Raw genomic sequence first — 144,179 nt, 5'->3', positions numbered from 1 at the left:
TCAGAAAATAATATGACCATTAAAGAAGCAGAACTCTTCAAAGGAAAGAACGAAAAGAATGTAAAGGTTAGATTAAAAAGTCAATTTGCATAAATCATTAAGATGCAATCCTATTTTGAAGACCATATTTTAGACACCAATGAGCAATATGAACAAATATGATTGATAGTTGCATTCAAAATACAGCAAGCAGTGAGCAGACAGGCTTATATTATATTAAGGGAAGCATTACTAGTGAATTAAAATGTAAACTGCTAATAGCATTCAGAAGCTGATTTTATTTTTATTGCAGTACAAATTAGATTATTAAACAGAGGCCTTGTTCAGCCATGAAATGTGGGTAGACTGTTTAATAGTATGCATGCGGATAACATTTCTAATTAAGCATGGGGTGGTCATTACACTGAATTTAAAAATATAAATGGTCAGAACTTTATGCTACTACCTCTTTAGTGGGACTTATCTCCTCAAGCGTTTGCTGTAATGTAAATATGACTACTTTTTTTGCTGTAGGAAATAAGATTAAGCAAAAGCAGAATAAGAAAAGGTGTCACTTCTCTGCCGTGTCACAGTAGGGTTATGATTTTAAATTCTACTAAAGGAAATGGTACAGCATAATATCGGACTTTTCAATACTTTTATAACAATCCTCAAGTCATCTGTTGAAATTAATCTGCAAATCTGAGACTTCAAGACATCATCAAGAAAGCCTAAAAATAGAAAAAGAGAGGATCAAATTCTTAGCTTTTAATGTCCATCTAGTGCAGCGGTTCTCAAAGAGGGTGGTTTTGCTCACCCAAGGGCACTTCTTCTGTCTCTTAGTGTGGATGTTGTTATTCACATATAGTGTGTATAGGTCAGGCAGGCTGATAGTCATGTAATCCCCAACAAAGAATTAAGTGAATCCAGATCACAGTGATTTGAAGGTTAAGAAACCTCAATCTAGAGATTTTTTTTTGAAAAATCTGCATACTCTTTAAAATGTTTATCTTAGTTCTACTGAGTATATATGCTGTGTCAGTTCCTGGGAAGATGTGAGCAAACATCCAGTCACCTGGCTTAGACCATCAGGGATCAACATAAGAAATGATTCCATCAAAATCTAGTTTCACCAAAATGAATGGAAGCTAAAACCCTAGAGCTCTCTGCATAACTTCTCATCAGTTCACCTGGTAGGACGGGCTCCTTTCCCTAGCAGCTGTTACTGCTTGTGTCTTCTTGGCAAGGACTTTGTGGATCTTGGAAACTTAAGGAGCTTCTGAACACTATATTTTTTTAAGCATCCTGAGCCTTGCAAGCTTCATTTACTTCCTGAGTCTTACTTGTGTAGTGATAAAGGTGAGCAGGCTTGTTTTTCGTCCTGCTCGGCTCCCACATAGCTAGCTTTACACCCGAAATAACAACACACAAATTGTATTCTTGGTCAACAGCTAGCTTTACCAAAAATAATTACACAGAAACTGTATTCTTTTAAATACTCCCTGGCCCATTATATCTAGCCTCTTCTTGGCTAACTCTCATATCTTGCTTAACCCATTTCTAATAATCTGTGTACCACCACGAAGTGGTGGCTTACCAGGAAAGATTCAGCATGTCTGACCCGGCAGCTGACTCCATGGTGACTTCCCTACTTCCCTTCTTCCCAGCATTCTGTTCTGTCTACTCCACCCACTTAATTTTCTGCCCTATCATACTTGTATCCTGAAAGGCAAGGATTTGCATATTTACAGAAAATAACTATACCTCAAGATAGGTGCCAGGTAAGAACTTAAGAGACTTGGGCACATAAGATAATCTTCAATTCTATGAATATGTGTAGTTTAATTTATATTTCATAATAAAAACATTTTATATCAACTTGTACTGATAAAAAATGAGAGTCCAGGCTTAGTTCTTAGAAGACAGTTTTATTCTAGAATTGACATCCTTAACTACCCTGGTGAACTTCTAGGACTTGCAATTAGAACAATTTTGCCAGGAGACCACTTTTTGGAAAAAATTTTTAAAGATTTATTATGCCTTCAGGAAACAAAGTTTATGCCATCAAGAAATGCACTCTACTAAAATAAATCCAATAATATAATTATATAAGTGATAAGTTTTGATCACCTTGGGAAACTAATAAAATGAACAGCTAGAAGGTGATAATTCCAAGTGAGACATGGCGATACAAACCTTTGATGGGTTTTAGGGTATATGAGACAATTTTAAACCTGGATTTCACCGACCATGGTATATCACTAGCTTAGGACATCAATACACAGAGTTTTAACTGACTGTTGCCAAGATAATGTCTGTTATCTGGACCCCTGTGCTCTTCATTGTGAGCCGTCTCTATCTCAAAGTGTCACATGAGAGTGGAAACATTTTTAATTATGCTATAAAGGCAAAGTGAACGTCCAAGAAGCTGCTGCAGATTGTTTTTGGCATTAAAGAGATGATATCTTTAAATGTGAGTGTATTGACTAGAGAAGCCCAACCCCATAAGGGGGTCAGGGCCTCAGCAAGGAAAAGTGCCATTGGCAACCATAGCATTTTGTAAGAATAGGAGGCCATATGGAGTCAGGGTTCTCCTTTCTTCCAGCCATGACCATTGACATATCTAGCTGCCTTAGAACATGACTCCAGATCTATGGAGATGGAGAGAGCAAGACAATGGATATTTGGAGAATTTCATGCCTGGAATAACAGAGTGAACAATAGCTGAGATAAAATATTTCTCCAACACTGCAATAGAGACTGGCAATGGAAACCACTTGGTGAAAAAAAAATTAAATTTCAGAGATTTATGGATCATCACCATGGGGAAGGTGGTAGTTTCAATTCATAAATTTTACCTAGATACAAATATTATGGCTACAGCATCCACGAATGATTTCATCGAAAACTGAATGTAGCCAAATCACAAAGGATGTTTTTAGGATTACCACTATCATCTTTCTACTCATATATTATGATTTTCACATAACATTTTCTGGAATAATGTAATAATTATTAAGATATAACAATTTTAAAATGGTTTGAGACTGAATGTTTAGTTTCTTGAGTTCTTAATATAGTTTAGCATTCAGCCCTCTGTCAGATGTGGGGTTAGTGAAAATCTTTTCCCATTCTATAGACTGCTATTTTGTCATTTTGATAGTGTTCTTTGCCTTACTGAAGCTTTTCAGTTTCATGAGGTCCCATTTATTAATTGTTGATCTTAGTGTCTGTGCTCTTGATGTTTTGTTCAGGAAGTTGTTTCCTGTGCCAATGCATTAAAGGCTATTCTCTACTTTCTCTTCTATCAGGTTCAGTGTATTTGGTTTTATGTTGAGGTCTTTTATCTACTTGGATTTCAGTTTTGTGCAGGTATAGGTCTATTTTTTCTACATGCTGACTTTCAATTAGACCAACACAATTTATTGAAGATTTCTTTTTTCCATTGTATATTTCTTACTCATCAAAAATCAGGTGTCCATATGTATGTGGATTTATATCTGGGTTTTGATTCAGTTTGATTGTTCAACCAGTCTGTTTTTATGTCAATACCATTTTGTTTGTTTGTTTTTCTTTTCAGTACAGCTCTGTAGTACAGCTTGCACTCAGGGAAGGTAATTCCTCCAGAAGTTATTTTATTGCACAGCACTGTTTTAGCTATCCTGGGGTTTTAGATTTCCCATATAAAGCTGTGTGGCCATCTCCTATAACCAGACAAGACTTTCACTGGAGGGGCTGGGATTTCAACCTAGTCACATATTCTTTGACCTACAATTTGCCCTGCCTACAGGATGTGCATGGAAAAAGGTGATACAGAAATTATGGGAGTAGCCAAAGAAGGACTGGTCTGGCTTAAGACTCATACCATGAGAGGGACCTAACCTCTGGCACTGCCTGGAGGGCCAGGATCCAGAGACTGGACAGCCCAGAGATCTAGGAGAAAACTAAACATGACTGGGAATTTAAAAACATCAATGAAATGATTCCTAATGATATTCTTCTATACTCATAGATTTGTGCCTAACCAAAATGTCATCAGAGAGTTGCTTCATCCAGCAACTGATGGAAACAGATGCAGATACCCACAGCAAATAATGGGTAGAGCTCAAGGAATCCTATGGAAGAGGGGGAGAAGAAATGCATGAGTAAGAGGGGTCAAGGACAGCACTAGAAAACTCACAGAATCTAGTCATCTGAGTTAATAGGTACTCACAGACTGAATGGCTAGCCATAGAGTTTGCACAAGACTAACCTAGGCCCTCTGCCCATGTTATGGCTATGTAGCATGGTCTTCATGTGGAACTTCTAATAGTGGAAGGGGCTGCCCCTGAGTGTATTACCTGCTTTTGGGACCAGACTCTTCTACTTGGTTGCTTAGTACAGCCTTAAGAGAAGAGCAGATGCCTAGTCCTATTGCAGCTTGATATGCCATGGGCGGCTGAAATACATGGGGGGCCTAATCTTTTCTGAAGAGAAAGGAGGAGTGAATTGTAGTGGAAGGTGAAAGTTTGCAGGAGGGACTTGGAGGAGAGGAAGGAGAAAAAAATGTGAACAGCCTGAAAAAAATAAATTAATTTAGTAAAAAATGTTTGAGACTGAATATCATAAACTCTTTGACAAATGGGAACCTTCAGGCTCTGTTAGAATAGGTTTGGACTTGTTGGAGGAAGTGTGCCACTGTGGGGTGGGATTTGAGATCCTATAATGCTCAATCCACATGCCATATCTCAGTTCACTTTCCATTGTCCACACATAAAAGATGTACGTTTCTCAGCTGCTCCTCCAGCAGTTTGCCTGCCTGCACACCACCATGTCACACCATATTGATAATAGACTACACCTCTTTAACTGGCAGGCAACTCAGTAAATGCTTTCCTTTATAAGTGTTGCTGTGTTCATGATGTCTCTTCACTGCTATAGAAGCCCTAAGAAAGGAATTGCAGTATTGTTGTGAGAAGCTTGACCGTACTTTTGTTTAAAGAAATATGGACTGTGAAACTACGGATTAAAAAAGTAGTTGAATGCTTTAAGAGTTGCTTAATAGGACATCCTAGTAGGAGCATGGAAGACAGTGGTGCTGAGAATAATTTGAACTTTGAGGGGAAGGCTCAGAGGGTTCAGAGGAGAAGAGAAACATGTGGGCTAGAGATCAGTTTTGGGATATTTTGGTGAAGAACATGGCTGCTTTTTTGCTCTTGTCTGAAGAGTCTATCTGAGGCTAAAGTGAAGAGTTTTGGATTAACTCCATTGATAGAAGAAATCTCAAAAAAGCCTACTAGACACTCTGTTGTGTGAGTATTAGTATTAACTCTAATGTTTATAATGAAAAGGACCAAGTTGAAAAAGGAAAAATATAAAATGTACAATTTGAGGAGAAAAGGAGCACTAGGAGGTGGAATGGAGCTAAGTCCTGTGTCAAGGAGATAAACAGATTAAAAATTGAATAAAGGAAATGGTGACCTCATGGCAAAATCCTAGTTAGCTAACTTTCCAACTTGTGAAAAGGAAAAAGAAAAGCTTAAAGCTGGGTGTCATGTAAATTCCTACAAACCTGGCACTCAGAAAGCAGAGACTGGTACATTTCTGAGTTTTGGGCCAGCTTGGTCTACAGAGAAACTTCCAGGAGAGTCAAACTTGGGCAGCAAAGGAATTTATGGGAAATAGAAAGCTGGTGAAGGTGTAATTGACCAAGGGGACCATGTTTCTGCCCCAGAAAGCAGCAAAATTTAGCAACCTTAGCCACATGCTTCTGACTTTAGACTCAAGGACAAAAGAAAGGCATTCTCTAACCTTTTGAGGGCAGACATGTGACATGGGTGTCCCTGCATGGAGGCCCCGAGAGGCATTGTGTGAAGCTGTGAAGGATAAGCCTGGATTTTAGTGGAGATCCCAAAATGTTGGAGATGCCAGTGTCATGAAATACCTGCTGAGGAAAACTATTACCAGGGAGTGGAACACACCCAAAAGAAAGAAGTCTGTTGAGTTCAAGAAGACCGAAAGCAGTTGGATATCTGAAGAGGATTTGGACATCAGACATGGAGATGCAGAGTTTGGAGCTTGCCCAGCAGAGTTTTGGTCCAGTATTTCCTCACAATGCCCACTTTCTTATATTTTGGGATGGTAATGCAGAACGTGTGCCATTATATGTTGAAAGTGTATGATCTGTTCTTTTGTTTTATAGCAGATTACATGAATCTCATAAGAGACTTTGAACTTTGCACTTTTAAACATTGTTGAGACTATACTAGACTCTGGGGACTTTGCAAGTTCAACCAAATTTTTTTGCATCATGATATAGCTACATGCTTATGGGGGCCAGGCAGTGGATTGCGGCAGTTTGAATGTTATTGGGCTCCATAAGCTCATGGAAAGTGGCACCATTAGGAGGCTTTGTTTGAATAGATGTGGCCTTGTTGGAAGAAGTGTGCCATTGTGAAGGTGGGTTTTCAGGTCTCATATATGCTCAAGGCATGCCCGCTGTCTTAGTTCACATCCGGTTACCTGCAAATAAAATATGCAGGACTCTCACCTACTTCTCCAGCATGTCTGCCTGCATGCCACTGTATCATCTCACCATGATGATAATGGACTAAACCTCTGAATATGTAAGCTGCCCAATTAAATGTTTTCCTTTAGAAGAGTTGCCATTGTTATGACTTCTTTTCACAGCAATAGAAAACCTAACTAAGACAGTGGGTCTTTCTTTGCTGTTTGTCACAGGTTACTGTTTAATTTCTTAGCTCTTGATCACAGAAGCAATTCCCTGATGAAGGGCACAATTGTGAGCTGTGATCACAGCAGCTGGGCCTGGAAATGAGATTAAGGTAGGCTAGTAAGAGCAGATCAAGGAAGGTAATAAGCACTCTGCAGCAAAAACTCTCTGGATAAGCTTTGCTTTCCTCGACTCCAACTCTGTCTTCTGTAGGGCAAACGCTGCATACTGAGTTCAACTTCTGATTTTTCTGAGGTTGGTTTTGATAAAGGTGTCTCTTTTGGGGTTCCTCAGATATGGAAGACCCTTTTCAGGGATAAAATCTAGGGCATTTGGAGTTGAAATCAGTATTTTAACATACTACAGCTATGACTTGGATTTCATTGGCAAAGTCAGCTCTTCAATAGTTTTGCAACTGACTCTTAGTCTCTTCTGTGTGCAAATGGCAATAGTTAGGATCTGCTACACACTCTTGTAGCATGCAGATTACCTGGTTTCATTTACTTTTCTTGTCAGTAAGAATTTCCCGCTCGAATGCTAATAGAAATTTTATTTTTTGCTTATGACATTCATTGAAGTCCTCACTATTCATTGCAAAACTGAGTCAAAAGCTTCACACATTTCCCCATAACTCACTAATTGAAAAATGCCTTAAGACTGAGGTGTTTCTTCAACCGAGGCTCTTTCCTGTGATGAGTCTAACTTGTGTCAAGTTGTCTTACAAAACAAGCCAGTACAAGGGGCTCCAAGAAAAAGGAGGGAATCAGGATGTTTGAAAAGAATCAATGTAGTTAGTCCTCTGGTAATGGGACAGGGAATGAGGACAGGTCACAGCTGTATTCTACAGTGCTGGGGATGAGACTGGGGACTGGATCTGGAGAAGCAGAGGGAGAGATGAAGATCTACAATCAGCCTACCCACTTCCCTGCAGGAGTGGCCTACTGGTTCCCAGAGCTCAAATTTAGCTTTTAAATGAACATTGGCTGCATTAATTACCTAAAATTCATAGGAAATGACATTTTCCTTGATAAGAAAAGATGTCTGGATACTTTATTATGTGGCATAACTGATATTTCAGATTTTGAGTCTCATATTTAGTGAAAAATATGTATATTTAATATTTTACTCATTAATTCACATTTGATTTTTATCTAAATGACAAAATATGTAGGTAGCTGAAAAGTTAGCTAATGAGATCGCTTAGCAGACAAAATGTCTGCACTCATATTCTAATGTTCTCCAGAAAAAAGTCAATGAGTTAATGCTTAATAAACAGGAAGGATATTAAGTATGATGTGTGTCTATACTAAACCAATCTCAGTGCACTTGAAATGAACTAAATGTTCTTATAGAGCCATTTCAATCCCAGAGTTCTATGGGGTTCACAATTGATTGTGATAGGTCTCTAAGGATTAATTAAATATCAAAAGCTACTAAAGCTGCTTTAATGTTTTCCTTTCACAAGACTCTTACCCTCAAAGGTTTTATTCAAATGTATTTACATGTAACTTTTGGAGTGCTTATAAAAAATTTGAGCAAACATAAAGTGTACCTACTCTTCCTTCTCAACATAGTCATATACTTGCTTGCCACTGTGGGAAACTGTTTAAATCTGAGATGATACACATATTGGCTCTAATAGCAATGACAAATTATTTGTCTCAATGAGAACTCTATAAATAGTGATAGCAATAAGAGTTTCTATCTACTGGCTCGTTCTGCTGAAGCCTCTCTCCAGAACTGTTCTATGTTCTTTGGTCCGCAACTGATGTCTGTATCACAGTAAGCTAAAAACATAGAAACTGCAATGATTTCACTAGTAGGTATAATTTATTGAACTATAAATTCATTTTATTTAATTTATTGTGATAATCTCTTCAAGTTGTTTATAGTTCTGAGATTATAAGATACCAGAAGGTACTAAGACAGCAGGACATCCACGAAACCTTTGATCTATAATCTGTCCTGTAGACAAGATATGCTAGGAAAAAAGTAGCTAAAACCTGTGGGAGTAACCAACCAATATCTGTATTGACCTAAGGCCTATTCCATGAGATTGAAACCATACATGATACTACTTGGATGACCAAGAACTTGAAACTAGATATCCCAGGTACCCAGGACAAAATCAAATATTACTATTTTATGAAAGGAACATAACAATAAAATGATTCGTACTAATGTTCTGCTCTATTCATAGACCAGCAGTTTGTTCAGTTATCATAGTAGTAGCTTTTTTCTGCAGTGGATGGGAGCAAATACAGAGACCCACAGAGAGTGAGAGACCTTGAGACACTCAGCCATAAATGGGGCGTCTCTGTCAAATCAATTTCCTCTGGGCTCAGAAAACCCTGTGGAAAAGAAGGCAGAGAGGGTGTAAAAGCTAGAGTGAATGGAAGACATCAAGGAAGAAACATCATATAAAAATGACAGACTGATGAGCATAAGAACTCACCGAGAATGACAGCATGCACAGGGCCTGCACAGGTCTGCATCAGATGGCATCCTAGAGCTGGAAGGAAGAGTGGACCATGCTCCTCATGCCTACCCCACATGCTGTCTCCAATTGATAACCACTTGTAAATGGAAATTTGCGTTTCTTTGAGGGAATCTCATGTGGGAAACAAGGTCTGCATGCCCAGAAGTACAAGGCTGACAGGAAATGAACTCAAAGGCATCTTTGAAGGGTTTCCTTGTCTCATAATTTTGTGTCAGGTTTCCTTTTTTTTTTTAAAAAAAAAACAGTATATTTTTCTTTTTTTTAAATTTTTTTACTCATAGGTCTTTTGTCTGTGTGTACACATTATGGTTTTTGGACTAATGTTTCTTTGGGTCCCATCATCTGTATCTGTTTCTTGTGCCTTTTCTGGGGGAATTTTTTTCCTTCTTTTTGTTTTGTCCTATTCTGATTTCTTTGTTTTTGTTTTATCTTATTATGCTATATTTTAGTATTAGCTCTTAGATACCTGTTTATTTTCTACTAAGGGATAGACTAGAGAAGAGGAATTGGGAAGAGCAGAGGGAAGGGAAACCATATGCTATATGAAAAAAATACCTTTTTCCAATTAAGGAAAAAATAGAAATATGGAAAGCAAGGTTGGGAGGATGAGGGTGGTAGCCGCTCCGAAGGGTAAGGCAAGGTTAGGAGGATGAGGGAAGTGGCCGCTCTGAAGGGGAAGTCAAGATGGACTAATGGACTAAGACGACAACTTAGTCTCCAGTTGCTGACTGTATGGCTCTGTGGTACGCTAATAGCAACCTGGAACTCGGTGGAAGATTAAAGAAAGGGGGCTTTACAGCTGCTACAAACCTGTGGACTTCAACGGTAGACCATCAAGTCTTCCGGAACACAGGATCTACTGGTTCTGAAAATAGAGCATAGTTTTTCTTCTAGTCTGTTACAAAAAGGATAATTTTTGACATTTTAACCCAATTAAGTAACAAGTTTTTCATTAAAATCTTTTGTAAGTAGATTTCTTCTATCCTGGTTAGACAGAAACTTTGTGAAGAGATTGAGGCTGAAGTTTCTTGTAGGAATCTGTAACACTGGTATTTTATGTGATGGTGAAGAGTAATTTCATTTGCTTAGTATAGTTCTCTAAAGTTTATATTTTAGTGAAAAATCCATGATCTTAATGGGTATGTTTCCAAATTAATGGTTATCCTAATTTTGGTCAAAATTAAATCAAGAAAAGAAAAATAGTAGAAAAGACAATAGAAGAAAAATGAAGGGAAATCAAGTTTACTACTTCTGTCTGTCACCCCCCCCCCAAAAAAACCCACCATAGGTAAATATGTCCTCTAGGGAATAAGATAAATGTCTAGAAATAGACATCACCCGCTGGCTGATAAACACCTCTGTCTCAGCAAACTGGACAGGAAAAAAAACGACTACTCACTACTTATGTCTTGCCATGGTGTCCTGCTCTTGGACACCAAGGCCAGGAGTTAGCAGCAGGTGGGGGAAGGCTAGTTGTAGCCACCCCCACATGACTGAGAGAGGAAGAGGAAATGTTCTACTAAGATAACTATGTATCACTTCCCTATCGTTGTTTTATCAATTTTCAAAAAGTTAAGGGATTAAAAATTGTGCAAATTATCGCTCTGTATTTCTCTGGGTAAGTCAAACAGGTGAAACTTGACAAAGTCAGGATGCTCACCAGACTGCATTGTCTCAACAAAATATTTATTTATTTAGTTTACTTCCTGGCCCCAGTTGCAGCTCCCCTTCCTTCTTCCCCTCTGCTCAGTCCCTCCCCAGATTCACCTCTGTTCCCATGCCCCAATCTCCTGCTTCTGGCAGGTTTCCCATGAACATCAACAAAACATGCAGTAAGACTAAGCACCTCCTCATGTATTAAGACTGGTCAAGGCAATTCAGAATGAGAAGTAGGGTCACAAAAGCCAGCAAAAGAATCAGAAACGGCCCCTGTTCCTACTGTTAGGAGTTCCATGTGAAGAGTAAGATATACAACTGTAACATTCATGCAGAGTACCTAGGCCAGTCCCTTGCAGACTCCCTGGTTAGCAGTTCAGTCTCTGTGAGCCCCTATGAGCCCAGGTTAGTTGGTTTTGTGAGTTTTCCTGTGGTGTCCTTGACCCCTCTGGTTCTTACAATCCTTTCTGCCCTTCTTCTGCAAGATCCCCAAGCTCTGCCTAATGTTTGGCTATGGCTCTGCATCTGTTTCCATCAGTTGTTCGATGAAGCTTCTCTAATAATGGTCAGAGAAGATGGTCACAGGAGATGGCCAATTTAGTCTACATATCTGCTATTGCTAGGAATCTCAGTTAGGATCATCCTTGTAGATTTCTGGGAGATTCCCTCAGGCCAGATTTTTACCTGACCCTGAAATGCACTCCACTTTTTAGTAATCTCTTTCAGTACTCTCTTCCTATATTCCCCCACAACCTGACTATCATGTTCGCATCCGCACCTGCCCTCACTCCATTCACGAAATCTCTTCTATTTCACCTTCCCAGAAAGTTCCAGTAATCCCTTCATTTGTTACCTAGTTGCTCTGGGTCATGGACTGTAGTATAGCTATCCTTTATTTTATAGCTAATATCCAATTATTGGTTGATTATATACCATGTTTCTCTTTCTTGATCTCAATTACATTACTTGGGATGATGTTTTTCTAGTTCCATCCATTTGCCTACAAATTTAACAGCTGAGTAATACTCCATGTATAAATGCACCACATTTTCTTTATCCATTCTTTAGTTTTGGGACACATAGGTTGTTATCAGTTTCTGGCTATTACAAATAAAGGTGCTATGAACACAGTTAGGCAAGTGTCTTTGTGGAATGATGGGAACCATTTGAGTATATGCCCAAGTGTGTTTTATCCAAGGGTCTTGTGGTAGATTGATGCCCAGTTTTCTGAGAAACCACCCAACTGACTTCCAAAGTGGCTATACAAGTCTGCACACCCATCATCAATGGAGGAGCGTTCCCCTTGCTTCACGTCCTCTTCAGCATGAGCTGTCACTTGTGCTTTTGTTCTTAACCATTCTGACAGGTGTAAGAAGGAATCTCAGAGTCCTTTTGATTTTCATTTCTCTGATGGTTAAGGATGTTTTACAGCTCCTTAAATAGTTTTCAGCCATTTGAGATTCTCTGTTTAGACCTGTACCCCGTCTTTATATTGGATTAGACTTGTTGACATCTAGTTTTTTAAGTTCTTTATATACTATAGAAATCTGCCTTCATTTGGGTGTGGCATTGGTGAAGATCTTTTCCCACTAGGCTGTTGTTTTCCTATTGACAGTGTTTTTTTGCCTTATGGAAACCTTTCATTCTTATGAGGTCCCATTTATCAATTGTTTATTTTAGTGCCTATGCTGTTGGTATTCTCTTCAGGAAGTTGTTTCCTGTGTGAATATGTTTGAGATTATTTCCTACTTTCTCTTTTATCAAGTTAGCTGTATCTGGATTTATGTTGAGGTCTTTGAGCCACTTGGACTTGAGTTTTGTTAATGGTGATATATTCTTCTACATGTCATGGTCCTGTTAGACCAGAACCATTTGTTGAAGATGCTTTCTTTTTTCTTTGTTTAATTGGCTTTTTGTTGAAAATTGGGTGTCTATAGGTGTGCAGACTTATGTTTGGGTCTTCAATTTGATTTCTTTGATCCACCTGTCTGTTTTCATGCAAATATTATTAATATTGCTCTGTAGTAAAGTTTGAAGTCAGCAGTGATGATACTTCCAAAAGTTCTTTTATTGTATAGGCTTGTTTTAGATATCCTGGGTTTTTGTTTCTCCATATGTAGTTGAGTATTGTTCTTTCAAAGTCTATAAAGAATTATGTTGGAATACTGATGGGGATTGCATTGAATCTGTAGGTTGTGTTTGGTAAGATGGCCATTTTTTACTACGTTATCCTACTGATCCATGAGCATAGGAAAGCTTTCCATCTTCTACTATCTTCTTCAATTTCTTTCTTCACAGACTTGAAGATTTTGTCACACAGATCTTTCACTTGCTTGGTGAGAGTTACAACAATATATTTTATATTATTTGAGACCTTTGAAAAGGTGTTGTTTCTCTGATTTCTTTCTCAGCCCATTGTTTGTTTGTACATAGGGAAGCTACTGTTCTTTTTTTGTTGTTGTTGTTGTTGTTAATCTTGTATCCAGTCACTTGACTAGAGGTGTTTATCAGTTGTAGGAATTCTTGTGAATAAACTTTGGGGTTGCTAATGCATATTATCATATCATCTGTAAATAATGATATTTTGACGTCTTCCTTTCTGATTTGTATCCTCCTGATTTCCTTTAGTCGTCCTATGGTTCTAGCTAGTACTTCAAGTTCTATATTAATTAGGTGTGGAGAGAGTGGAACTCCTTGTCTTGTTCCTGATTTTAGTGGAATGCCTATGAGTTTCTTTCCATTTAATTTAATGTTGGTAATCAACTTGCTGTATATTGCTTTTATTATGTTTAGATACGTTCCTTGTATCCTTGATTTCTCCAAAACTTTCATCATGAAGGGGTGTTGGATTTTGCCAAAGGCTTTTCCACCATTTAACAAGATGGTTGTGTGTGTGTGTGTGTGTGTGTGTGTGTGTGTGTGTTTCACTTTGTTTATATGGTGAATTGCATTGACAGATTTTCATATGTTGAGCCATCTTTATATCTCTGGGATGAAGCCTTCTTGATCATGGTAGATAATTTTTTCATGTATTCTTTCTTGGATTTTGTTTTGAATACTTTTGTATCAATGTTCATGAGAGAGATTGGTCTATGATTATTCTTTTTGTTGAGTCATTACTTGATTTGGTTATCAGGATGACTCTGGTCTCATAGAAAGAACCTGACAATGTTCTTTCTGTTTCTATTTTTTGGAATAATTTGTCTCAAGTCTTGGATAGAATAGTCTGTTAGGCTGGATCATCTCAGTTTATATTTCTCTCTAGGGCTTAGAGTAAAGACATGTGCCACTGGGATTAAAGGCATCCATCACCCAGTTCTGGTGACCAAAATTATTCATGTCCAGTACAAAGTACCTTCTGGGGTTTTAAGAGCTAGGGGTCCCTAGATACAGCCTGGCCTCTGGTAAAGTCAAAGTCTTCTTCCTAAATTGTAGGCCAAAGACATGGAGCCTAGGGGAAGGAGTGCATTCTGTGGTCCCTAGATCTCGTTGTAGGAATTCTTTCAGCCAATTACCTGTAAGATACCAGCCTACTTTGGACATAATCTCATCTACTATGAGTGCAGACAAAAAGCTTGCATGGCCTTTTTCCTTCTGGATTTAGTTTCCAGTTCCCAGCGCATGCAGAGGACTGCAGATCGCTACCATTACTGTGAGTTTAATCTCCAAATAAATAAAACGTTGTTATACTCCATTTTGGGGTATTGTGGAATTCTTTGGTACAATTACAATTTGGTGCCCAATGTGGAACAATATATACTTATTATTTGATTGAGTTGAAGACAGATAGCTATAGATTTTCTTAGTTTTGAGATAGAAGGTAAATTAGATATGAAACTTTAGCTCACAAAGAAATATTGTAACTGTAATTTTTTCTTGATACCTATTTTGTTAGATGTAATTTTACTATGTTAAAGTTAAAACCTTTCTTTTTGTTTAGACAAAAAAGGGAAAATGTTGTGGAGTTCCCCTCTGTTTGCTATGAATATGTTTTATTACCATTGGTTAATAAACAAGCCACTTTTGCCTATAGCAGAATAGAGCTAGTCAGGGAAAGCTAAACTGAATGCAGGGAGAAAGGAGAGTCAGGGAGACATCATGTAACTGCCGAAAGAGACCAACAATGGAACCTTACTGGTAGCACACAGCCTCGTAGTGATACATAGACTAATAGAAATGGGATAATTTAAGATGTAAGAGCTAGCTAGGGATACCCCTAAGCTATTAATTACAATAATTGGTGTTGTAATTAATTAAGATAGTTTTTGTGAGATTATTTGGATCTGGGTGGGCAGAAAATCAATGAGTCATCTCTGCTTACAAGATCTGGTCTGGCTTCTGGGGTCCCTAGGACCAGGGTGGCCTCTAGTACAGTTATCAGGGTTGAAGTCTAGGGAACTGGCCTGTGCCAGTAAAACTGAAGTCTGCTTCAGAAGTTGCAGGCCTGGATATGGAGCCCAAGGGCAGGTATAGTCTGGGGTTCCTAGATTCTTCTTGGCTTCTGATAAATTGGGAGACTTTTTCAAAGTACTAGACTAAGATATAGGGTCCAGGAGTAGAAATACACCTTGAACTAGTTGGACAGTCCTAAAGGGGTTTAGCAGGCAGTGGACAGTTTCTTCTCTGGGGTCCCTAGGACCACTCTGGCCTCTGGTAAAGTTGCTGGTCTCTCGGCACTAGTATGGAAGCCAGGGAGGGGCGGAGATGCAAAAACTGCACTCTTAATGGAAACTCAAAGGAGGCCCTGTCTCTAAAGCCAGTAATGCTGTATTTCTAATCCTTCTTCCTTTGTCATATCACACTTTAACTTCAACTTCAGCTATACCGGAAAGATTCATTGGAAAAGATCTTTAATTTAAATGTCATTAATCTTCATTTTCAGTCTTGTTCCCATATGAGGTAAATTTATGTTTTCAGTGTAAAGGATTAACACACATTTGGGGTCTTCCTACTGTTTACCACAACTCTAGCAATGAACAAACTTTTCTGTAGAATCTTTTCACTACATCTCCAGCATTGTCTGGTCCATGGGTTTCTGCGATACAAAGTGTATCTTCAGCACTGACCACAGCAGTAGCAAATTTCTTGAATGGTTAACTGAGTGACCAGTGACCATCAACACTGTTGTTGAAGAGCACATGAGGGGGTGGTCACTCATTTATTCCTGGCAGAAAAAGATGGCCATAAAAAAATCCTTAGGTGATGTTTTTCACAGAATAAATTCTTCTGTGAATCCTCTATTTGTAAAACTATTTGTGAAAGAGAAACTGGGGAAAAAAGGCTGACTTTCTTTTAGGCCATTTGTAGGGTCAAAAGTAAAGATTTGGGAAGGTAATATAAATTCTTTTCTCCGCAAAGGTCGTTAAAGCTTAAGCCATGTAAGTTGGAGTGGAATCCATAAATGTTCCTTGGGGTACCTGCTCAAAATATTGACATGCTATTTGCAAGTATAGATGTTGGAGATATAGAATTATAACAGACAAATGCAGAGAGGAATAATGAAAACCATTAAAGAGAACCTCTACAGGGTTACTCTGCAAATTTTATTTTTAAAAATCTTTTTATTAATCTATCTATTTATTTATTATTTTTATTTATTTTATTTATTTACTTATTTATTTTTAATTCATTATTTCCTGGTCACAGCCTCCCCATCCTTCCCTTCCAGTCCCTCTCTCACCCCTCCCCCAATCCCTGCCTCTTTTTGTCTCCATCCAGAAATGGGAATTTCTTTAATAAGTATCAATGAAACATGTTATATCAAGTTTCAGTAAGACTAAGCACCTCCACTCATAGGGGTTTACAGAGACTGAACTGACAGCCAGGGAGTCTGCATGGGACTGACCCAGGTACTGTGCATATATGTTACAGTTGTGTAGCTTGGTCTTCCTATGGAACTCCTAACAGGGGCTGTCTTTGACTCTTTCACTGGCCTTTGAAACCTTACTCCCTATTCTGGGTCTTTTTGCCTAGAAAATTTTACTTTTTGCTTTCATCCCACAGACAGTTTCTACAGCAGTCTATTAACAGCACAACATAATATGGACTCCTCTGTAGATGCACCCTAATGTTTATTTCTATACCCAAATTTGCTGTCGAGTATCCATTTTTCACATTCAGCAAGAAGATGTTGATAAGTAGCCAAGTCTCAATTCTTTGCGAGAATTCACTTTCTACAGCCTTTGGGAGGCCCTATTTGGGGCATGAACTGAATCACAACAATTGGAAAAGAGACTTGTTTCCTGATGTACAAAGAGAGAAATCATTATGTCAGCTTGGAATGATGTTTCTTTTGTTCTTATTTTAGTTGAATAGTTACATGTGCTGTATGACATCCCCTCTTCAGATAGGAATAAAAGTGCGTGTGAAAAGGGAGACAATTGACCAAATTCTTCGTCCAGTTCGGTAAATGTGCCCTGCATATGCACTTGCTTAAACTTCAAGAGAACCAAATTTAATACAGGTTTGGATTTCAAGTGTTTTTCTTGATTTTAAAATTTAAACAGACTGAAGTTTTGCGCTTGGATGTGACTCATGCTTACCCCAGTCTGCATCTATTTACCTAGAAGACATAGAAAATTGCTCTTCATCGTTTTTATGAGAGATTATTTGGCAACAGGCAGCTGGGTGCTTGTTTGTCACGGAGGCATTTCAACATTTTCATCTTAGCATAAAATAGAAGAGATAAACTAAGAGGTTTATGTTTAAATTCCAGTGGAACATACACAGATATTCTGATATCCAGGAACTCCTTCTTTCTCTTTGAGAGAAGCTTGGAAAGGCTCTCAGGAGAAGGTCAAAGTCCCAGTGCTTTTGGCTGGTCTCCTGTTCACAGAGATGGATCTCTGTGTACTCAAGGACTTGCTTACTAACCTTTTGCAAAACATGAGCTGTGAGTCACTGAGCCAGATGCTGGTTTCCATTTCATCCTTCCCAACGACAGCTGCTCACTGCTTCAGAAGACAGTTCACCCACCAGAAAAGAGATGAGAAGCTTGCATCTTTATTAGTAAAAGCAGTTTTAATTATTAGTTGTTGATCAGGTGACAAAAACTAAGTCCAACCTTGTGGTTTGTTCTACAAGAAACTGTTGAATTTTAGAGTTAACAGAGGAGAGGTTTGTTTATTAATTTGTGTGACCTTGATATTAGTGCCAGCTGCCGGACAGTTGTGAATTCTTTTTTAATTCTTGAGATCATGGCTTGAAGTATGTCTTACTGTCCTTATTTCACAGATGAAGGGAGTGAAATTTGCATGTTAGGCCATTCAAAGTCACAATATGACCAAATGGCAAGGAAAGAACTCAGTCTGAGGATGTTTAACTTTGGAGTTGGTTAACCCTATCTCATATATTGTTTTCCCTCAAATTATTGTTTATGTGGTTAAAAAGTGAAGTTAATTTGGATGCTCACCTTCCTGGACCTGGCGGGAGCAGGGAGGATCTTGGATTTCCCATAGGGTAGGGAATCCTGACTGCTCCTTGAACTGGAGAGGGAGGGGGAGTGGAGGGAGGGGAGAGAAGTGGGAGGAGGGGAGGAGGTGGAAACGTTCAATTAAAAAATAATAAAAAATAAATAAAAAGTAAAGTTAATGGTATCTAACCTCCAAAATTGAAAATTAAAATTAACATATATATATACATTTAATATACATATATAATTATTGTTAAATACATTCGACCATTCACTGAAGAAAAAAAAGAGACAATCTGTTATGTACCACTCATGGTCCTCAGTGCTAAGGAACATAGTGAGAGACAGTATAAGGGCTGTATTTAATGTGTTGAAATGTCCAGGTTCTCTGTCCTGTTATCCTGTGATGCTGTCTGTGATCTCACTGCTGTGGTCAGGGTGTAGCAAAGAATGTATTAGTTTGCTATGGCTGCTGTGACAAGCAGTTATCAGACGGAGCTGCTTAAATGGTAGGACTTTGTTGTCCCTGTTCTAGATGCTTGATGTCTGAGATGTAGTGGCTAACAAGTTCATTTGTTTTGTTTTTAATTTTTTCAAATTATAGTATAATTACATTATTTTCCTTTTTGCTTCCCTCTTTTCAAATCCAAACAAACCTGTTCTTGCTTTCTTTAAAGCTCATGACTTTTTCTTTAATTGTTGTTGCACCGCACACACACACACACACACACACGAGACATACAGAGAGAGAGAATGAGAAACCAAGAGCTGTGTGAACAAGACCAACCATAACAGCAAATATTAACATTGTCAAATGCCGTTTTCATTAGTCCTGTCTTCTGTTGTACATGAGAAATATGGAACTCGAGGTTTTGTTAACTGAAATAAAGTTTTGCTGTATGGTACTGAATTGCTAGCAGTCTAATTACCCAGTTCTTCTCTTTCTGCTAGAAAACCTTGGACTCTGTGAGAATGTCTTTTACATCCATGTGTTGCTTCACCATGCCTCTCCCTGTAGATGTCTGTGACTAAGACGTCTGAGCTCATACCCATTGTCTCCACTGATGGAGTTTCATGATCCTGTGTCTCCAGACAAGCTGTTCAGTGATGGATATGCAATGCATGTGGGATTACTTTTATTATGTTTTTTTTTTTTTGGTTTTAGCTTTACCAGAACATTGATTATAATGTCATAGGCTTTGAAGGACCATTTTTGGCACAGTATCTGGGAACTAAGACTCTGTGGCACAGTGGGAGAGAGTAAGGAAATACACCATTAGAGTAGATAAAAGAGGGTCTATCAGCATTTCACTGTGTCCTAGATGGAACCCCTTTAAAATGGGGCTCTGATTTCCATCTGACTGTTGCATTTATTTTGTGTTTCAGCACACTTATTTTATTTTAATTTTCTCTTTCTGCTTTATGGCATGCCTTTGGATCCTCTGTATATCTATATTCCTCTTATAATACACCCTCTTACTATTGGATGCTTAAAATAATTTCTTCTACAAAATATTTATTGGTTATATATTCATTAAAATCTTTAGAAAGAGAATTATACAATAAATATTTTGTGGAATTTTAATAGTTAAAATGGATGTATAAAATATTAATTCAATTTGACAGTCTCTTTAAACTAAAATGATCTTTGCCAATCATTTACATTTTCAAAAAATATTTATTGAGGTTATTTTAAAGCAAAAAATTCTCTAATTATGTGAAAAAAAGCCAAAATATTTGCCCCTATAGACTTAGGCTTGGTAGAAACAATATAATTTTTATTTGTTGGATAATTTTAAAAAGTAAAGTATTTGAGAAATAGATGAGCTCATTTGGTATTGATTAATTTAAATGTAATTGTTAAAATAAAGACATTAAGAGACCTCTCAATAAGAAGAATAGCATGTATTCAGTGATTGTGAGGTGAACTTTATATTACAGGATAACACAATTATTTTGTCCAACCACATTCTAAAGAGGTTCCCTAAGGAAGGAAATCATTTCCAGTGTCATCAGCACATAGGCAGGTCAATACTGTGGCAGCATGTACAGGGCCTTCTCAGTTTCGAGCCAGGTGTGTGTGTGTGTGTGTGTGTGTGTGTGTGTGTGTGTGTGTGTGTGTTGGGGAGTACATGAACTCCCACCCCAACTAAGGAGCTCTCTAACTGAAAACCGCTTGACAGAACATGATTTTCCTCCCATGGTTTCTCCCAGGGTGTGTAAATTGCACTAAAGGGCAGGCCCCATGCCAAGGAGGAGATGGTCTACACAAAACAAACTCTAAGGTAGTTTTATAGGCTTTTCTTTTTTGTCTTATAATACTTTGTTTGGGTATTTTTTTTAACCCTATAGGCCTTTTGCTTTTACATCATGACTTCTGATTTTGTAGTTTTATGTTTGTTTTATTTTTTGTATTTTTCCATTTTTAAAAATTTTTATATGTCTTATTTTCTAAATATATGAATTTTTTATATGTTTGTTTTCTAAAGAGAGAAAGAAAGAGACATGGAATTAGATGGGTATGGAGGGTGGGGAGAATCTAGAAGATGAGAGAGGGGAACCATCATCAGAATATAACAAGAAAAATATTTTCAATAAGAAATTTAAAGCTGAAACAAAAAGAAAGAAACTTTTGAGAACAGTTTATTTTCAGCGGTGGGAACACAAACAACACAGTAAACAGTTGTTGTAAGAAAAGGCAAATGGGAAGACCCTGGCCTCCCAGCGTTAACATCAAAATAAGTAAACAACACAGTAAACAGTTGTTGTAAGAAAAGGCAAATGGGAAGACCATGGCCTCTCAGTGTTAACATCAAAATAAGGGATCCTGCAGCACCAGTCATGCTCACGTGCATATGAGCAGGACCAGCTGGACTCTGTGATAATGATAAATAAGTACATAAATGTGTTGAAAGGAACTGTGGGGCTGCGTCCCCAGGATCCCGGCAGCCTGCTAGCTTATGCCCCGAAATAATTACACTGACACTGTATTCTTTAAAACACTGCTTGGCCCATTATATCTAGCCTCTTCTCGGCTAATTCTCGCTCCTGGACTAGCCCATTTCTAATATATGTGTAGCACCCCAAGGTGTGCTTACCGGGAAGATTCTAGCCTAGGTCCATCCTGGGTCGGAGCTGAATCGCGTCTGCCTGGGAGAGGGGAGCATGACCTCTGCTCCAGAGAACAGAGCTGTCGAGTCTGAGCTCACTTCCTCTTCCTCCCAGCATTCTGTTCTGTTTACTCCACCTACCTTTGTTCTAACCAATAAAATGGGCTCAAGCAGTTTCATTATTAGCCAATGACCTTCCTCCATCATTTCCCCTTTTTCTGTTTAAACAACAAAAATATGAAGGCTTTAACATAGTAAAATTACATATAACAAAACAGTTATCAAGTAAGAATTACAATATTTATATCTATTTTATCTTTATCATAACTAAGGAAAACTATGACTATCTATTTTTCAACTCCATCAAAGACTCCAGAACAATACAATATTACCTAAGCAAACAAGAAATAAGCAACTTCCAAACTCTAGAAATGACAGAGACATTTTGCTGCCTGGACAGTCACCCAATGTTCCTCTGTACTGTTGGGGCATCCATCTTCGGGCTACAGGCCCATAGTTTCCAGCAGACATTTCCATGAAGCAGGAAATTTCAAAGGCAGTCACTATCTGCTTGTCCTGAAGAATTTCTTGCAGACTCTTTCATAAATCAGGAACCGCGAAAGATCATCTCACCTTTAGGCAAGTTCAGTAGTCCTCTCTCTGTGGGTTCTCTGTGTCCAGTTTATTCAACGGTCCAGGCAAGAGCCCAAATGGCTATCAAACTCCATAAGGATCCTCTTCGATGCCCATCTTCTTCTTGAAGTAGATTGGTTCTGCCAGGAGCAGAGTGTCTCATTGTCATGAAAAAACCCTAAGTTATTAAAACATTTTAAAATGCCATATTCTGTAATCTTTGAAAAATATGAAGAATACCTATCTAAAATATATCTATGTACATCTAGAAAATCTTAACTAACATGACTACAAGCTTGACTATTATTGATTATCCATTAACAACCTATATACATTACATTTTTAAATGTACTACACAATCACAATACCTTAATATTAGAAATATATACATATAATAAAATTGACCTTCAATTAATATCAGTAAACCAAGATTCATATCAATGCAAATTATTCACATCTATATCATCTCCCCCTTTAAATGTAAAAGAACATTTATAAACAATATTTGGGAATATGGGCGCAGTTTTTTCTCTCCAAACTGCTTCTTGCTGAATGGGGGCATCGTTAATTAGGTCTTTCATGGTATAACCTGTGTGCTAGCTTCATCTTAGTTGGCAGTTGAGCGAAGCAATTTTCTGAAGGTGTTCACAGCAACCCTTCAGGAGGGCGTGGTCCATCATACTATATTGGGATAGAGGCAATCCACAGACTCTCACTCTCTGTGAAAACAAAATAAGAAACTTTTTTCAAAGCATCATGTCCTTAGATCCAAATTTCAAAGTCAAGGCATTTTCAAAATATCTATGTTGGATTTGTTCAGCAGCATTTATAAACAAATATCTTTTAGCAGCTGCTGCTCCTTCCTCAGCATTCAAACAATTCAAAGAGAGCATAATAGCATACAGTATCAAGATTCTCTGTGTATTTTCCATCTTTGTGCATTTTATTTTAACCTCTATTTTGTTTATTTTTATTTTTTGCTTTTTGAGACAGGTTCTCTGTATCTTTGACATGGAATAACTCTGTAGACCAGGCTGTCCTTGAACTCTCAGAGATCCGCCTGTCTCTGCCTCCCAGGCATTGGGATTAAAGGCCTGTGCTACCACTCCTAGAAGTCACAGAGGTCTATCTCCCTCTGCCTCCCAAGTGTTGGGATTAAAGGTGTGTACTACCACACCCAACAACTCTTTTCCTTTTTTTTTACTTTAAGAACTTCAACTTTTAGCCTGCATATATTTTTAACACACAGTAAACCATTTAGAAATTTTCTTTGTCTTTGAATCTCTCTTTACTGTATATCTCTCTTTTTCTGACCACACGAGCCTTACTGAGCAATATGGGTGAGATTAAAGCTCTGGCTTTGGCAGCTAGATCCAGCCCATTCCTTAGCTTTCCAGCCTCATTGCTGAGGTACTGGCTGTAGCCATGTTTACTGCCACAACTCTATGGCATTTCAAGGTCCCTGCCAGCAAGCGAGCTTCAGCAGCCTGTGCTTCCAAACCGCATGAACCGCTTGCGTAAAAGAGTCAGAGTTTGCCCTGGCAGGACAGCCCAGAAAGCCAGCATTTTTAAACAGCACAGCTTTTATCCTGCTACGGCTGAAACCCGAAAAACATGCGTTCAGATTTTCGTCAATACCGTTTAAGTGTTTCGTGGCAGGACCTCTTAATGAGCTGCAGGGTTTTGCAGCTAAAGCTGAGTCAGGAAGCCTCTCTTAGATGAGAGTGCTTGCTTACCTCTAACAAGCAGAGTAGACCTGAAAAATTGTTGCTACCAAGAAAACATGCTTTACTCTTTCCCAAGCTTTCTTAGGCTCAGTGGATTCAGTTGTCCACACGTCTGGGCGCCATTCTGTTGTAGGAGCTGCGGGCTGTGTTCCTGTGTCCCCAGTTCCTGGTCGCCTGGCTAGCTTATGCCCGGAAATAACAACACACAAATTATATTCTTTTAAACACTGCTTGGCCCATTAACTCTAGCCCTTACAGGCTAATTCTCATATCGCGATCAACCCATCTCTAATAATCTGTGTAGCATCAGTCTTACCAGGAAAGATTCAGCATGTCTGACCTGGCAGCTTGCTTCATGGTGTCTGCCTGGGATAGGGGAGCATGGCCTCTGTTCCAGAGAACAGAGCTGTCGAGTCTGAGCTCACTTCCTCTTCCTCCCAGCATTCTGTTCTGTTTACTCCACCCACCTATGTTCTAACCAATAAAATGGGCCAAGGCAGTTTCTTTATTAGCCAATGACCTTCCTCCATCATAAATGAATGAATAAATAATGCTGGAGGAGAAGGACATGAAGGTGGGCAGTAGACGTGATGTGGGCTCCTGGGATGAATGTGAACACGGGAGTAAGGGCTGGATATGACCAAAATGCATTGTGCACAAAGTATGAGTTGATCAAAGAATGAATTAAATAAAAAAATTGAAACTTGAAAAGTCAGGGAAATATTCAAACACTACCAAAGATTCAATTTATTATTTTTTTCTAATTTATGAAATCTATCAATATGTTCTTTGCTTTTGAAGTTTTTTTTAAAATGTATGTGTTTATTCCATTTGCATTCAAATGCCTGTGGAGAGCAGAAGAAAGTGTCAACTTCCCTGGAACTTGATTTACAGGTGGTTTTGAACTGCCTAGTGTGGACGCTGGGAGGTCAACTCAGGGCCCCCGGAAGAAAAGCAAGCCCTCTTAATACCTGAGCCCCACAGCAGCAGCACAGTAAATACTAGAATACTAAGAACTCCCTGACTTCTCCCTTTCCTACTTTCCTCCACCTCTCCCTTTTCCCTATTTTCTTCCATTTATATTTCCGGCACAGTTCTCTATTGTTTAGCCCTGGATGACCTGGAACTTGACTTTGAAGACAAGGATGGCCTTAAAGTTATGGTGATCTTCAGCTTTGTCATCCTGAGTGCTGGGCTTATAGGCATGCAGCACAAGCTTGCGTTCCCGTGAGTGCATGCACATGTGTGTGCATGTGTGTATGTTTCTGAAGACTAAACCCAGGGTCTCATGCCTCCTAGGCAAGTTCTTTACCAATGAGATAAAGTAGGTTTTTAGTTCATTTTTTCCTTTTACTTTATCTCTTTGATAATTGAAAATATATTGGAAGTCATTTTCAACTGTCATGGATATTAGTTTATGGTCAGAAATTTAATTTTGTTGTTTGTCTTTCTCAGGGAAGTATATGTATCCAGCTTCCAACAAATTCCTCAGTTCTGCTCTGTGATTGAAGGCTCCAAGGCAATAACACAAAACAGATCTAGTTGTTGATCCCAAGGGCACCCTCCTCATGACCCCTTGTTGGGCTTTGCATTTTTCATTTTGTGACTTCACAGAACTCTTCAATCTAAGGCTGTGATTGCTGACAGGTGCCATCTTTCTGAGCAGTTCATGTTGCCTTGTGTGCAGTAAGCTCCAGATTCAACTGGTCTCTGGCTTCAGTACAACTTTCAGCTTTTTTGCATTTTTGTTTATGACAAATAGACCAACATACTTGTCTTTTGTTTGAGTATGAGTCTTTTAAAATCGGCTCTATGTTTTATCTATCACTATATACTTCCAGGAGAGGCAACATTCAAGAATGAATCTACAATACTATCTTGATTGGAAGTTTCAGAATAGAATTTAATATTGTCTTCTCAGACTTAAGCCAGCAAAAATAAAAGGTATTAAGCCAGTAGGACCATTCCTCATAAAATTACATCATATGATTGGATTTCTAAAGTTAAGAACAAAACAAAACACACAAAAAAACATTCTCTGAAATGTCTTATCCAATCACTTTCACTGAAGTAGCACAAGCCATTTGTATCATTGGATAGATTCTAAGCAGTTGACCTGGTAGCACTCCAGAGATTAAGGCCCTTCAAGAGAGTTCCTAGTAAAAGCAAGAAAATGTTTACTTATTTATCCCACTGGAGTTGGCAGAATAAGGATGTTATGAACTAATTCATTTTGTAACCTTGTCAGAATAATGTGAAGGAATTTAGTGGAAAATGATTAGCTGGAGCAGAATGGAAATTAATTTGTAGGTTCTTTTGCTATTGGGTTGTTTTTCTGCTCAACATATTGTGGTTTAGTATACTTATTTTTCTTATAAAATATGATTGTTGAGTACTCTAAGGTGTTTACAAAAGCATGAATTATCTTTCTGAATTAGAATTATTTCAACTTGTAACAATTTGTTGCCATTGATTAAAATGGTATATTTTTGTTGAACATACTTTAGTACTCAGAAAATACAAATGACACTGACATTAGCCTAATTTTTTTTATTTAGTTGGCACTAAGTATTCACTGAATGAATTTTAGCTTCATGAGAATAAAATATTCTGAGCATTTGTTATGGCTGTTTTCGCTTGTTAACTTGACTAAATTGAGGAACACATAACAAATTGGGAAATAGTGTCTCTTCGTGTGCCTGTCGGGGTGTTTCTGTAAGCAACTGGAATGCGGATGTGCTAGTTCTTTTCTGCCGCTGTGAAAAATATTTGAGCAGAACAAAGATGCAGAAAGAGCTTTTTGGCTCACAAGCTTAAAGTCTATTCTGTGTAACTGTTTGGGGTTCTGCAGAACATCAGTGAGGGCAGAGAGCAGGGGACTGGGCAAAGCAGCCTACCTTGGGGCAGCTAGGAAGCAAGGGTGAGACAAGGGACATTCGGTAAACATCCTCCCACACTCCTCCCCTTCTCCAAGCAGGCCCCAGCTCACACATCACCATGAGCTTACCACACACTCAGCACTGTCATAACCCAGCTCCTCTCACTGTCCCAACTGACAGGCTCCCAACACAAACTGTCTATGAGGAACGCTTTCCATCCAAATCACACCAGGAGGTCAGAGAATAAAGTGAACTTACTCTGAACCTGGAGCTAATTCAAAAGATGGGGTTCTGATAAAACGAAAGATTAGAGAGGGTGTCACTTACCTTGCATCCACTTGAATCGCCATCTTAAGCAGACTTTTGTTTTGTATTGCTGTTGTTGCCCTTATGCGGGATAGTAAGATCATCAGACTCTAGCCTCTGTTGCTTTGGTCTTGTGTTATGGGAGTTTTCCAGAGGCTCCCAGGTCCTCTGTGTTCAGAGAAAGGCTACAATGGTCCCTCTTACTCAGGGACTTCTTGATTTATGGACTGAACAGCTCCTCCTTTCCCCAGCTTTCCTGGCCACAGATGCCACCACTGGACTCCCCAGCCTCTGATCCAATGAAACAATGTCTCCTCTTGTCCTCTTCTTTCCATGTGCGTGTTTCCTCCAGGCCTCTGGAAGACTGATTAAAACAGCATGCTGCCAAAAGGCACGGTTTTATAGCTGCAAAATTTTGTAACCATTTTACCCTTTGTTTTTCAGATTTGTAGAGTCGTACGCTTTTCTATAAGTCTTCACTCATTTTTTTTTCATTTCAAATACAGTTTAGGTGCCAATTGTATGGTAAAAATTGTGTTTTATATCTGGAATGCAAGCCATAATTTTCTTCATTGCTATAACTGCTACACTAGTGGAGGATTTATAAAAAAATCAAACAATTACAAGAATATTGAACATTAAAACTATTATAGGTATTATAAAGTAAAAGTATGAAGTGCTCTGAGAAAATTAAATATTAGAGGGAAAATGAGGGCAGAGTTCAGTGATAATGCATGTACATAGTCTGAATGAGACTCTAGGTTCAATTCCCAGTATCACTTTCTGTAAAGCAAAGTTAAAAAAAAAAAAGAAAATAAGAAAAGAAGGAAAAGGAGGAAAAGAAAATAATGAAGAAAGAATTTTCTGGGGAGGAATTATGGTTTGTGTACAACTGACTTGGCAATGGAAAGATCATTCCTGGCAGTAAACAGGATGTGCAAACATGTTCCTAGAAAAGGGTTTAAGAGTCTTTTGATGTAAAAACAGGCCAATGTTTCTATAGAGAGGTAAGCTCAGGCAAGGGTGGTCCAGATTGCAGCTGATAATGGCCTCAGGCAGATTAAGGCTTTTGAGCCCATCCTTATAGATAGAAATGTATTAAAACAAGCAAAAGTCATTCTATATGTAGGTTGATCTTGGATAACTGATGGACATGACTAGGTGCAAGCAGGTTATGCTTTGGGGACAAATGACCTTCAGGCAAGTAAGGATAACAGTCTGAATGAGACAGTGTCAATGGATGTGAAAGTAAATGAAACCAAGGGGAATTTGGGAATGAAAATTGACAGGAGATTCAGAAGAAGGCTTTCTGAATTCCTCTTAGTTCTCTGTCTTACATATCTGACCATGTAGGAGGTTTTGGGTGTTAATAGGAATCCAGAGAAGCCCTTGGTTCAAGAAGAAAAAAAACTTGTCCAAAACAGTCTTGTTAGTTTGGGGGATTTAAAGGTACTTAAAAACATGATCTATTAGGTGATTGGCAATATAGTGTTGGGCTAGATTTCAAAATTGTGGGTAGCCACAATGTAGAGTTGAGACTGGAAAAACATAGAGTGACATCAGGCAAGGTTCACACTCCAGATTAGAATCACCAACATCCGTGATACACAATGAGTGTATCCAAAAGATTTTGGAATCTACCAAAGGGAAGAACATAGGTAGTAGAATGAGGTGAGGAAAATGACTCTAGAACAGTGTGTTTCTCACAGATTGCTCTGAGAGTCTAAAAGTAAAGAAAAACTGAAAAGATTTCCTGGATATACCAACAGGGAGATCATTTCAATGAGACTGTTTTTGTTGCCATGGAAAAGATGACAAGAAATAAAAAAAGGTCAAAATCCTTAGTTTTGTTTGACAATAAAGGTTGGGATAAAATTATACCTAAAGAAAGACTTAGGTTACTGTATAGGAAAGTCTAGTGCATATTTGAAAGCTGATGCAAAAGACTAATGTTTAGTGGAACCTAGGGACTGTGCTGATTTAGTATGGTAGAGGTTGTAGGTTGTTCTTCAAGATTCAAGACTTTACCAGCCCTGGAGAGTTGTTTAGGTTTCTAGAATCCAGTATGATTTCCCTTTTGATAAGTGTGTGTCCAGTTAGAGAGTGAGAGAAAGAGATAGATAGATAGATAGATAGATAGATAGATAGATAGATAGATAGATAGATATAGATAGGGAGAGAGAAGTAAAGAGCAAGAGACAGAAGGAGGGAGGGAGAGAGAGAGAGAGGGGGAGGGAGAGGGGGAGAGAGAGAGAGAGAGAGAGAGAGAGAGAGAGAGAGAGAGAGAGAGAGAGAGAGAGAGAAATCTACTAGTACCACCAAGGCACTCATACCATTACTATACTCTCCGTGTATTGTGTCCAGCTGGTCACTGATGTATTTTTTTTAGGCATCATAGCTGGGTAGGATGTTGGTTGCTTCCCTCCTTTGGAAGCTTGCATGGCTTTTTCTGGTACCAGGATGAAGACATTCAGGTCTTTACCAGCCTAGGGGTTTCTGAGCCCTGTGTCTGTAGTGTCTGGTGTCTTTGGCATTAGGGCTCAACTTCCTACCTCTTTTGGGGCAACCAAGAGCAACAGCAACAGTTTATAAAGTCTTGGGAGTCTCATGAACAACCCTGACCAACAACTCAAAAGAGGGCTTCTCATGCTTGGTATTAGGCATTTTGCTAGATAGTCTATGGCTCTTGAAGGTAGCATTATTATCCCATATGCAAACATTTTATTTAAGTTATGTATGTATATTTATATACTGACTTGTATGCATTATTAATATTTAGGTAGTATGATTAGCGTGATTTCTTATGAGTTTTTCAGATATTCTTACTGTTATTTTACCCTCCTCCACCCTTTTGTATAATACTCCCTTTGCCTCCTTAATTAAAACTCTTCCATTTTCCTCTTTCCCCCACTAGATCACTTATACCCTGCTATATTTATCTATGTCTATATTTATCTACCCTCCCCACAAAGGGTCCCTTTAGTTTTCTGACTTCTGAAGTCACTCCAGGATATGCAGTCACATTAGAAGGCTGGGAACTAGAAACCTCAGATGAGAGAAAACATGATGTTTGTTGTCTGGGTCTAGGTTACACCATTTAAATATGATAAACTTTTCTCTGCAACAGACCATAACAGAAAGTCACAGCCAATCAAAACGCAAAGTTGTGGCACCCTGTCCCAAATGGAACATCTTGAACACAATTTCTGGATCTAAGGCTAATGGGTCATTGCTGAAAAGAGAGTGGAAAAAGTGTAAGAGCCCAAAGAACATGACATGACTGTGAGATTGTTATTTGAGAAACGACAGAAACTATACCCACAAAATCTTCCCAACATGGCTGCCTTAAGATGACCTGAACAAGGAAGACATCAATAGGCATGAGGGTAGAAGAGGGAAGGCTCACAAGACCTCGAGCCTAGACAAAGAGCAAAAGGCCATCAAGAAATGCGAGGAGTGGGAGGAATCATTTTCCTTACGGAACAAATGTGAATTGGTTATCCAGTACCAAATGGACAGCCCTGAAACCATGCATACACGTAACACTATATGTTACTAAGGACTAAGCAGGTTATATTTATGTTTTCAGGAGTGTGTTTGTGTGTGTGTGTGTGTGTGTGTGTGTGTGTGTGTTAACAGCAATTAAAGAAAAATAGGCTGTGATTTTGAGAGAAAGCAAGGCGAGGGTACATGGAAAGGTTGGGAGATAAAAGTGAAAAGTAAAACTCCCCCTTTTAAAAATGTAATGAAAATATTAGAGAGGGATTAATCTAGTGACTTTATAAATACTTATTCTCTGCATTAGATGTATTATAAATTTGTCAGGTAATCAGTAGGAATGAGTCTTTAGCTGTCTATGGTACAGCATAGTTTTAAAAATGCTCCATTTACAATCTGATTTTATTCTGAGTCATGTTGGTAGTTCATACTGTTTATGAACCTCTGCAGACTGGCCATTGCTGTCCTCTTCCAACACCAGGTGTCCTGTGTCCACAAAGTATCTAAAAACAAAAGCATTCATTAAAATGTTTTTTTTTTGTTTGTTTTTTCGAGGCAGGGTTTCTCTGTAGCTTTGGAGCCTGTCCTGGAACTCGCTCTGTAGACCAAGCTGGTCTCGAACTCACAGAGATCCGCCTGCCTCTGCCTCCTGAGTGCTGGGATTAAAGGCTTGCTCCACCACCGCCCGGCCATTAAAATCTTTTAAAAGAATAATTAAATGTTCATCAACTATCTGAGAACGTGAAATCCCTTAGTGATTTAGTTCCTGACTAAGTTTAAGCAGTTATTAGGGGTAACGTTGAGTCTGACTGAATTTCTACTTTACACTTTAGATAACCAGCAATAAAATTAATTTAAAGCTCAGATCAGTTGAGTATTTTGCAGTTATATTTTGTAGAGAATATTTTTATTCTTTTTGCAGCAATGGTTTTTAAACCAACCTAGTAAACACTTTGCACTGGAAAACATCTTACTTCATGGGTAATTAACTTGTTGTCACCACTACAGAGGCAAGCAGAGGGCTTATCATTCTATTGCAAATATGAAGATCAGTGAGTGCATACACTTCAGATTTTAGTGAAGTTCATTAAAACCGTTTAGCTCATGCAATATAAGCAAACTAAACAACCGTTGAAGGTAACGTCTTGTGTAACAAGATTTAGATATTTTCTAGAAGAGCCACTAGAGCCATTCATATAGCATGAGTTAGCTGAGTAAAATGTGTTTTGGTTTTTGACTATAGAGAGTGAGTATGGGAAAGAGAATGAAGAAAGTATTGGTGAACATTTAGTCATCCATACAGTGTTTGCATTCCCTATCTTAAGTACATATTCAAACTCAAATTAGCAAATCAGTCGCAATCTGTTAAAAAAGAGTTTATGATTTAAGTACATATTTAAATGAAATTAGCCAAAGTAATTCATATTATTTACATTATGTTTAACAGTAGAATGAATGCAAATAGAATATATGGCTAAACCATGAAATTTCCATTAGACATCTCAAACAAAGAGCTAAAAGACAATCGAGATAACATGAGAAATTTGTAAACAGGATAGTAAGACATGTTGTGCTGTTTTGAATGTTAAACATTAGAAGTGAAGCAGAAAACACAACGTATATTCAAAGGACCTGGCAGATACCCATGCAGGTTCCATGATTGCTGCTTCAGTTTCTGTGAGTGCCTCTGAAGCCTGCTTATTTGACTCTGTGAGCTGTGTTCTACTGGTGTCCTTGACCTCTCTGGCTCCTAAAAATTGCTTTCTTATTGTCTTCTAAACTGACCTTAGTTTATAATCTAGAACACTTAAATTGTGAAGCTTTGGCCGCACTTCTTTTAAACTCTTTCAGTCTTCACTCTCGTGAGTTCTAAGTGTCGTTCTCATTTTCACCCATTTGCTCTTCGTGGTTGGTTTTATTTGTTTCTGGAAGCTTGACTTTGTTCCTTTTTGTCTGTAGTCTCTGTAATTTTAAAATAATGGATTACTCTTCTTAGGTAGTCAATGTGCCTATGACTGATTGATTATTTAGGCTTATGTACTTTTGTTTCTCATAGACTTTCCTCTTTTTCTCCTATCTGTTGGGAAACTTTGGAAAATTTATTGCTTAATGCACATATACTAACAACGAAAATAGATTGATAAATTGACATAGACAGATTTTTCTAAAAGTTGTCTAAGACAGTAATCAATAGATATGATGAAAATTATAATGTAGGTCAAGAGGGTAATCCTACATTAAAATCATGCAGAAGTATATAAAATATCTACACCTCATTATTTTTTTAAAAGACAAGTTTTTGGGAGAGAGTTTACAACTGATAAACTGTAGCAGGTTTTCTTTGGACTACCAGCCAGTTCCCAAATTATGACATGGAGACTTATTACTAGCTATGAATTCTTGACCTTATTTTATGCTTGTCCAGCTAGCATTTTTAACTTATTTTAACCTGTTTCTCTTCATCTACATTTTGCTTTGGGGCTTTTGTACTTTCTTTCCTTCTGTATATCCCACTTTCACTGCTTCCTCCTTGGCTGGCTGGCTGGAGGCTGCCATGTTGGATGGTGGTTGGCGTTTCCCTCTCTTTCTCCCTCATTCACTTCTCTCTCCATTCTCTGTTCTCCTCCTGAGACTAGACTCCTCCTCTTCCGTATTCTTTCTGCCCATCAGCTCTGTCTATTCATCTAACGTCTACCTATTGGCCGTTAAACTTTCTATTAGACAAATCAGGTATCTTAGGCAGGCAAAGTGAAACAGCAACATATCTTTACATAATTAAATACATGCAGCATCAAAAATGCAACATACATTTACATAGTTAAAGTAATATTCCATAACATAAACAAATGTAACGCATTTTACATAGTCAAAGTAATATTCCACAGCAATAAACACTTTCAGCAAAATAGCTGGATACAAAGTTAACTCACAAAAATCAGTACCCTCTGATATACAAACAACAAATGTACTGAGAAAGAAATTATGGAAACAGTGCCTTCCATGATAGCTTCAAATAATATAAAATATCTTGGGGTAACTCTACCTATGTAAGTGAAAGACTTATATGATAAAAACTTCAAGTCTTTGAAGAAAGAAATTGCATATATAGAAAGATCTCTCATGCACATGGATAATTAAGATGAAAATAACAAAAATATCCATCTGCCAAAAGCAATCTACAGATTCCCACACAATTTTTCACAGGTATTGAATGTAGAGTTATCAGCTATATGTGAATAGACAAACAAAACCACAGCTTAGGTAAAACAATCCTGAACAATAAGAGAACCATTCCCTATTTTTTTAAAAAAAAGTTATAATAATAAAACAGCAGCATGGTACTGGCGTAAAAACAGACATGTTGATCAACAGATTTAATTCAAAGAGTCAGACATAAATACACACCTACCCTGAAACCTGATCTTTGACAAAGAAGCAGGAAACACTGGAAAAATGACAGCATCTTCAACAAACGATGCTGGTTAACTGGATGTCTTCATGTAGAAGAATCTAAAGAGTCCCATACTTATTATCCTGCACAAAAGCCAAGTCTAGCGAATCAAAGATCTCAACATGAAACTGGAGACACTGAAACAGACTGGTGAGAAAGTGGAGAATAGTCTTGAACTCATTGGCACAGGAGAAGACTTTCTGAGGAGAACACTGTTAGCACAGGAACAAAGATCAATAATTAATAGTTAGGACTCATAAAACTGAAAAACTTCTATAAGACAAAGGACACCATCAATTGGACAATTGGAAGCTTACAGAATTGGAGATTTTTACCACCTTCATATCCAATAGAGGACCTACTCACAAAATAAATAAAAATTATTCTAGAAACTAGATATCAAAGAAACCTAAAAATCCAATTAAAAATGGAGTACAGATCTATAAAAAATTCTCAGTAGAGGAAATAATAGCTGAGAAACAGTGATATGTTCAACATCTTTAGTTATAGGGGAATGCAAATCAAACTCCTTTGAGATTCCATCTTATACCTGTCAGAGTGACTAAGATCAGCACAAGTGACAGTTCATTCTAGTGGTCATGTAGAAAAAGGACAAAAGCTATCCAAGTTTGGGGGAAGTTCAAACTTGTACAGTCACTGTGGAAATTAGTATGGTGGTTCCTCAGAAAGCTCAATATGTATCTACCTCAAGATCCAGCTATATACCACTCTTGAGAATATACCCAAAAGATATTTCAACCTACTACAAGGATAGTTATACATGTTCATTGCTGCTCTGTAGAAGAAGAAACTGCAAACAACCTAGAAGTTCCTCAACAGAAGAATGGATAAAGAAAATGTGATACATTTACACAATAGAGTACTACTCAGCTATTTAAAAGATGACATCATGAAATTTTGCATGATCATAAAATAAAGAAGAAACATGAATGGCAACAAATGCTGGTGAGGATATTAGAGGAAATTTTATCTTTTCTTGTGGAAGCTTGGAAATCAATCAGTCTAGAAGTTCTCAGAAAATGTGGCAACATGGAGACCATGGGAAAGGCTTGGAGAGGAGGGGAGAGAAAAGGAGGGAGCAGAGAGAAATGTACAGCTCAATACAATCAATTTAAAAATGTGGCAGCAGTAGTAGTACATTACTCAGCTACAACACTGCTTGACCCATTCGTATCCTTTGTCTGATATACGCAGATATGTGCACATCCATGCTTCTGCTGTTCTGTTTGCGAAACTACAGGAATGAACTAAATCTACATGTCCCTTAACTGATGAATAATGAGAACATGGTAATTACTCAGTAGGATTTTAGGCAGTTTTAGAGAGAAATGAAATTTTGAAAATTCCACATAATGGAAGGAACTGGAAAAATTATACTGCATGAGGTAACTCAGTCTCAGAAAAAAATGGCACAATTTATTTTCCATGCTTTAGATCTGTAGCTTTGTGTATGTAACATGAGACAGTTTGAGAAGCCAGAGAACTGTGAAGCAGCCATTGTAGGTGATGCCTTAAAGGAGGGGAAGAATGGAACACAAGTAGAATAAAAGGAAGAAGAGGATATTAGGGTTGAAAAAGTTTAGGGAGGGAGTAGAGTCAAGGTATGGAGGAGACAGGTGAGTTGGGGAAAAGTTGACCAAGATAAGAGAGTACAGAAAAACCTTATATAAACCTATTATTTTGTTTTTTTTCTTGTTTACTGATTATTTTTTAATTAAGACAAAATGATATAACATCCTCCCCTTCAGTCCTTCCTGATTCCCCACCCTTGAAATTCTCTCATGTGTACCCCACTCTCAAGTGATAGTCTATTTTCCTTTGAGTATTGCTACACAGACACACACACATGCACTTTACTTCATCTCTTTTTGTTGTACATGTGTAAAAGGTTTCAGAGATGACCACTCTGCGTTATACCAGCAATAAGGAAACTCACCCCTGAAGGAGTATAATTATTCTTCCAGCAGAAATTAGTGGCCTATAGTTCTTTGTCTAGAGTGGGACCCCATGAAGAATTTACCCTTTGATGTTAGCATGTCCATTGATATTGCCATTGTTCCCACCATGTTTTGTCTGTCCTGTCTAGAAGCAACTGCTTCACAGAGGACTTACTGGTATTTTGTTGCTTTCAAACTTTTGGCCCCCTCTTCCGTGATGCTCCTTGAGCCATAGATGTAGGAGCTTTGATATAGATGCATATGTTAGAGCTGGGCTTCACATGATCTATTGGTCCAAGCATTGTGTCCAGTTGTGGTTTTCTGTGGTGGTCTCTATTTAGTATAAAGAGATGCTATTTTGATGACACATGGTGGCTAGACTTATCTGTGAGTAAGATATGGACTATGATAAGGGATTCTGCTGGTTTGGCAAAGTGGCTGTGTAGATTTTTTAAAGGTTAATGACCTTACTAGTTTTGGGAAGCTGCTTATGAAATTTACTATGCTGTAATCCAATTTAAGAATATAATTTAAAAATAAATTAGAAGGAAGATGCTCTGATTGGCTGAAAAATACTGCTCCTAGAAGTCTCTATCTACTAAACAAAATTCCCAGGACCAAATGTGGTCTATGCCACATCATTGGTCAGGGTGTCCCCAGAGGCCCGTACAGGACAGCTTGGTTTCTTCCTCTTGGTTACCCATCAGAACAATCTAATAAGATGATACTTCTGAAAATACCAAGGATCTTGCTTTCAGGATGTTACAGGAATCATGGGAAGTGAGTTGAAATTTCTTCCCTGATGGCTATTTTTCTATGCAGGTCCTAAGCAGCTTACCCAGGAGAGAATACATCAATGGGCTTCTCGATCTGTGCACTATATGGACTTTAATACCAACCAGGAGCACGATGTGGTCCCTTGTGCAAAAGTGTCATGCCTGTTGTGAGGGTAGCCATACTCTGCTTAGATCTTAGCTCTTCCGCTAAGAAGAAAAGGATACTAAACTGATACTAGAAATTACGTAGAAACACATGGGTGAGAAAGTCATAGGCATTAGGGCCAATATGCTACTATTGTTCAGTTAAATTTACGTGATGTCAAGATGCCTTCTTTTATTTATTCTTTGCTCCTACTATTATGGTGCATTAAACTGCACTTAAACCACTCCACTGCTTTCCTAACCCAAACTGCCAAAGTTCATATTACCCCAATGAAAAATATAGTCAGTCCTACGAGAGCAATATCCAAGCCCCTGATATGAACTTCTGTCTTAGGGTTTTTATTGTTGTGAAGATACACCATGACCATGGAAACTCTTATAAAGAAAACATTCAACTGGGATGGCTCACTTACAGTTTCAGACATTCAGCTCATCATCATCATGAAGGGAAGAATGGCAGTATGTATGCAGATGTAGTACTGGGACTGAGAGTGCAGGTAACAGGAAGTCAACTGACATATTGGGTGGTATCCTGAGCATAGGAAACCACAAAGTCCATCCCCACAGTGACATACGTCCAACAAGGTCACATCCACTCCAGCAAAGCCATATGTCCTAATAGTGCTACTCCCTATGAGATTATGGAGACCTATTACATTCAAACTACCACAGCACTGTGCATATAAAAAAAAGTAAATGCAAATGGTATGGATAAATTGCATTTATTCATTTATACATATCTGTTACAATAATAGTTGAAATAAAAAAGGTCATGAGCTGGAATAAATGGGAGGAGGGCATGAAAAGGGTTGAAGAGAGGAAGGAAAGAGAAAAATGATGTAATTATATTTAATTTAAAAAGAATAAAATAATTTAAAAATTATTCAAAAGGAATGTATGTTTGTGTATATATTTGTTTGTTTACCCCAAAAGTGGAGCATAGACAAATCTTTATGTTTCATTATCCCAGAATGTCATAATCGAGTAAATAATTTGTACATAATAAAACGCCCACAGAGAAGTAGGAATTGCTTCTTTTGACAAGGTTACTTCCCTGAACAAGGGTAAAATCCTTTATTCAATGATAGTTTAGAGTTTCTAAATAGCTTTGAAACATTAGGTGTCTATAAAGTCATGGCAATGTTAAAGTGTATATTATATGATGTAACAAATGAGGCAATTCATTTGGATTTGTTTGCACAGAGTAAGCCATTTGATATCTCTGTTCTCTTTCTGGCAGATTAATTTTGATCATAGTAGATCATTATATTCTTTCTGAGTCATTAAGAGCTATTACTGACATGTACCAAACTGTGTTTTGAAGCACTGCCATTATGTCTGAAGCATATAATTTGTGGGAAAAAGTAAAAGCATGAAGTCTGTCAAATATCACTTTATTTCATACTGAAAAGAGGAAGCAAATGGTTCTAAGCTGAATTATTATAAGATAGAGAACTCAGTGAGAAAACTGATATTTGAAAAAGGAAATATTATTTCAATATTTGCAAAGAGAACTTCAGTAACGTTTCCCAAAGCTTTTCACATTGAAGTATTGTCTCCTGTCTGAGAATATATAATAATCCACTTCCCAAAACCTGTTTTGTTTTTCGGGACTACAGGACTAGTTCTAGCTAGCAATAGCCAAGTGAACATGCATCTTCTTTCTACGTAGGCCTTTCTGAAAACAACTGTACCAGCTACCTTAGGAAGAAAGCTTCCTTGTGTCAGTGACCATGAAGGGCATTTAGTGAAAAAATGGTACTTAGAAAGTAAGCCTCTCCTGTCGGGAGAATAGCTGCTCCAGAAAGACGTGTGACTGAAACCACACTATGTGCACAAGAATGATCTGTTAAGATGCATTTGCTACAGGTAGGTTTCACTTATCCAGGCTTACATAGGATGTAACAGCTAGTTTTTTTTCTCTCTCTCTCTCCATATACACATGCCTATACTTATGTATATACATATATACATGTAGATACATATATATATATATGTATTCTGTGTCTCCAAATATATAACAATATCTATTATACATATAATTATATATCAATTCATAAATATATCTGTTGTTAATCAGAACCATATTCACAAGCTGATTTAGTGGGAAAATCAGTTCCATGTTTACTAGTGAATGTTGTTTGATAGTATCCTAAGAGATGAAAGTTCCTAATATTTCTTTGCTGTCTACTCATATCCTTCATCCATCCTTCTCCTGAGTTCCTTGTTGCTGAAGAAATGTAATTACTACAAAGAAGAAAAAAATTGAACTTACGATGTGTTCTTTAACTCTAACTAAGCCATTCAGGAACATGGATTAATCTCAAGACATCAGCCTGGGCTAGGGTTACCAAGAATAGACCAGTAGATTTTAGTCATGTTTCTTCACCTGGGTAATCTTTAGTTTTCTTGCTCTATAGCCAAATCAAAAATGTCTTCTTCATACGTAGTCACAAAAAAATGATTAATTAAGACACTGTGTGTAAAACAGATCCATTATTTGTTGGTTTACTTTTCTGTTAATAAAATACTCTGGCAAAAGCAGTTTAAGGGGAGGAAGTGTTTAAGGTACGGTCTATTATGGGAGGGAAGTTAAGGAGTCAGTAGCTGGAAGCAGTTAGTCTAATTGTATCCACTGTCAAGAATCAGAGAACACTGGATTCCTGTGATCAGTCTGATGTCTCCTTTCTCCTTTCCAGTCTAGGATTCCTTGCCCAGAAAATGGTCCCATGCACAATTAAGATGAGTTGTAATAAATTAATTAAAATAGTCACCATACTAACATACTGCCCCACAGACTTGCCTACCATCCTTTCTCCCAGGTGACTTTAGATTCTGAAGTTGGCAACTGACAGTCACCATCACACATTACTATAGACAAAAATTATAATTCTTGCCTTCACAGTACCTAATGCCAAGTAATAATACAAAGAATACTGGAGATAAATAAATGTAGACTTAAATAGAGTTCATCTAGATTACAGTTTAGTATTTCAATCTTTGAGGATCAGTACAGAATATTTACACAATTCTGAAGCAGATTGAATAAAATAAGTTGAGTAAACTAAAGAGAAGCTTCTGTGTACAGTAAGCACTCTGTGGAAATAAAATTCAGCTGTTTGTTATTAATATTATTGTTGTTCTTATTTTATTCTTGTAAAAAAATAGCATCTGGATGGGGGACTCTGTGTGCAAAGACAAAAGCAGCAAAGGCAGGGAAACAGAGGAGCACTGGCACCCCAGGATCACGAGTTGGGGACTGCTTAGTTCAGTCTGCTTGGCATCATTGGTTTATCCCATATCTGATACATATTCCCAGTCATCCAGTTGCATTAAGGGAGTAAATACAAAAGGTACACATCTAGAAATTGCAAAATGCATAATACTAGGGACCACGCAGTAACACAAAATATGTTTCAAAACCAAAGTTGAGATCACTCACATAAACATATTTAAGAAAGAGGATTTGTAAGAAACAAAATATTGGCATCTTGGCAAAGACAAAAAAATTGAAAGTGAGTATGCCTGTTTTCACTTATTCTTACAACAGAAATCACTTATTTCTCCTGCTTTGAGCTGTTTTTCATGGGCATTAACAGATGGCTATGAATGCTGGATCCAGAGCCTGCCAGAGGCATCTATAAACAATCCATCTTCCTTTTGTAAGACAGTTGAGAATTTACAATTCCCATAAAATTTTACTAAAATAGAAATGCAGAAAAATGGACAGAAATGATGATAGTCACGGTTTCCAAGCTTAATTTTCAGCTTTCTTTCCATCCTGGACATTTTGTCTAAATCTGCAGATCCTTCTGTATCAGCCATTCACAAGGTTTATGCCAGATCAACCATGCTTAGCTTTCTTTTTATTTAGGTCCTTCTTCACGCTAAATTTAGAGAGATCATAATCATAGTCAACACTTGCTAAAATACTGAGATAACACCCATATATTAATATAACACAGGCATAATGAACATCATCTTAACAATCTCAGGCTACTGTAAAAATTCCAGAACTAAAGGTGCTTATAAATGACAGGAACTAACTTCTCAAAGTTTTGAGAGTTGCTAAATCCCAGGTAAAGACACTAGTAAATTTGGTGGGTGGAGGACCTGTTTCTGGTACACAGATATCTTCTAACTTTGATAGAAGACATGACAGAAAAGACAGGGAGAGCTCTGTCATTGTTTTATAAATCAATAATACTATTCAAGAGGACTCTACTCTCAGGAACTAACGACCTGGTACCACATCATAATACCATCACTTTGGTGATTAAGTTTCAGCAAATAAATTTCCAGGGTACATGAACTATCAGGTCCTCTCTCTCTCTCTCTCTCTCTCTCTCTCTCTCTCTCTCTCTCTCTCTCTCTCTCTCTCTCTCTCTATCTATCTTACACGCACACACTCCACACAATATAATATTTGATCATTAAAATAGTCTTAGCACATAAATGGAATCAGGTGTTATTATTCTCATTGTAGTAGAGATAACAAGCACGGAATATGTTAGCAAGTTTCTCAAATGTCATCATGATCTAAGTGGTGAACCTTGGAAACCAAGATCCAAGTACTAAATACTTTATACTAGATTCTGACAAAATAATGCACCAAAATAATAGAATTGTGATATCCATATATGCTCAGTGCAAAGTTCCTGTCTTGATTCATTAGGGAGCCAGCCATGGTGAGTCCAGAGTCATTTTAAACACTCTGGGGCCAAAGTGTGAACTATAGATAGCTGTCATCAGAGAGAGAGACAGAGAGACAGAGAGACAGAGACAGAGAGAGAGACAGAGAGAGAGAGAGAGAGAGAGAGAGAGAGAGAGAGAGAGAGAGAGAGAGAGAGAGCGCCCAGGTTCTTGCACAAAGATGCAGATGCCAGTAGGTGGGTACTGATAAGATAGCATGACCTCAAACCTCTAGGTCATATAAATAGTGCATTCTCTATTGTTGTCTTCTACCTAGATCCTAGTTTAAAGTTATTGCCTTTCATCATTCTAGGGAAGACTCAGCACTGTTATATTATCTAAGCTTCATATAGCAGACTGACAGGATCCTTAAATTTATAACAGGGCTCAAGCTGTTTGTTATTTTCTACTCATTGATTCTTAGTCATACCTAACATTTAAGTGGGAAATTAAGCCTATGGCAGGAGTCTCTTATTCTGTTTTGGAGAAGGTTTTTAAAATTTTTAACTTTATTGAAATGACTGACAAATCAGCATTGTGTTTGACACATTTTTCATTGTGAAATGATTATCAACATCAAGCTAAACGCATTTCCTGATCACAGATGAATGGATAAGTAAAACACATACATATGCCACAAAATATATCATTCAGCCTTAAAAAAGAAGGAAATGGGTCTTTAAAATTATTGAACAAGCATTCAAGCTTTAGCCATTTGCCTTAATTTCTAGTGCCTCCAATCTGGAGCTCATTTGTAAACTCCATTTTATTCCTATTACATTAAGGGTGGATCTGATGTGTACAAGTTATTGGAATGAAATCAAGTTAACTTGTCCACACTCCAACATCTCTTTGTTGTCACAAATATGTGGAATCCAAACACAAGCACAGGCTCCAATTCTGCTTCCAGATCTCCTTTGCTGTTATCAATAACTTTTATTATGGATCAAGTTATTCTTGGACTGAATGTTCTATAAAAACAACTACTTATTGAATGTCAATGGTTGGGTTTGGGTCATTTGACTTGAAATTGCTTGGTCTCCTCTTGGCTTGCTCACATGGCATCTGTTGGTTTCATACACATGTCTGGTACTTTAGAACCTCATGGCTGGGGCTGGCTTAGCATGTAATGGATACTTCACATAGTCTCCACTCTTCAGTAGGCTACTCCGCATGACCATTTTAGGGCAATAAGTGTGACAAAGAAGCATGTTGCAATGTAGTTATCAAAGCTCAAGAAGCATTCTTGCTAATGTCCCAATAGTAAAGCAAGTCACCCGAATAGTTGACACTCAAGGTGTGGGTGCATAGAGTCTGCTAATGGTATAATCTTCAAGCTGTATTTCAAAAATGTGGGTACAGAATAAAAAAAATGTAGGGTTCTTTTCATGTTCTTTTATAGCCGGTTGCCTAATCACAGCAGTCATAAATATTCATATCACTCTTTTATGAGACACACTCATTTCCAGCCAAGATACTTAAAAGACTCACTCAGTTATGACATTAAGTTTAAAGATCTATAATTTTGATTTTGGAATTTCCAACATACCTGTGGCGGTTTGAATAAGAATAGCTACCACGACACTCAAATATTTAAATGCTTAGTCATGAGGAATGGTACTATTTGAAAGGATTAGAAAGATTAGGAGGTGTGGCCTTGTTGGAGTAGGTGTGGTCTTGTTGGAGGAAATGTGTCATTAAGAATGGACTTTGAGGTTTTCAAAGCCAATGCCAGTCCCAGTCTCCCCCTCTCTGCTTATGGATTGGGCTGTAGAACTCAGCTTCTCCAACACCATGATCACATATGTGCCACCATATTCCCTGTCATGATGATAATGGACTAACCTCTGAAACTGTAATCAATGTGTGATTTATAAGAATTGCCTTGGTCATGGTATCTTTTCACAGCCATATAACAGTTACTAATACGATGCCCAAATATATTATATGCTGAACTAAAGACCTATTGATCTAAAGACACTACTTATTTGCATCTGCTCCCAATTCAGGGACAGTACATCTGCAATAAATATTTCCATCCAGAAACAGGAGGCATACACAGTTATGGCCCCCTAATATTTCTGGGGTGGCTGGTAAGAAAAGCTTTATTTTCCAATCCATTAAGTCTTGACTATCCTATATTCCTTGTCAATTCTGCTCACATACTAAACAATCCTTTAGTTTGCCTCTCCATTTGTACATGGGAACGGTATCATTGAGAGATGCTTGTGCCATTCTCCCAGAGAGCTCCTAGCTATGCCCAACATTGCACTAAATGTATTCCCTGGTTTTTGAGTTATTAGACACAACAGTTGTTTTTTTGATAGCTCCAGGACTCTAACATGACTCTCCATTTTTATAATGTACCATCAACTATTCCCTCACCACTTTATAGTCCCTGCTGCCTCATGACTTTTCCAGTCCTCCGTAATAGTTCTTGTTCATTCTAGTCTCAGAACAAATGGCATGTGATTTGATATAAATTATTTGTTGAGTAATGGCCCCACCTCTAGAAAACAAATTCTGCACCAATTGTCTTTTGCTATATAATAAATTATCTCAAAATGCAGTGACTTAAAAATTACACAGTAATTAGCTGAGCACCCTGGGTCAGCAGTTGGTTCTTGCTCAGCTGAGTGGTTAATAGGCTGACCACACAGGTTTGCTCACATCATGTAAACATGTGGCAGAGGGTGCCATAACTAGTATGCCAAGCTATATGTCTGGATTCTTCAGAAGGTGAGTCAAGGCAGCTGCTAGGTTTTCTATAGCATGGGAGACTATTGCCAACCAATGAACAGGAGATTTTCAAGTTTCCATTCTTGTCATATTTGTATGTTCTCTGTGAACTAGAGAATTTCATATGTCCGTGTATCATGAAAGGAAAGGACATTCGTAGTCACACTGAAAAGAAGTGCTCATCCAAACCTCGGCAGAATTTGTATTTGTGACACTAATGCAGTTTACCATATCTTTTGAAGCTTGTCCCATTCCAGTAGGTGGCTGTTTCTCTTTATTTAATTTTTGAGTTGTCATTGTTCCATTTAATGAGCATTCCAACTTCCTTTAGAGAATGAATTTCTTCCAGATCTGCATCTTCATTTGGACTGTTTTGTCTTATGACCTCTTTGGGAAGAGAATACCACCCTGTAATTTAGATACCACATGTGAACTTGCCACAGAAATATGAAGCTCAGTTCTTTCTGTCTTTTGTCGCTATAACAAATAGTGTCATGCACAGAGATTTCTGTCACCTTGGTGAAGGTATCTAGGCCAGGTAAAATATGCTATGGAGAAGCAGACAAGCTTCTAAAATGGTCCACTGTTTAAATCTCACCATCCTAGCATGTGTGTTAAATGTAAAACATAAATATAAAAAATCCAAAGTATGAAATTATAAATATGAAATGAAAATATAAATACAAAACAATTCTGATTTTGATCAGTAAATCTCATAAAATGATGTAAATATTTATTTGTGGGTAGAAATACTTTTTATACCGACAATATCAGACTCTTTTAGAAACTATACCCCAGCCAAAAAGCTAGTAGAGAATCAAGAGCTTGGGGAAAGACTTGAAGGTGAAGGCTAAATGCTTGATGACAGCCACTTGCTGTGCTGCAAGACTGCCTTAACCTCATATATCCAGATAAATGTAACCATAGTAGCTGCAGGTCTAGAGACAACCTTAACATCAATACATGTGCTTTCTGCAGCCCTTGTCCTCGAGAGATTAAGTGTACCTTTGGTTTCAGGCAATTATAGAGCTGGATATCCCCTGGAACATAAATCAGCCATCAGAGCAAATTAAAAAGGATATGTGCCTTCTATCTGTCTCTGTTTCCCTGTTTTCCTCTCATAAGACAGACTCTACCCTTGAGAATCTTCTTTACAAGTAGAAAACTTTCTAGTTCATATCCTATTTGCATTTCTATCCTCAGGGAAGTTTTATGAGAAGGATTAGAAAATAATATTTACAGTAATTCACATGACATTTGTCAATGTCTTTCATAGGTTTATACAATCATTTCCAGGACAGATATAAGGCCTCCACTTGGCCTTCTTACAGTGCCATGTGTGCGGCTTCCATAGAGGCTCAGCGAGGCATGTGGGAGATATTGTAGATTACATGCTAACAGACATTCTCTGCTGGGCTAAGAAGATGCACTGAGTCCACTTTATTATGCTGAAAGGCTGAGCTTTCTCTCCTATTGCAGAGTCATTCACAGTCATTTCAGTCAGACCCATTGCCTGCCAAGCAGAATGACCCAGACTGACTGATCTGAGCAGAAATTGTGGTCTGTAATGGTTTTGCTGTTTCATGTGCAGAAATTGCCTCCAGCTGGATCTAGTTGAGCTAGACTAAATTGGATTTGATTCATCAACTTCGCTGCAATGTTCTGTATCAAAACATGGCACAGACCCAGAACTGCAATCCTTTTGTTCACATGGGATCAGAATGGTTTGGCATAAGTTAGAGACACTACATCTTTGGCTCTCACATTTACTTGTTATGGTCATTTCAAATCATAGGAATACTTTGCTGTAAACAGATACAAAAGAAATTTAGTGCTACATATGTAAAATCATGTTATCATCTTTAGAGGATGTTTTAAAGACTTTAACTTAGAGGTTATAAGAGTAGTACAGTAAACTGTGTTATAATTGTGTACCACATGTGATTATATCTGCCTCCCAATTATGGGACTTTTGTTTCTCATAAGGAATATCATTGACAGCCAATGGTACTAGAGTTGGAGACACAATGTAGTCTTCTTTAAGGCCACACCAAGTAGGAGCAGATAGAAGTTGAGCTCAAATGGAGGTTAAGCACAATTAATAAAAGTTCAGGGTCAGAAACTGGGATTCAACCAGAAGGTCTGAAAAGCAAAACAGCCAGCCACTGGCTCTTACCTTGATCTCAGTCTAAATGGTGATCCTACATCCTAAAATCTCAGAAGGAGACGGGATTTGGGAGCTGTCTCCTTCCATTTTATATTCCTCATTAGGGCTGGGTTTAAAGACATGCAACACTGGACTAAAGACATGCACCACCTGATTTCTATGACAACTAGGGTGGCTACTGGGATTAAAGGTGTGTGTTACCATAAACTGATTTACAATGTTGACCAGTGGGACTGTTTTACTCTCAGATCTTCAGGCAGTCTTTATTTATGGAAAATACAGTTGAAATGCCACTACATAGGGGGACTTCACAACTAATGTTATGATTTACCCATCTGTTTTACTGACTTTCCTTCCTCTCCTCTTTTCCCTCCCCCTCCCTTCTCACTTCCTCTGTCCTTCCCTTTCACTCCCATCCTTCTCCTTTCTTCTACAACAGGCACACCTTGAATACCCACTCATTTTATACACGTACACATAATAAAACATATATTTCAGCTTTTGAAAGAAAATGTTTGCCTGGAGTTTACATGGAAATAATGCAAATGTTCCAACACATTCAAATAAACTTATAATATAAAGCTGTAATAAATTGCATTAAGTAGCACAGTATCAGAACATTGCAGTCTCTACAAGGGCATATTTAATGTCACTTCTTTTAAATATTTTATTAATCTCAGGCTGAGAACATCTCAGGTTTTCCAAAAATACTTATATTGGTAGATGAATCATTTAAATAAAGCTCACAATGGATATGACATTTGCCTTATTCCAGCTTGAAATACATTCCTAAAATTGTCAAAAGATATTCATTTAACTTAATCATCAAACATTTATCTAGTATATGATACGTTTTAAGTTCTTTTAAATTATAAACATGGCCAACTTCTATCAGAGACCACCTTCAACAAAAATGCCACTTACCAGGGTAGGTACATGGGAATTAGAAAATAAGTAAAGAGGAAGAAGGTGGGAGTAAAAATAATAAAACAGAAAACAAGATAATACTGGGAAGGAGATCCTATAAATACTAAATCACCTGCATTTAATTTTCAATTGCTTAAAATACCCCCTATCCTAAAAGGTAGAAGTAAGATTTAAAAAAAAAAAAGTATTAACATGATACAAAGAAGAGAACAGACCAGCTGAAGATTGCAGGATACATTCTTAGATAAACATTCTGTTGCTAGAATAATACAAGTCATGCTCACACCCTAGACCAAAACATTCTGTAGGCAAACCACTCACTGGTGGAATCCATTATTATCTCCTTAAGGGAGTAGGAACTTAGTTGGATCCTTACACTTTTGTCTGGGGTAGAAACATGTCTACTTCTCTATTACTGAAATACAAGGTCTAGATATTAGCCAGACTGTTGACAATAACCTTGAGCAGAACTCTCTGATCTAAATCTATGTGAGACCTTTGCTTGAGGTAGAAACATAATAACCTTGAAGGAATAGAAGTTCCCACTCTCTAACCTTTGGTGAGGTGGAATGGTAACTTTGAGGTAGCTGAAACTCTCTGACCTTCAGACAAGGTGGAAATAGGCTCACATTTTTGGGCCCCCACAAACTTTCTAACAATTATCAGCCCCACTAAGTGAATGAACACAGATATGCTTAGAGCTTGGGGAATTTTTCTGCTTTAAATGTGGAGAGTCAGTACTCAAACAAATACAGTGTGACTTCTACATCACCATTAAAATCCCCACGCTTCCTCAGCTAAGGCTCTGTATTTGCTCCAGAGACCTGCAAATCTAAATGCACCCTTCCCTTTAACAGTTCTATCTTATCATAATGTATAGAAATACTTATTTCACCCTTATCTTATTAGAAGTAGAAAGTTGGTTTTATGGCCGGGCGATGGTGGCGCACGCCTTTAATCCCAGCACTCGGGAGGCAGAGGCAGGCGGATCTCTGTGAGTTCGAGACCAGCCTGGTCTACAGAGCTAGTTCCAGGACAGGCTCCAAAGCCACAGAGAAACCCTGTCTCGAAAAACCAAAAAAGAAAAAAAGAAAGTTGGTTTTATGATTGTTATGTTTTAATCAGGAGTGTCTATGTTTGCGGAATATTTTGGGGACTGTTGGGTTCACTAGTGAGTACATACAAGGCAATAACTGTTTATTTCGTAGAGTCCATCAGTCATCAGTAATTCAGCAGGGGGTGCTAAGATTCCTTAATTCATAACTGGTTGTTAACAGACCCAGTTTTTCCCAGACCCAGTGTAAGCAACCATTGTTGTTGTGTAATTTACACTTATTTTTCAATGATCCTATAGGTTCTGCTTAGGACTTTGCACTAAACTGTCATTTACTCTGTACCCACTGCTGTTTACTGTGAAGAGAAGCTTCTCTGATTAAAATGAAAGCCACATTTGCCTATGAGTATAAACATAAATATTTATACTTCAGTATGGCGACATGTCAATTGGTTAAGTCATAGTAGTGAAGTCACCTTAGGGTCTATAATCTCCATGGCAATGGAGTTTTAATCAGTTTTAAGTAACAGCTATGTATTTCTTCCTGTGGATCAGGCCTCAAAAATCGGAGAATGGTTAGTTATCCTAATAGCACTGCTGCTCTATTGTGGGGGGACATCTTGTTGGCAGAATGGCATTGAAGATTATAGGGTTCACAACTAGAAAGGCATGGATGCCTTGTATTCCCAATAACTTGTATAGAGTCTCCTAAGGGCAGTGAAATTTATCCAAGAGGAAGCAAGATTCCAGTTGAGTTCTGACTTGCATTTTCTGTTATTTGCAGCAAAGATCTGTGACATCTGCCACAATCAGAAGGTCATAAAACAAAACAAAAGACACGAATGTGAAAATGTCTTGTAGGGAAGAAGGGGTGGTAAAAAGATGGGTGGAGCTAATAGAGAGTGAGAGTAACAATGTACTATATACATGTATGAAATTGTCAAAGAACAGATTTAATCAATTAAACACTTAAAGTTAGCATTTGACAACACAGAAAATTGGAATTCATGCTGTAGGGACATAATTCATATAAATGATGTGTGCATGCTTTTTTGAGAGTATCATTTTCTGTTTTTCTTTTTCCTCGATCCTGGCTTCTCAGGTCTCGGATAATCATCAATATGTATGCATTCACTACTAGTGTTTCCTGTTGTCTAGAAGTAAAAATTCAGTATGAGGAACTCGTGTGTCTAGGTAGAAGCACAAATTCTAATGTAGTAAAATCTTTGCTGTCTAGTTGAAGCTGTACTCCCTTGGAAATAGACTTTTAGAACACTAAGCCAATGCTTTAGGAATGGGAACAAGATTTTCCAGATGATGTGGAGAAATGATAAAAGAAGTCACTTTTTTTTCTGGTTGATGACTCTCTAGTTTGAAGGATATCTATTATCTGTGAGTGCAAGTCTCAAGTCCCTGAAGCATTTCTATTTGGTTGTCATATTGTCTGAAACTTCGGAAGACAATTCCACTAGGCCACTTGCTTCCAGATAGTGCGGCAAGTGGGTGATGTATGAATTCGAAGGACATCAGTGAACTGCCTTACTTCATTTACTGTGATGTGAATTTCTTGTTCAGAGCATTGTTGTAAAGAACATGAAAGCTTTAAAAGAAATCTGTTTGATTCATAGAGGAAGAATTTGCTGTATACATTACACACTGGGATGGCAAGTAAGTTTCCAGTGTTGATTAAACCAAAGCTCTTCTCCCACAGCTTTCTATCTGGTGGTAGGCTGGTGTCCTGAGGAATGATGTTTGGTTTAGGTCTCTGTTGTTGCAGTAAATGAAAAGTAGTGGCTGTAGCCACTGTAGCAGTGGCTTCAAAAGATGAAAAACTCCTATTTCTCAAGTCCTTTGGGTGTAGAAAAAGGCTGAATAATATTTAATGACAAGGAGACATATCTTCTAACTTATAATTAAGATTCTTCTTTGGTTCAATTCTGTCTTGGTGAGCATTATACACACACACACACACACACACGCGCGCACACACACACACACACACACACACACACACACACACACATTTTGCACTCTGCAATCAGAGGAACACAGCCCCCTGTCTTTTCACCAGCTTGTTCTAAAAATTATGACTCTTCTAAGTCCTTGACCACCTTCCAAACTGATCAGTAGTTTCTGTCCTTGATTCAGTGTCTGTCTGTCCTCTTCTTATTTCTCATTTCATGTAAAACAAACAGGTATATTGCTTATGGGTTTTACCATCAGTTGAGTTTTCTTTTACCACAGGTATTGAGTGACTTTCTCTGGGGAATATCTAGACACATGTCTTTTCACCCTAGGAAGGGCACTGATGAAAAAACTAAAGAAATGATTCTACTCTATTCTATTTTAGTGAGTCAGTGAATTTATATGAGGTTACTTACAAGCATAAAACGATTACTTACAGGAGTATGGTTGACATGGAGATAACTATATCACCCAAACATCCATTCTAACATGGGTATTGACCCACAAAGGCTGTGTCTGTGGAGTTCCACGTGCAACTTCCAGATAATTTGAACCTTGAATAGTCTGTTTGGTCCAGCAATTGTTACTGTTTCCATAACTATAAGAAAATTCTTATGAATCCTTTTGGTTTCAGGAGTTTCCCGAGTCCATTGAAGTTTATTGCTTCCTAAATTTTATGAAGCTCCATCCATCCTCCTACAGGAAATTTTAAATTCAAAGGGAATAGCTATGCACGAATTATCTTTCACATGTATACCAGAGAGTGACTGTACTGCTACATCTGTCCATATTTACATAGGGCTAATATGATACACAGAACCATTTGTACACCAGATTAATTTTACTTTTTCCCCAGTCAGCACCCTGGGAAGTTGTTGGGATAGGTTTAGATAGAGAAAACAGTGCACTTGTTGAGAACATTTTCTTGTCTATTAGGACTGAGAAAAGCTCATTCTTACATCTATTATCTTCATTTGATGATGGAGTGATCTACTTTCTTCATATTGTGAATTGATTAGTTAGATATATCCAGATGGATATTTCAATTGATAGAGTAATTTGGTGGTCCATAGTTTGACACTGGTTTCCTACTGAGACCCTTTTCAAATATAAATATTGTTTGCTTACCCCCCTTTCTTTTTTCTTTCTACCATTTCTTTTATTCTTTCTTTCATCCTTCCTTTGTGTTTTTGAACCAGGATCTCATATAGCACAGGGTGGATCCAAACTCTCTATGTAACATAGGCTAACCTTGAACTCCTGCTTCTTTTGCCTCTATCCCCTGGGATTAAAATGTGCACATTCACCCAGAAGTATATGAAGGGACAAAGGAAAAAACAACCTTTCTTTTTTTCAAAATCCCAAAGATCTTCCCTGAGTCACTTTTAAGTTCAGCTAGAGGTTCCATGCAATTTATCTGTCTCACACACTCCAAGTACAGGCCAAATGATAGAGGAGTTTGCTCAACAATCTGCATCTATTGTAGAGACTCTCTTGTTCTGGACCTTCACCAAAACTGAAAGATTTAAAAATTTCTGGGTAAATGATCAGAGTAGCATGTCCAAACAAGAACCATGTTGTATTTACTATTCAAAGAAGTCCAATTAGACCTTCTTCATAATGGCAGGGGTATCAGATGCAGCAGCTTGTTGTTTGTTTTAGAAAAAAGTATATTGACTTGTTCCAGGTTACTGAATCATCAACAATTTAATGAACTGTCTTGTTCTAAAATTTTTGTGGAGTTTTGATGAAGGAAGGTCATTGGTTAAAAAAAAATAAAGAAACTGCTTGGCTGGCCCTCATAGGTTAAAACATAGGTGGGAGGAGTAAACAGAACAGAATGCTGGGAGGAAGAGGAAATGAGCTCAGACTTGACAGCTCTGCTCTCTGGAGCAGAGACGCCATGCTCTCCGCTCCTGGGCAGACACACGAGATGAAGCTCCGACCTAGGATGGATGTAGGCTAGAATCTTTCCCGGTAAGACTGATGCTACACAGATTACAAGAGATGGGTTGATCTGGATATGAGAATTAGCCTGTAAGGGCTAGAGTTAATGGGCCAAGCAGTGTTTAAATGAATACAGTTTGTGTGTTGTTATTTCAGGCATAAACTAACCAGGTGGCCAGGGTGCTGGGGACGCAGCCCCGCCACTCATATTACAACAGAGTGGCACCCAGACGTGTGGACAGCTGAATCCACTGAAAGCCTGAGAAAGCTTGAGAAAGATTGAAGCATGTTTTCTTGGTAGTGATAATTTCTCGATTCTATTCTGCTTGCTAGAGGAAAGCAAGCGCTCTCATCTAAGAGAGGCTTCCTGACTCAGCTTCAGCTGCAAAACCCTGCAGCTCTTAAGAGGTCCTACCATGAAACACTTAAACAGTGTTGACGAAAAGCTGAACGCATGCTTTTCAGTTTTCAGCCATAAGAGGAAAAAAGCTGCGCCATTTAAAAATGCCGGCTTTCTGGGCCATCCTGCCAGGGCAAACTCTGACCGTTTGAGGCAGGAGGGCCGTCTACAGAGAGAGGACTTGTGTGTTGTCTGTGGACATAATGCTGCAACTTACTTGCTGGCAGGGACCTTGAAATGCCATAGAGTTGTGGCAGTAAACATGGCTACAGCCAGTACCTCAACCATGAGGCTGGAAAGCTAAGGAATGGGCTACATCTAGCTGGCAAAGCCACGACTTTAGTCCTACTGAGATTGCTTGGTAAATTAAAGACTCATGTGGTCAGAAAAACAGAGAGAGATACAGTAAAGAGAGCATCAAAGACAAAGAAAATGTTTAAATGATTTACAGTGTGTTAAAAATATGTGAAGGCAATAAGTTGAAGTTCTTAAAGTAAAAACAAAAAAAAAGGAAGAGAGTTGTTGTGGGTGGTAGTACACACCTTTAATCCCAACACTTGGAAGGCAGAGAGAGATTGACCTCTGTGATTTCAAGGTGTGGTAGCACACGCCTTTAATCCCAGTGCCTAGATGGCAGAGACAAACAGATCTCTGTGAGTTCAAGGTGTAGTAGCATACACCTTTAATCCCAATGCCTGGAAGGCAGAGACAGGCAGATCTCTGAGAGTTCAAGGACAGCCTGGTCTACAGAGTTATTCCAGGTCAAAGATACAGAGAACCTGTCTCAAAAAGCAAAAAATAAAAGTAAACATAAACAAAATAGAGGTTAAAATAAAGCACACAAAGATGGAAAATACACAGAGAATTTTGATACTGTATGCTATTATGCTCTGTTTGAATTATTTGAATGCTGAGGAAAGAGCAACAGCTGCTAAAAGATATTTATTTATAAATGCTGCTGAACTAATCCAAAATAGATATTTTGAAAATGCCTTGACTTTGAAATTTGGATCTAAGGAAACGATGCTTTGCAAAGGAGTTTCGTATTTTGTTTTCGCAGAGGATGAGACCCTGTTCATTTCTTCTCTTCCGATATGGTATGATAGACCACGTCCTCCTGAAAGGTTGCTGTGAACACCCTCAGAAAATTGCTTTGCTCAACTGCCAACTGAGATTAAACTAGCACACAGGTTATACCATGAAAGGCCTAATTAACGACGTCCCCATTCAGCAGGAAGCAGTTTGGAGAGAAAAAACTGCACCCATGTTCCCAAATATGGTTTATAAACGTTACTTTACATTTAAAGGGGGATATGATATAGATGTGAATAATTTGTATTAGTATAGATTTTGCTTTATTGATAGAGATTTAAGGTAAATTTTGTTATATGTATATGCATATTTCTGCTATTGATTAAGATATTATGTAGTTCACTAAAAATGTAATGTATAATTAAGAAATATAGGTTAATGGATAATCATCAGTAATAGTCAAGCTTGTAGTCATGTTAGTTGGATTTTCTAGATATATAGAGATACATTTCAGTTAGATAGACATTCTTCATATCTTTCAAAGACTGCAGAATATGGCATCTAATGTTTTACTAACTTAGGATTTTTCATGACAATGAGACACTCTGCTCCTGGGAGCACCAATCTACTTCAAGAGAAAGATGGGCATCGAAGAGGATCCTTATGGAGTTTGATAGCCATTTGGGCAAGAAACTGTTTTTGCTTGGACTATTGCATAAACTGGACACAGAGAACCCGCAGAGAGAGGACTGCTAAACTTGCCTAAAGGTGAGATGGTCTTTTGGGGTTCCTGATTCATGAAAGAGTCTGCAAGACATTCTTCAGGACAAGCAGATAGTGACTGCCTTTGAAATTTCCTGCTTCATGGAAATGTCTGCTGGAAACTATGGGCCTGTAAGCTGAAGATAGATGCCCCAACGGTACAGAGGAACGTTGGGTGACTATCCAGGCAGCAAAATGTCTCTGTCATTTCTAGAGTTTGGAAGTTGCTTATTTCTTGTTTGCTTAGGTAATATTGTATCTTTCTGGAGTTTTTAATGGAGTTGAAGAATAGTTAGTTATAGTTTTCCTTAGTTATGATAAAGATTATTGTAATTTTTACTTGATAACTGTTTTGTTATATGTAATTTTGCTATGTTAAAGTTAAAGCCTTCCTTTCTGTTTGTTTAAACAGAAAAAGGGGAAATGATGGAGGAAGGTCATTGGTTAAAAATAATAAAGAAACTGCTTGGCTGGCCCTCATAGGTTAAAACATAGGTGGGAGGAGTAAACAGAACAGAATGCTGGGAGGAAGAGGAAGTGAGCTCAGACTCGACAGCTCTGTTCTCTGGATCAGAGACGCCATGCTCTCCGCTCCTGGGCAGACACACGAGATGAAACTCCGACCCAGGATGGACGTAGGCTAGAATCTTTCCTGGTAAGACTGATGCTACACAGATTACAAGAGATGGGTTGATCGGGATATGAGAATTAGCCTGTAAGGACTAGAGTTAATGGGCCAAGCAGTGTTTAAATGAATACAGTTTGTGTGTAGTTATTTCAGGCATAAGCTAGCCAGGTGGCCGGGATGCTGGGGATGCAGCCCCACTGCTCATATTACAACAGAGTTTATTACTTATTTATTATTGTGCTATCTACAATCTCATCAAGATCCTCTACCACTTCTGCTCTAAGTCTATCCTGCCAATCAGCTAAACACTGTAAATAAAATGGATCATCAGAATATCATGATACTGACTATAGATTATGGCAAAAACATAATGCTGAGGTAGAGTACTGCTGACACTGGCTTAGAAAGTAGAAAGCTAACTGCTTGCAATAGACTAATAATAGGTACAGAACAAAGAGCAGCTGTCAGATCATGGCTCCCTCTGATATGCCAGAGTAAATATTGATTTCTCCTCATAACAAAATTACATCTGAAAGAGCAATTGGAATTAGAATCACTGGTTAAATGTATGAAATCTATGGTTGTTCCTCAAAATCCATCTCCCCTCCTTGTAGGCCAAAGATACAAATTAAGTAGGGTGGGTAATTTTTAAGCTCGTACTAATAGAAATGACCCCTCCAACACCTCCGAAATCCATTTTTAACTGTGCTTTACTATTTAGGCAGTAATAGTGTGTTCCTCATGGCCTTTCCTCACACAATGGCCTTAACTTCACAAGTCAGGAAAGGGCATTGAAATTCTGCCAGTCCTTGTGTGTATTTGTTGCAATCACATCTCAGACACAGACATTTCCTAGGAAATTACCTAGAGGGTAGACTTGGAGACTCAGAGACAGTCTGCGAGAAAAATGCCAGCTCAAACTGCAGTGACCTCAAACTTCCTTTAACTCTTACTACCATGGCTATACCATGGCCAGTTTTTCAAAAATTCTTTATAATATTAAGCATCTTTCAAAAACTGGATTATTTCCACTTTGGAAATGTACAGTTCCCATAAGAAGAATTAGATTTGGGTCTGTAGCCTAGGTCCTATCTGTAAATCCGTTCAAGAGCATGATTCCTCGATTATAATCATTTTAACTCAGGCTTCTGATGACTAGAACCAGAGCTCCCCTTTGTCACAGGCCTAGAAAGACTTTAGAGGCTGGCGTTCCAATTTAGTTTCCCAGATGCCATGATTCCTACTAGGAAAACTGTTACCTAGCTGTGTGACCATGAGCACCTTATTTTAGGCATTTTGCATTCATATCTGTCTCAGGGCATGAAGATGGTCAAAACAAAACCAAAACAATGTAAAACAAATCATAAAAGGCAGACATAAAAAAGGTGGTACAAGAAGAACAAATCAAACCAACATGACTGACTTTGAATACACACAGTCACTCAGTCACTCAGCAGCTCCAGTGAAGCAGCCAGCTTCGCTGGTGTTAGTAGCATGCTACAGAAGCTAACAGATAAGGTTGCTATAATCCTGGATGCTCTGTAGATGCTGCAAATATGAGACCAGGATTTGTTGCCAGAGAAAGTGCAAATGTCTTGAAAATCCAAATCAGGCCTTGTTACTGGTATTGACCCAAATGAAAGAAGAATGGAACTGTGCTTCATTTGTCAATAAAAATTTCTCTTATAATCTACACTATAAGGAAATACACAGATGCTAAAGCAAAGATTTATCAGACAATGTTAAACATGCAAAGAAGACTTTATTTAAGGTTATTGCAATAGACAAGAATGATAAAAATACAATCTAAGTTCAATTCTACTTAAACAAATGTTAGAATAATTTTTAAGAGCTAGTTTCTCTCTCTCTCTCTCTCTCTCTCTCTCTCTCTCTCTCTCTCTCTCTGTGTGTGTGTGTGTGTGTGTGTGTGTGTGTGTGTGTGTGTGTATGTAGGGGGGCATTGGCCATCTGCGGTTGTTAGATGACCTTGCTCAAAAGAAAACGAAAACTCTTACCTGCATTTAAGGATTAGGTTTATAACTAAGATCATGTTGCCCATAATTGTTAGGCTCCTTCACTCTCAGAATGATGGGAAATAAGAGTTCTGTCTTCCTTGATGACTACATGTGCAAAGAATAACTTCCAAGATCGTCCTTTAAACCTGGACAGAGATAGAATACAAAACAACCAGCTTTTTTATTTAACATAATTTCTTTATTGATTCTTTGGGAATTTAACAACATGCCTCCTAATTCCAATGACCTTCCTGTGCCCTCATATCCTCTTCCATCCCTGAAGCACCCTCTCAAAAGAAAATTTAAAAAATCAAACCAAACAAAATCAAAACAATCAAATAAACAAATAAAGACAAAACCAAACAAACAAAAACAAAAAGCCTCTTCGCTCCTCCATCTTTTCTGCCTTTCTAATACCTCTTCTTTCATCCTGGTGTCACTGGGAGCCTCAGTGTGTCACACAGTAGACCCTCTTGTCCAGTCAGCTTTACTTACAAATGTTCATTGCAATGAGTCATTAGTCTGGTTCAAGGCCTCTTATTTCTGGTACATGATCATCACTTACCAGAACACTTCTCAGATATCCTGCACTACCCTGAGTCATAGAAATTCTGTGATATCTATCATTCTACATAGCCAGTCCATTCTTGAACTCCAACACGTCCTAGATGGGGTAGATGTTAGGGTGGGCCAACCGTAGACCCAACTGTAGGCCTGGGTGGTAGCTGAGCTGGTCAGTCTAGACTGCTGGGGCTGTTCCCTCAAGCAAGGGCAGAGACAGCTCCCCTACCATCAGGGTCAGTTCTCCCCTGTCCAGTGGCGAGGAGTAGGCAGATAGCTCTCATGAGGGTTGTGACCTGCTTTCTTGTTGCAGAGTCCAGTGAGGGGCAGGTCCAGCCATCCCCGGGCCAGTGGAGTGCGGGGATGGTTCAGCATGGCTCTCTGACTTCATCATGCATGGGTCCTATGGCCTCTTGAGGTGACAAGGGCCACAGACATCAACATAGATCCCAGCTTCAGACTTGGCCCTAGGAAGCAGCTTGAGCCTGGACTGCATCCTGGCTCCAGATGGAAGCAGAGGCCACTCAGATCAGGATGGATCTGGTGGTGGCATGGCCCCTGGATTGCCAATCCATAGATTGCAATCCCAACCTGTCGGCAGCATCCCGGTGTGGATGCAGTACAACCAGCTTTATAGATTAAATACACTTTAAAAAAATTTACATCTATTTATTTGTGTGTGTGTGTGTGTGTGTGTGTGTGTGTGTGTGTGTGTGTGTGTGTATGTGTCTGTGTGTGTGTACTATGCTGGGCATGTGGAGGTCAGAAGCCAACTGTGGGAGTCTGTTTTCTCCTTCCCCCATAGAGCAGATTCTGAGGTTCTAACTAAGACCTCTTGGCTTACTGAGTCATTTTCGCTATCCCTAATGTATATATTCTTTAAAAAAAAAAAAGAGAGAAGTCAGAGCCCACCTAGGATGTAGCTTTTCTGAATTTCATCAGTATACCAGAACACCTTTTTCTTAGGAAAAGGAATCCTGGGAGATAGAGTTTCACTCTAGAGAAGGTGCTACATCACAAACCAGTGTATTTGTCCATCCTGAACTGTTGATATGATGCCATATTTATTTATTATTTTTGTAAGAAATTTGATTCATATAGAAAATAAGACAACATATGACAATATCTATCTTTCATCATGTAGTAACCATTGTATGTAAAGCAGCCATTTTGATAACACATTATGTTTTAGGATAATGTCTGAAGATACATGAGAGGGATTGGGAAGAGTGGTTGGAGCGAGGAAAAAACGGGAAGAGAGAGGAGGTATATTAAGATTTTATTTTAAATTCAAAAAGGTAGGAATGGATAAGTAAATAAAGTACTCTGTGAACATAAACAAGGACTTCTCAATAAAATAAATAAAAATGGCTAAGAAATATTTAAAGAAAAGTTTTATTGACCACGGTAAGGCTATGAAGGTTGAGATGAGACATGTCTGGCTTTCTCTTTCCCTCTCTCTCTCTCTCTCTTTCTCTCTCTCTCTCTCTCTCTCTTTCTCTCTCTCTCTCTCTCTCTCTCTGTGTGTGTGTGTGTGTGTGTGTGTATGTGTGTGCATGTTCACACGCATATGTTGCTATGGCACATGTGTAAAGGTTAAAGAATTATTCTTTGCCCACTGAGTTATCTTGCTGTCCCAGATGTGTTTTGATAAGTAAGCACAATTTGCTCATTTTTGACAACTTGCTATTTGTTGACAAGTTTAATTTTATTTTTCTGCAGAGATCATTCTTTTAAGAAATGATTAAGATTACTTTGGGACCCTGGTGTGGGCAGGCCAGCACTCCCTGCTGTCTACACTCACGATGCACAACTGTTTGCATAAAGACAAAGGTCTCGAAAGCTTTTTCTCATCATTTCTGATTCCCTTTCTCTCCATGATTAATTTACAGCCAGAGAGGTGTTATTAAGGGAGACAATGAATATGGATGCATTGTCAGCTTCTGTATTCAGACAGTCACTAACTTATGGTGAGGATTTTCCAATTTTAGGGCGGTGTGAAATGTTAAGCATCCAGCAGAAACTGAATCTTGAGTTTAGAATTGTCATTAAACAGAACAAAATAAAACAAAGTAGACCTGGTCCGCTCCTTTGCACAGTGTTGCAGAGTAGTAGTGAACCTTGGCTTCCAGGAAAGCATTGCCCATATCCTGTTGAATGCTGTGGTAGCTAAGGCAGGATATTTGGTAGGTTATGTGTATTATCTGAATTCTTGTGAATTGATGGAAGGCTTATCAGGACACAACTCCACCAGGAATGGATGAGCATGTGTGCTCAGCATGAGATTCAGAAGTTGGTTCCCAGCAGTGTTGGATTCAATTGCTCTAAAAGCTATGATGGGCTTCTGGAAATGTCAGCTTAAAATAACCCGCTGGGTATGTCTCAAGTCAAGCTGAAGAATGAACAAATAAGACAAGCAGTAATAATGTAGACAGCCTTATGGGGCTTTTTTGATAGAGTTCACTGGCAGGGTGAAGCCTTTTCCACAATCATAATTAATCCAAATGGAGACTAACAGATTGCCACTGGAAGTGCTCACTGTACCGACATGATTTCCTCTTGGAGGACTGGGACTTAAGGGAGCAAGATGCCTGGGACAACAGCTTCTAGTTGCACTGACTTATTCTGACACATGAAGGCAAGGGAAGTGGGTTTGCTCATGGCTTGTGATTGTCACAGCCCTGGACGTCCCAGTGGTGCCAGCTTTGCCATGCCAAGGCAGAAGCTTTTCCAGCCCAGAGTTCAGATTTCCATGAACACGGGGCCCATTTCCTCTTGAAGCAGCCTTCCACCAACAGGAAGCCTATTTTCATCAAGTTATGAAAGAACATATGGTTACTGGGAGCGGAAAGCCCTCATGGGATAAACACTTTATGAATACAGCCCTCGTCTTCAGTAATCATCATCTCTCTTAGGGATATGCCTTGAAGGAAACCCAGGATTCATCTGGGCTCCCAGAACCTCACTGAATAATCTGCTTAGCTTTGTCTGTCAGCATCTATCAGACCGATAAAAGGGGGAACTCCTCAGCGGACCTTATGCCTTTTGTTTTAGAAGCAGGTCTTCCTGGAAGTGGTTGGCTAGAAGTCACTGGTTCTTAAGTTAAGGTTTTCCATGCCTCCTGTATTGTCAGAAATTATGAACACCAATTTTGTTGGTACAGATGAAAAACATCAGGATACAAAGACGTACTTTTCAGTCTAAATAAAATGAACAAAAAATGATAGCTCATATATTAGTTTTTTTTAAAATATGACTTCTTTGCTGTGGTGTTCAGGTATATATGTCTAACTTATTCTAGTTCTTTGATTCAGCCATACATATATAATGGAGTTATTTGTATATTTAATTTACTATTGCCTATTAAATTTTTTATTCTTTTCTCATATATTACATCCAGACCACAGCATCCTCTCCCTTCACTCCTCCCAGCACCACCTTCTCTCCCAGATCCATTGTCCCTCCTTCTTCCTTTAGAAAAGTGCAGGCCTCCCAGGAATATTATCCACCAGCTGACCATGGTATAAGGAGATATAATAAGGCTAGACACAAACCCTCATATCAAGTCTGGACGAGGCCACCCAGTAAGAGGAATAGGTTTCCAAGAGCATGTAAAAGAGTCAGAGACACCCTCACTCCCTCCGTTAGGATTCCCACAAACCCCCAAGATAACAACCACAGCCTGTATGCAGAAGACCTAGCACAGACCCATGCAGACTTTGTTACTGCTATTTCTGTCTCTGTGAGCCCCTAACTGTTGGGCATGGGCTTCCACTCGTGGTAGCATGGGCCTGACGTTAGCCAGTCCTTTGTTGGCCACTCCTGCAGGTTCTGAGGCACCATTGCCCCAGCGCATCTTCTAGGCAGGACACAAGTGGTTCAAAGGTTTTGTGGGGGGATTGGTGTTCAGGTTTGAAGCCTTTCCTGGTTACAGGAGGTGTCTGGTTCCTGGTCTGTCTCTTCCCTTTTTAGGAGTTCTCTCTAGACTCACCCTTCTAGGCTGTAGGAAGTTTCCACTGCACTTGTTTTCCAGCTATCTCTTCCTTTATACTCTTCCTCTGCCCCTCCCTTCCCCACCAGATCCCTCCCCCCAGCTCACCCACAAAACATATTCTATTTCTTCTTCCCTGGGAGATGTACGAGCTTGTCTAGAACACTTCTTGTTTCTTAGCCTCCTGGGTCTGCAGATTGTGTGGATTGTAGTGTGATTATCCTTTATGTTACAACTAATATACACTTATGAGTACATACCAGGTTTGTTTTTCTGGGTTTCAGTTGCCTGGCTCAAGCTGACTGTTTCTGGTTCCATTCAATTGCCTGAAATTTCACGATGTCATTTTTTTTTCTAAAAGCTGTGTAATGCTCCGTTGTGTAAATATACCACATTTTGTTGATCCATTCTTCAGTGGAGGGACATCTAGGTTGTTTCCAGATTTGGGCTATTAGGAGTAAAACTGCTATGAATATAGTTGACCAAGTGTTCTTATGGTGGAATAAAGTGCCTTTTGAATATAAGCCCAAGAGTGATATAGATGAGTTTTGAGATAGATTGATCCCCAATTTCTGAGGAACCACCAAATTGATTCCGTAATGGCTGTACAAGTTTGCACTCCCACTAACAATGGAGAAATGTTCCCCTTTGCTCCACATCTTTGCCAGCATGAGCTGTAACTTATGTTATTGGTTTTTGTCATTCTGAAAGGTATAAGATGGAATCTCAAAGTAGTTTTGATTTTCATTTCCCTGATGGCTAAGGATGTTGAACATCTTTCTTTCTTTCTTTCTTTCTTTCTTTCTTTCTTTCTTTCTTTCTTTCTTTCTTTCTTTCTTTCTGGCTTTCTCTCTCTCTTTCTCTCTCTCTCTCTTCCTTCCTTCCTTCTTTTCTTTTTCTGTTTGGAGACAGGATTTCTCTGTGTAACATTCCTGAATGCCCTGGAACTTGTTTGTTGAATTGGCTAGCCACCAACTCACAGAGACTCACCTTCTTTTGCCTCCAGAGTTCTGGGATTAAAGACGAGCATTTCTTAGTCATTTGAGATTCCTCTATTGAGAATTGTTTTTAAATTTGTCCCCGATTTTTAATTGTTTTAATTGGCTTATTTGATATGTTGCTGTCTATTTTCTTGACTTCTTTATAGATATTGGATTTTAGTACTCCGTCAGATGTGGAGTTGCTTAAAATCTTTTCCAATTCAGTAGACTGCCATATTTTCCTATAGACAGTATTCTTTGCAATGCAGATCCTTTCCAGTTTTATGAGATTCCATTTATTAATTGTTGATCTTAATGCCTGTACACTCATTGCGCTGTTTAGAAATTGGTCTCCTGTGCCTAGGCATTCAGGGCTATTCCCTCTTCTCTCTTCTCTCTTCTCTCTTCTCTCTCTCTCTCTCTCTCTCTCTCTCTCTCTCTCTCTCTCTCATCTTTTTTGTCAGGATCAGGGTGTCTGGTTTAAGGTTGAGGTCTATGATCCTCTTGGTCTTGAGTTTGCATTTTTTTTTCTATATTGCAATATCCAGTTATGCCAACACCATTTGGATTCTTTTTCCCATTGAGTATTTCTAACTTCTTTATCAAAATCATGTGTCCATAGGTGTGTAGATTTAAGTTTTGACTTGATTCCATTGATCAACTTATTTATTTTTATGCCAAATAAAACCCTTGTATGACTGCTCTGCATCATAGCTTGAAATCAGGGATGGTGATATTTCCAGAAGTTCTTTTATTGTTTAGGATTGTTTTAGATATCCTGATATTTGCTTTCTCAATATGAAATTGAGCATTGTTCTCTTAAGATCTGTAAAGAATTTTGTTGGGATTGTAATAGGGATTGCTTTGAGTATGTAGGTTGCTTTTGGTAAGATGGTCCTTTTTACCATGCTAATCTTGTTGATCCATGAGCATGAAAAACCTTTTCATTTTCTGATATCTTCTCCAATTTTATTCTTTAAAAATTTCAGGATTTTGTCATTCACTTGCTCAGTTACGGTTACCACAAGATATTTTATATAGTTTGTGGCTAGTGTGAAAGGTGTTTCCCTGATTTCATTCTCAGTTCATTTGTCATTTGTATATAGGAGGACTATTGATTTTTTTCTTCAGTTAATCCTGTATCCCGCCACTTCACTGAAGGTGTTTCACTTCCCTGATGTAATATTGGTGGTCAGTTATATATACTATAATATGACCTGCAAATAGTGGTATTTTGACTTCTTCCATTCCCATTTGTATCCCCTTGATCACCTTACTGCTTTAGCTAAATTTTAAAGTACCGTATTGAATAGATATGAAGAGAATCGACAGATGTATCTTGTTTCTGGTTTAAGTGGAATTGCTTTGAGTTTCTCTCCATTTAATTTGATATTGGCCATAGGCTTGCTGTAAATTGCCTTTGTTAGGTTTAAGCATGCCCCTTGTATACCTTATCTCTCCAAGAGTTTTATCATGAAGAAGTGTTGGATTTTTTCAAAGGCTTTTTTGGCATTTAATGAAATGATCATATGGGGTCTTTTTTTTTTTCAGTTTGTTTTTATGGTGGATTATAAACTGATTTTTCGTATGTTTAACCATCCCTACATCTCTGGGATTGAGCCTACTGATCATGGTAGATGATCTTTTTGTTATGTTCTTGGATTTGGTTGTACGAGTATTTTGTTAAGTATTTTTACAGTTTTGTTCATGAGTAAAATTTGTCTGTTACTCTCTTCTTTATTGAAATATTTGTGTGGTTGGGTATCAGGGAAAATATGACTTCAAAAAATGAATTAAGCAATGTCCCTTCTGTTTTTATTTTGTGGAATAATTTGAGGAATAATGAGTTTTAGCTCTTTTTTGAAAGTATGGTAGAATTCTGTGCTAAAACCCTCTGGCTCTGGCTTTTTGTTGTTGGTGGTGAGAGACTTTTAATGGCTAAGGAAACTTCTGTTTCCTTAAAAATTCTAGGTTTATTCAAGCTGTTTATTTGATCTTGATTTAACTTTGGTAAGTGATATCTACTAAGAAACTGAGAAAATTATCCTTTTTTAAATTTTTCAGTTTTGTGGAGTAATGTTTTTAAAAGCATGACCTAATTATTTCTTGGTGTGGTGTCTGGTGTTATGTCCCTCTTTTTGTTTCTGATTTTATTAATTTGGATATTCTCTTTCCAGATAGTCTCTCTCTGTCTTTTATTTTGAATAAGGGTTTATCTGTCTTGTTGATTTCTCTCAAAGAACCAACTCTTTGTTTGGGTTATTCTCTTTGTTTCTATTTTATTAATTTGAGCCCTCAATTTAGTTATTTATTGTCATTTACTCCTCTTAGGTATGCTTGCTTCTTTATGTTCTAGAGCCTTCAGGTATACTGTTAAGTTACTAGTATAAGATCTCTCCATTTTTTATTTTTATATTGGCACTTGGTACTTCAAATTTTCCTCTTAGTACTGCTTTCATTGTTTCCAGTAAGTTTGGGTATGATGTGCATTCATTTTCATTGAATTCTAGGAAGTCTTTAATTTCTTAGAAGAAGGCATATTTTGTGTTTGGATAAAATATTTTGTAGATATGTGTTAGGTCCGTCTGACTTATAAAATCTGTTAACTCTTGTATTTTTCTGTTTAGTTTTTGCATGGATGATCTGTCCTTTGATAAGAGTGGTGTATGGAAGTCTCCCAGTAGCAATGTGTGATTTAAGCTTGAGTTGTGTTTCCTTTACAAATACAGTGCCCTGTTCTTGAAACATAGATGTTAAGAATTAAAAAGTATCTTTGTTGATTTTTCCTTTGATGAGTATAAAGTGTCCTTATCCATCTCTGTTGATTAACTTTGGTTTGAAGTCTATTTTGTTAGAAATTAGAACAGCTACACCAGCTTGTTTCTTAGGTCTATTTGCTTGGAAAATGGTTTTCCAACCTTTTTCTCTGAGGTGGTGTCTACCTTTGATGTTGAGGTGTCTTTTTTAATATGGAGAAAGATGGTTCCTGTTTTTGTATCTACTCTGTTAGTCTGTGTCCTTTCATTGGGGAGTTGACTCTGTTGATATTGAGAGATACTACTGATTGTCAATTCCTGTTGTTTTGTTGTTGTTGGGTTGTTGGTGGTGGTACTGGTGTTGGAGGTAGTGTTGGTATTGGTGCTGCTGCTACTGCTGCTGCTGGTGCTGCTGCTGGTGGTGGTGGTGTATGTGATTCCCTTCTTTTGGTTTTGCTGGTATGAGATTATTTATTTCCTATATTACATATATTATATTATATATTTCCTATATATTATATATTATTATGTTATATATATATTTCCTATATATTATATATTATTTTCTATATTATATATTTTTCACTAGTGCAATTAACCTATTTGAGTTGAAGTTTACTTTCTAGTATCTTCTATGGGTCTGGGTTTGTGTATAGATATTTGTGCTCAAATTTGACTTTATCATGAAAAACATTGATTTTTCCATTATGGTGATCAAAAGTTTTGCGGGGTATAGTAGTCTCAGTTGACATCATCTGTGGTTTCTTAGAATCTGAAGTAGATCTGTCCAGGTCCTTCGGGCTTTTAGAGTCTGCATTGAGAAGTCAGGTATAATTCTAATGGATCTATCTTTATATGTTAATTTCTCTTTTTCCCTTGCTACTTTTAATATTCTTTCTCTGTTCTGTATGCTTAATGTTTTGATTATTATGTGACAAGGGGATTGGTTCACTGTTCCAATCTATTTGGTGTTCTGTGTGCTTCTTGTATCTTTATAGGTATCTTCTTCAGGTTAGGAAATTTTCCTTGTACGATTTTGTTAAAAATATTTTCTTGGCCTTTTGAACTGTAATTCTTCCACTCCCCCCTCCCCACATTGTTAGGTTTGATCTTTTCATAGTGTTCCATACTTCTTGGATATATTGTGTCAGAAAATTTTTAGATTCAACATTTTCTTTGATCAACAAATCTATTTCCTCTGTTGTATCTTCTGTAGCTGAGATCGTTTCTTCCAACTCTTGTATTCTGTAAGTAATGCTTGCATCTGCAGCTCCTGCTCACTTACCTAGATTTTCCATTTTAAGAATTACTTCAGTTAGTATTTTTTGATTCTATTTCCATTTTCTGGTCTTGAGCACTTTTGTTTGTTTGTTTCAATTGTTTGTTTTTTCTTGGCTTTTTTTAGGGGATTAATTTATTTCCTCTAACTTTTTTTTTGTTTATCTGTCCCTCAAATTCTTTAAGGGAATTACTTATTTCTTCTTTAAGGGCCTCTATTATCTCCATTAAGTTGATTTTAAGGACCTTTTCTTATGCTTCAGCTGCATTGGAATACTCAGGATTTGCTGTAGTAGTATAGCTAGGCTCTGGTGGTAACATATTGCTCTGGTGTTTGTTGATTGTGTTTTTACATTGGAATCTAAGCATCTGGGTTTGGAATGATTTTGGTCTAGGTGTTAATTGCTGAGTTTGTAATTGTTAGATGGGATTTCACTTCTTGGTTTTTGTTTCCTCTTGGGTCTTCTGGCTTGCGTGGTCTGTTGTTGAACAGGAGAGTCTTTGCTTATGTTGGGGCTGGACTTTAGGCAGCAGGTACAGTCTTGTTTTGAGCAATATATTTCTGTTTAAGTTTGGGGCAGGCGTTCAGGTGACTGGTATAGCCTCTGGTCCTGTAGGGAATGAATTATGGGAGATCTTCCAGTAGCCATGGTCTGTGTTTGGGTAGTGTATATCTGCTGGAGTTAGGGGCTGGGAAACAGTCATGAAGGGTAAAGGGAAAACTGAGGATTGAGTTCATTGGAAGCTGAACTTCTAATATACATGAGCTTTGGTTGAATAGGAGGTGTCTGACCTCCTTCTGGAAAACGTGGCTTGTGGTTGGACAGGGAATATTTACATGAGGGAAATAAGAGTGTCGATTAAAATTTTTATGTACTTATGTTATGCAGGATTCGATTTTTATTTTCATCTAGAAACAATAATCACAGAGGTTTAGGGGATTATGTGATATTTTGATAAATGTTTATATTTTGAAATGATTAAACTCATTCATTAACAACTTACATACTTAAAGATTTTTGTGGTGAAAGCATTTAAAATGTTTTTACAATTTTGAAGTGCACGGTGCATGTTATGGTGCTCTGTGTGGTAATCACTAAAATTTATTCCTTCTATGTAACTAAAATTCTGTACTCACTGACCAGAATCACCTTTCATCTCCACCCACTCTTGCACCACAATTCTTTTCACGTTCATGAATTTATTCTTTTCAGATTCCAAATATAAGTGAGATCATACAAATATTTGCTTTTTATGCTTTGCTTCTATCCGATGGGTACTCTAGGCTAACTAATATACATCTTAACTTGCAGACGTTTATTTCTTGTTGTGGGAACAACTATCATCTAATTTATGTATTTCAAATACTCAACTCATTTTCTTAACTAAAGCTACCATATTGAACAGTATATGTTAACTTGTTTCTCCTAATGAAATATGACATCCTTTTGAACAATCTTTGATGCACATGACACTTTTGTCTTTCTGAATACCGGGATATTACTCTAGGAATCCATAGACTTGATCACCATTAATTCCCTAGAGGAATTCTACAAGAAAGAGTGATTCTTCCATTCACAAATATGATCTTTCCTCAGATACTAATAGTCTTAAAAGCTTTACAGCATCTTGAACACTAAATTTTTGCATTTATTTTCCTTGCACTTTAGCTACTAGTTGTCAGGAACATCAAGCTAGACAAATAGCTGTATATTTTAAGAGAGGAAATATAATGGTATGGAAGGAGCACAAAAGGCCATACATAAGCACTAGATAACTGAAGGTATAGCAAGATCAAAAAAGCACTCTGACCTCTGCTGCCTTCAAAAGCTCTCCTTGGCGCAGTAGTGCATGCCTGCAATCTTATTATGTGGGAAACAAGCATGAGGATGAAGAGTTCGAGGCTATTCTTGTCTACATAGTAAGTTAGAGGCCAACCTGGAGTACCTGAAGACTCTATCTACACACACACACACACATAAATAAATAGAGAAAAAGAAAGAATGAAAGAAAAGACAAGACCCTGGGAAAGATCAGAAATTAAGATTCCTTTTCCTTTCATCAAATCTATGAAGCCATCACATAGTAAGTGACCCCAAGAACTGTCTTCATGATCCACCCTTCTGTCACATATCTGTTACAGACAGGACCAAAAAGGACCTAAACATTGGTAGTGGTTGGGAGGAAGGCTGAAGGTGGCTGTTGTCAAGCATGGGTAAAGATTGGACCTCCAGAGCCAACCAAGTGAAAGACACATTTAGAGTAGCATGAATCAGGTCTTTTGAACCTCCAGTTTGACTCAAGTGTTGAGGTGTTCTTTGGGGAACCCTTCATCTGCACCAGCCTGGGTATTAAACTTCTCCACTGTGTGACAAGCTTCCACTAAACAAAGAAGAGGGGTTAGCTGGTGGCCAGCCTGTCCTCCATTACAGAGTCCTGAAATTTCCCTTTGTTATTTTTGACTGATGCCATTTTTTCTTAGCATAGTTTCATTGTAGCATTTCTGAATCATGCAGTGAGATGACTGACTTCTGGACAGGCAACCATGCTCAGAGAAAATACTCTCGTCTCATTTACTCTGTGAAATTTTTGTTGACTATGATCACAAGCGATGGGTAGCCCTTAGTTGTTTTGTTAAACTAGTTTTGTTTCTGGTTTTTGCCAATCTTCTTGGGCTCTATTTTTTTATTGTAATAACAAAGCACCTAAGCACAAGGGAGGAAATAATACTTTTAGCTGTCAGTGTCAGAGGTGGCAGAGAGATTCTAGCTGAACACAGCAGCCGATATCAGGATGGCTAGAAAGAGACCAAATCAAACTTGTGAGCTCCTGGATATGGTCCCAACAATACTTAGGCTAGTCTTCCTTCCAAAATGTTCCTGGTACCATCTCAGAGACAAGTCAGAGATATGATTTTTTAATGTGGGTAGCCCATCCTTCAATCAAGTTGATAAGAAAGTACCAACCACACACACCATTAGCATTTTAAATAGCATTATGCTCTCTTAAAATTCTGAAGCTGTGTGCTTGATGATTGAGTTTTTGATGTAAGCATTCAGTAATACATTATTTTTGAAAACTCCTTTTTAATCATTTTTACTCTTTCTCCTGTAAGTCATACTGAGGAAATAAATTGGACTTTTTATTATGAAAAGTGGAATTTTGAGGTTAAATGATGCTGCTCTGGAAAGCAGGAGGAACAGAGACAGCAGCGATGCACAAGGCTTTTAAAACCATCGATCTGCCTCACTTGACATTGCCCTTAAAATTTTATCACTTGAACCTTGATAAATAAAACATGAGATCTGAATTTCAGTCATTTACATGCAGTCAGCCAGGTTTGCCTTTTCTTGTTGCAAAGCATTCAGGTCCTTGCTGATGAGACTGGGCTGATAATCGAGAAGCCTGGTGAGGGGGCAGGGCAGAAGCCAACTGACCCAGTGCTCCTTTGGAATAGACTTATGCAACCCCTAGGCTAATGCCCCATTTGCTGTGCAGTGCGGCAGTGACACAGGAAACTCTAGAGATTCGTGCAGCCTCTATTCACTTATTTTGATCGTGGTCTTTGCTCTATGTGTGAAGATTTTGCTATGACACTATTATTTTTTCTTCCTGAATTTGTACTTTTATTTTGAATTTCAGGCTGCTTTTTTGAAATTTTCTCTTCCAGGTTATGATTCTTCATAAAACTAGGATATTATTGTTACATATCTAGAATTACAAGTTTTATTATGTTTATATAAAACTTGAGCATACGGCCTTGAGAGATGGCTTAGTTGTTTTAAGTTTTTGGCTGTGCAAACATGAGCGCCTGAGTTCAGATTCCCATCACTCAAGTAAAATGCAAGACCTGGCTCATGCCTATAACCCAAACCCTGGAGAGCAAAGACAAGAGAATCCATAGAGCTTGCTATCCACCTGGGTTTACCAAATATTGTGCTCCAGGTTCAGAGAGAACCCTGTCTCAAGACAAACAGGAAGAATGATAGAAGAAGGCTCTGGTCTCTGGTCTCCAAACACATACATATTCATCTGTGTTCACACTTGCATAACAACATGTTCACCCACAAATAAGTAATACACAAACACACACAGGTGTGTATGCATGGCATGATTTCACATAACCCCTCTATCTAATCTCTGTTCTTGGTGTCTAATAAGATACCCAAGCAATTCTTAAAACAAATTCTTAGAAAATCACTTTGTTTCTGCCACTGCTATCACTGTCACCCCATCTAACAATGGTGCTGCATCTCTGCCTGAGATTTTATATCAACAGTATTCAGCATTATTAGGCACTTAGCATGTGTTCAGTTCTTGCAGCTGACGCTAGCAAATCAGTTTCTGATGCTGTCTACTCAACTTTAAGTCTCTTCTTCGGCCACTTTTCCTTACTTTCTATCTTTCCCTCCATCCCTCCGTCCCTCCGTCCCTCCCTCCTTCCTTCCTTTTCCTTCCTTCCTTCCTTCCTTCTTTCCTTCCTTCCTTTCTTTGCCAAAATTGTTTGTCTCTGATGTTTACCCAGAATGTATGTTTAGAAATAGAGAGAAGTATTTCTTCATTTTATTTCCCATGATTTCTTACATTTAATTATTTATTCATTTTGCAGATGACATTAATGAAGAGACTCGAGTCAATCACAGAGATTTAAAATTTAAAAAGAATTTTAATGAAACTAGGATGTTGTTAGGTAACCACAAATTTTTATCTTGCATAGGTTGAATTAATTTATCCTCATAAGCAGGTCATTTATAAGGCCACAGTCAAAGGGCTATTGTAGAAAGACTGGGGTAAGTCACTGATGAAGTCATCACAGTTCTTCATGAATATACACATCCCGTCTAAACATGCAATTTAGACGACATTCATTAGTTAATGGATAGACTCATTCTGTTAAGACGCTAGTTTACAGACCCATTTGACACATTTATTTTGTTTACTTAATTTATCAGTGCAACTGTTTTGATTTTTGATACGGTACATTGTAACCAGGATAGAGAGTAAAGTAAGCCTCTGCTTAGGTTATACCGTCACTTGGCTGCTGGGATCCCAGCTACTGAGTTTGTGGCTGAGAGAACCAGGCAGGAATTTTAAAAGTTCAGTTTTGAGAAAAAGATATACAAATAAAATCACTCCAAAATAATGCCAAATAATTGTATCAGATGTCATAAATATTGAGGAGTTCACATTTCCGTAGGAGAGGCTGGTGATTCACATACTCCCTGGGTATAACTCCCTGGCTAAGAAGTTATAATATTCTCATTTTATTTACAATGATATCTAAATGAAACATTGTCATACTTTTTAAATTAAAATGTAAAAATTTAAGATATTATATATTTTCATGATAGTAGGTGCAATTCAAACATCTTCCTTAGGACCAATTAACATTCAAAAGATAAATTGTAGGTACTTCTGTTTGTTGCTAAAGAAGGATAAATGACTCCTCTATGAATGGGACATTCATTATAAGGAAGGATCTACATCTGGCTGAGCTGATAGCATTCCATTCAACCTGTATTCTCCACATTTGTATTAACAACAGTAAGGTTTGTGAATTTATGTTATCTCTCTCCCTGACAACTGTTTTTACATTTACCCAGATACATAGAGAGAAGCTCATGAGCTGTGAGTATATCATCAAACTAAAAATACTTGTGTTCCTGCTGACCTAGGGATCCAATTTAGGTCATCATGCTTGCAAGGCAAACACTCACACAAGTTTTCTGTGCAGTCTGAAGATACTGTGATTAAGCATATCATTACTGAGTGTATTTTCAGTGTTAAAACAACTGCTGAAAAATTATTGTTAGTAAAATAAGCAAACTGTTAAAATTATTTAACAATGTTGGTAGGTCTTTAATTTTTTTTACCAGTTAAACTGTTTAATTGTGTTCATTGGGAAGAATGACATTTGTATATATTTCCCAAAAACATGGAATAAAGAACTGGCCTTTTATTTGGTGTGAAACCATTTTGTTGTGTATTAGAATTCTGAAAACTTTAGTTGGTCCAGCTCCCCCTTTCTTTCTCAAAATTAACAACAGATTATTTTTATTTTTTATTTATCCTTCTTTCATATGTTACATCCTGACCACAGTTTCTCCTCCTACCTCTTCTCCCAGTCCCTCCACCAGATCCACTCCTCCTCCTTTCCCTTCAGAAAAGGGTAGGCTTCTCAGCGTTAACAACCAAGTGTAGCATATCAAATTATAATAAGACTAAGAACAAACTGTCATATTAAGGCTGAATGAGGCAACTCAGCAGGAGGAAAATAGTCCCAAAAGCAGGCAAAGGAGTCAGAGACAGCCTGCTTTCCCACTGTTAATAGTTCTGCAAGAATGCCACACTATACAACCATAAGATATTTGCAGAGGACCTAGGTAAGACCCCTGCAGGCCCCCTTATTGCTGCTTCAGTCTCTGTGGTCCCTTATGAGCCCTGGTTAGTTGATTTTGTGGGATGCTTTCTTGAGACCTCTGATTCCTAACAATCCTTTCTTGACCTCTTCTGTAGGATTCCCCAAGCTTCTCCTGATGTTTGGCTATGGGTCTATGCATCTGCTCCCTTAAATTTCTGTATAAAGACTCTTTGATGATGTTGGGTTAGGCTTCTGTCTATAAGTATAGCCAAGTATATTTAGGAATAATTTCATTGATTTTTTTTTCTTTTGCTGTCATGTTTGTTTTTATCCTAGGCCTATGGGCTATCCAGATTCTAGTTCATGGTGCTCCAAACAGTGTTAGATACAAACTCCTTCTCATTATGTGGGTCTCAGTTGGCCATTTCCACAAATTCTGAACCACTTTTATCCCAGCACATCTTGCAGTCAGGACTACTTGTAGGCTGAATATTTTGTGGCTGGATTAGTGTCCCAACCCCTATACTGAAAACTTGCCTGGTTACAGAAGATGGCTGATTGAGGCTCCATGTTCACCATTATTAGGAGTCCTTGCTAGGGTAACTTTAGTGGACTTTTGGGAGTTTCTACTGCACTAGGTTTATACTTTACTCCAAAATATCTCCCAATTTCAATCATCTCTCCCAGTGTTCTCTCATTCTCCAACCTGATTCTTCCTGTCCCCATCCCTCTCCTCCCCAATTCACACATGAAATTTATTCTTTTCCCTTCCATGGAAATCCATGTGTTCCCCCTTGGGTCCTCCTTGTAACCTAGCCTCTCTGTGTCTGAGAATAATAGCATTATTATCCTTTACTTTGCAGCTAATGTCCACTTGTAGGGAAGTACATACCATATTTGTCTTTCTGGGTCTGGGTTACTGTAGTAATAGAAGTGGCAGGGCTGCATCCCCAGCACCCCGGCCGCCTGGCTAGCTTATGCCCCGAAATAACAACACACAAACTGTATTCTTTTAAACACTGCTTGGCCCATTTCTATCTAGCCTCTTCTAGGCTAATTCTCACATATTAATTTAGCCCATTTCTAATTATCTGTGTAGCCCACGAGGTGGCTTACCAGGGAGATTCTAGCCTACGTCCATCCTGGGTCGGAGCTTCATCGCGTGTGCCCAGGAGAGGGGAGCAAGCCTCTGCTCCAGAGAGCAGAGCTGTTAAGTCTGAGCTCACTTCCTCTTCTTCCCAGCATTCTGTTCTGTTTACTCCTCCCACCTATGTTTTAACCTATGAGGGCCAGCCAAGCAGTTTCTTTATTGCTTAACCAATGAAATCAACAGATTGATATATGACACTCCCACATCAGGTTACTTTACTTGGGATGATTTTTTTTTTTAACTTTCATCCATTTGCCTCAGCCAGAATGTTTTAGCCTAGAATTTTACCAGACTTTCAAAGAAGAGGGAATGCCAATACTCCTCAAATATAAACTCAAGATATAAACAGAAGGAACATTGCCTAATTCATTTTATGAAGCCACACTTACCCTTCACATACATATAGGCTGAGAAAGAAATCAGTAAGTAAGATACCCTTCATAATAGTCATAAAATATTGTGCTTAGTACAATATATTCTAATTATTATTTTCTTACCCTGACCTCGTCTTAGATATTTCCCACAACCTAACCCACCCAAATATATTCCACTTTCCTGTTCTCATTAGAATACAAATAGGTATTTAAAATTAATTAATGTGTTATAATGCACATTATTGTTGTAAGGAGTCTGCTTGTCTATTTCAGGCTGCTCAGCCCTAAAATAATCACACAGAAACTGTATTATTTAAATCACTCTTTGGCCTACTAGCTCTAGCTTCTTATTGGGTAGCTCTTACATATCAATTTAACCCATCTCCATTAATCTGTGCATCACCATGAGGTCGTGGCCTACCAGCAAAGTTTCAGTGTGTCTGTGTCCAGTGGAGGCTCCAAGGCTTCTCTCTGACTCCACCCTTCTTTCTCCCAGGATTCAGTTTAGTTTTCCCTGCCTACCCAAGTTCTGCCCTATTGATAGGCCAAGGCAGTTTCTTTATTTACCAATGGTATTCACAGCATACAGAGGGGAATCCCAATCAGGTAATAATATATTTCTTATTTGTGAATGGTTGAACCCACACACTCTTTTTTAAGAGTCATTAGCAAATTTTGATGTATGTATTAACACTATATCTATCTTAGTAATGATCTTACTGATAAATGCACTTTATGTATAAAATAAATAATATTCCCACATTAGGATTTAGATTCCCTTTGGAGGCCATCAAAAATTAGAAGCCAAGGACAATGGCATGGGGTTTTGATTCTACTTCATGTTCTGGCTTTGTGGGAGCCTAGCCAGTTTGGAGGTTCACCTTCCTAGACATGGACAGAGGGGGGAGGACCTTGGACTTTCCACAGGGCAGGGAACCCTGACTGCTCTTTGGACTGGAGAGGGAGGGGGGAGAAGTGTGGGGAGGGGGAGAAGGGTGGGAGGAGGGGGAGGGAAATGGGAGGCTGGGAGGAGGCAGAAACTTTTTTTCCTTTTCTCAATAAAAAAAAAATTAAAAAAATTCTTAGAATTATCCAGGGATCCTTGAAAACATACCCATCATTATGGTTTTCCTCCAGAGATTCTATTCTAACTATTCTGAAGAAGGTCCGGTTGTGAATAGTTTTAAATTTTCTCCATGGATTTCATATTTTCTAAGTTTGGCAGCATCACAGTGGGTGATGGTTTTGGAGTCTTTTAAGTTTTTAACCTTATTCACTAATCTTCATATGCCTTCAAAAATATACTTAAAAATCTTTGTAAAAAAAAGGTATTTTTGTATTATTTGTATTTATGTATATGTGTGGGTGTGTGTAGAAGCCAGATAATGGAGCCAAATGCCCTAAGTTGAGGTTATAGGCAGTTGCAAGTTGCCTGGTACGAATCCTGGAACTGAGCTCCAATCTTCTTAAACAATTTCCATAGCTCTACTTCAGGTTCTTAAGAGATAAATACATATAGTTTCCTGTATGTTGGTAATAATTTGGGTGTATGAATGAGTGTGAGCATGTGTGCACTCCCAACGCTTGTTCAAGCACTGGAGCCTGGAGTCTGGACCATCTTACTTTTCTTTCAGCTGTGTAACAGCACCATGGATAGTACCTTCAGGTTGAAATTGGGAATTCTAAAATTCTGTATTATTTGAGTAAAAGGAGTCTTTGAGATCACTAAATAAGAAGAGTGAAAAGATTGCTGAAAACTGTCTCTCATTTTTCTCAGATTTTATCCACACACTTTTTCTTTTTTTTTCTTTTTGTGGGACTGACTATATTCATTTCTCAGCCCCAGCCTCCAAGCCTCCCATTGCTTTGTAAACATCCATGGCTTCAAGTATGAGTCCCCATGGAGGTCTTCCCAGACTCCTCATGCTAAGTTGCTATGTTCTTTTATCAATGCATCTTTCTCCTTTATGAAATCTTCCATCTCAATATCTAATTACAGACTAGACAATGTAATTATTGGATTAAAGCTCTTCGCTTCTATGTTATGAAATACTGAATGTATGATTTTTTTCATTTATTTACATCTCTTTATCCCTATGACAGTGACAGCATGTGCTAGGCACACAATGAGTATTTGCTTAATTGAATTGAATTTATTAGTAAGCATACCACGGTGGAACTTTATTTGTCTTAATTTAAAATCTAATGAAATTTCTTGTTCATGCCATTTACTTTTGACTTCACTGTGCTGTTTATGACTAACACTAACATGTTCAAGAGGTTCTTTTACTAGCTCATAAAATGTGCTTTATGACAGTAAGCTCTTGGCTGCTTTCAGTTATGCATGGGTTATAAGGAAAAAATGTACTGGCTTGTCAGAAAGCAGGGGGATTATAGTTTGTCTATTCAAGAACTATGGAATATGTTCTTATATTTTCCTACCATTTCATGTGGGATTTTCTACATAGACATAGAGCTAGAAAGACACAAATATAGGTATCTGGTCTTTGTTTCTTCCTAAGTCAGCAATACTTGCTGCTTGAAGAATGAGAAAAGTCAAATGTTGAATGTTAATGGAAATATATTCCTCAAATAGGTAGGTTCAGTTTCTAGTGACCTAACCAAGCCTTTAACTTTAAATATTATGCATGTGATGGTGGTTTTGAAGTGTGTATCTGCACTGACATTTGATTTGAATTCTGAATCGCTGTGTCAACTTCATTCCTATTCAATTTCTCTACTTAAATGTCTCTAGGAGTCTCTGAATTCAAATGTTCTAAATGGATAGCTTGATTTTCATCCATTATTTTCTTACCTTCCCATAAGCCCCATAGTTCAAACTTCAGTAAATGACACCATAATTTAATGAACTGAACTGGAGAACTAGTTATATTAAAATACTTCCTTCACAAGTTTGGCCAGCTTTTGAAAAAGCATTTCTTTTTGTACCTACTTCTTTATTGTAATTTAATTTTTATGAAAGTATTTATAGACCCAGGATTAGTAGCACATACCTGTAATCTTGGTATTTTGGGGATTTGGACATTAGGATCATGAGTGTGAGCCCAGCCTCAACAACACAGTAAATCCCTGCCCAGCTGAGGTAATATATGTCTTTACCACATGACTCTGCAAAATGTCCTGGGATATCATCTCTGAAGAGTGTGTCAAGCTCTGCCAGCAAGACCTGTTGGTAGACAACGGCAGAAATCAAAATTTGCCTGTCATTGCCAGTTTGGGCTACATAGTAAAACCTGTCTCAAAACAATAACAGAAATAGCAACCACAACCTTGAAAGTACTACTGCATAGCATTTTGTTGTATTCTAGATAAATCTTAATAAATTTTAATAAAAGGAAACTTAAGGAGTTGATGAGTCTCCCCTGTATCTGCTGGCTCTTGAATGGGATGGGGATTTCCAGGGTCTGGTGAAAGGGTTCCCATTGGAAGTCAACGGCCATGTAGAGGATTGAGAATAAAATGCACTTTTCAGGTTGGTTCTGGGAATGGTAGATAGAGAATTAGCAGAAAATAAGAATTCTATAAAACTTTGCCCCCATGAGATGACTAAATTATGGTTATATAATTATCCTTTAGTGCATTTCATTTCCTGTGTTAATTGATAATTTTGCTTCACTTTTCCCTTAGCTTCATGGGTTGCTTGGTATTTTCCATGTATCCTATTTGAAAACATGCAATACTACACTCTGAAACTGAGAAAGTTTTCATATTAAACTCAGAGCCTCGGATTATAGCTTCTTCTCTCTGTGTCTCTGTCTCTGTCTTTGTCTCACTGTCTCTGTCTTTGTCTCTCTCTATATATATATATACATATATATATTTCCTATATATATAAAATATAATATTTATATAAGGTTAAATTTAGTTAAGTTATATTTAGTTAAGGTGAGATCCTTTTAAAACATTTCACATAAAGGGTTGTTGATTATTTCTCTTAACCTGTCTTGGATTAAAATGGAGACATGAGAGCAGACAGAGTTGATGGTTAAATACATGCATAGGGATTTATCCTAACCTGGGAGATGGCCAGATTTCACTAGCATAAATTAGAATACAATAGGTCTTACAGGAGGCCTAGAAATCAAAGAATTACAGGTGCTTTTGCAGAAATATTGAGAACAATTTTCAAAGCAAACCTATCACTTCCAGCAGGTTGTTCGGCCACAGAGTTTTTTGGTAACCAGCATAACAGGAACGTGAGCCTCACTTCTGTGGGGGAAATTGTTATCTGACGGGGTCCAGCTGCAGCAGGCAGCAAAGCAGCAGTTAGATCAGAGATCCTAGGTACAAGTTCTTCACATCTGTGTAATAGCACTTTATTGAACAGTGATGAACCATGTGTGCTCATTGGACCAATTAATGTCATTAACTGACTCTTTGAACATCACTGAAAGAGTGTCTAATTTTCATGCTTTTAACCTACGTTTAATACAAAAATTCTAAATTACTGGTTAGATCAAAAAGAAGTATTGAATAAGGATATATATTTTTTAAAATACCGAGAAAATAAGGGATGAATGTAGAGTGTGTTCCTTACTTCTGTGCTTTTGGGGGACCCAGTCACAAGGAGCTGTTGCTGAGTGTCTGTTGTGGTGATGCTATCCCTCACATGCACATATGGTAGGACAACGACAGGATAGGATCCTTACCATCAAGGAAATCTACACACCAATAGTGCTATCTATTTCTAATCCTTCACATGGGAGCCAATAACCTTACTTATCTTTAAACTCTTGAGAAGTTGAGAAGAAAATGGCTATGATAAAGCTTCCTGAGTACATAATATAAGATGTCATTTTATATAACACTGTGCTAGATATCATAATCTTACGTATTCTATGTAATACATAGTGTATAAGTTCCATATCATCTATACAGATGGTCCTTAACTTATAGCTCAAATTGCAATATTTTGGCATTACAGTATATGAAAGTGACATATTCTCAGTAAAAAAGCTTTTGAATTTTGATTTTTAAGGTTTTTTTTATTTTGGCATTATATAATTGTATCATTTTCCCTTTTCACCCTCCAAACTCTCTCTATGGACTCCTTTATTTCAAATTTGTGCCCGTTTGCATTAATTGTTTTTACATGCATACTTGAATATATATGTGTATATATCTAAACACAATGTACTCATTTTGTATAATATTACTTTTATGTACCATTTTGTTATTGGCTAAGCAATTGATGTGATATTCCCTGGTAAAGACTGTTTCTCTTGCTCTCACCATTCCTTGGTTTCCTGTAGCTGTATAGGGTTGAAGCCTCCTCGTCTCTCCTCTTCCACTTTGGCATGTCTATTGTTATCTTGTTCATCTTATGTTTAAGCAGTCATTAAGACACAAAGTATAAAATAATAAATTTATTAGAACTGGAACTAGCTTTAGGAATGGTTGTGGACGACCATGAGGGTGCTGAGAACTGAATTTGGTCTAAGGGCAGCCAGTGCTCTCATCCAGTGTACCATCTTTCTAGTACTGCAATCATGTTTTCGATTTTAATTTTTTCCTGGGCTAGTGATATGTGGTATGATAATACAGTATGATGCTGGGCAGTGTCAAAGTGTCCAGCTCAGTGTCAGTGTTGTGATCAGTTGAGGAAACTGCAGACAATCAGTGGAGAGCAATGTTGCCAGACTGTGAGGTTCTTCAGGGTGGATGAAATATTTGCAGTTTGAACTCACAAAAATTTCAACTTGCAATGGGTATGACTGAAATACACTTATAAACTGAGGAGGACCTAGAGATCAGGATGTGTAGAGCTAAAGGGATGTTTTATTTGAAGGAGATATTTAACATGTTTTTCTGGCTCTGTTTCTTGGGAGAGCCTTGCCTAATACACTTAGAAATAACCATTTAGAAATCCTTTCCCTGCTAACTTGATACTTCTTTCTGTCTAGAGGGGACAGGCCAGGGTCTATGAATAGCACTGTGAATAATCAACCATCGTTCTCTGAGTGTCTCCTAAGTGACACTCACTATTTTTCCAAAGTTTTTACAACTTTAAGGTAAATAGTTTTTCCACTTACAGATTTACTGAAAAAAGTCTATATCTTTTAATGAATGAAAGCAACATCATATTTAGCTAATACAAGGTAGTATATTTTGGTACTTATAATACTCAACTTCTTAGGATTATTCTGAACTATTTACATCATTTTATTGTACTGCATATATTTTATTTAAGTATCCCCTAAGTGACAATTCAACACCCCATGAAGCTGTTTTCCCAACACTTAGCCTCAGTATGTTATACATCAATATGGCTCATGATTTATCATAGGTCTTTTTACCCAAAAACAATTTCTAGGAATTATGACTCTGTCCATTTTTTTCTGCTTCATTAATCCTTTAAGGAATTTGTGCCTACAATACCTGTTGAATGAATAAATATAGAGACAGAGTCAAAGCTTGAACTCAGATTCCCCCTACGGTGTACTGTTTACTAATTACAATTAGCATGTCAAGAGAAGAACAACCTTGGGATTTAGGTGTTCTCAGGAGCAGGAAGAAGGTAATAAATAGTAAACTGCAGTCACGTAGCAGATACGTCCCAAATCATTCCAGGAGATACAACACTGGAGAAGTTTATTTATTGTCCGATAGCTCTTTATTCTGCCTGTTCAGCAACAGGCATCTGTAAAGTGATTCAGGGATAAGACTCCCTTCTCTCTGGATCTTACCACCCTCTAGAGCTGCAATAGCCTTGATGGCAGGCAAGGCTCATGAGTAAGCAGTGTGCAAGAGCTTCCAGCCTCAGGTGGGCATACAGTGCTGCATCCCACGCTATCTAGAACCCAGATCCGTGCCACAGATAACTACAAAGGGAAAGGAAAACCTTATTTTAGGGAGATAATCTAAAGAAAAGAGAAACATGCTTTAAAAAATCCTATTCCTCCCTCAGAACACAACAGATTATAAATACAGAACACATGGGTTTGCAAGGCTATGGATTGCAAGGTCTGTTAAACTTTACAGCCTGCCTGATAGCTTTGGCTACACAGTTTTGGCATGAATATATCAATAACCAAGGATGGAAAACCTATGTCTCTCTGTGAACATTGCTGATACCTGATGCCATCTGTCTAGTGTTTGCTAAATTATATGAATTAAATTGATGCGGTTTTGCTTTGCATATTTACTTTTTGACTGATCATAATAATTTTATTAGTAAGAGCTACAATAATACAAACATCTGTGGCCATGTAAACACACTGTAGTATATGTATAGTAAGTACACTGGTCCTGGACAGAAAGAGGTAAAATCTTAATTTCTTGGAAAGTAAGATTTTTCTCTCTTATGGACTCAAAATTATCCATGAGAGGTTGCCTGCTTTCTTTGCAGCTATGACGCCACTGATATTTTTTTTTCCTACTTGAGGAAATGTATCTGTTAATCTATCTTTTTACTCAAGAATAATATTCATGATTCATAGAAAATAGAGTTTATCTATACTCATGTGAAAAACTGTATGCATAGAAAATTTACATATCTGTGTCTATCTGTCTCTGTGCAGAATCTGAATGACAGGTAATGTCAACCAGCTGCCTCAGATTATCATCAGAAAGACAGAGCATGGGAGAGGAAGCTGTGGATAGCCTTCCATAGACTTCGGTTCTGAGTGGTTCACAGATGTTTGGAGTTGTTGTCTTTTGTAATATTAAAGTCAGAGAATGTATTAATGAATAAAAGTGGATGTTACCACAGAGGCATGTGACAACAGCGCATTAAGGACCAAGGATTATAATTACTTCAATTTCATACCTGAGTTACTAGAGTGGTTTCTAGTGTATTGTGCAAAAATATTGGCTTAAGGACTCTGTAAAACTTTTAAAAATTAAAATGTTCACTATAATAAATATGCAATTAATTGATTGTGTAGTTTACTTTTTCAAATGTTTCCTTTTGGTAATCCAGCAAACTGTGATACTTTAGATATATGATTTAAGACCCAGATTTTTCAATTTACACTTGAATTATTTTATCATTTTTATCATTTTTCCTGCTCTGATACATATAGCTTTAATATCCCCTTAAATGCGACTGTATATTTAGTGGGATTGCGAATGCAATATAAAAAATTAGGAATACAAAATACATTCATCATTATTTCTGAAGCCAATCATCCCATTTCAAATGAGTCACTGATCACAAATAAAGTTCAAGATTATCAGTGTTTATTCACCAACAAGTTTATTTCTTTTCCACAAATTGCCCAGTATTATTTAGATTTTTAAACTCGTGTGTGTGTGTGTGTGCGTGCATGCGTGTATGCTCCCTCCAGAGTACAGTGCATGCCTGTCTGTGCCATGGCAGCAGGTAGGGGTAAGAGGACAGTCTGCAGTGATTGTTTCTCTCCTCCCATTGTGTATGTTTTTGGGGTTGGACTCAGAATGTCATGAGGCACCAGGGACCTTCACCTACATTGTCATCTTTTAAAAAGACTATCCATTCCCTTATTTTTAGAGATAGAAACGGAGCTCATGATTTACGAAGCACTAAAAGTTAGTGACCAACATAAAGATGGAAGGAAGGTCGCCTTCAGTCTTAGTCTCGACTGTTGGTCATTATAGACTAGTGCTCACCTGTAATCAGTCCGTAAATAATACGATGAGTGGAGAACAATGTTTGATCACAGAGCTTTCATGTACAAATATTTCCTCACAGCTTTCCCTTGGGTATATCAACTTCACACACATCATAAGAACATAATGTAGAAATTTGAAACTTCGTCTTTAGACACTGCTGAGTCATCTGCTACCCTGCCAGCTCAGTATTAGCTAAAAGAGATAGTTTCCTAGAAACATTTTTGATATGGTCATCAAATAACAAACAGCAGCTACACTGTGATTAAACCGCAGTCTATTTGTTTCTATGACTGCAATTTCAGCGAAATGAAGTCTTCTTGGGGTGGCTGTACTCTCAGAGAAGTTTGTTTTCATGGATAGTGCAAACCTCTTTCCGTCCTGTGGACATTATATACAGTTTCACTAGGTGGCCTGTGACAGAATAAGTGGGCTTCAGTGTTGTCCCAGAAGACACTCCTCCAATGTGACCCTGCCCACTCCTTGTATCGCCCTCGGCTGTTCAATAAGCTTTCATCACATACTGAAGTAATTGGGATTTTATCGTCTATTTTGTCTTCTTTATTTCATTTTATGGCTGTTTGTTTTCTTTTGTTTTTGTTTGTTGTTTTAATTTTTTGAGACAGGGTATCTCTCTCTCTCTAGTGAGTGCTTGCCTGGTACTTGCTATCTACACCAGGCTGGCCTGGGACTTGCTGTCACCCTCCTGCTTCTGCCTCCGAAGCACTGGGAATGCAAGTTTGTGCCTTTACACTCGGCTTCATTTCACTCGGTGATTTCAATTCTCTTTCCTTTCGTGCATTCCCTCCTGCCTTCCTTTCTTTTCTGTTTCTGTTTCCCTTTTCCTTTGGCATGAACACATGTACCCTGGAAATTTCCTACCTAACCTGCTATCCATTTGGAATCACTTGGTGTTGATTGCTTCTCTTCCTCTTTTTGAAACCAGATTGTGATGCTGATTACAGATATTTGTTTTTGGGATCTGGTGCCAAGAGGGTCATCCCTTTTTCACATTTTAAGCCAATGGCAGGTCACATAATCACTGGGGAAATCAGAGGTTGCCTAACAAATGAATCCAATTATGCTGTGCAAACTTGATCTGGCTAAGGCCAGCTTTGAGTTTCAGTCTGCATGCTGTGAGTGGAACCCGAGCACTGACTCTGCTCCCTTGAGGTAAGAGAACAGACAGACATCCACTATTGATTTGCCTCTGTTCTAGCATGACAACATTTCTCTCAGGCTGTGAGTTCCATTGTTCTTCAAAGATAGTAGGTGTTGCTTTTTTTCTCTGAAAGACGTTGTGATTCCCATGTTATACTGCTGCTTTGCATGGTTCTTCTTAAAGAATATGTCAAGGTGAACGTGTCTACTCAACAAGCATTATTTTGTGGCAGTGGATGGTCAGCCTTTACCTTGATAGTTTAGGATAATAAGAATCTCCTACCTAGCATAAAAGTAAAAGCAAAACCTGAACAGCGTTGTAAGTTCTGGTAACAAATGGTATAAAAATCTGTCTAGATTAGTAAAAACAAAGATGGGGAAATACATTTATCACTGGGAGGACATTTGTGGCATGTCCATGGAGAGAAAACAGCCTAGCATAACTTCTGTAACCTGGAGGGATGACAGAAAACACATGCAGACTGTTCAGCCCACAGGATCATTTGAACACTGGAAGCTGTCAAGGCTCAAAGGCTCTAAATGAGCAGGTGGGAGAAATCTCCCTGAACTGTTGAAAAGGCTCCACACAGAGTCACATGTCTCATGTCTCACAGGCTGACAGAGTTGTTTCCTGTAAGAAAACTGAGAAACCTCCGGCTGCAGATTGAAAGCTATTAAGACAGAGTGTGACACCTGAAGACACAAACGGAGTCGAGGATGCGATCATATAACAAGTGTGAATGATGGGACAGTGGTGCCTTCGTCCTAACTGCTTTGGCCCAGAAGACAAGCCGTTGATTGCAGGAGAAATGAAGTGGCCTGAGAATTAGCCATGAAGTAAAAGAACAAACAGGAGTGTTCACAAAAGACCCTGTATCTGTGAACTTCAAACTGTTTATTGGAACAACCAATAAACCAGAGAGTGAGATTTAAAAAGTAGTACAAATTAGATTGTCCCATTTCATTTAAAAATAAATCCAGTTTCTATTTATTGAAGTGCTAAGTACGTATTTCTTTCATAAAACTTCAGTGTTTCTTCCTCACCCCTAGGGAATGGGTAGTTATCTTTTGTGATAAATACAATTATTTTGCAATTTAGAAAACAACTCAGTGAAGTGTCAAAGAGGGAACATGCATGAACACACATCACTGAGGTAGAGGAATTGTTTTATCAATTAATAGCAGCACTGCAAGGGGCATCCCAGCTATGCACCCCCACTTCTGTTCTAAGGAAATCTATCAGCTTTACCGGTTTGCTAGCTGACTTTCACTACAGTGTTGGTTCATATATTGCTATATCATTATATTCGTGTGTTGATACATACATTGTTATACTTAACTCTATATTTCATTTTTAGTACGTCTAGTATTTCAACAAATGACTGTATCAAAATCTTTTCACTCCTTTCAGTGTTGATAAACATTAGAAAATTTCAGCTATAAACTATGAATACTGCAGGCAGTCATGACCATTCCTCTGTCAGGCCTTCATTGTGGACTCTTTGGGTGTGGCTTTTTTAGTTTCCTCACAGGACATTGACTATATTTTCAGAAGAAAACAAAGCAGAACTAAAACTAAAACAAAAAAAGAGCAGTAGCTAAGTGCCCCCCATTCTTAATTTAGGGAATCACTTCTGCTCCCGTCATTGAAAGTAATCATGAGTATGGTGTAGGTTCCAAAGAATGGAGTATGGAGGACAGGGTAGAAATATTTAATTGAGTTTTCTGTCAACCGTACTCAGCATGGCAGCTACCCAGTCAACATATGGATTACTCAGGTGGCATATGCCAGAGTTGATACTTTTCTTTCTCTTGGAGAACTGACTTTTCCAGTCCTTATGTGCCTTTTGGTTCTCAATGCCTTCAAATACAGTTTTAAAATAGTTTTCCTTTGTTATTTTGTTAGATAATTGTCTAAAAATAGCTATTATGCCAGTATTCGAAGCAAATCATGGACTTTGTCTTAACAGAACCATCTGCGTTCCAGTTTGTTTTTGATTATTTCTGCTCATGGAAAAATTGGGGTTCATACCTTAACATGGCCTAGGAAATCTTGAGTGGTCTCAATGCTGTTTCATCCTTATTGAAGGAAGTTTACTGCAGGCTAGGTAAAATGACAAGGAAGCCTTTATTCAAGAAGGCAACAAAGGGAATGTTGAAACAAAATGCAGGAGAGTCTTGAGTGGGAGCAGAGTGAGTGGGAAAGGACTAGAGGATTTTTTAGGGTTGGTTGATTAGTGAGATGAAGCATCTGGTTTAGGTAATGATGTATTCCTGACATCAGAGTCAGAGTCCTACAGCTTTAGGAAGACTGGAGAACACTCTCCTTTGGTAACCAAATGATCAAGACTGGCTCTTGGGACCTGGAGAAAGGCTTTCTGGATTGCAAAGATTTACACTCCAAAGAATATGAGAAAGTGTTTACACGTGTATATTTTCTAAAGTAAATAATCCTGCAAAGGGGCCACCAGGGCCCCAACATTCAAGTAGAAAGCAGTCCAAAGGTCAAAGTTTAGGAGTCAGAGAATACTAAGGCTCTCTTAGTCAAGTTCTCTTTCTGCTTCCACAGTTCAGGCTAACCTATTCCTGTCATTCTTAAACATCTTTTGAAAATATCTTTATCAAAATTTCTCCTTTTCCTAGAGACTCATTGTTGTGTGAGAGGGCCTAGGAATGATGTATCATACCATATTGGTCTAGAAGCAATCCACAGGGTCTCATCTTTTGTGAAAACAAAAGAAGAACCTCTTTTCCAAATCATCACATCCTTAGACCCAAATTCTGTAGTCATAATACCTTTATAATATACATGTTGGTTTAGTTTAGCAGCCCACAGAATGAGATGTGTCCCTGTACTTAGCTCCTTTACAGTCAAAATATTTAAAGAAAACACAATAATACACAAAATCCACTCTGTGAATTTTCCATTTTATGTCACTTATTTTTACTCTATTACTTTCTTCTGTCTCTTTAAAGACTTTACTCATTTTTTAAGCATTAACTTTATTTTATGACTCTGTATACTCTTCATCTTTTCTCTTCCGAGCCTATGTACATTTATTCAACAATGGGACCCATTTAGAGGTCTTTTATGTCTGAATCTGTCCTATTGCGAATCTGTAATTCTTTATTGTCCAAGAACAGTTTTGCTTTGCAGTTTTAAATTGCTAAGTGCTTAAGCATTTAAGCTGTGATATTTCTAGGTCAAAAACAGGTACTGTGGGCTTGCCCCGCCCAGTCCAGCATGGTGGAGCCGCTCGTGTCCTGCACACCTCACCGCTAGCATGGCAGAGCTGCTTGTGCCTTGGAGTCAGCTGTGCCTCTGAGCCGCACACAATGCTCCCCTTTTAGGCACACAGTTAATCCAGTGGCCATCAAACAAACCAGAGTACTTTAGTCCAAATGTTCTATCTCCCAAAAGAGTCAGAGGTTGCAATGGTGGCACAGCCCAGAAAGCTGGTGTTTTGAAACTGCCATTTTTTTTTCTTGTGGCTATTGAGTGAGGAAATTTTCTCTTTGTCACCCCACCAGCAAACAGCAAAAAGCTGTGTTAAACTCTATATTTGTGTCTAGAATTTATTTTAAAGCCCTCTCAGGTTTTACATGGAGTCAGTTGGCCAAGTTGAGCATCCAAACTGTTGAGAGAAGAGGCCCTTTGTTTGTCCCAGCCACCTGGATAGTTTATACCTGAAATAATCACACAGAAATTGTATTAATTAAATCACTGCCTGGCCCATTATTTCTGCCTCTTATTGGCTAATGGTGTAGGAAGTTCTTCTGTCTATGTGTTGCTTTCATTGGCTTAATAAAGAAACTGCCTTGGTCTTTTGATAGGGCAGAACTTAGATAGGCGGAGTTGACAGAACAAAATCCTGGGAAGAAGTGCAGAGTGGCAGATGCTGTGGTTCTCCTGCCCAAGAAGGATGCTGGTTAGACTCACACTGCTAAGCCATAGTCAAGTGGTGATATACATTAATGGAGATGGGTTAAACTAATATGTGAGAGTTAGCCATTGTTTTCATTGAGAAGTCAAGTGTAATTCTGATAGGTTTGCCTTTATATGTTACTTGGCCTTTTTCCTTTTCAGCTCTTAATATTCTTTCTTTATTCTGAATGTTTAGTGTTTTGATTATTATATGGTGAGGGGACTTTTTTTTTGATCTAGTCTATTTGGTGTTCTGTAAATTTCTTGTATCTTCATAAGCATATCTTACTTTAGGTTGGGAAAGTTTTCTTCTATGATTTTGTTAAATATATTTTCTGTGTTTTTGCTTTGGTCTTTTTCTTCTTCTGTACCTATTATTCTTAGATTTGCTCTTTCCATGGTATCCCATATTTCCTGGACATTTTGTGTTAAGCTTTTGTTAGATTTAATGTTTTCTTTGACCAATAAGTCTATTTCTTCTATTGTTCAATTGTATCTTCAGAGCTTGAGATTCCCTTTTCCTTCTCATGTAATCTGCTGTGTATGCTTGTGTTTGTTGTTCCGGATTGTTTTCCCATGATTTCTGTTTCTAATTTTCTTGGTTTATGTTTTCTTTATTGTCTCTATTTCAGTTTTCAAGTCTTGAATAGTTTCTTTCATATGTTTGATAGCCTTTTCTTGGTTTTCTTTAAGGGATTTGTTTATGTCTTTCAATTTTTTGTTTGTCTTTTCCTCCATTTCTTTGAGGGAATTTTTTATTTCCTCTTTAAGGTCCTCAAACAGTCTCTTAAAATTATTTTTAGGTCATTTTCTTTTGCTTCATCTATATTTGGTCATTCAATTCTTGCTGTTGTGAGGCCACTAGATTTTTCTGGTGTCGTTTGCTCTTTGTGGTGTTGTATGTGTTCTTACCTTGTCTACACATCTTTTCCTCTGATTGGTACTGCTGGGGTTGTCTGTGACTCTGATGATCAATCTTCTAGGTGCCAGTGGATCCATGTCTCAGATGCTTGCTCCTGATGTTGCAGTCAGGGCCATGCTTCTAGTAATCCCATTGGTCGGTCCATGTTCCTGGAGATCGCTCAGTGCTCCTGGCACTTGCTCTGCATTACAAGGGTCTTTTGGGTCTGTTCCCATGAAGATTGCTTGCTTGGGCTCTTTCTGCTGAGGTTGCTGCATTGGGCCTGCTCTGGCAAAGGTTGCTGGCTCAAGTCTGTTACATCAGAGGTAGCTAACTCATGCCTGGTCCAGCAGAGGTCTCTGGTTCAGGCCTGCTTTCCCAGTGGTGGCTTCCTTGTGGGGGTACCTGCTCCTGGTCCTGCATAGTTCTCCAAGGTGGGTCTGCTTCCTCAGCAGTTTCTCCCTTGTAACTGCTCCTGTGAAGTTCATTGCCTCAAGCCTGCTCTGGTGGAGATTTCTGGCTCAGGGCTGTTTCTGTAGATCTCCCTGGCCTGGGCCTGTTCCCAAGGAGGTCTCTGGCTCAGGCCTACTACCTTGAAGGTCCCAAATTCATGCCTGGATCCACAGACATCTCTGGCTTCAGCCCACTCCCTCAGTGGTTGCTCCCTTGTACCCTCTCCTGTGGAGTTCACTGCTTCAGGTGTACTCCAGCAGAGGTCGGTGGCTCAGACCTGTTTTTGTAGATGTCCATAGCATTGACCCTCTCCCACAGAGGTCCTTGGCTTGTGTCTGGTCCTGCAGAGAGGTCTCTGGCTGCTGTCTACTCCCTCGGAGGTCCCAGACTTGTACCCAAACCCACACAGAGGTCCTGGCTCGGGCTTACTCCCTCAGAGGTTCCAGACATTCACTGGAACCTACAGAGGTCTTTAGCTCTGATCTATTCTTTCAGAGGTTCCAGACTCGCACCCAGGTCACAACCTGCTTCTTAAAGCAGGTTAAGCCACATCATCTGTAAACCAATAAAAAAAGAATTTTACAGTAACAATGCATACTTCCCTGACAATGAACAAAACTTTGACTTTTTCCTATTTCATCACTAGTGTTCTGTCTTAGTTCGGGTTTACTTTTGTTGTGAGGAGACACCATGACCATACCAACTTTTATAAAGAAAATATTTAATTAAGGGGCCTTGCTCACAGTTCAGACATTCAGTTCATCATGGTGGAAAGTGTGGTGGCAGGCAGGCAGGCATGGTACTGGAGAAATAGCTGAATGCCCTCCATCTTGCAGGCAACAGAAAGTTGACTGACTGTCACACAGAGTGAAGCTTGAGAAAAAGATCTCAAAGGCCACCCCCACAGTGACACACTTCCAGCAGAAGGTGTGGTCCAGATTTAAAATGTGAGCTCTAACCTCAAGGTCTGGATTAAAGGAGTGTGTTGTCCAACTTGCTCCAACAAGACCACACTTTCTTCAACAGGAACACACCTCCTAATAATCCTATTCCCTATGAACGTATGGGCACCCAATACATCCAAATTACCACACATTAATAACCCTTCTGATTGGAGTGAAATGGAATTTCAAAGTAGTTTTAATTTGCAGTTTTCTGATTTCTAATGATATGATCAGTTTTAAAAATTTTAATTGACAAATTGAATTTATTCTTTTGAAAATTTTCCATTCAGTTTATTGGCCAATTTATTGATTGGAAGATCTGTTTTTCAGCAATTAATTTTTTTATAGTTCTTTATCTGTTCGAAATATCAACTTACTGCAGAAGCAGAGTTGGAAAAGTTTTCTCTGCTCTTGCAGGCTGTCTATCTACTCTGTTGATGATTTTCTGTTCTGTGCTGAAGCCTTTAAGCTTTGTGTAATCCCATTCCAGTTTCAGGGATTATTTTCTATTACACTACTCAAACTATCCCACAAAATACAAAAGAGTGCAATGCTATCAAAGTCCTTCTGCAAAGGCAGGATCACCCGGATACCAAAACTTGATAAAGAGAAAAGAGGGGAACCACAGGCAAATTTTCCTGAGGAATATAAAATCCTTAGTAAAGCACTTGTGGATCCAATGTAATGTCACATTATTTACCATATGGCTGAGAGGCAAGGGAAAGTTTCTGTAATTCCAGCACTTGGGAAGCAGAGGCAGGCACATCCTTGAGTTTGAGGCCAGTTGATAAACAGAGAGTTCCAGGACAGCCTGGTCTGCGTTTTAAGCTTCAGAACAGTCATCCCCGCCCCCCCCCCCCCACACAAACAAAGAAACAAACCAAAAGCCAAAACAAACAAACAACAACAACAAAAGACATCACTGTTTAGATGAAAGTCATACCCCAGCTCCTGGCATCCATATATTCAAAGAGTCTGGAATATACCAATAGAAGTTCTTCCCCAAGACCTCTCCCCTGGGAGTTGCCTCAGTCCAGACTCTGCCCCTGAGAAAGCTCACCAAATGCTTACCCCTCCCCAGAAATGCTCAAGACTACTCCGACAGTACTCCAGAAAACGAACACATGCTTTTCTGGTCTTCCTATTCTGTCTCTTCTCTGGAAGGTTGGAATGTCACACAGGAGCATTTGTATTCATTAAACCTGGGCTTGGATTATTGCATTGGTGTAGAAGTTTAATCAGTGTGCAGAAACTTTTCATCTAAAGGTCCCACTGAGGGGGTGTTTTTTTCTCCCACTGGCCCCGGGCCTTCTGTTAAGAAAACACCCTTCTATCTCGAAAAAAAAAACAAAAACAACAACAAAAAAAAAGAGTAAAGAAAAGAAAAAGAAAACACCCTTCCCCCCTGTACCTGCTCTCTGTTATGCTAAAATCAGCTTTGTCTGAGTAAGTTGTCCTTTTCCAACTGCCTCCAGCAGTTTGGAGGGTTTCCTGCAAAATAAGCAGTCTTGCTAGGCTCCTAACCTGTTACTGGGACAAAGATCTGCCTTGTCCTGTGGGATCCTTTTTCAGAAGACGTTTTGTTTGAGGAAATTTCTCACACCCTTGGTTTTTTGTTTGTTTGTTTGTTTTTGTTTGTTTGTTTGGTTTTGTTTTGTTTTGACTCAAAGTCTACCACAGTGGACACATTGTGCTAGTCTTCTGGTCCTGAGATAGACTTGCAGAATGGGCACCTGCAATTTGAGGCCTGATCCCTAAATATTCTTGGGTTACTTTTACAAAATCCTTTTAAATTGGGGCTATCTGACATCATATGTCCTTAACAATTAAAACTTTTTGTTGATGTGGGACCAGTAGACAAAACTTTGCCCATAATTTCCGGTAATGCACTCCTGCCCCCTTCTTCTATTGCTGCTTGTTGTTTGTTTCTCGGCACTCTCATTCCTGGCTTGTGGTCTGGCCATGCTGGGATTCTCCATACAACAGATCTGTTCCCCCAGTCCTCCCACGCTGAGCTGCATAGGTGTTCCATCCTTATGTTTCTGTTCTCCCTTACAGCATCTGTTGATCTGGCCTTCAAGAGAACCACCTGTTGGCTCAGCTGGCTTCTGCAGTCTACTCCAGAATTTTTAAGTTGGTCAACTGACAGTTTCCTGAAGAAAGTTTTGCTCTGTCTGTTAATTTATATGTATGAATAATGTGGCCACTGTATGCTTCTTTTATGACAATGTGTGTAGTGTGATTGTTTTAAAATCTATAAAACTTGTAACTCCAGATTTTAAAAAAACTCTGGAAAAATACAAACATGTGGATAGCCACCATTTTTGTTGATGTCAAAGAGGAAACCTCAGCACCATCTTTGGTAAGAGTATCCATGTGTGTTCTACCAAGGAGACATTCTACCTTCAATGTATTTTGGCTAACTAAAATATTCCTTCTTATTTTCTTGCCTTTACTGACATTGATAAGCTGTAATTGACTGGGTAAACTATATCTTTAAATTTATCTTACATCTAATTTAGATATACCTAACAGATAATGGTACCCTGATTCTCAAGTGTCACAGTCTTATGACCAAAAGACACGCCAACTCCTACAACATCCCATTGCTCCTCCAAGAAGACACATGGCTGCAGAACTTCCTCCTGGAAGCTTGCCTTTGGATATGGCAAAGTTACACATAGTAAACAGCTGCCTTTCACCTTCTCAGCTTCTTGGACCCTGCCGAAAATGGATGACACTATGTTGGGGGATGAATCATCTCATCCTTTTATGACAGGTAGATGAAACCCTTCTCCCACTGAAAAGTATGTCAGGCCTCCTGGGCCTAGCAGATAAAGGCAATTACTGCTTCTAAGTGTTTCCCCTGTAAAAATGGTCAAGATCAAAAACACTGATGACAACTTATGCTGGAAATGATGTGGGGAAAAGGGAACACTCCTGCATTGCTGGTAAGAATGCAAACTGGTACAACCCCTTTCGATGTCAGTGTGATTTCTCAGAAAATTAGGAAACAACCTTCCCCCAGACCCAGTAATACCACTTTTGGGTATATATCCAAAGGATGCTCAAATGTGCCACAAGGACATGTGCTCAACTATGTTCAAGTGGCTTTGTTTGTCATAGCCAGAACCTGAAAACAACCTAAATGCCCCTCCACCAAAGAATGGATAAGAAAAAATGTGGTGCATTTATACAATGGAGTACTACACAGCAGAAAAAAATAACGGCATCCTGAGTTTTGCAGGAAAATGGATGGAGCTAGAAAATATTATTTTGAGTGAGGTAACCCAGACACAGAAAAACAATTATCACATGTACTCACTCATAAATGGTTTTTAAACATAAAGCAAATAAAACCAGCCTGCAAATCATAATCCCAGAAAACTTAGACAACAATGAAGATCCTAAGAGAGACTTACATAGATAGCAAAGAGAAATGTAGAGCTCAATAAGAATCAATAAAAAAAGACTGGTGTTTGCCAAAGACCATGGAGAGACTTGGGATCCCCTGGGTAACTGGAAAAGCTGTCTCACTTCTGCTAATTTACTTATCCCTTTCAGACCTGTCTAATGGCATTTGAATACTTAGGGTACTGGTAGCTCAAGTTTCCCGCTACAAATACAGACATGTGTGCCTCTTTCACTGGCTTCATAGTTCAGAATTAATAGGTTCTAGATAATTGTCTTCTAAAATGTTATTGCCTTTTAATATTAACCTGTTCCAACTGTTTTACAGACACCTGCAGGTTCCTGGGGAAAGTTCTGCTGTGTCAATAAATCTGTTCATGTGACAACTAACAGTCTCCAGAGCCTATATTGATCCTATCCATTTTTGAGCATATTTTACAGATCACACCTGCTTTCTGGGCCAAGACCAACTTACAGAGGGCCCTCCAGATAATGCCAGCACCTACACCAGCTCCTGGGACTTTACCATTGCAACCTGCCTTCTCATCTCACTGAAGAAACATGCCTAATGTCTCCAGGATGGCAGTTAACTGGATGCCTCTCCACCCACACCTCTTACTGAACATGAGTTCACCAACTCCCAACTCTCCCTTCTCCCATATTGCCCCATGCCCACAAGAAGCAGCCAGACATGAACTGGCATCCATATATCCAAAGAGTCTAGAATGTGTAGATGAAAGCCATACTCCAGGTCCTATCATATATCCAAAGGGTCTGGAATGTTCCATTGGAAGTTTCACCCCAACCCCACTCCCCTGGGAGTTGCCTCAGTCCAGATTCTGCCCCTGAGAAAACCCATCAAACGATGACCCCTCCCCAGAGATTCTCAAGACAACTCATACCACAGGGAATTTAAACTGTTCCCCAGAGAACAAACACGTGATTTTCAGGTCTTCTTTTTCCATTTCCTCTCTGGAATACTGGAAAGCCATCAAGAAGTATCTTGTATTCGTTAAACGTGGGATTTTTAAAATTTGGTCTTATTTGGATTATTTCATCAGCAGAGAGGCTTATCAGGGTGCAGAAATTTTTCAACCCCCCACCATGCCAAAAAAAAAACCAACAACAATAATTACTTGACTACATCATGATATGTTTATTTTAAATGTTATTTTAAATGAGGCAACCTCATTTGGCTCAAACTTGTCTTGAAATTCACTACGTCTCTGAAGACACACACCTTGAATGCCCAAGCCTGTCTCTATCTCCAGAGTTCTGGGAGCTGAGATTATAGACATGCACAGCCATGCTTGGGTGAAATATAATCCTTTGAATAAATTAAATGATCTCTTTGCACCAGATCATAAAGCAGGGAAAATGCAATGATTGTATATTTGATAGGATTTCCTATCTTGATTTCAAAAGCAGAAACTGAAGTCAGACATGAGAGTTTATCATCTTTCTTGGGCTTATCACATAAAAGGGAAGGTAAATTCTCTAAATAAAATGGAGGGGCTGGAGAGATGGCTCAGTGGTTAAGAGCATTGCCTGCTCTTCCAAAGGTCCTGAGTTCAATTCCCAGCAACCACATGGTGGCTCACAACCATCTGTAATGGGGTCTGGTGCCCTCTTCTGGCCTGCAGACATACAGACAGAATATTGTATACATAATAAATAAATAAAAAAAAATAAAATGGAGTACAATTAAACTGGCCAAGGAAACAAGGAAAAATTATCTCACATATGAGTACAATTAAACTGGCCAAGGGAACAAGGAAAAATTATCTCACATATTAACCTATCTACAGGTCTCATGGCTCATGGTTCCTGGGTCAGTTAATTGGGTGGAACAAAGAAAACTTTATGGAAAGCTCCAACAGCTCACTTTCTAGCTCATCTCCTTGGCTATAATTGCACTAAATTATAAAGTAACCAGTGGTGAAGGGAATGAAATTACCATAATTAATTTAGACTGCTTAAGACCCAGCTTCTGACACTCCACCATTGCTGGTGGGAATGCAAACATTGTACAACCACTCTGGGAATCAGTATGGTGGTTTCTCAGAAAATTGGTAATCCGCCTATCTCAGGACCCAGAAATACCACTCTTGGGCATATACCCAAAGAAAGCTCAACCATACTACAAGGACATTTGAAGATGGACACTTAAAAAAATCCCACACTAGCTCAGAATTGAGTATAATAGAGAGTTATTTATTTAGGGGTAGACTCACAGATTACAATCTTCTGAACAAATGGGAAACAGCAACCAAATCATGCCTCTGGAAGAAAGGCCAGAGGTGCACTTTACATCGGCATATATAGGAAGAGAGGTCACGCTCAAATGGGTGGGTAACGTAAAGGCTACTGCCAGTAGGAATTTCTACCGCACCTCCCCCTTTTGTTTAAATAAAAAAGTTCTAAGCCTAATACAAAGTTATATACAATGCAAACAAATATCAGGTATAAAAATTAGAATTACACCTAGCATAAACAATATCAAGCAAGAAACATTTAATAAATGTTTCAATAATTATCTTATCCTAATGAGTTTAAATCTTGCATAATAAATAACTTGGCCAAGCAATGAAAGGAAAGTAGCTACAACTTTCTAGTCTTCAACCCAAACAAAGACCCAAGAAAGGAAATAACATTACTTGAGTAAGCAGAAGTGCAATCAAGCAACTTCCAAAATGTGCAACAAATGACAGAGACAACTGACTACCTGGACAATCACCCAAAGTCTCATTTGCAACATTGGAGCAACCAACTTTGGCTAAGGCCTAGAGCAACTGACAGACCATTTTTATAGGCAGGAAATTTTTCAAAGCCATCTTAACCTGTCTTGGAAAGATTTGACAGTCTTTTTTCTTGTATTCTGCTTGTCCTGTCTGGGCATCGTGCATTTTGTCAGTGGTTTTTGTATGGGCAGTTCCTTCTCCAAAGGCCAGTTTTACCAAAAAGAAAACAAGCTCCAAGTGGAGTGTCTTCAGTGCTCAACATTCTCTGCATTAAAATTCCTGTAGGAGAAATTCTGGAAGGCAATATAACTAGAATACAATTGAGATTTGGATTCACCCTATCCATAAGTGCCTCCTTTAATTTCTCCTCAACAATTGTCAATTCCTTTTCCACTTCAGCTGTTAATTCTCTAGGACTATTCAAGTCTTTATCACCATCCAAGGTTTTATTTTAATGAATTATTAGATCAGGTATTATCCCAAAAGTCAGTTGTAGACTGTAAATGTCTTCTAACAATCTTTGAAAGTCATTAAGAGTCTGCAACTGGTTTCTCCTAATGTGTACCTTTTGTGTTCTAATTTCCTGTAAACCTATTCTATAACCTAGGTAATTGAAAGAATCTCCTCTCTGTAATTCTTTTCAGGAGCAATTTGTAATCCCCATTTTGGCGAAACTTTCTTTACTTCTTCAAACATTCTTTCTAAAGTATCTATGTTTGAATCAGATAGCAAAATGTCATCTGTGTAATGGTACATTATAGATTTAGGAAATTGCTTACATATTATTTCCAATGGCTGACATACAAAATATTGGCACAGGGTGAGAATATTGAGCATTCTTTGTGGGAGGACAGTCCATTGATATCTCCTAGTAGTCTGAGAATCATTATAAGTAGGCACTGTGAGGGCAAACTTTTCTCTGTCCTTTTCTTATAAATGTATAGTAAAGAAACAATCTTTTAAATCAATAACTATAAGAGGCCATCCTTTTGGCAATGGAGAAGGCAGAATGATGTAGGAAGGTCATCTGTCTATGTGTTAATTTCATTGGTTAATAAAGAAACTGCCTTGGACTTTTGATAGGCCAGCCCTTAGGTGGGTGGAGTAGACAAAACAGAATTCTGGGAGGAAGAAGGCAGTGAGGCAGACATCATGCTTCTCCTACCCAAGATGGATGGTGGATAGAATCTTCCTGGTAAGCCACCACTTTGTGGTGCTACACAGATTATTAGAAATGGGTTAAGCAAGATATGAGAATTAGCCAAGAAGAGGCTAGATATAATGGGCCAGGCAGTGTTTAAAAGAATACAATTTGTGTGTTGTTATTTCTGGTATAAAGCTAGCTGTGAGAGAACCAGGCAGGACAAAAAGCAGGCCTGCTCTTCTTATCACTACAAATGGTGCCCAGATGTGTATAACTGAATCCACAGGAAGCCTGAGAAAGCTTGGGAAAGAATAGAGTAAAGCATGTTTTCTTGGTAGCAGCAATTTCTCGGGTCTGCTCTGCCTGTGAGAGGCAAGCAAGCACTCTCATTTAAGAGAGGCTTCCTGACTCAGCTTTAGCTGCAAAGCTTGCAGCTCTTTTAAGAGGTCCTGCCACGAAACACTTAAACGGTGTTGATGAAAAGCTAAATGCGTGCTTTTTTGGTTTTCAGCCGTAGCAGGAAACAAGTTGTGCCATTTTAAAATGCCGGCTTTCTGGGCCATCCTGCCAGGGCAAACTCTGACTCTTTCAAGCAGGCAGTCCCAACTATAGAGCTTTTGAGTGTTGTTTAACACTGTTGCAGCTTGCTTGCTGGCAAGGACCTTGAAATGCCATAGTACTAGCAAAAAGTTACTAAAAGTTTTAATGGTAATATTGTCTGCCATTATATTACTTTCAAGTTTATTGATTTATTAATAAATAAATTATTTACCTGTTTTGAAGCCTGGTAAATTGTTTTAGGTGTAGTAATCTTTGTTGTCCAGCAAATGTCCTGGTTGCAGAGTCATGACTAGCAGTGCAACCTGGTGCCATGAACAGTTCTGAGCCGCTTAGGTTTCTCCACCTTGATGCTGTTAAATACTGAGAAATATGCTTTGCTTGACAAATTAAAAGCAAATAAATCAATTCTGTACACAGAGCAAGAAGCCCAGAACTCAGAAGCTGGGAGTACAAATCAGAAGGTGTGCAAGCTGCCATGCAGCAGGGAATGTGGCGGTGGGAACAGGAGTGTGTGCACTTGAGAAATTTTCAAGTTGCTGCACACAGATAGCTCCACTGTGGCGGAGGTTTTACAGAAATTGCTTAGTAGGTAAAAGCAAGTCAAGCAAGTGGCGGTGGGAGATTTTCTGGGCTGTGGACCATTTAGGCCTTTAAGTCAATCCACCAGGTAGTGTGGAGTTCTGATCCACGTGGAGCACCAGATGAAGATGGACACTTAAAGAAAATCCCACACTAGTTTAGAACTGAGTATAATAGAAGGTTATTTATTAAGGAGTAGACACACAGAGTATAGTCCTCTGCACAAACAGGGAATGAGAACTGAATCATGTCACTAGAAGAGAGGCCGAATGCATGCTTTACATGGGCATACATAGTATAAGAGGCAACACCTAAGTTGGTGGGTCACTTAAAGGCTACTGGCAGTAGGGATTCCTACAGCAGACATTTGTTCAACTATGTTCATAACAGCTTTATTTGCAATAGCCCAAACCTGGAAATAACCTAAATGACCCTCAACTGAAGAATGGATAAAGAAAATGTGGTACATTTACATGTTGGAATACTGCTCAGTGGTAAAAAATAATGACATCTTGAAATTTGCATGCAAAGTATGGAACTAGAAAAAAACATTCTGAGTGAGGTAACCCAGACACAGAAAGATGAACATTATATGTACTTACTCATAAGTGGATACTAGCTGTAAAGCAAAGGATAACAAGCCTGTAGTCCATGACCCCAGAAAAGCTAACAAGGTGAACCCTAAAAGGAACATATATAGATCCCCCTGGGAAGGGAAAATAGACAAGATCTCCTGAGAAATTTGGGAAAATGGCTGTTGTATGGTGGTGGGAATCTGCCATGCTTTCCTGCCTGTGCACGCCTAGCAGACGTGATCCTGCTATCTGCCATTTGGAGAGGGCTGAGCCTGGGCATAGTCTCAGCTACTTTCCTCCTGACTCTGAGTGGGTACATAAGCATCCGGACCCAAAGTGGATGGTGGGCATCAACCCCCAAAAGGAGCCAAAGCTGTTCCTGTAACTAGCACAAAGCAGAAAGCCTTCCCTTAAAGAAACTACACAGTTCTTGCCACTAAAGTTGAGTCAGAAGTCCTCTTAAAGGAGCTGCATCTCTGCTTGCTACCAGAAAACAGAGCAAGAAACTGTACAAACTTTGTTTTTATTTTGTGTGTGTATGTATGTATGTGTGTGTGTGTGTGTGTGTGTGTGTGCATGAGTCTGGAATTCGTTTTTAAGTTTTCTCAGGTTTTATGTGGATATAGTTGACCATATTGGTATGCCAGTTTATTGTAGGATGCTGCTTGTTTGTTCCCAGCTGCCCAGAACATGAACTAATCACTCAGAAAGTATATTAATTAAATCACTGCTTGGCCAATCATTTAAGTGTCTTCCTGCGTAGCACTTATATCCCAAACTATCCAATTTCTATTAATCTGTGTATCACCACATGGCTGTGATTTACCAGGTAACATTCTGTCCATAATTTGGCATAGCTTCTGCAGCAGGGTTCCATGGCTTTTCCTTGACTCTGCCTTCTCTCTCTCTCTCTCTTTCTCTCTCACTCTCCACTGGCTGAAAGCAGCTTCTTTATTAACCAATAAAAGGAACACATATACAGACGGACTTCCCACACCACACGCACACAGGGGTGGAGGAAGAAGACAGGGAAGAAGGGGAGGGGGAGGAGAAGTTGAGGAAATAAAATTGGTGAGATGGTGGAAGGACAGAAATGGGGAGCAAGGAAAGAGATGATTTGATTGAGGGAATGATTATGGAATTTGCAAGAAACCTGGCATGAAATAAATTCCCAGGAATCCACAAGGATGACCCCAGCTAAGACCCTAAGCTAAAAATGAAGAAGGTGACTGAACTTGCCTTGCCCTGTAGTCAGATTGATGACTATCTTTAGTATTACCATAGACAATTTGTCCAACAGCTGATGGAAGCAAAGGTAGAGACCTGCACTGGAGTGCTTGACTGAGCTCCCACAGTTAAGTTGAAGAGTGGGAGGAGTAAGAATATGAGCAAAGAGGTCAAGGTCATAATGAAGACATCCACTGAAACAACTTACATGAGCTAATGGAAACTCACCAATTCTGGCTGGACAGGGAGTGATCCAGCATAGGACCAAGATAGACCCTCTGAATATGGGTGACAATTGTATGGCTGGGGCAAACTGTGGGAAAACTGGTAGTGGCACCAGAATTTGTCCCTGCTGCTTGTACTGGCTTTTTGGAACACATTCTCTCTAGATGGATCCCTTTCTCAGTTTGGATATAGTGGGAAGGGCCATGGTCATTCCTCAGATCCCTTTCTGGGGAGTGGATGGGAGGGAGAGGTGGAGAGGAAGATCGAGGGAATGGGAAAAGGGGAGGGAGTGGGAACTGGAATTGGTATGTAAAATGAAAAAGGATAGTTTGTTTTCTTAAAAAACAATAAAGAAAAAAAAAAACAAGACTCAGTTCCTGGGCCTGGGCCGGGCCTGAACTTCATGATTTCTTCTGGTACATTACTACCTCCATTGCATAAAGATGCACAGCCAGACCCCCCCCACACACACACACATACACACATGCTCATGCACACAGATACAAACTAGTATTCTTCTTTCTATATATAGTATTGTACATGTGACTATAGGAATATATGACTATTCCCACGTTCCGTATAATACTATAATCAGAAATTGTACTGCAGTGACTCCACTAATGTTTGTTCTAAAAAACATTGTTTGCCACCATAGATGTTTTGTAGATTTGACTCAATTTTTGCCATGAAAATTCATTATCCGTGGAGAAGATATGAGGACAATTCCATTTTAAATAAAAATAGAGTCAATAAAAATTCCAATTACAACACTGCTAATGAACCATTAATTCCTGGCTCATAAAATCTCATTACAATGTAGATTTTTTTCTGATGCCTTACCTTAAAGAAAAGAGTTTTCTGTAAAAATTAAAGTGAAGATAAATACCATGCTTGATAAAATGAGCTATTGTGGGAGATTTGTTTGTACTATCAATCCAGGACCACCAATAGAATTAAACCTTGATTCAGAGAGTGGAATCCACATTCCACTCGCTGCATTAAACCATAGATTTTTTTTCCAGCTGACTAAAATGAAGATATAGAGACACAGAGGAAGATGGAAAAGCTTGGAAAGATTTGTGGACCTTTTCAGTCCGGCCAGGTAGAGAAGAGAACCCAGGTGGTTGTTCTCAGTTGCTCAGTGGATCTATCAGACTTATACCCCAATATCTGACTCCTGAGCTTTATTTACTAATAAAACAACAAAAGTAGTCACTACCATGAAGTCTCTAGCTTACTGTTCTAATTCAAACCTTATTTCTGTCAGCTAATTGCTGTGCATCTGCCGGGGAGAATCTTAACATTTCTCTGCTTCTTTGTATTAGCTGCTAAAAGGAGATGATAAGAATATCTATATCCTAGGAGTAGTTTGGGATATAAAGAATAAATGGAAAGTACTTAGAACAATGCCTGACATGGAGTAATTCTGAAACATATGCTAGATATGTTTAGATATATGCTAGATACTACTCTGATAATTAATGATACAAACATTGAGATATTTATGTTGTCTCTATTGTTGAATCATAGTTATATACTTTAGGTAGTAGTTTACTGCTAAAACTCAAAATTATCTAACGTATTGTTCTTTAACATGATAGATGAGAAGATAAAAATTATCCTAAAATACTTAAAATGGGTATTTTCATAAACTTCAATGAATGAATGTTTTAAAGGCCAGAAAGACCTCCAATAGGAAGAAATTGAATTGGTACAGGTGAGTGAAAGTTTATGAAAGAAATTATACTGACAGAATTTGAAAATCAATTAAGATCTTAGAAGTGTGTGCATTATGAATCACTCTTTAAACACTAAGATGATAATAGTGTTCTCAAGAGATGTTTACCGTTTCTATAGCCTTTATGGTGAAGGACTGAAGGGCATTTAGAAAGTAGTGCATATGATGAACTGTAACATGGGTTTATGAGAGAGTACACATGTGGCTTAGAAGTCACCATCGTCTTAGTCCTGTTTTGTTTCTGTGATGAAACACCACGAGACAACTTATAAAATAAAGCTTCTGATTGGAGGCTTGCTGACAGTTTCAGATAGGTGGTCCATGATCACTACAGCAGGGAGCATGGTGCAGAGGCTGAGAATTCAGAATGACTCATAAGCTGAAGAGAGAGAGAGAGAGAGAGAGAGAGAGAGAGAGAGAGAGAGAGAGAGAGAGAGAGAGAGAGAACTGGGCTTGGTGTACAGTATTGAAACCTCAAAGCCTACCCTAAGTGATGCATTTCCAACAAAGCCACACCTACTTAAAGAAAGTTACACCTTTCAAACAGTTTAATCCTTCCCAAATAGTTCCACTATCTGTGTTTCAAGGACTCAAACATATGAGCCTATGGGGCTGTGGTACTTAGAATGAATATGCCCCACATAGGCTCCATAGGGAGTGACATTATTGGAAAGGATTAGGACATGTAGCCTTGTTGAAGGAAGATTGTCATTGTGGCGTGGGCTTTGAGGTTTCAGAAATTCAAGCCAGGCTTAGTGGCTCACCGTCTTTTCCTGCTGGGTCTTCATGAAGATACCTGATCTCAAACAGCTTTCATTAACCACAGAGAAAGATGCTACAACCTTTTCCTGTTGCAGAATGTTTGTTTAACTATGTAAAGATGTGCTACATTTGTTTATGCTGCAGAATATTTGTTTAACTATGTAAAGAGGCATTGCATTTATTTAACTATGTAAGGAGATGTTGCTGTTTTACCTTGCCCGCCTAAGGCACTTATTTGGTTTAATAAAAAGTTGAATGGCCAATAGCAAGGGAAGAGGTATAGTTAAGACTTTTGGGCAGGGCGGGGAAGTTGGAGGAAGAATTTAGGCTTGGGAAAAGAAATAAAAAGAGATGTCAGGGAGATGTTAGGGGCAGGCTAGACAGACACAGAAGAAGCAAGAATGCAGAATGTACAGAACTAAAGAAAAGTAAAAATCCCTGAGGCAAAACATAGATGAATAGAAACAGGTTAAAATTAAAAAAACTAGTGGGACAAGCCTAAGCTAAGGCTGAACAATAAGAATTAATACTAAGTTTCTGTGTCTTTATTTGGGAGTTGATTGGGATTTCAAAGAAAGTTCCACTACATTTTTTTGACTCTGACTCCAGAAATATGTGGCTACAGAAGTTGCCAAATTCTGAAGTCTGCTTGGGCTAAAACTGGGTTTCCTCCATGACTTACATTTGCAAAAGTTTCAGCTTTTTAATGGTTTCTATTGTTGAACAAACTTTGTTTTTTTTCCCCCACCACATATTGGAAGCTTAGCTAGATGAGGTTTTTCCCTGAGGATACAACTCCCTTTATTTCATTTAGCATCAAGCATTTCTTAACCTTCTCAACACTTTGTGCACAGGTCTTGATTCAAATATTACATTTCCTGCTTCCCCCTTTCTTCCCGAATTGGGCATTTTGCACTTCTTCTGGCCCCACTTGCTTTTTCTCATTGTAGATCTGCATAGTAATGATCCCTAATGACCATGTGACACAGTATATACTGTCTTTGGATCTCCTGTGCCAATGACATTAATCCATAAGTCTTCAATAGAGCCTCAAGCAGATTCTTAGGACAAATGGTTAGTCCATGGCATGTCAGTAGACTGACAGGCATGGCTTTAATGTAGTAGCTGAGAGTCCACATCTGACCCATAGTTGTGAGCAGAGTTAGTGAACAGTGATCTAAGATGGACTTTTGAAACCTCAGAGCCCACACCCAGGGCCATACTGCCTCCAAAAGGCCATACCTTCCGAAACCGTCCCACTAACTGGAGAACAGATGTTCACACATATGAACCATTTTCACTTAAACCACCATACGGTTTATTTATGCAAAATAGGGATTATTTCAAGGCTGTGAATTATGCTAACCATGCATGACCTGGAAGCTGGCTCCTGCCTTGCTTTAGTGAAGTCTATTGCACAGAAGTACTGCTGCCTAATTTAGTGCTCAGACCTCTGATCTGTGTTTGTCAGCATATTTGATGGGATTTATTGCCAGCAACTCAGTCAAAGGCTGGAAGTTGAGGAGTGATGAAAGTATGCAGAGTGTCCTAAAGATTACTTAGGAGGCCTGCTAAAAGGCTTTGTGCTTTCTAGGTCTATGTGGATGCGGTTCACTATGCCAGAAGGCCACAACTTGGTCATGTGCATTTAGGAGTAATGACTCTTCCTTCAAAGTACCTGAGTTTCAATCCTGGCTTCACCTACCCCTTCTAGCTGCATAGATATGAGAGAATCATTTGACACATCTGTGACTCATCTTCATCTAATTGAAACTAACATGTGCCATGTGCTATCTTTGGTAGGTAAGTAAAATAATAGCCACTTATCTCTGCATCTACAATTACCTATTTGCCACCTGTCTCTTAGCTTATTGTATGGCACAACACAACTCTCTCTCTCTCTCTCTCTCTCTCTCTCTCTCTCTCTCTCTCTCTCTGTGTGTGTGTGTGTGTGTGTGTGTGTGTGTGTGTGTGTGTGTGCGTGTGCGTGCGTGTGTGTGTGTGTGTGAGTGACTCATGGGCCTATGAATATGGAAGCCAGAAATTCACATTATGTATTGCTCCTCAGGAGTTATCCACCTTTATTTTTCAAAGAGCATCTCTTACTGGCACATGGGGTTAGGCTGACTGGCTGTCCATGGGGCCCTGAATTCTACCCACCTCCATCTCTTCAGCAATTTTAATTGTAAATACATGACTATGTCAAGCTTCTTACATGAGTGCTCAGTTAAACTCAGATCCTAATGCATGTCTACCAAGAACTTTATTGACTGAGCCATATACTAAACCCTAACCTTTAATTTATGATATCTTCTGTTGCATATCAGCATTTTTGCCCAGAAGCTTTAAAGAATTTAAGGTTTTCAAAATGTTGGAACCATGGGTATTCTCTCAGGCAAGGAGGACTAAATAAAGTGCTATTGAGTTATGTACTTATGTAGAGTCTTCTTTAGATTTAACAAAAGGTATATTCCTAAAACTAGTCCCCATCTGGTTTTTGAAATTTCTCCTGCAATATAAAGCAGAACTATATTCAAATCAGACATTTAATCATTGCAAGATGTAATCAGAAACCTAAATTTGTAAAAGCTGCTGCCTGATGGATTCAGTAGACTTTCTAATCAAGGAAACTTCTTTATCCAATGCCAGGGGTGAGGGAGGAAACAGTCTGCTTGTATGATCAGCCACCGAGACACTGACTGCACTATTGTTCAGCTTGAATTTTAGGATGCAGACCTGAAAGTACCATGCCACAGTGGCATCTTCTCTTTACTTTGTTAAGTGGGATATTGCAAGGTTAGCAGCAGAAATGGATCTGGAAAGGCTTTCCCACTTGGAGCTTTGTTCTCTCAACACAGGAGGCAGGGCAGACGCAAAACAAATTAGTCTCCTTTCAGAAAAAAATAGTTGCACTTTAGTTAACAGAAACCTGGCTTTGATAACCACCAGGTTAAGGAAGGAGAGTGTATACCTGCTTAATCATACCCAGAATTATATGCCCTAAATGAGAAGACATGTTTTTTTTTAAAAAAAAAATGTTTTTATTGAGCTGTATATTTTTCTCCACTCCTCTCTCTTCCTCTCTGCAAGACGACATTTCTAATCATAAACACCGTGGGAGTAAAACCAGAATTCCTGTGAGTACTTTGCCTCTAAGATTCTTTGACTTTATAAATATTGAAGAAGGGAAAAGCTTCTAACTACCTACTGCTGTAAATGACAACAATCAATCCCTGGAAAGCAGAAGGGGTCATCAGCAAAAGGGATAGAGAAAGATCAATGTGGTTGCCTAGCAACAGACCTGTCTGCAGTGGGAGCCTGTGGCCATCTGGGACCTTCAGTCTCTGTCTTGACCCACTATGCCACCGGCAGGGCTGCTCAAATTTCCATAATGCTAATGTGGAATACAGATGTCTCAAAGACAAAGGTATGCATGCTCACCACTGAAATATGAAAACAGTGAGCATGTGATGTAGAATAAGGTGCTAATTACATTTTATCTGTGGCAAACGGTATTTAAAGTGACCTGGAGCTAACCTGAGAATCAGATACTTTTGCTCGTCAAATCAAATCACAGAAATGGATATAGCATGAATCATTTGGCTTTTTAATATGCTAGTGTTTCTTTTATTGTTCTAAACATGTTTGATCTTTTAAATAAAATTAAGGTCAATTTCTATATATAAAATATCCAGTTATCTAAACTTACTCAAATCTGACTTTAATTTTATATTTTGTTTAGTGTTTTTACATATTTCCTTTAAAGCTGATTTCTTTCTCTTGTTGATGAAATTTGTTCTTTGACAGTTCAGCTTCAAACAGGTATATATTTTATTCTGTTCTCTTTGTTCCCACCTGCCCATTTATCCAATCTCCTTCCCATCCAGACACTTTCCTGGTTCCTGCTGTTTTGTTTTGTTTGTTTTGTGACCCACAGATTTCTAATCAGGACCATCTGTGAGTATGAGTTGGGAAATATCCGCTGGAGCCTACTGAGTTCAGAAGTAAGTACACAAGTGAAGGCAATGACTGTTCCTCTCCCAGAATCCATCTATTGCCAATTGTTTAGTAGGGAGGAGTAGGACTCCATGAATTCCTCCCTGCAGCGCACCACCCCTGTCTGCGCTCTATGCGCCACCATACAGTTCATGAACTGGGTAAGGGGCTGGAGATTAAAACACACAAAGACACAGAGACAGAGACATGGGTCATCCTTGAAACAGGAATGCCCCAAGCGTGCCCCCTTTATTGTGTCCATGGACAGCTTATATAGGGATAGACACGTCCCAGCCAAAGACACCAGAAACCATTCCCCAGCAATCAGGAACTCCTGAGGGTTTCATGCTCAGAGAAGCTGCTGTCTCAGATCATGGGAAAACAAGTTGTTTACAAGAAATTCAGGATCTGGGGGTTCACAGCTCCCAACACCTCCTGGACCATGACAGGCCCAGTCCTTTGTAAGGCTAAGACAAGCAAGTGCAGCATGAGGATCGGGTTTGCTGTGACTGTGTCCTGCCCTGAAGACAAGGTTTCTCATCTATTCTCTCTATCTCTGGCTCTTGTATTCATTCTGCTCCCTTTCCTACAATGTTCTCTGAGCCTTAGGTGGCTGCTATAATGGTGCTGTTTAACAATAAGCATTAGCTCTCATTTATTCTAAGCAACTTGAGCAATGACACATTGCATACACTATCAGCTGCACAAAGAAAAGCTTCTCTGATTAAGGTTGACAGTAGCATTTGGCTATGGTTACCAGCGTAAATATATAGAATAAATTTTTATGTTGTGTCAATAGGGATTTTCCCATTCTGTCATTTAGCCATGGGTCTTTTGCCAGTTTACAGTACCAGGCATTTGTTCCCTCCTGCAGAGTGAATCTAACCGCAGAGCAGTTGGTTACTCCCATAACACTGTTACATCAATGAACACACTTTGCTTGCAATGTTAATGCTGTGGTTCACAGGGTTCATAGATAGACGATTGGTATCTCCACCCCAACACCTTCTCAGAAGCCTAGATAGCAAAGTTCAGCACTAGAAACTAGTCAGCAGGAAGGAAGCTTTCAGCTCAGTTCCAGCTTTGTTTCTCTGTATTTTGCCACCAAGGTAGGGGGTATCTTGAGCAATAAGGACCTATGTCCAGGTCTGAGGAGCAACCAAGAAGAGTTAACAGCTGACTTGTTCTGGAGGCCTCTGGGGTTTCCTTGGCCAATTCGTAAGGAAACACCCCATACCATGCCCTTGGGATGATATTTGCTTGTTTGATGAACAGTTGGAAGTATATATATATATATATATGTGTGTGTGTGTGTGTGTGTGTGTGTGTGTGTGTGTGTGTGTGTGTGTATATGTATGTATATTTATACAGGATGGCAAATATGAGCGTAATGGAAGTATTGTAATATATTGTGAGATTGCACCTCATTTTCCACTGCTATAAAATTATGTAATGCTGGATGTTTTAAAAATAAAATATTATTAGCTGAAAACTGTGAGAGTAAACAAACAAGCACAACAAATCAAAAAATAATACAAAAATTTAAGACTGAGCATATCTATCAATTTAGCCTCTAGTGAGGCTTTTCTAAGCTCTGGTACATCATGGCAGATGACTTCCTAGGAGAAGCACATGGTACAGGGGAGATGAGATGGTGAGGAAGACACGGAGTGGGTCAGTTTGATCTTCCTTGGACACATATGCACACAGGTATATGTGCAGGTATCTGTTATATACACAGAGAGGCCAGAGGAGAACTTAGGGTATTCTGTTGTATCACTCCACCTTTTTACTTGAGTTGAAGTCTGTTGCTGAGTCTGGTGTTGCATGAGTACCCTGAAAGCTAAAGAAAGCAGTCTTCCAGCCTTGCCGCCTACAGTGATGAAATTGCAGGCATGTAGTTCTACCCTTTTTTTCACATGGATACTCAAGATTACAACTCAGATTTTCATGCTTGTATTTAGCTGTTCTTACACACAAGCAGCTATCTTGACCCAGTTTTACACTTTATTACAATTTTTATTGGGAACAAAGTTAGGTACTACAAGAACTGCCTTATTGTAAATTGAATTCATTGTCCCTAGAAATTGAATTACCTCTTACTAGGCCTCAGCTCTTAAGGGTTTCCCCACCTCCTAACACTGCCATGCTGAGAACAAAGCTTTCAACATATAACTTGAAGTTAATAGATAATCATCTATAATAGTCAAGTTTGTAGTCATGTTAGATTTTCTAGATGTACAGAGAAGTATTTCAGATGGATAGGGATTCTTCAAATCTTTCAGAGACCTTCAGAATATGACATTTAAAATGTTTAAGAATTTAGGACTTTTCATGACAGTGAGACACATCTGCTCCTGGCAGCATCAAGCTACTTCAAGATGGGCATCGAAGAGGCTACTTATGGGGTTTGTTAGCCATTTGGGCAAGAAACTGCTCTTACCTGGCTGCATAAACTGGACATTCACAACCCACAGATAAATCATTGCTGAACTTGCCTAAAGGTGAGTTGATCCTTCGGGGTTCCTGCTTCATGAGGACTCTGCAAGACATTCTGCAGTATACAGAAGAAAATGATCAGCAAACTGTCAATATAGGCAGAACTGTGTTTGAAATTTCCTGCTTAATGGAAAAATCTGCTGGCTACTATGGGCCTGTAGGCTGAAGATGGATGCCCCAACGGTACAGAAGAAGTTTGGGTTTCTGACCAGATAGTGCGATGTCTCTGTCAATTCTAGAGTTTTGGAAGTTGCTTACAATGTACTTCCCATTTACTTAGGTAATATTATGTCCTTCTGAAGTCTTTGATAGAGTTGAAGAATTTATAGTTATAGTTTTCCTTAGTTATGATAAAAGATAAAGTAGATATAAATATTATAACTGTAGTTATTGCTTGATACCTGTTTTGTTATATGTAATTTTACTATGTTAAAGTTAAAGCTTTCCTTTTTATTTAAACAAAAAAGGGGAAATGGTGTAGGAGATCCTTCTGTCTTTGTGTTGCTTTCATTGGTTAATAAAGAAACTGCCTTGGGCCTGTTGATAGGGCAGAACTTAGGTGGTCAGGGAAGACAGAACTGAATGCTGGGAGAAAGAAGAGCAGAGCCGGAGAGAAGCCATGGACCCACTGCCAGAGATAAATGTGCTGAGACTTTGCTGGTAGGCCACGACCTCATGGTGATATACAGATCAATACAAATGGGTTAAATTAATATGGAAGAGTTAGCCAATAAGAAACTAGAGCTAATGGACCAAGCAGTGATTTAATTAATACAGTTTCTGTGTGGTTATTTCAGTGCTAAGCCAGCCAGGTGGCCAGGATGAACAACCGAGCCTTTCCTTCTACAATATTACACAGCGTATAATGTAAAATCATATAGATACTTTTGCAACCAGCATGAACACATGAACAGTGGTACCAGGGAAATCATATCTGGGAGATAGGCTTTCTAAACCAGCTTATCTTAACTCTTAATTGAAGGGCTCTCTAGAGCTCACTTTGTTTGTCTTTACAACCCATGTCTATACCTGATTAGTTGCTTGACTTAACATCTCAGTACCTCAGTGTATACATCATCACAAAGAGAAAAAGAAACATTCTTCTATACATAAATGGATGTGGGCAGTTTGTACATAACAGTGTCTAGCAGACACTAGGCTCAATGCTTGTTAGTTAGCTTGATTGTCCATAGAAACAATAGTCTTGATATGTGCTGAAAACCCATTTTATCAGTCAGATAGCACTCCAAGCCTGGGTTCCACAGTAATGAGCATGAGAATATGTCTCTGTTTTTAATGGAGGTAACATTCCTGAGGTGAAGTTTGCTTAATTCAATACATAATGAGTGGATATCTTAACTTTCAGGTCCTGGAATGAGAATAATCATATCCAGAAGGATTCCAGTAGGGGTTATGTTTATCATAGAATGTGTCAACTTATTTTTCTCTGGGGGAAAGATTTGGGGAAAGTGGTGAAAGCTGGACTCAAACGTCTTCCCCTCTTGCACCCTGGCTATGACTTACTGAACATGGTTTGGAAGAAGCTGTTAAAACACCTCAGGTTTGCTAAGATTTTCTCTTCCTTTCTGCTTTTACCAGCATGTCTTTAGTTGGGGACAAAAGAACTAGAATTTACGAACTCGCTTTAGCACACATATTTCTCTAGATAGAAGGCAAATGAAGATGTAATTATCTATTGGTGCAGTGTGAAGCTCAATCTCTCTCAATTTGAGCAAGGCTGATGCCTCTGTGTACGCTGAGAACTACAGGAGAAATAAATGGGAATGAAAATTGAGTAGGTGACTGTCTACAAAGGACTTACACTGCAAGTCATGACCATAAAAACTTAGGTGTAGCCATGTGCTCACATAATCTGATAGTGTAGGGAAAGAGACTGGTGGATCTTTGAAGCTCACTGACCAGGGAACCAAGCCAAATGGAGGTACTCCAGTTTCCATGAGAGGAATTTCCCAAAAAATAATAAAAAGTGATTAAAAAAATACCAGTTAATGCAAATGCCAGCTTCTGGCTTCTACATGTTTCTATATTCCAGTCAGTACACACGTGTAGTGTATCTACACACAGTCTCTCTCTCTCTCTCTCTCTCTCTCTCTCTCTCTCTCTCTCTCTCTCTCTCACACACACACACACACACACACACACACACACACACCAAACTTAGAGATGGAGAATAGAATGGAAGGGAGCAAAATATTCCTCAAGTTTGGGAAGATATATCTTGAATGATGGAGAGGCAACTCAGCAGCTCAGGGTAGGCCTGAGGTCTGTGGGCATCTGGAAGCAAGAACTGTGAGGGCAAATCAAATTCCCAAAATGAAATAGCATGCTTCCCTGTTTCTTAAAATGGAGTGAAAAACAGTGACTTGTTTATCGTTATCACTGTCTTAGCACACAGACACCGTAAGGTGGGAGGTGGAGAAGCTGGGTTGTCAGGCCACTGTGGCACCCATGTAGAGGACAGAGCCAAAAGATTTTTGTTCTTGAAATTTACATGCTGATGAGAATTCTCTGTTTAGCTCAGTGCTCCATTTTATAATTGGGTTGATTAGCCTTTTATGGTCTAGTTTCTTGAGTTCTTCATATATTTTGAAGATCAGACCTTTGTCAGTTGTGGGGTTGGTGAAGATCTTCTCCCAGTCAGTGGGTTGCCTTTTTGTCTTAGAGACAGTGTCCTTTGCTTTACAGAAATTTCTCAGTCTCAGGAGGTCCCATTTATTCAATGATGCCCTTATGGCCAAAAGACACTTAAGGTCATGCTCAACTTGCTTAGAGATCAGGGAAATGCAAATCAAGACAACTTTAAAATACCATCTTACACCTGTCAGAATGGCTAAAATAAAAAACACCAATGATAGCCTTTGCTGGAGAGGTTGTAGAGAAAGGGATACACTCATCCATTGCTGGTGGGAATGTAAACTTGTGCAACCACTTTGGAAAGCAGTGTGGCGGTTTCTCAGGAAATTCAGGATCAACCTACCCCTGGACCCAGCAATACCACTCTTGGGAAAATACCCAAGAGATGCCCTATCATACAACAAAAGTATATGCTCAACTATGTTAATAGCAGCATTGTTTGTAATAGCCAGAACCTGGAAACAACCTAGATGCCCTTCAATGGAAGAATGGATGAAGAAAGTATGGAATATATACATATTAGAGTACTACTCAGCAGTGAAAAACAATGACTTCTTGAATTTTGCATGCAAATGGATGGAAATAGAAAACACTACCCTGAGTGAGGTAAGCCAGACCCAAAAAGAGGAACATGGGATGTACTCACTCATAATTGGTTTCTAGTCATAAATAAAGGACATTGAGCCTCTAATTCACGATCCGAGAGAAGCTAAATAAGAAGCATATAGAAAAGAAGCAAAGAAAAACATATAGGTATCCTTCTGAATATTAACCTTCATCAGGCGATGAAAGGAGACAGAGACAGAGACCCACATTGGAGCACTGGACTGAAATCTCAAGGTCCAAATCAGGAGCAGAAGGAGAGAGAGCACGAGCAAGGAACTCAGGACCGTGAGGGGTGCACCCACACACTGAGACAATGGGGATGTTCTATCGGGAACTCACCAAGGCCAGCTGGCCTGGGTCTGAAAAATAAAACCGGACTTGCTGAACATAGTGGACAATGAGGACTACTGAGATCTCAAGAACAATGGCAATGGGTTTCTGATCCTACTGCGCGTACTGGCTTTCTGGGAGCCTAGGCAGTTTGGATGTTCACCTTACTAGACCTGGATGGAGGTGGGTGGTCCTTGGACTTCCCACAGGGCAGGGAACCCTGATTGCTCTTTGGGCTGACGAGGGAGAGGGACTTTATTGGGGGAGGGGCAGGGAAATGGGAGGCGGTGGTGGGGAGGAGGCAGAAATCTTTAATAAATAAATAAATAAATGAATAAAAGAAAAAGAAAAATATTTACATGCTGAAACCCTTTCCCCAAAGTTACTGTGGTGGAAGGCAAGTGAGATGAAGCGGTCCTGAAACTGGAGCCCCCGTGGATGGAGCTAATGGTCTTGTGAGAGAAATGCCAGCAAGTCCCCTAGTCCTTTCCAAAACATGAAGACAGAGGATGGATGGCCATTTATGATGTCAGTTGTTACTGGCTCCTGATTTGGATTTTGTAGCTCCTAAAACTGAGAAACGTCAATCACTGTTGTATATATGCTATCTGTTCTGTAGTGTTTCATTAAAGAAGCCCAAACAAACTAATTCAAGTCACCTCACAGCTAAATTATATGGAGGAAGGTACTATGAGTAATGTGTACTTTCCATATATATTTGTTTATATACAGCTATAGAACTACATATCAGTATATATCACACGTATTATACATGAGTAGAGATTTAAATGTAGATAGATACATATCTCTCTCTCCCTGTGTATCTTAGAGTTAAATATGAATACAAATTCATGTACAGAACTTATATCAACATATGGCTATGCAAGTATGAAAACAGGGGCATTAGGGATATACAAGTGAAAGACAGAACGTTGTTATTTTCAATACTTAGGTGACAAAATATCATGCATAAATTCAGATAATACTCAAAATACAAAAAGGCTAGACTCCTAAAAATAGTAAACAATAGATATGCATATTGAATAATGAGAAAAATATTATTGGATAATGTCAGCAATTAGAGACACAATTTCCACTTTGAGAAGACCACAGTCAAGCCTCTGATGGCATGTAGACAACAGCATGGTGGAACCATGGTGACTCAGGAGATAAAGAGCACACAGAAATGGAGGACATGCTCAAATCAGGAGAGAGAAGCCAAATGTGCATGTAGGGCCCTAAGAAATGATGGCAAAATTTGTTAGCAGCCAGGAACACTGGACAGCTTCATAACAATGAAATTTAAGGTCTAAGATTCGGGAACTAGCAAACATTGGCCAGGCAGTGACAGCAACTGGAATTGCTGCTTACAAAAGCTCCAGGAAATAAGTCACAGCAAACGTTTATTTTGTGTTCCCATCAAAGCATGTCTTCACTTCATAACAAAACAATCATTTTCAAGGAACAGGAGACTATGTAAAAGCATAATTAGATGTTTGGCAATGAAACAGTTGCCTTTGCTCCCTTTCTTGACTTTTGTTGATTTCCAAACTGAGTTGGCTGAGGTTGCATATCAGGGCAACCCCAGAAGCATGCTCCACACAGTCCAAAAATATCTCGGAGCACATGTAATGTTCAAACTATGACAAATAACTTGTAAAATAAACTCCAGGATGTCTGATAGAGAGCTCTCCGGTGCTTTATTTGCCTCAGAGCTGAAGTTTCCGTGCTGTGGAGCCCCACCCTGAAATCAGTGCTAACCCAACTTAGCCATGGGAATCCAGGTCTGCCTACTGAGTGCGGTCAGGAGGGAATACCAGCAATAAGAGGTGGAAGGAACATCCTTAGAGAGGGTGAGCAGGAACACATCTCAGGCCCTCTTAGCCTAAGGGAAGGCCCACACTGTATTAGCAGTCATGGGTGAAGTTTGGATCTCTAGTCAATTGACTTGGAGATGATGTTAAAGTGAGTAGGGACCAAGATAAATAAACACTGTGGGTTAAAATATCATGTATGACATGGATGAGAAATTTGACAACTTGCCTATATTCCCAACATAGAGGGGAACTATGTAGTGAGGACCGCCTAGGCTACATGAGACTCGAAAGACAGACAGACGCCTCCCTTCTCGTGTGTGTGTGTGTGTGTGTGTGTGTGTGTGTACCTATACATACATATGCATATGTGTGTGTATGTTTTGTTCTGGAAGAAGTCCTAAAAGTGTTTTAAACACATTAGCATTTGTCATGCTATGACATGTAACCTAACTAAATACCCAACACTAATTAGAGAAATCAGAGAGGAAAAAAAATTTTTTAAATTGACAAAGTATTTGTAAGCCTAAGATGGCTTACATATTGTTGGGTGAAAGTATGTTTCTATAACCTTATGAATTCATGATTCTTCTTGCCCATTATTATGCAGTAGTAAAGTACTCATATTGTCTTCCATGAAGAGTGCGTGGACTTGGTTTTTAGTCATTTATCATTTAGGATTGAGCAATAGCCCCTCTGTTACTCTAAGAATGTTGAAAAGCTTGGCATATTTCAGGAACTTTTGCTGTTTCCTTAGGAGACCATCGCAGAAGTGAATAACCTGCAGCAGACACGATACCAAGTGCCTCAGTTCCTAGTCTCTGCCTAACTTTCTCCTTTTCCTACTGTCCCAATGGACATGGGCACAGTCTTCAATTCTTGGACATTTAGTGCAATTAATTATTAACAATTCTTGCAATTTATGCAATACTAAGAATGAATCAAAGAAAGAATGAGATAAAATGATATTATTGATAAAGAATGAAGATGAATAAAGTATAGAGGGCAAAGAGAAAATGATAACAAGAGGCAGTAATGCAATCACAAATACAGTGCCTAGTGCCTAGTACTGAAGCCATGAAAGGAGAAAGACCAAAAAGCCACAAATTGAAATTCCTTCCTTCTTCTTTTTTTTTTTTTAGTTTACTAAATAATTTAGTAAAAATTCTGAAAGGTATGGATTAGAATCTGCCTCTATATATCCAGATGGTAGATAGCAGTTAGGATAATACACAATGAGCCCTATTTAGGTAAGGAAAAGAACTCAAGAAAAAAAAATAAGCCCACATGGAATTTTCTCTACAGAGAAGCAGCTATACCTATTTCCTGCTATACCATATAATTTGTGCATCACGAGTCAATGGCAGCTGTCAGAGAAGTTCTATCTCCTTTAGGATGTAGTGAAAAGCCAGAGAGACTGACTCTGATGATACAACCAGTGACTGGGTACAACACGCACTGAGAGGTGGCTATGACAAGCTGTCTGTGCAGACAGAACAGAATGTGGAACGGGCGCCTCAAACAGGTTATCACTGAGTGCCATAGAGGTTGTTGTCAAAGAGTCCAAGACCCTGTCATTGCTTGGATGAACCACATGAGATCTTGGGAAGTGTACTCAGTAACTTATAGTCTTCTGACAGGTGTGACCACCAGGAAGAGACCTCCCAACGGAAAAGGCAAACAAACATGTACAGAATAAAGCAATGTCCATCTGGAGAAAGATCCCCAAAGCAACAGAGAGACAATTGTGGTTGGCAGAAGAGAGGACCTCAAACCTGGGGTTTATGCTATAAAGTAGACTTCTGACATTGGCGAATCAAAAAACATCAAATGGAAAAAAGAAAGCATATTTAACAAGTGGTGCTGGAATAACTGGATATTAACATGTAGAAGAATGAGAATAGACCCATATCTATCACCATGCACAAAACTCAAGTCCAAATGGACCAATGACCTCAACATAAAGCCAGCCACACTGAGCCTTATAGAAGAAAAAGTAAGAAATACAATTGAACAATTGGCAAAGGAGACCACTTCCTAAATATAACCCCAGCAGCGCAAACACCGAGAGAAGCAATTAATAAATGGGACCTCCTGAAACTGAAAAGCTTCTGTAAAGCAAAGGACACAGTCAACAAGACAAAACGACAGCCTACAGAATGGGAAAAGATCTTCACTAACCCCACATCAGACAGAGGTCTGATCTCCAAAATATATAAAGAACTCAAAAAATTGGTCACCAAAAGAACACATAATCCAATAACAAAAATGGAGTGCAGACCTAAACAGAGAACTCTCAACAGAGGAATATAAAATGGCTGAAAGACACTTAAGGAAATGCTCAATATCCTTAGTCATCAGAGAAATGCAAATCAAAACAACTCTGAGATTCCATCTTACACCTGTAAGAATGGCCAAGATCAAAAACACTGATGACAACTTATGCTGGAGAGGATGTGGGAAAAGGGGGAAAACTCCTGCATTGCTGGTGGGAATACAAGCTGATACAGCCCCTTTGAATGCCAGTGTGGTGATGTCTCAGAAAATTAAGGAGCAACCTTACTCAAGACCTAGTAATACCACTTTTGGGTATATATTCAAAGGATGTTCAATTGTGCCACAAGAACATGTGCTCAACTATGTTCATAGCAGCTTTGTTTGTCATAGCCAGGACCTGGAAACAACCTAAATACCCTTGACAGAGACCCAAATTGGAGCACAGGACTGAAATCTCAAGGTCCAAATCAGGAGCAGAAGGAGAGAGAGCATGAGCAAGGAACTCAGGACCGCGAGGGGTGCACCCACATACTGAGACAATGGGGATGTCCTATTGGGAACTCACCAAGGCCAGCTGGCCTGGGTCTGGAAAATCCTGGGATAAAACCGGACTCTCTGAACATAGCGGACAATGAGGACTACTGAGAACTCAAGAACAATGGCAATGGGTTTCTGATCCTACTGCACGCACTGGCTTTGTGGGAGCCTAGGCAGTTTGGATGTTCACCTTACTAGACCTGGATGGAGGTGGGGGTTCCTTGGACTTCCCACAGGACAGGGAACCCTGATTGCTTTTCGGGCTGGGGGGAGACTTAATTGGGGGAGGGGGAGGGAAATGGGACGCAGTGGCGGGGAAGAGACAGAAATCTTTAATAAATAAATAAATTAAAAAAAAATACCCTTGATGGAAGAATGGATAAGAAAAATGTGGTATATTTACACAATGGAGTACTGCACAGTAGAAAAAAATGACATCTTGAAATTTTCAGGAAAATGGATGGAGCTAGAAAACATTATTTTAAGTGAGATAACCCAGACATGGAAAGACAATTATCACATGTACTTACTCATAAGTGGTTATTAAACATAAAACTAAGAAAACCAGCCCACAAATCATAATCCCAGAGAACCTAGACAACAATGAGGACCCTAAGAGAGACATACATAGATCTAATCTACATGGTTAGTAGAAAAAGACAAGATCTCCTGAGTAAATTGGGAGCATGGGACCTTGGTGGAGGGTTGAAGGGGATGAGAGAGGAGAGGCAGGGCCACGAGCAGAGAAAAATGTAGATCTCAACAAAATCAATTTAAAAAAAGATGTGGAAGTACTAAATTGAGAAGATGGCAGATTGGGAAACACATGTAAACAAAACTCAAACTAGCACATTGTAAAGAGCATCTATACTCATTGATTAGCAGAATTAATACTAGGAAAAATGGCCATACTACAAAAATCTGTCTATAGGTTCAATGTAATTTCATTCAAATACCAATAATATTCTTCAAAGAGTTAATAAAACATCCAAATATTCGTTTTGAAATCCAAAAGAAACCAAATATCCAAATCAGGCCCCTGCAAAAAGAAAAACTAAGCAAAAAACAAAGCAAAACAAAATAAACCTCCAAACAAATAGAGCAATGTCAGACATCAAATTATACTACATACCGTAACACAGCCAGCAGAGTGTCACAACAAAGGTCTGCGGACTAATGTGCTATGATACAGGACCCAATAATATAACCATGTGGAGCCATATTTACCTTGTTTTTAATTTTAAAATGTATTATTTATTAGCAAATGGTACCCATTATGTTTTAAAGCCTGTTGCCTTTGCATAATAAAGAAAGCACAAAGAAATAAAATGTAGAATAAGAAGTAACTAATTTCAGTTGTTAGTTTTCACCCCCTATTGACCGTAACACTATAAAAGAGACAGTATTACTAGTTATTGAAAATCTACCCAATTTGTGACAGATCAATAAGATATTATGCTTTCAGTGCTATTTACTAAATAATATGTTATTTATGAATATATGTATACACACATACACATATATGTGAATTATTAAAGGAAAATTAATAAAAGATGGATAAAAAGAGTGCAGTACTTCAGTGAGTGTAAAGTTTCCTCCTTTAATGTAAGACAGGCAGCAAGGAGCCCAAGGGGAGAAGATAGTCCTACTTAGAAGACTGCCTGTAAATGGCGTGGGGACCTCCAAGTCTCCAGCTTGGATGTGTGGCCACCACGCTCAGTTACACTTGCAGTGTCACAGACCTCATGTACCAGTGTAAGTAACCCTAACCAATATCCCTGCAAATAACTCCAATAAACTCTGACTCAGCACATCCGACTTTGGTGGGATCCCTAGTTCTCTATGTGGGATAAATAGACTTTTGTTCACATCGGCCCAGGAAATGTGCCACACAAGCAATGCTTTGCCGTGGAATAAAATTCACGGTATGTGTCCAGCACAATAATTTTGAGAGTCATTTGAAAACCCTCCTGGATATTATCTAAAAAAATGTTTTTGATGTCACTGATTTTTGATGAAGGTGTCAAAAGCACGTGTTGGAGAAATGCTGTCTTCACGAATGGCGCTGTGAAGCTGGATATCCACATGAATAAGAATGGACAGAACTAGAGTTCTCATCCTGCAGAAAAACCAGTTCACAGTGGACAAAGGACCTTAATGTATAGCCTGAAGTGCTGAAGCTGCTGGAGGAAAGCATCGGGAAAACACTTGGAGATACTGGCGTAGGTAAGTACCTTCCTAGAAGGACTGCAGCAGCCAAGTAACAGACACAGGAATCAATAAGTAGGATTGTCGTAAATTATAAGAACTTTGCACAGCAAAAGGAACTGCCAGGAGAATTAAAATATGGATTATAGAATGGAAGAAAATCTTTCCCACCTATGCTTCACACAGGGTTTTAATATCTAGAACACAAAAAATAATTGCAAAAACAGACCATGCATATTCCCTGAGTCTTCCGATCAGTAACTAGGCTAATGAAGCAAACACATTCTGAAAAAAGAAACACAAGTGGTCGTTAAATATTTTTGAAATGTTCAGCATATTTAGCTCTCTGGGAACTGCATATTAAAACTGCTTTTTAATTGTATCTCACCCCAGAGGGAATGACTAACATCAAGAAACAAAGACAACAAAGGCTGGGAAGGAAGTGGGAAATGAAGAATCCTTATTCATTGTAGTTATAATGTAAACTAGTACAGCCGTATGGAAATCACTAGGGAGGTTTCTGGGAAAATGAAAAGTAGAGGCTACCTATGTCCTCCCTATACTGCCGCTGGGTAAATACCCCAACAGACTCCACCTTGGCACAAACACAGGTATTGCACATCCATTTTTATTGCTGTCCTAATCACAGTAGATACAAAAATAGAACCAACCTAGATGCTCATCACCAGATGAACAGATGAAGAAATTTCTAACCTACACACAATGGAATTTCATACAGCAATAAAAAATGAAATCAAAACATGTATAGGAAAATGGATGAAAATGGAAATTGTGATGTTATGCAAAATAAAACATTAAAAATGATATATGTAATTTTTCATAATATGGAAATCTGAGATTTTAGTTTGCCTTTGTGTAAACATGATTGTGTGGGTGGGTGAGTAGATAGTGATAAGTAAAAAGACTAGAGATGGGAGGAGACCAACGTTCTTGAGGGTTGGGGTAAATGATACATGTTCCATGGACACATAAACAGGGCTATCGGTTAAAAAGGGGGACAGCAGTAGAGACACAGGGGTCTGAATAGGAGATGGAGATAGGACAAGTGTTGATAAGAACAGAGTATTTTTTTAAAAAGCCATAAAAAAAACCACTGTTGTGTATACGAATTTCAAGAAAATCAGTTTAAAATCAATGAATGAGATTTTCTGGAAGAGTTTGGCAACACTAATTAGCATTTGAGCAAAAAATTTCCATCACCAAAATTAAGTGACTTTTCAAACCACAAATATTATTGCACAATATACATTCTGAATAATCAGAATGGTCTCTATTGAAAAGGCCAGGAATGCCACACTGTTGCAGGTATAACACATATCATCTACTCATTCCAGAAGGGGTGACCCTGACAGACCAAAGTAACAACCACAACAATGTCCGACTGAGTGAACCATGAGATTTGTATTGGAGTTACCAACAGGAATACAGGCGTACAAGGAGTTACCCACACTCCTTGTAAGTAACTGCATCAGTAAAAGGCTCACCTCGGTGATGTGTGAACACAGATGACTCCTGAAAGCTGCAAGCATGGAACTCTTTCCATACCTTGCCTACAGCTCCATCATCTGAATCTGTCTATTCTCTGCAGCTCAACTGGTCTCTACCCTCATTTGTTTACTCAATTTTATATTGCTGGGGCTTGATCCTCAAGAACTTTCCAAGTTTGTGTTCTCATAGACATGTAACCTTTTACTTAGCTCCTGAAGCACTTGGAGAAAATGTTTGAATTTTGAAGAAACGGGAAAATGCTGTCTAACACCAGCTCAGGATGAAGGCTCCACAGAATGCCTTGTAATTAAGAGAGCTTAAGTCATTCTTAGCTCCACACAGGAAAAAGCACAAGGAGTATGGAGCCATGAGCACCCAAGCTTAGAAAGGAATGTGACAGTAATCGGGAGTAGGTGACAGTCTGAATCACCATGACTAGTGTCTCAATGAATTAAGTTCTTAGCTTGCTCTTATGGGTATTTTGGTAACTGAATTATTTATTTCTTTAAAGTACAAAAAATTAATTTCGAGGTGACAGATAAGTACAAGAGACATGGAATTTTAGAAGTTAATCCTGATTTGCACTGACATATTCAAGGCCATTTCTCTGAACAACCAAACATTAAAATTGTGTAAAACAATATACATACATACACATGACAGATACTATTTGGCATGTCTATTTCAGACATAGGCACCTTCCGTAATTTGAGGAAAGAAGAGATCCCCCAGGAGCCGACATAGTCGTAAGAGTAGGTGTCAGCATAGAGTTTTCACTAGAATTTTGCATATGCGGTTTTCAAATGTGAAGAATAAATTTCTTTCTGTTTGGAGCAAAATGATTTCTTTTATTTTGGCTGCATGGTAATAAAAGACAGATATTAATCATCTGCCACGCCCACTGACAATCTAGGTTAATTCTGCCAGTCTCCATGGAGAATGCACAGAGCCGATTTACAACTAGAGGTGAGTAACAACGGTGCAGCAGGAGAACTGCATATTCATGCCAGAACAGAATTGGAATTTAGAGGACGCCAGGGGAAGCCTAGCAAATCCTTGAAATTCCCTGCAGGGCCAGCAGTTAGCATTTAGAGGCAAGAAAATCAATAGCTTAGAGGCTGCTTGGCTATTCGAAAAGGTCAGGCTTGGGGAATGACACTGTTCGCCTGCTTTTACTAGCCCAGCTTGGAGAAATGCTCCGAATGCCCCTGTAGAAAACAAGCGCGCATGCTATGGCTCAGGCTGGCCTCAGATTGCAGCACTCTTGCCTACACCCCCATGTGCTGCAATACTAAGTATGAGCCACCCTCCTCAGCTCTCTTCTGAATATGTGAGGACACAGTGGCAGGATTCAAATACAGGCCCACCTACAAATCCTTGAAAACTATGTATCCAAATATTAAATAGAATCTAAAATAAAATAGCAATTCTGTTTGAATTTTATTTTTATTTTACATACGTCAGTATTTAATTAAAAGAACTACGATGCTTAAATATAAGAATATATGTAATTTATAAATTATTATATATTTGTTTTACAGCAATTTTGCTTGCTTGATCATGATTTTGTGATACTGATGTGAAAGATTAACAAATAAAATGCAGTTTATTGAAGGTGTTTAATTTTGAATGTAATATAGAGATATAAAGTGAATGTAAAAATGCAATTAATTTATTAATAAAAAAGTAAAATACCATGTGTTTTTTAATTTTTTTCCTTCACAAATACTAGATTTGCTTAGTAAAATGAAACTAATGTGCAATTTATATTTAATACACATTGACTATAAAATCTACTTAAATATATAAATTAAAACTTCTTATTATGTTTTGAAATCTACTGATAGTCAAATGTGATTCTTTACAATTCTAGATGTTTTCTTAAATGTATTCTGGCATGTTTGTTTACGTGTATATTTTTGCATGTGTACATGTGTATACATTTGTGAGAATGCATGTGTCTGTATATACATATGCATGTTAGAGAAGAATCTCAGGTATATCAAAAATATTGTCTACTTTTGAGGTAGACTTGCTTTCAGTTTCCACTGCTATTGTAAATGTGAAGAATTGTGGATGGGGTAGAAAATATATTTATATTTACATATGTGCGGGGGTAACACGCATCATTTGTCAAATGCTTCTAGGCCACCTTGCACAGCTGTTGCAATGATTTTATTAATCTACAGCTATCTTTGGCATTATGACTTGGAACTCAAAGAAAAGGAAGAAACTGTATTTTCATCATACTGGAAAATTGTGGTTTATATGCAACAACCTACTAAATTAATGCTCAGGCTTTCATACTCAAGATTGTCACAGTGATATTTTCTGTTAATTAAGACAAGTATGGCACAGCAAAGTGCATCAATGACTAATTCTCCATGCCTGAAACAAAACACACCTTTATCTGAATGTTTGTTGTACCACTGGCCACACTAGAAAGAGACATAGAATTGATTTCAATGCTATGATGCTTTGGACTAGGGAAAATATTTTGCAAATTCTTATATTAGGTAATAACTTAATGGTGAGTGTTTTTAATACCAAGGATTCTCTAAAGTAGAGTTCCTACTCAGAGGTTTCTCTTGCATATGTCTCGGGGTGCTAAATTAAGAAAACTATTTTATATTTCTAAACACTAGCAAACATTAGAGGTTCAAACTTTGTCATAGGGAGGAAGAAATAAGTCTTACAACATTGATAGACTTTGATATTAAAGGAGAGAAAAGAGGTCTTGATTAATCAGAAAAGTTAACGTATTAAGATTTGTAGCCATACTTCCCACAGTTTCCTGTCAAGCACGGCCAAGCTTGTGGCTAGCACTTTTAGGTTGTTGATGTAGACACTTTTGCAGTGATCAAAGCTCTGAGATACTGATGATTAAATGTAACTGGACTCTCAGGATAGAAGAATTAAAAGGTGAGAAAGGTTAAGTTTGAGATTAACTACAGTAGAGAAACTTCCTGTAGTGTAGTAGGAGGATGGATGTGTGGAAGGATCTATGAAGAAGATTCACACAGGATCTATCTTCTGAAGGTTCACGGGGAACATCAAGTTTCCAGAAATGATAGTTTCTTGGTGCAACCACAGATGCAATCCCAAGGAAAGACTCTTATCCTTGGAATAAATCTCTCCAGTATAGGCTTTTCCAATGCTGAAAATCAACAAGCCTCAAGTGTTGAACAAGCAACGATGCCAAGATCTCATTGGTGATTGACAGACATGTCAGAGGAGTCCTTCCTGAATATTCTGTTTTGAATGAGATAAAAGGATTCAGAAGTTCTGTAGAGCAATCATAATGACAGTGATTTTTCTGACTGAAAGGCAGACTTTGTTTTATTTATTAAACTGAAGGAATATGAATGTATCTACTTGAATTTGTTATAAGTTTATTACTGCATTATTATATGTGCATTACCATTGCATGACATTGTATTTTCCAATTTTCTATGTGTAAAATTTAACTTTCCAGTATGGTTATTAAGATGCTTGAAATTCAGAGATATTTGACCATATTTGATATTCTCTAAACAATATTTCACATTCATCTGCATGAATAGATAATCCTTTATCTGCATTTAATTGGCTGGAAAGCTATACAAATATTACTATGCAAACATATATCTCATGCCAAGATCTGAACACCGTGTATGTGTATATTTCTGTGAATCATGTGTATGTAGAAGTTTGTGTACATATTAGTGTGCCACTTGTTGCAGTCAGAAGTTGTCCTGTGTCTTCTTCTATTGTTCTCCACTATATTTTTTTTTTGAGATAGTATGTCTTAATGAACATGGAGCTCACAAATTTGGCAAGTCTAGCTAGGTGCCCAGAAAGCTCCATAGTCCTCCAGCCTGTTTTCTGATATTCCACCATACATGGTTCTGAGAATCTGTACTTAAGTCCTTATACTTTTGTTGCAGCACTTTATGGAATAAACCATCTCCCAGTTTCTAAAGCCTTATTTATAAAGATTCTGTGTTCACTGACCCCTGAAGACTGCATTTAAAGATATATTTTTGGCATTTCAAAGACAACCCATCAGGAAATGATCCATAGGGTAAAGAACTTGCTGTGCAAACAATAACATTTAGAGTTCAGATCCCTAGAACCCACATAGAAGGCAGAAGGCATGGCAGCCTGATGTAGTTCCAGCACATGCCTGGTGGAGATGGAATTTTCCAGTAAGCTTTCTAACTAGACCATACAACAATGAATCTGTGAACTCAGGGTTCAGCAAGAGAACTTGTCTCAATATACAAGGTGCAGAGCAATTGAAAATGTGTCAACAGTCTTCATCTTCTAATGAATAAACACACGTGTGCATGTGTACCCCCACACAAACACGCATATACATGCCAGATATATGCCTGAGCCATTGGCCAAACAGTGTTGTAATTAATATACTTTTTGTGTGATTATTAAGGTCTGGGTGGCTGGGAAATGAAAGCACAGTCTCTGTTTACAAATGTAGGTCATTTGAAATGAACAATAAAAAGAGATCTTTTCACAAAAGTTCTCCCTTAAAAGGAGTTCTCCCATAACTTGCCACATTGTTACCTTTGAATAGGTAACTGTTCTTTTAACAACACCTTTATTTTGTTGAATAAAATTCATCTCAGATATGTAGAACTCAGAAATGCTTTATCTTACTTCACCCGAGTTTTGATTTGATGGGTGAGGGTTAACAACACCTATCACACTCATGCACTTAACCAAAATCCCTGAACATTTTTCCACTTGGAGTGACTTTTCTCTTTGGCTTCTTTAGTCTCTAAATGTAACACATTGAAAGCACCAATGAGACAGCAAGACAGATCTTATTATTTTCCTTCACTTCCACATAAGTTTGGAACCCTTCTGCTTCTTAGTTTGTAGACTCTTCTTCCTTTAATCCCAGATAGTACTAAGGGGTTTAATGGAGAGGCTGAGAATTGAAAGCAGAGCACATCTAGTCCTGCTTGAAATGCTTCAGGTGAGCATCAGGTCTTGGCTAGAGAGATGACTCAGTGTTTACTGCTCTAGCAAAGGACTTGAGTTTAGACTCAATGTTTCAGCAATGTCAAATGGGTCACAATGACATTTTACTCCAGCTCTGGCCCCTGTAGGCACTGCACTCGCATGCATAATATCTCCATGCCACATACCCATAAATATATAATTAAAATAAATTACTATAAAAACTACTTCAATCTCTTTGTATGCTTCTTAGTTGTAATGTTGCAACATTATTCAAATGTACTATACAAAAAAATTGAGTTATTAGAATGGATAAACTATAAAGATAAAGAGAAGAATGAGGCAAAAATTTTCATTTTCTTAGCTATGATATTTTCTTACCTGTGATACTTGTAGTTGGTACAAGTTACAGTTTCCCCATAGTATTCATAGGGTAATTGATTGCAGATTTCCTCCAAACTTACCAGAATTTGTGGAAGTGTATAATCTATGCACAATCCATTCCTATATTCTAAACATTCTCTAGATAACTGGATGAATGTCTACGATCATAGTAGCTTTATATCGTTTAGTGAAGAATTAAAAAAAATACTTTTTGTACTTTGCATCTGTAGTATTATGCAATACATATGTAACTTAATTTGAATATTTCCATTGCAAAGTCAATTGAATTCATCAATTATAAGTCAACAGATTAGAAAGAAAAATGATATAGCTTAATTATCCACTCATACAGGTCTAGAAGCATCCAGTCTATTATGGCTGTGTAACACAATGGTTTTACTTCAAATAACACAGAACACTGTATTTTTATATCTTTCTCTTAGTGCAAGGCAGTAAAAAGCAAATGACTATTTGCACTTCTGTTGATTTATGTTGTGCACCTACTTGGTTCAATGCATTTGATTGGATCTATCTGAAAATTTGTATTTGTTAGAAGTTATGATAAAACCCTGGGTCCATTAGAGTTAAGCACAGAACACAGAAATAATAGTTTTTATTCCAAATAAATCACTTGCTACTGTGTGTTTAGGCCTGTGCCTGTCATACCGACAACAGCGAGAAACAATATGGAAGCCTAGAGCTTCCCATCAAATTGAAACAAAAGAAAAAGCACTTGGTTTGAATCCTTTGTCATGGGACTCACTCCTGACCTTTGCTGTCAGTGTGGCTGAGGGAAGGAGGCTCACGGATTCTACAAACTGAAGGCGGTGGTGGGGGCTAGGGGGCAGTTGAGAACAACTAGAAGGCTTATGAGGAATAGAAATTATTGTTATTTTTTAAACCAGTTAAGCACATGCTTCAAGTTTATTTTTTAAAATAAACTTCTGTCTAAATAATACAAGATATTTTTATAGAGAGACACAGTTGCTGAGCAGGTCTTTTAATTTACATTTCTCTCCCAACCACCTGCTAATTATCATAGCAGTGCCGAAATGCAAATTTCCTGAATTCATGTAGTAGAATACCTTCAAAATATTGTCCCCATGTGCTCTTTACTCCGAACACAGTGAGTGTTACCTTGACTGGCTCCTTTTTCCTCTTTTCTTCTCCCTCGTATATCCCTCATTTTTGTCCCCAGTACAAACTACATAGTGACAGAAACTTCACCTGGCATGCCGCTATTTAAAACACTGCTCGACAGCCTCCCATACTGACTTGTTGAGCTGTAATACTTCAGCTGTCTGTGGCAGCGATTGGAGGAAGTACAGCATTTTCAGTGTCAAACAGGAGGTATGCTGGACAGGCACAGGCAATTTTCTCTGGGAACATGCAGCCTTCTGAATCAGGCATTGTGAAAAATTCTAAGAGCCTGAGGTCTACACTTATGCACACAGAGGAATTGATTTTCTTTGTGCCTGAAGACACTGCTGCTAATTATGTTGCTCTATCTCTTTGCTAGTGGTTGGAAAATGAATCAATGGAAAACTCTTGGTCTTTGACATCCACTCTCACTGAACCATTCTTTGCTGAAGACAATGTTTTTAAGGCCTGAATACTAATACAAACATTATTTTCCATTTTAGTAATCTATTTTCATGTTCTTCTGTAAGTCTTCAGACATTCTACTCAGTTAATAATTCAAAAATAAGGCTTATTCCTATTTTCTAGAAAGCTAAATTGAGATTTTGAACACACACAGACGCACCCCTACCTTCCAGTACATTACAAATTATACACACCAAAAACATTCAGTGTTGCTTCTCAATCCAAATGGTTACTAATGACTGATTCAAAGTTTTTGAAGACATTTTCAAACTCAGGTTCAGAGATCAAAAGCCACATCTGCTGCATATACATAAAGGCAGGCATCTTTTCCACATGTTTTCATTTCTTGTACAAGACGTGATGAGTGCTTGGCATCAAGTGCTGAATGAACATCTAGGGTCAGTTAATTGAACTGAAAAATACATTAGGACTGAGTGAAAAAATTAGGGAACAATTATATACTGAGAAATGTGGCAATGATATTTGCTGTGGGGATGAAAAGGAAGAGTTTGAGAAAAGATGTTAGAAAATGTTCACCCCCAAAGACTCAGTATTACCAGAGAAAGCTCAGAAGAATGGTATTGCAAAAGGTTGAGACTGAAGGATAGAGGAAACAAAATGATAAAGATTAGAGATTCAGGAATAGAGCTAAGTCTGTATGTCTGAGGTAAAGAAGAGATCAGAGATGCAATACATAGTAGAGAAACGCAAAGGTGTGGGTGTGTGTGTGTGTGTGTGTGTGTGTGTGTGTGTGTTTGTGTGTGTGTACATGCTCATGGGCATGAGTATGAACATTTTATGGTGAAAAGTAAAATATTGAAGATGATAGTATAGAATTATTGATATGATATTCACGCACGAACAGGATCGGCAAATGCAGGAAATCCTAAAGGTGAAAGTTCAACTAGGAGACTTGAAAGCACAATCAGGGTGTTAGGCATTACCCAGTCAGGAAAGGGGCTCAAAGCTAAAGCATACAGTATATTTTGCAGGGTTTAAAATTATATTTTACAAAATTTTGCTTTAGTAAAGGAAAGAAACACATTAGGTCAAGTCCTAAATAAAATACTATCAAATAACTTGAAGTCCTTAAAGCATAATTATTAGAAATACTGAGAAACTTGTGCTGTTGGAGACTGTGGTGGGATCACATACCAGATAGAATTTGCATGTTGAAGGAGCAAAGACCAGAAACTTTTCTTCTTGCTCTGGGTTATTGGATATTTTTAGTTATGGTTATTGAAGATTCAAAAGGTAGAATAAATATTGGAAAGTACACTATAATAAGGTGCCAAACAATCTTTGAGGGTACACATATCTGAATCAGGTAGGACAAGGATCCTGTTGAGTATTGTGTGGTCATAAATTTGAGACCATTTGTCATCTAAGGTACTTATCATGAAGAAAATTGTCAAAGGGTACAATAATAGCACAATAGTTTCTAACGTTGAAATTTGAAGATTTCATTATGATTACTACTAAAATACCATTAAGCTAAAGAAGAGGAAAGAAGCCACTAGAAGAATTAAGCTGGAGACCAACCTGCAGGAGGAGTGTTTGCATAAGAATGGGTTAAGACTAGTTTCTACTATTTTACTCAATTATTATTCCTGGTTCTGTGATACTGTTAGGGTGACATTTGAGGTGGTGTATCATTCTTCTATTTATAAGGCAGTCTTTCAAAACCATTATCAAGAAAGAGAAAAATACAAAAACAAAAATTACCAATCAAGAGTCTTACTCCTTGAAGCAAATTGCATAAAATGATCATGAGAAGATGGGAAAGAAAGGTATTTATCATGAAAATCACCAGAAGCTAGCTTATTCTGAAGCTGATGCACAGAACCATAGTAGTTTACAAGTGACCTTCATCTCATTAAAGCAGGTTATAAATCAGTGGCTATGTCTATAAACAGATTACTGATGAGTCTGTAATCTGCTTTGATTTTCTGGGCCAATAGAGTATTCCATGAAAACAAAAGCATCCATTTTATAGCAAAATGGATCCGGGGAGTCTGCATGGGATTGACCTAGGCATTTTGCATCTAGGTTACAGATGTGCAGCTTGATCCTCTTGTCAGACTGGTGGGAGTGGGGGTTGGCTCCTTAAAGGGCTTTTGGGCCTCTGTTACTCATACTTGGTTACTTTGCCCAGTTTTTTTGTTTGTTTTTGCTTTTGTTTTTCAATTTGCAAATAGGATTTATTATTCAAATTTTCCTGTTTCCTCTATCCTTAGTGGAAATTACAATTTGGAAAAAAAAGACAGCATTTTAGCGATGTAAAGTTTCAATCCATCTTATCTGAGCATCAGTGTGATGGCTCAGTGGGAAACTTCTGTAGTGTGAGGCTGGTAACATTATCTTGATCATTATATGAAGAAGAAAAAAAGTAGACCTCCACAAAGTTGTCTTCCAGTCTCCACATATCTGTCATGGCCTAAAAAAGCAATCATATTATACACAAATGCACACACACACCCCAAAGGTATTTTTAAAAATAAATCTCATTGCTATTACATTCATTATATTATTTACCATCTCTGGTTAATTACCTCAATACATGGGGAGGTGCTTAGTCATACTGCAACGTGACATGCCATATTTTGTTGATATCCATGGAATACCATCCTGCCCTTTCCTGAACAGAAAGAGGGGAGGGACAGATTGTAGGGAGGGAACAGGGTGGGGTGAGGGAATGGGGAAGAGAAATGCAGCCAGGTTGTGAAATTAAAACAAAAAAGAGGGTTCTTTTTCTTTTTGTAAAGTTTCTAAGTAAAATAAAATTGCAATTGTGAAAGAAATTCAATTCCCTGTCAATCATGTGTATATCTCAAAGTTGGTGTTCAATACACACCTTTAAAATAATTAGTGTCCCGGTGTGTGGAATTTTATTGCCATCTTTGTCAGAATGGAACAGCGACAATTTATTTAACGTGAAACTCTAGCATAAATGTACAATTTCTGAAGCAATAAAGGACATTTTCAAGAATAAAATAATGGCAAAAATAATTCTAACCAAGCTAGCATAGATGAGAGAAAGTAAGGACACTTCCTTAGAAAGCTGCAGGAAACAATGATAAATGCGTGAGATTTGAAATGTTTGGGGTAAGGTTCTCTGGCAGGTGGAGAGAAGCAATCTCCTCCAGGATGAAAAATGGACATGGGCAGAGACTGACCGTTGTGGTCTTGCTTCCAGGGAACATGGAGATGACACCTACACGAAGTCATTATGCCCTTATTTTATGGATCTTGGACTAGCTTTTTGCATCTGTGTGGAACAAGAGACACATGCAAAAGAAACAAGAGAGTGATGCATTTGTAGGCAGCAGGACCTCAAAATGCCAGTCTTGCTTCCCTAGGGAAGACAAGAAGGCACAATTCTTTATGACCATCAGCTGATATTAAAATATGAAGGAACTGGAGCTAACTGATTTCAGAAAGGAAAGTACTGCAGATACTGATATTTGAGGTGTTATCCTAGTTCCTCAACTTACTCCACAGAAAAGCAAATGGCATTTATGATACAATCTCCTTATGAAGAAGGGGATTTCTTCCTGTAAGTTTAGACTACTGAGTCTCGAGTCTCCATAACTTTCCAAAACAGCAACATCTAGCCTGAGACTACAGTGTACAAGCATGGACCCACTGAACCGGCACTCAGCAACTGTCCAAGCTGTTGGATATTGTCCTTCTCTGCCATGCTCCATCTGTCAGCTTGGACTGTCGTATCCCCCAATTCTTCTCCAAGCTGTATCCAAGCATAGCTGAAGGCCAAAAAGAAAGTTGACCTAATAACACCAGGCTTCTCTTATTTCTCTAAATGCACTGTCAGTCTGCTCTCTAGAACTTTTGGATTAAAATCTTTATCGTGCTGGAATAGGTTTTGAGTTTTAACAAATACATTTCCACAAAGTCTGCACTAGTATAGAAAACTGTATTAGCATGTTCCTGGTCAGGTGAATATAGCTCTTTCTAACAGCATTCTTTACAAGGAAAAATTCTGAACATTTTCTCAAATTTAAATAAAGTTCTGTCATACCAGATGGACCCTCTTTTTTTTTACCAGCTTTTTAATAATGCATAAACAATTACACAAAAACAATATAAGAAGTGCAGTGCTGGTAATGAAATTACACAAAATAATCAGAGGATGGTGGGAAATAATACTATCTTTATTAATTGTTACTTAGACAACTCCTTGGATTTATTTAGCAAAATCAATCTTTGTAAATGCACGTGAGTGCTCCAACACTGCTGAGCATTTCCTATTTTTTTGGATGAACAAGTTTTTCTGACAAGCTAACAAAACCTTCTGTCGGTGCCCCAAATATATAAGCCAACACACTTCTGGCAAGTTATTTCATTATATCATGATTTATGATGGACATAATGACCATTTGACTTGTTATTTTCTGCCACCCTTATCTTCCTGATGTTATTGAAACCATCTAGGAAAAAGCAATGATAAGTAGAGCATAAAATATCCTAGTGAGCCCATGGGTAGGTTTTAATGTATGATTCTTCAATCGCTCATTCAAAGCAGCCAAAACTCATCATGTTAATTCAATTCCTTTTTTTTCTATAATGTAAATTTAGCTGCAGCTTCATCAAAACCTATGTTATCCTGTAAGAGTAATACAGGAATACTTTTACATGTTTAGTTTTATATTCAGGGAAGAAACAGGATGACTAGAAATTGGAACAAAATGTTAAATCCTTCATGCTAGGGTTAGATTAGAAAAGGCATTCGGTTTGGATGTTGGGAAAGGCACTAGGAGAGAGAAAGAGGGAGATGGCTACCCAGTTGGCTTTGGGGACTCCAGCAGTTCTGTTAGAGGTTTTGTTGTAACCACTGATTATAATAGCTAGTCCTTATAGCTCTGCTTTCTGTGAACTGTGTGATTCTATTAAGTAGATCTCACTTTGCCAGAGAAGTCCATAGATTAACTTTACTGCTTATGGAGGGAGATACCAATAAATGATGTTTAGTGGCTTATTTAAAAGCCATTAAACGTCTAAAAGGAATAAAAGTCTATTTACAGCTCATTGCTCATTTCTGTATTTTCATAGCAAGCACTGAAATTTCCTTAAATATCACTCCATTTTTATGTATCTGAGCTGAATAAGATGTAGCTTAATATTTAGATTTATTGCATGTGGTGGGAGGGTTGAAGGGGGAGGGGAGAGACAGGGAGGAAGCAGAGAAAAATGTAGAGCTCAATAAAAATCAATAAAAAGAAAAACAGTGACTAAAAAATTAAAAAATAAAATAAAAAATTTCATAATAACCCATGCATTACTTCAAAACAACTTGATTGGTTTTCTTTGTGCCAAGAAATGTCTAATTTAGAGAATTAGCTCATTAAGTTTTTATAAACCAGCAATTCCTCTGAGCTCCATCTTACAGACAATAATACTGAGGCAGTGTTGGTGCAAGCCTCTGGATGTCTGTATATCCCTACCAGCCTCTCCGTCTTATTTGCAAGTCCTCTTGACACGACTTCGGGTATTTGTGCTCCTCATAAACAGATCAGTGGCCAGCAGTAAAATGTCTAATGTGGCTACCAGGTCACTATGTTAAGAAATGCATGCTGTTCACTAACTGAACAAACAAGACTGACTCATTCCTCCAAATCACTGGTAGAATTCTGACTTGTATTCTGACTCTGTGTTCTGTTCCTCTAAGGAAAGTTAAGAATGATTATTAACCAATTCAGCTAAAACAACTTGGGGTTTAACACCTCAGAAGAATATGTAGCTAGGTAGGTAGAGATATAAATATCCAGATATAAGTAAGCATACCCACCAACATATAGCTGTGGACATAATCATAGAATGCATGGACAATTTCTCCAGACCTTCATGAAATTTATATATTTCATCTTTGTCACAATTTCAACCAAGGAATTACAGTGATGTTTTTAATTTTTATCTTAAAGGTGTGAAAATTGAGATTCAGAGTGGTTTCCTGTTTTTGTGGGTTCCACACATGTGAAGCTGGGCTTTAAGCAGAGTAGTTCAGCTCCAGAGTTCAATTGTCTAGCAGTTTTCATGATGGCTTGTTTCCCATGCTATTTCTAATGAGTGACTGATGAAGAAGAAGATGCAAAACCTGGAATGTTATTGCTCAAATTCAATTTTTTCCAATGAAACAAACACATGTATTTCTAATAGTGAACTTTAATAACCATGACATTTTACTAACACCATGAAAAAACTTTTTGTATGAGCAGTTATTACCTTCCACAGAAATTCGTGTGTTGTAAAGGACCGAATATATATTTAAAGTGGTACTGAACTGCCTTTCAGCACTGTTCTAGTGAATCAATATAAAAATCAATACAAAAGAGCATATCTTAGCTAATAAGTAGAATGGTTGCTATGCATTTATTTATTTATTTTTTCTATAAGACAAAGGTGAACTCTGCTATTGCACCTGACATTTTAATTCTGAGTGTTTTGGTAATAGCATTTGAAAGGGAGCAGTACTTTTTTATTAGCTTCATTTTATTCTAGTTTTGGTAGCATGCTTTTAAATCATTTCTCTGGCTATTTCTGCAAGCTCAAGTGATTTTAGCTCTTCTGTCACTGCTAGTAGGGATCTCACACTGAAAGGTCGATACAGGAGGATTTCATCATATCCTGTAATGCGCTGGGCTAGGGGCATTACTGACAGCCAAGATTTATTACTTGGTGAGTGTAATTCTTTTGCCAATGAGCGAGTACAATGGACATGTTTTCTGAAAAAAGAAATGAGGATGTGACCTCCAGCACATGTTCTGACAATAAGATGGAATGTAAAATATCAGTCCTGTCAATGAAATTAATGGTACATTATCAGCCTCTGTGAGTACGATGCGGACAGTTAGAAAATAGAAAATACAAATTTCAAATTTCTTGGTTATTCTCAATGATGAGGAAGGAGAACAAAGGAAAACAAACCCTTTTCTAAATACCTCATTGTATGGCGATTCTTTTGTTCCCTCACTCATCTTCCTCCATTCTTTTCTTTCCCTAATGCCACTTAGCATGTTTCATAAGGCTTAAAATTATTAAACACTATGTGATATAGATGACTGTTGTAAGAGAATGTAATATTTGCCTAATAAGAGTTCAAAGTGTATTTGTTTTATTATAGAAGTGTGTCACTTAATGGTGTACTCATGAGGACCTTAAGAAAGAGAATACAAAGTATAGTGACATTTGACAAACCAATGCAAACTGACTTAGCTATTAATGGATGAACATAGATTTGCATAAGTTTCAGGGTAAAATGAGAACACTCAAGCTAGGATGAACACATGAATCCTGAATGGCTATATCCAATCGTGACATCTTTTTCTATCTTGTAATTATGATTGTCTTATAATGCTTTTATTCTTAGACAGTCTTCCCATGTGGAGAGACATCTTTACCAATTTAATAAATCTACATTTGTTTCATAATTCCAGAATAGTCACAGTCTATATATTTATTTCTCAAGTCAACTTTCTCTCTGTCCCCTCCCCGTGTATGTGTGTGTGTGTGTGTGTGTGTGTGTGTGTGTGTGTGTGAAGTTTTGACTAGCCAGATTTGAATCTGGTGGCAATGTTGGAATTGTAAGGAAGGCTCTTCTTCAGGAGAAACACATAATAGGTGATCAAGAATTATTTCCTGAGGGAAACTGAGTGCTAGTGCTAATCAAATGTGGAATGAATTTCCATGAGAAAAAGTAACATTTTCATATTTTAAGTCTGTGCAGAAAAAGGTGTTTTAGACTGAAGACATTTTTCTAAAATACAGTGGAGACGGACAAAAACATTCAAACAAACACACACACGAGAAACACTGAGAAGTTCCATAAAAGGCTGTTAAGGAACATGTGGACAAGGTCTTCCGTCAGGCCACCTAGATTCTAAACTCAGAGGTGACACAAATGATTCATTATGTGCGAGATTCAGAATGTCCCTTCTGAACAGTGAGAGAGCAGCAGCTTTCTTCACTGACAATGACAGATTCAAGTAGATTCATCTCTTCATAAGCAAGTGCAGTTGCCTGCAAAAAAAGACACACAAAGGGATAGGTGGTACTGCTTTACTGTCATGGTGCAGTGTGGTGTTTACAGGTTGAGCCTTACCCTTTCTATCTACAAAACAAGAAAAGCAAGAAACCAGCCTAATGGAAAGAACCAAGGCATTGAACCTGGAAACCACACCTGGAATATTACCTAGTTACAAATTAGTGGGTAGGTGATGTTGGGGGACTCATTTAATATCTTTTGGAGTAAATGTTTACATTTTAAATATGGAAATTTATATAAAATATATGCTTATATATTTATAATTATTGGAGGATTAAATAAATATACATTTAAAGTTCCCTACAAACCCAGAGGGGGTATTGTTACCATTACTTTGAAGATTGTATTTAATTACTTAATTACATCTATTAGCAGCAAATAAAATAAATATTTTTGTCTGTGTGTGACTTCTTATAAAGTTTTAGTTGAAGATAATGGCATATATCAGATAAAATAATACGAAATAAATTTTATGTCTGGGTATGTTGAATTAAGTACTGTACCTCCAATTGTATACACAATATAAGTATTCAATTTAAGAGTATAATACTATACAATATTCAATCAGGCATAAATTTAATACATAAAACAGATAATAGAAAGAACCCTAAGAGATACAACGAATTAAATAATTTAATGTAGATTTGTTAAACTGCACAGATTAGTATAAATATGGGATTAGTCATAGGATTGAGAATTTTTACACAGACTTTGATTCTAAAAAATGTATAAAAGAAATTATATAATTAAAATAAATGGAAACTATAGGAACTTCAGTCAGGGAGGCAGGTAGGTAGGCTAACTGCAGATCCTTATATTTATTTCTCCACTCCTCCAAATCCAACCCCCCAGTCTTATCCCCAGCTATGTAGCAGAACAGCTGCTGTAGCTTCTTCCCCTACCTCGCCCCTCCCGTCGCCAGTCCATACTTCCTTCCACCTGCCCATTGCTTTAGCCCACTCTCCATCTTCAGCAGGGATTGCTGAGGGACCCACAGCGCTCTAACTAGGGAAACAGGTAGGCTAACTGCAGATCTTCATCTCTACTTCCACTCTTCCAAGACCAGTTTCCCATCTTATTTTCAGCTCCATAGAAAATTACCTGTTGTGGCCTTTCCACACTCTCTGCTCCCACTTCCAAATCACAGAGATCAGAGCCGGGCGGTGGTGGTGCACGTCTTTAATCCCAGCACTCGGGAGGCAGAGGCAGGCGGATCTCTGTGAGTTCGAGGCCAGCCTGGTCTAGAAGAGCTAGTTCCAGGACAGGAACCAAAAGCTACGGAGAAACCCTGTCTAGAAAATTTAAAAAAAAAATCGCAGAGATCTTCTCCAACCTTCTCCACTTACTGTGTTATTCCAGCCCCCAACTCCAGTAGGCATCTTCTGGAAACCCATCAGCCAAGCCTGTTAGAGAATCAACTAGGCCAGTCAAGCAGGTAGGCAAGCTTCAAACCATCACTTGCCTTCCCTTTCTCCATAGCCAATCTCTCAGCAGATTACCTGTGGTGACCTCTCTTCATTCTCTGCCTCTATTCTTAAGTGACTAAGTAGATGATGGCAGAAGAGACTGCTTGCTTTCTTCTTGTGAACTCCCCCAGACTCACCATCTTCTAGCCCAACCCCACTACTAAGTGTCTGCCCCTAATACCTAAAATCATATATTACCCAGAATTCCCAGTGGCCACACCTATCAGGATCCCAAAAGTCTTTCCTATCAGTCAACAATCCTATCAGTTAACAATCAGTTAACAATCCTCTTAGGTATCAGAGGGCACAACAGAAACCAAAGAACAAAACGTACACCTAACAAAGACAGGACCAGATATCAGCATCTAGAATTGCAATCTTTCCAAAATCAAATGCCTAGAAACCAGCATAGAAACACTAGGAAAATATAACAGCTAGGAGAGTATAACTTGACTGGAGCCTAGAACTCTACCACAGAAGGTCTTAGGTATTATAACATAGCTGAAATACAAGACAAAGACCTTAAAACAACCTTTTTGAATACAATAGAGGTCCTTAATGAAGAAATTAATAAATCCTGATGTGAGAGTTTCCTCTGTGCATTATAATTATTATTAATGAATAGAAAACTGCTTTGGATATATAGCAAGGCAGATCTTAGGTAGGCAGGGAAAGCTAGACTGAATGTTGAGAGAAGGAAAGGCATAGTCAAGAGACACCATGGATCTACCACCAGAGATAGATGTCCTATTTTCTGATAAGTCACAACCTCGTGGTGATGCACAGATTAATGGTGATGGGATAAATTAAGATGCAAGAGTTAGCAAATAAGAAGCTAGAGTTAATGGGCCAAGCAGTGATTTAATTAATACAGTTTCTGTGTGGTTATTTTGGGGCTAAGTGTCCGGGGAAAAACAAGCACCTCCTCCAACAAAATTTATTAAAGCAATTTATGGAAATATAAACAGAGGAAGGAAATGAAAAAAACTGTTCAATATCTGAAAGTGGAAATAGAATCAATAATGAAATCCCAAACTGGGGAAGCCTAAACAGGAAAAATTTAGGAACTTGAATGGGAACCTCAGAGGTTGGCAAGCCTTACCAACAGAATACAAGAGATGGAAACTAATCTCAGACACTAAAAACATTATGGAAAAAAGTGACACCCTGATCAAAAAAAAGTCAAATGTAAAAATCACCTGCTACAAAACATCTAGGAAGTCTGAGACACTTTAGAAAAAAACAAAGCTAAAAATAATAAAAGGAGAGGTAGAACAAGAAGAATCACAGGTCAAAGACACAGAATTTTTTTTCAACATAATCATAGAAAATTTCCCGAATCTAAGGAGATACCTATCAAGGTACAAGAAACATATAGAACATCAAATCAACTGGACCAAAAAAGAGCTCACCCTCCAGCACATAATAATCAGTACATTAAAAGTACAAAACAAAGAAAAATATAAGAAGCTGTAAGGGAAAATGGATAAGTAACATATAAACATATTAGGATTGCACCTGATTTCTCAATGGATGCTATAAAACTCAGAAGAGCCTGGACAGATGTTCTCCTGTCTCTAAGAGACCTCAGATGTCAACACAGATGACTATAACCAGCAAAAGTTTCAGTCACAATTAAATAGATAAAATAAGACATTCCATGAGAGTTTAAGCAGTATCTGTCTACAAATCCAGTCTTACAGAAGGCAGTAGGAGGGAAATTCCAACCTAAAGAGGTTTACCACATCCAAGAAAGCACAAGGAATAAATAATCCCAGGCCAGAAAATCAAATGAGGAGAAACAACATACACACACACACACACACACACACACACACACACACACACACAAAACCACCATCACCACCACCATCATCACCATCCTCACTACCACCAACAACCACCACTACCACAACCTACAGCAACAACATCATCATCAATGGTAACAATTCCCAATAAAAAGACTAGAACCATAATAATTGATGTAAAAACGTGATCCATCTTTTTGCTCTGTCCAAGAAACACACTGTAACAACAAGGATAGATATCACCTCTCAATAAAATAATGAAAAAGGGTATTCCAAGAATTTAATATCTGACAAAATATACTTCAAACCAAGACTAATCAGAAAAAATAGGGAAGAACATGACATATGCATCAAAGGAAAATCCACTAAAAGGACATTGCTAAGTCTTAACATCTCTGACCCCTGAACAAGGGCACTGTAGTTCATAACAGAACCAGCATTACAGCTGAAATCACATATATCCTAACACACAGATAGTGGGAGTCACTTAACTATTAAAATCGTCAATATACGGATTATCCAGACAGAAAATACTAGAGATAACTGTCATTATAAGCCAATAAATATTTACAGAAAGTTTCACTCAAACACAAAAGAATACACTTTCTTCTTAGCATGTCATCGAACTTCTCCAAAATTGACTACATACTTGGACATATATAAGAAAATTGAAACAGTACCTTGTATCCTGCCATAGATTAAAGCTGGATATTAACAACAACAGAATAGAAAGCTTTTAAACTCATGAAAAGTGAACAACTCACTATTAATTGAAAAGTGGGTTAAGACAGAAATTCACAAAGAAATTTAAAGACTTTATATAACTGAAAGAAAATGAATATACAAGCACACTCAAACAATAAAAGTGGCATTACGAAGCACATTCATAAAAGTAAAGCTTAAGTAAAAAAATATTGGAGAGACTAGCAACTTAATAGCATACCTGAAAGCTCTAGCACAAAAAGAAAAAGAAAATTACACCCCAAAAAAGTTACGGGCAAAATATAATTAAACTCAGGGCTGAAATCAATAAAATAGAAACGTAGGAAATACAGAGAATCAAGGGAACAAACAGTTGGTTCTTTGAGAAAAGCAATAAGGTAGACAAACTCTTATCTAAAGGATCTAAAATGAGGAGAGAGAATATCCAAATTAACAAAATTAGAAATGAATAAGTGGGATATAACAACAGACAGCAAAGAAATCCAGAAGATCATAAGGACATATTTTAGAACCTTGTAATCCATCAATTTGGAAAATCAAAAAAAAATTTTATTGATATTTACCACTTACCAAAGTAAAATCAAGATTGGATAAACAATTTAAACAATTCCATCGCCTCTAGTGAAATAGAAACTCTTATTAAGATCTTCACAACAGAAAAGCTCAGAGATAATTGATTTTACCATATAATTCTACCAGACTTTCAAAGAAGAGTCATGTTAACAATCTTCAAGTTATTCCACAGAATGGAAACTGAAGGAACACTGCCAAATTTGTTTTATGAGACTACCATTACCATCATGCCTAATTTAAAGACTAAACAAAAAAAGAGAATTACAGACAAATTTTCCGTATGAACATAGATTAAAAAATTCTCAGTAAAATACTTGCAAACTGATTCCAAGACCATATTAGAAAGATCACTCAGCCTGATCAAGTAGCCTTTAGCCCAGAAATTCTAGGTATGGTTCAACACTGTAAATCCATAAGTATAATTTACCATGTAAACAAACTGAAAGGCATGATTTTCTCATTAGATGCAGAAAAGGTCTTTGACAAAATCCAAAACCCCTTCAAGGTAAAAGTCCTCCAGAATTAGGGGTATTAGAGACATACCTCAACACAATAAATGCAATTTGCTGCAGGTTCATAGCAAACATCAACTGAAATGGAGCCAAACTCAAAGCAATTTCACTAAAATCAGGACAAATACAAGATTGTTCACACTCTACATGTCTATTCAATGTAGTACTTGAAATCTTAGCTAGAATAATAGGACATCTAAAGGAGATCAAGTGGCTTAAAATTGGTAAAGACATCAAAAGACCTTTATTGGCAAATGATATGATAGTTTATATAAGTGACTCCAAATATTCCACTAAGAAACTACCACAATTAATAAAGACTTTAAGCAAAGTAGCTGGATACAAAATTAATTCACAAAAATCAGTAACCCTCCTATATAGAAATCACAAATGGACCCAGAAAGAAATCAGGGAAACAACACCTATCACCATGGCCTAACATGGGGAATAGACATAAACTCTTGGCATAGGAGAAGATGTTCTGAATGGAATACCATTAGCCCAGATACTAAGATAAAAAACAAACAAACAAAAAAAAACCTAGATGTCCCTCAACAGAAGAATGGATAAAGAAAATGTGGGTACTATTCATCTGTTAAGAGAAAAGAAATTTGAAGGTAAATAGAAGAAACTAGAAAAAAATCATCCCTAGTGAGGTAACCTAGAACCAGAAACACAAATATGGTATGTCTTCACTTATAAGTGAATATTAGCTGTTAAGTAAATGATCACTAAGCTACATTCCAAAAAACACAGAGTTAGAAACAGGGTAAGAATGGATGGGGAAGAGATGGATCTCCTTAGAAAATGAAATAAAATAGTTATGAGCTAATGAGGGTGCAGAAAAGGAATGGGTGAGTCAAGGGGTAGGGGCAAGGAAGAGGGGGATGAGAGAGGCAGTATGGAAAAAAACAACTAAAATTGCATGCCATTTGAGGAGCAGTATGGAAGCAATACAATAGATGCTTCAGAAGATATATACATATATGAAGACAATCAAAATGATTTTTCCAAATAAAGGGTGTAGACACAGCCCAACTGATCATAACAGAAGAGAAAACTCAAACAATATATATAAAAAATCTCAGGAAAACTCTTATAAAGTAAACTTGTGTGACTAAAACTTTAAGACGCTGAAGAAAACAATGGAAGAAGATATCAGACAATGGATTATCTCTGGGCTCATGAATCAGTAGGATTTAACATAGTAAAAATGGCCATCCTACCAAAAACAATCTACAGATTCAATGCAATCCCCTTCAAAGTTTCAGCACAATTCTTTACAGATCTTGAAAGAGCATTTTTCAATTTCATAAAGAAAAAGAACACACACATACAAACAAAAAAATAGTTTAAAAACTATCCTGAATAATAAAATACCTGTTGGAGGTACCACCATCACCAAGTCAAGTTATACTGCAGACCTATAGTAACAAAAACAGGATAGTATTTTCCTCACAACAGACCCATTGATGAGTGGAATTGAATTGAAGACCCAGACATAAATCCACACCAATGAACATTATGTTTTTGCTAAGGAAGCCAAAAGTAGGCATTGGAAAAAAGAACATCTTTTGCAAATGATGCTGTCTAAATGGATAACTATATGCAGATGAGTCCAAATAGATCCATACTTATCACACTGCACAAAAATTAACTCTAAATGTATCAGATATCTCAGCCTAAAATGAGGTACACTGAAGCTGATAGAGGAAAAGGAGGGGAATAGCTTTGAACTCATTGACACAGGAAAAGACCTTCTGAACAGAACACATTCGCACAGAGGCAAGATCAACCATTGATAAGTGGGTCTCCATGAAACTAAAAGCTGCACAGCAAAGGAAATAATCCTTCAAACAAAGCAGCAACCTGCATAATGACAAAAGATTTTCATTAATTTACACAACCAACAGAGGCTAATATCCAAAATATATAAAGTACTCAAAACACTATGCATCAAAAAACCCCACAAACAAACAAAAATCTCAATTTAAAAATGGAGTATAGATATAAATTTTAATCCTCAATAGAGTAAGTTCAAGTGTTGGAGAAACATCTAAAAAAAAGGTAAAATGTCCTTAGCCATTAGGGAAATGCAAATCAAAACGAAATTTCATCTCACACCTGTCAGACTGGGTAAGCTCAAAAAAAACATAAGC

This window comes from Microtus pennsylvanicus, chromosome 5, assembly GCF_037038515.1.
Source record: "Microtus pennsylvanicus isolate mMicPen1 chromosome 5, mMicPen1.hap1, whole genome shotgun sequence".
Classification (NCBI taxonomy): Eukaryota; Metazoa; Chordata; class Mammalia; order Rodentia; family Cricetidae; genus Microtus; species Microtus pennsylvanicus.
Note: the sequence above shows the minus strand (reverse complement) of the source record.